The 144,179-nt window shown below is 38.6% G+C and overlaps 6 protein-coding genes across 24 annotated transcripts in view; 1 reads left to right on the top strand and 5 right to left on the bottom strand.

Moving 5' to 3' along the window:
• Window positions 1-23,057: 23,057 nt before the first annotated feature.
• Window positions 23,058-74,573, bottom strand: LOC117413168 (MAP7 domain-containing protein 1-like). Of its 11 annotated transcripts, none has more exons than XM_058997453.1 (19): window positions 73,690-74,573; window positions 52,969-53,145; window positions 48,411-48,479; window positions 47,502-47,522; window positions 44,198-44,361; window positions 43,213-43,321; window positions 40,766-40,876; window positions 36,297-36,431; window positions 35,667-35,848; window positions 35,023-35,153; window positions 32,923-33,161; window positions 31,700-31,982; window positions 30,211-30,403; window positions 29,111-29,215; window positions 27,795-27,845; window positions 27,564-27,636; window positions 25,818-25,920; window positions 25,099-25,358; window positions 23,058-23,591 (listed from the first exon to the last, which is right to left on the bottom strand). In XM_058997453.1, exons 1-19 carry the CDS (start codon window positions 73,742-73,744, stop codon window positions 23,581-23,583), a joined length of 2,472 nt encoding a protein of 823 aa, XP_058853436.1. In that variant the 5' UTR covers window positions 73,745-74,573; the 3' UTR covers window positions 23,058-23,580. The 11 variants fall into 11 exon arrangements, with proteins under 11 accessions (XP_058853436.1, XP_058853435.1, XP_058853438.1 ...); XM_058997452.1 differs by having other exon boundaries at window positions 32,923-33,164; window positions 73,690-74,437; XM_058997455.1 differs by having other exon boundaries at window positions 32,923-33,164; window positions 35,679-35,848; window positions 73,690-74,437.
• Window positions 74,574-88,065: 13,492 nt separating this feature from the next.
• On the bottom strand, window positions 88,066-109,174 carry LOC131699703 (mitogen-activated protein kinase kinase kinase 5-like). Of its 2 annotated transcripts, XM_058997445.1 has the most exons (29): window positions 108,685-109,174; window positions 107,133-107,272; window positions 106,192-106,215; window positions 104,600-104,790; window positions 103,692-103,860; window positions 103,220-103,326; window positions 102,975-103,145; window positions 101,524-101,636; window positions 100,789-100,948; window positions 99,922-100,072; window positions 99,179-99,286; window positions 98,866-98,915; window positions 98,178-98,273; window positions 97,560-97,644; window positions 97,306-97,439; window positions 96,875-97,002; window positions 96,462-96,598; window positions 95,783-95,888; window positions 95,310-95,467; window positions 94,748-94,949; window positions 94,105-94,273; window positions 93,583-93,751; window positions 93,076-93,261; window positions 92,622-92,727; window positions 91,939-92,161; window positions 91,417-91,511; window positions 90,413-90,525; window positions 89,799-89,875; window positions 88,066-89,583 (listed from the first exon to the last, which is right to left on the bottom strand). In XM_058997445.1, exons 1-29 carry the CDS (start codon window positions 109,007-109,009, stop codon window positions 89,520-89,522), a joined length of 3,957 nt encoding a protein of 1,318 aa, XP_058853428.1. In that variant the 5' UTR covers window positions 109,010-109,174; the 3' UTR covers window positions 88,066-89,519. The 2 variants fall into 2 exon arrangements, with proteins under 2 accessions (XP_058853428.1, XP_058853429.1); XM_058997446.1 differs by lacking the exon at window positions 106,192-106,215.
• A 720-nt stretch (window positions 109,175-109,894) lies between these two features.
• Window positions 109,895-113,711, bottom strand: LOC117413081 (ficolin-1-like). 2 transcript variants are annotated; one of them, XM_034021820.3, is made up of 8 exons: window positions 113,561-113,711; window positions 113,016-113,135; window positions 112,430-112,510; window positions 112,052-112,090; window positions 111,830-111,957; window positions 111,279-111,408; window positions 110,994-111,128; window positions 109,895-110,467 (listed from the first exon to the last, which is right to left on the bottom strand). In XM_034021820.3, exons 1-8 carry the CDS (start codon window positions 113,655-113,657, stop codon window positions 110,235-110,237), a joined length of 963 nt encoding a protein of 320 aa, XP_033877711.3. In that variant the 5' UTR covers window positions 113,658-113,711; the 3' UTR covers window positions 109,895-110,234. The 2 variants fall into 2 exon arrangements, with proteins under 2 accessions (XP_033877711.3, XP_033877712.3); XM_034021821.3 differs by having other exon boundaries at window positions 111,830-111,954.
• Window positions 113,712-114,281: 570 nt separating this feature from the next.
• stpg1 (sperm-tail PG-rich repeat containing 1) lies at window positions 114,282-119,659 on the top strand. Of its 3 annotated transcripts, none has more exons than XM_058997449.1 (9): window positions 114,282-114,480; window positions 114,907-115,031; window positions 115,567-115,688; window positions 116,165-116,266; window positions 116,636-116,812; window positions 117,002-117,113; window positions 117,236-117,404; window positions 118,112-118,302; window positions 118,539-119,656. In XM_058997449.1, the coding sequence occupies exons 2-9, from the start codon at window positions 114,950-114,952 to the stop codon at window positions 118,610-118,612; spliced, it is 1,029 nt and encodes a 342-aa protein (XP_058853432.1). In that variant the 5' UTR covers window positions 114,282-114,480; window positions 114,907-114,949; the 3' UTR covers window positions 118,613-119,656. The 3 variants fall into 3 exon arrangements, with proteins under 3 accessions (XP_058853432.1, XP_058853434.1, XP_058853433.1); XM_058997450.1 differs by lacking the exon at window positions 114,282-114,480 and adding an exon at window positions 114,557-114,726 and having other exon boundaries at window positions 118,539-119,657; XM_058997451.1 differs by lacking the exon at window positions 115,567-115,688 and having other exon boundaries at window positions 118,539-119,659.
• Window positions 119,660-120,287: 628 nt separating this feature from the next.
• On the bottom strand, window positions 120,288-130,910 carry LOC131699704 (nuclear GTPase SLIP-GC-like). Of its 2 annotated transcripts, XM_058997448.1 has the most exons (19): window positions 130,646-130,910; window positions 129,323-129,858; window positions 128,637-128,723; window positions 128,156-128,273; window positions 127,728-127,950; window positions 126,847-127,083; window positions 126,506-126,694; window positions 126,082-126,260; window positions 125,958-125,994; window positions 125,463-125,561; window positions 124,973-125,093; window positions 124,521-124,654; window positions 124,214-124,390; window positions 123,530-123,687; window positions 123,058-123,181; window positions 122,520-122,628; window positions 122,036-122,169; window positions 121,309-121,396; window positions 120,288-120,960 (listed from the first exon to the last, which is right to left on the bottom strand). In XM_058997448.1, exons 2-19 carry the CDS (start codon window positions 129,816-129,818, stop codon window positions 120,890-120,892), a joined length of 2,781 nt encoding a protein of 926 aa, XP_058853431.1. In that variant the 5' UTR covers window positions 129,819-129,858; window positions 130,646-130,910; the 3' UTR covers window positions 120,288-120,889. The 2 variants fall into 2 exon arrangements, with proteins under 2 accessions (XP_058853431.1, XP_058853430.1); XM_058997447.1 differs by having other exon boundaries at window positions 129,323-130,910.
• Window positions 130,911-134,605: 3,695 nt separating this feature from the next.
• The window catches only part of LOC117413655 (nuclear GTPase SLIP-GC-like), a 12,050-nt gene continuing 2,476 nt past the window's right edge, over window positions 134,606-144,179 (bottom strand). For all 4 annotated transcript variants that reach the window (XM_058997441.1, XM_058997442.1, XM_058997443.1 and 1 more), the window contains 18 exons: window positions 143,802-144,179; window positions 143,116-143,202; window positions 142,635-142,752; window positions 142,195-142,417; window positions 141,314-141,550; window positions 140,973-141,161; window positions 140,549-140,727; window positions 140,427-140,463; window positions 140,064-140,159; window positions 139,574-139,694; window positions 139,123-139,256; window positions 138,786-138,962; window positions 138,040-138,197; window positions 137,583-137,706; window positions 137,049-137,157; window positions 136,545-136,678; window positions 135,814-135,901; window positions 134,606-135,463 (listed from right to left, as the gene is read on the bottom strand). The exon at window positions 143,802-144,179 is cut by the window's right edge. In XM_058997441.1, the coding sequence (XP_058853424.1) occupies window positions 135,393-135,463; window positions 135,814-135,901; window positions 136,545-136,678; window positions 137,049-137,157; window positions 137,583-137,706; window positions 138,040-138,197; window positions 138,786-138,962; window positions 139,123-139,256; window positions 139,574-139,694; window positions 140,064-140,159; window positions 140,427-140,463; window positions 140,549-140,727; window positions 140,973-141,161; window positions 141,314-141,550; window positions 142,195-142,417; window positions 142,635-142,752; window positions 143,116-143,202; window positions 143,802-144,179 (2,660 nt within the window). In that variant the 3' untranslated portion in view covers window positions 134,606-135,392. The remainder of the gene's footprint in view (window positions 135,464-135,813; window positions 135,902-136,544; window positions 136,679-137,048; window positions 137,158-137,582; window positions 137,707-138,039; window positions 138,198-138,785; window positions 138,963-139,122; window positions 139,257-139,573; window positions 139,695-140,063; window positions 140,160-140,426; window positions 140,464-140,548; window positions 140,728-140,972; window positions 141,162-141,313; window positions 141,551-142,194; window positions 142,418-142,634; window positions 142,753-143,115; window positions 143,203-143,801) is intronic.

Raw genomic sequence — 144,179 nt, 5'->3', positions numbered from 1 at the left:
CTAGAAAAAAGCTTAACTTCTATTAAAATTACAACTTTATTGGTTACTTTAGTGTGTCCTCATGTACTGTATGTGGACTTCGGTCAAAAATCGAGTATAAACATATGGCCTGTGTTTGAACTCCTGACTCAGTCACTCGGTACAATATTTTTCAAGTTTTGACAGTCAAAGCACTTCTTGTTTAGTTAATTTTTTCTTTTTATAAGATCGTATCTGAGCTCAGATTTCCCTGCTTCAAGGAACCACGGCAACATTTACATTAAAAAAAACTGTTTTAGAGCAGGTGCAGTGACTTTTTATTGTGCTGATTAACAACTGACATCACGAAGATGCTGCAAAATGATCTTTCGATCTTGGGCAGGTGTTGTGACTTTTGGTCTCCCGGTTCTTGGCCTGTCATTGACAGAGTGTGTCTGGTTATACTGTCTCTCCAGGTTTGAAATTGCTGGCTGTGAGCACCCAAGACGGCGAGCCACAGTACGCTGCCCTAGTCCAGCCTCAAACATGCCGATTGCACGAAGGCGCTGCTCTCTTGACAGACGTGGCATATTGTTTTTTGGTTTTTTTTCTGTGATTTTCTTTATTGCTTTTATTCAAGCTTGCAATTCAACAGCTGAAATCACTCCATATCCAGTGTCCAATCAACTGTTTCACCAATTAGGTGATTAAGTGCATCTGCTTCAGTCATAGTCACTCAAGAGTGTCATGGTCAAGGATGAATGATCGAGTGATTAAAAAGAAACCAAAACATTTGTCAATGTCCACCATTTATATACCTTATTTATTTAAAAAATAAATGTGTTATAATAGTGATTAGTTTCTTTTGATGCTCGCTATAGTATCATAAAAAAGATGGTTCCTGCTTGTAACAGCCAACGTTGTGTGATGCACTGGCATTATGGAATATGAGTGGAGGTTAAAAGGCATGCCCTGCTGTTCTGCATAGTGGTTACAAATATGATTGTATTCTATAGTTGTGACCAAAACACTATATCTTAGTATAGTATACAATATATAATACTGTATACAATAGTAAACTTGTGTGTATGAATCACAGTTACTGTACACAAGCTACTGCTTTCACCCTAAAGACAAATTACCATTGGGATACCATTGCTATTGAGATGCCAAGATAGTCCTGAAGAATCATCAGCAACACAGCAGATTTTCAACAGACATTGCACGGTGGTCTTGATATGGTAGCACATTGGTTCTCATAGAATTAGTTGCCCTTCTGTTACCATTGTCACAGAACCATTGATTTGCCATTTCAGTATCACAGCTGCCTTCCCATTAAATATAATTTGGCTGCACATTTTCAACCAGCTGTTGAAGTATACTAAAACAAGAAAAACAAATGTTTTACGTTTGTCAGGACGCCATTCTTGCACTTCCCCAGTTCCCGTTTTTATTTTAGTATTGTGCTTCATAAAAAAAAAAACCTCAACATAAACTTACTACAGCTGTGGATATCAGTTGTCATGCCTCACAAGTAACAGGATTATTTTGGTCAGGTTTAATGTTAATATGCCCCCCCCCCTCCCCCACCTGTGTGCACTGCAGTTGAAGAACACATGCATGATTTACCCAAGATCTCTTCTGGCATTTTATCTATGCTTTCCTCTGTCTCTGTTGCTCAGGGGCAGCAAGTGGTACCACTTAAAAAATAATACTAATGTGCCAAGCTGCAGCTCTTCTTTTGATCCATGAAGCAGATGCTATTCTTGGAGTGGAATAGTGATGATGACTCACAAGCCAACTGGAATATTGTGTTTTGACCAAATGCTTCAGTTTATATTGTGAATTTCAATAGGTTCTCTTTAATGTTTTTGCCTTCTGGTGACCAGTTAGTTGGAAACTAGTACAAACATCTACCAGCCTATTACTGGGCACCCAGAAGTTATATACCATCACAAACAAGCTTTAACGCAAATGTATTCCTTTAGGAGAGTAGACAACAAACAGTTGTCTTTAGAACTTTACTGTACAGGATTTTTTAATTGAGCTGCTTTTTTTTTTTTCTTCCTTGGGCCAGTTTAACCAGCTCCTCAACCAACATGTACTGCACAACCAGCTGTAAACCAGCAAAGCACCAGTTCTGACCAGCATACACCAGTCCTGGTCATTGTTGGATTTCCATCAGAGATTGCAGGTCACTGCTGCATAATTGTACTCCATGCTTACTGCCTGGTTTAAAAAGGTCATTGTTAATTGGTGTATTTATAGCTGTTCTACCACTGAAACTTGTCTACGTGATGATAAGTCATGCACTGTTTTGGGAGATTTAACAATGCACACTTCTGGGGAGGTGGCTATTTAGCTGATTACTTATTCAACAAGTCATTATCCCAGTCTTAGATAACCAGTAGCAGATGGTGTACATGGAGTATTACTTTTAAAATGAGGAAAAATGTAGAATTTGCAGTTAAGAAAACTGGCTTAAGTCTTTTGTTCTAGCTTCAAACATTTTTGTTTTACTGAAAAAAAAATCAAAAGCCAGAATAAGGTACTAGCATTTTTACTACACTCCCTTACCAAATGGTCTTCAACAGCACAGAATGCAACTGCAGTACAACGCAATGGTGGTAACACAAGTGCAGCTACAGTGGCAGAACCACTGCTAGAAAAGAACCACACTGGAAGCATTTTCATACTTTCATTTCGACTCACCAATAGTCTTTCAATAAGCAACACAATCCATTACAGTATTACACTAGGAGATCACTAATATATCATTACCTCTGTGGAATATGTGTTCTGTTGTTTAGCAATGGTTCTTATTGGGTTTCTTCAGTAAAATTCATTAAAATATCTTCATTAAAATAGCTTCATTAAAATAGCGTTTACCAGCCCATTCTCTTTTATGTTAACCTTACACTTTCTACCCCCACCATTTATATCTCTATCCTGAAAAAGTTCACAATGCAAAATGTTATTGTCCATCACATTCTTTCAGAAAAGTTTAGGGCATCCAAATGAGTCAGATTTGAAAAAAAAAAAAAAAACCCAAACAATATAAGTAATAGTTCAAATTAAATAGTTCCATTAAAAAGCACTCTAATTTATTTTCTATTAGGAGTGAGGCTACCAAAATTGATGCACAAAATGTGTGAGTTTCATTCCAAAAGAGCCTTGCCAATTCTATTGTTTAAGTGGTTTGCTGTCAAACCAGTGAGCTAAAATGAAACCATTTGTTCCCAACTCATCAGAGAGACCACCTGATGTCGTTTAACTTCAGCGCAGAAAGGAGTTATCAACCCTTTGCTCCACCTGCTAGAACACGTAACACTATCCTAACATCCCAAGCCACAAAGAAGAGAGTGGGGAGCTAGTCACAGAGATCTAGATTAGAAAGGCTAATTTACCAGCCTGCCATTGCAGTCAAGCTGGCATTTCAAGGACATATGGGGATGACGTGTCAACATAGACACAAATTAGAGATAAAGTGCCAATACCACTTGCTGGTTTCTGGTGAGATTAGGTAAATTAACTGTTTGAAGCCACAGAAGGGATATACTGTTAAAAAAAAAAAAAACAGAAAAAACACTTATAGTATTGCAACACTGGCCGTCTGTTAAAAATTAACTTAGAAATGGGGTAATAAGTTACTAAACAATCTACATTACTTGTATTTTTCATACTTATAGCAGAACAACAACAGAAACTGCACAATTACTATTTGCTACAGTACTAAAATAATGATTTATCGCTCTCTTCATTTTACTCTTTAATTAAGCCTCTTGTAAAATGTTTTCCACTGTGTGTCATGGTAATGGTGGTGAAATGCATGGTAAAGCACATTTCTGTAAATGCATGAGCTTGGGAACCGTAATTACTTCAATGTGTGAATGGTTCAATCCTTTCTATGGAAGAAAATATCTAGTACACAATGTGGTCTGAAAAAGAAAGCATTCTGATGAAAGACATGTTTGAAAAACAAAAAGTTGTAAACCCATGTTCAGTGGCACTGGAACCATTTTTAAAGTGGGGGTGCTGAAAGCCATTGAACAAAACTGTAACCCCTGTATATGATGGAAGCCATGCAAAGCCAAGGGGGTGCTGCCGCACCCCCAGCACCCCTAGTTCCAGCTCCCTTGACCATGTTGCATGTATTATTTTAATCTCTTGTCTAAATCAGCTGCCAGGATTCGAGCATATGGGAACTTAGGGGAAAAGTGTGAACTTTTCAGTCATAAATGTATTTTATTTTCAGATTAACCGTGGGAACAAGTATCTATAATCCTTCATTCCATTTCATTAAATTCCCAATGGTGTTTTTTCTTTCATTTTATTTGACCGCCTTGCTTGCAGGGCCTTGACATTGCACAATGCAAACTTGCAATATTATTATTATTATTTAAACTTGCAATATTATTATTATTATTACATAAGATACAAACCTGGGTCTATTCTGCTGATCTAAACAGACCGCAGTGTAAAATGTTAAAGCACACAGTAAAAGTATTTACACCTTGTGTGGGAGTGTGAAAATCCCGGTAGTGCCACTAATTTAGATTAAACCTTTTCATTAAATTAACATTGGGCCCTTACATCTTGCTTTGTGAAAAGTATAAGGGCAGTTTTAAGAACCCACTGCCAAAAAAAAAAATTAAGATGTTACTGAATCCCTTTGAAACCTGGTCTAGTATTATCTACCAGCTGGAGTCCAAATAAATAAATAAATTCATAAAAGGGGCACCAACTCAAAATGGGCCAAGAAAAACATGTGTACTTTTAAAACAAAGACGCAACTTTAAATGCAAGCCTAAAGCCAAGTGTTGGAGCCTGTGTTCCTTCTGCTGGCAGACCCAGCATGGATAGTACGATTAATACAAATGTACGTGGAGTTGGCTGTTGTCGATGGCATTGATGGAAACACAGCTGTTCAGAATGTATTCGAATCTTCTCAATATTTCCACATACCCTTAGGGCATGCCGGCTTCCAGGGGATCTTGGACAATAAACAAGAAAAGTTTGGAACAGGGATATTCATTAGACTGTAAACAAGCCTTCATTTGTTGACCGTCTCCTGCCTGAAATGGACAATAGACACAACATGGTCAGCTAGCAGAATCGTTAAAAAAAACTCCTGATTAATGCATCCTAATGTAGACTGTCGCCTGTAGGAAAAGTTATTTATATGTTGGCAAATTCAGATTTGAATGGCTGAAACCATGGAAACGCAATGAATCTGAACATCTGTGCGACGGGCAGCAGTGTGGAGTAGTGGTTAGGGCTCTGGACTCTTGACCGGAGGGTCGTGGGTTCAATCCCTTGTGGGGGACACTGCTGCTGTACCCTTGAGCAAGGTACTTTACCTAGATTGCTCCAGTAAAAACCCAACTGTATAAATGGGTAATTGTATGTAAAAATAACGTGATATCTTGTAACAATTGTAAGTCACCCTGGATAAGGGCGTCTGCTAAGAAATTAATAATAATGCACTCACATCACATGCACACAAGTTTGTGCATCTACCAAGCTTGTCACACATATCTTCAGATATTTCTATCACTATGGGAACCTCAAGCTCTCTGTATGTTTTTCAGCGCATTTCGTAGATGCTTTTATTGTATTAATAATCAGTAAATGCTATTTAAAATGAACACTATAAAGAAAAGAAGTGCTGGACAAAACAACAGAAACATAGTCCATAGAGTGAGGGGCCTCCATGGGCAGCCAGGGCAGCGTTGATTCCATGTGATGAGTGTGCAAGGTGTTTGCATTGTTCCTCATTGATTCATGTTGTGTATCTCTGATTGTCACCTCTTGCAGGCTCTGGCTGCCCCAACTGCTATAATATGAGACACTCTACATACAACATATTAACATTGCTGTATTATCTTTGCACTTGATATCTATATGCAGGGAAAGGGCTAGCTCAGATTTTGGAAAATCATTAACGATATCTCCGACATGATTGATAATACATCACTAACACGTATCATAGGTGCCATTTGCGTAAATGTGTGAGCCACGTATTACAGGTTTTGTGCAAGCTCTGTACATTCAGAACTGAAGCAGCATCTATGGAAGAAAGGGCACAATTAACTAGAGAGACGTTTTAATTCAAAGCTGGCAACAAAAAACAAAAACCCAACATGTGGTTCTAGAGCCAGCTTATATTGTGAAGCCTTTATGGGATAATATATTTATTCCACTCCTTGGAACTGACCTGGCTTCCCTCAGGCCTCGGCATCTGATTCATTATTGGATCAATCCTTCAATTATGGGAAAAAAAATCATACCCCTAACTGACCAGGCAGCAGAGGTTTGTGCTTTTGAACTCGGAACAAAATGGGCTTGCTTTCTAACTACCATGAAGGAATATAACAAAGCAACCGCAAAGTTTATGGATACAATGGCTACAGTGAAGAGGCAGGGAGTTGACAATATCAAATCATTTATGTTTTACTTTTTTCTTTTAAAAACTGCCAAGACTCCAATTTTAGATTTTCTTTGAACACAGCATGTGTAAAATGCAGAACTGTCCATAACTAAAGCAAACTGGCAGTTTCTTAAGACTAATCTAACTGTATAGTTGTTATGTAAGTTGAGAACTGACAAGAAATACATTTATTCTTACAATGAGCTATGACATCAGGAGGAAGCAAAGCTTGTCATATACAGTATCACATGTATATAAACTGTAGCATTTAAATCGCTTGGCTTTCACAATGCATTTCTGAAATCGCTGACTGCCCATTATAAGAGCAGTCTACTTACAATTCCTAACAGATGACTCACTAAAATCATTTAGCAGAAATTATTTTTATCTTAATAAGCCTCAGAATACTGAATACATCTGAATTTGCTTATAAGAAAACTGGAACTGCCTGTTTTAAATATAGAATGTTATATATAAATCATGTACTGTACTTTATGATGCAGTATTTTCCTTATTTAGATATTGCTTATTAAATTAATGGAGTGGTACTGCTCAAAACCAATATGCTCTAACCAATATAAAAATGTAAAAATAAGATATATATATATAAATATGCACAGCCCCTTATGAAAGTTTAGTAGTAAAGGCATAGCAAAGTATTTTAAAGAATAGCAAGCATATTGAAGAGTAAGTAGTGGGGTTTCTGAAAAATATAGCGTTCCACGTCCCCACGTGTTGCTACAACTGTTTGAGTAACGTACCTATAATTTTTCTTTTCATTGTTAACATCCTGACAACTTTTTACACTTACAACTTTAAAGCCCGTTTCAAAGCTCTTTTCAAAATGGCCGCTGCACTGATAGTGCACATTGTCAGACCGGTAACACAACAATAACGATTTTTTATCCCTCTTCCTGCTGTGATGTAGAGGACAGGTCTCAAAACCCAGTGCACTAGAGCGGCCATTTTGAAAAGAGCTTTGAAACAGACTTGTCACAAGCCAATGGATTTGTAAGCAATGGAGCAGATACAGTCCTGATATGTTACCATGCTAAAACAATGTATTACCAGGCAATTTTGGTTCATATTATTGCAATGCCACGGGTATAAATCCCAATATGACAATGTCAGCACTGTGGTACCCTACCCACAATGGCTCGGTCAAGTTTCCCATTATCTCACAGGCTGTTTCCTAATACAATTTTCTGGCTCATGTTACTTTTCTAATGTGTTTTAAATTACCCAAACAATGAGAGTCATAATTATATTTTGTGATAATTTCTTTTAAATCCACTCATGATAGAGTATTGGAAGCAAATGTTAGGAAGGATAAATCATTTCATTAAACTGTTTACATTATAAATACTAACTGGACGTTAAAATGAAAATGCTCATCAAATTGTATATTAACTTTGAAGCAAGCGATGACCATGGAATATCAGATGTACAGGAAAGGGAATTGAGGATATTAATTACAAAGACATTTTAGATAATAGGACTCAATTTGATTTGTAAAATAGATGGAAAATACAAGTATATTCACAAAATCAGTACACACTATCTGATATCCCATACTGTATTTTGAATACATAGTGAATAGCATCTATGTAATTGAATTATATAGCTAATATGTTATAATGTGATGCTGGGATATGTTCACTCTTACATTTAGGATTTTCTTTGAGACTGCTTATACAACTGCTCATTCTTACTTCTAACTCCTGCTAACAGTGTGCCGTATTTTATATTATCTTTCAACATATTAAAATCGACTCAACAGTTCAAATCTTTCTAATGAGCCAGATTAAACTGGCGCCAGCTGTATTCACCAAGTACCTTCCTTGAGTTTTTTTTTTTATATATCTCCTCATAAGCCACCAATCAAACCCACGCCAACATCGCTGACTTAAATAGACTGCTCATGTAGTTCAGAGATGCAAACTCATAAAAAGGGATTTGCACAGCTATGCACAGCAGCTGGTGCAGTTGAAATCACTATTAGGGAGCAATCCCCAAATCTGGTGGAGTTTCATCAGATCAGTACCTGATTCCTTTTACTATGTAGCTGGAAGAAGACTAGAATACAGTTTTTCAGTTTTAGGCTGAGGAAGTGTGCCATACTGTCAGATTATCCTTCCCTTTCTCTTCACTAAATCCTTATACATGTAGTTGAAAGGATTATCTTATTGATAAAGAATACATCTGCATGTCTACTCAGCAAAACGGTCCGCTATTACTCGGATGGGTAAGATATAATCATGGGCAATTCCTTTTAACAGCCTATCGTAGTTGAAAAAGCTAAATTCTGTATGGCAATGTGAAAAAGTTAAGGAGTATATAGACTTTGCACACCATCACTTTGGAGGTGATAGCATATATCTTATTACCTCACAATGTAAACTAATAGGGAAAGCAAACTATTGTTGGATTCATGTACATTGAGGAGATGCATATCCCCTTCAGTCACAACTTTTTATTTTAATTTTTAGAAATTTTGAAACAGTTTGTGTGAACTCTGTGGAGTTCGAGAAGTTGCCCTGCCAAAACTTTGAAAAAAACACATATATGCATAATAAAAACAGATACATGATAGAAAAACATATTGTGGTCCAATTATTCATGCAGTGACTGAAAGGGTTATAAAGTTGTGACACATGTGACACAATGGAAATGTGGAGCTGTGTTAACTGCACAAACAGTCATTTGTTTTCCTTTTTATTTATGTCCTCCAGGTCTCTGTAGTTAAGCCACCTGGGAGAGACAGGCAGAGTGAACCTGCAGGCTTTCCTGCAGCCAGCACATGCCACAACCTGCTCCCAATAACAAACAAGCTGCGCAGCAGGAGAAAACAATATATATATATGATCTTTTTGCATCATTTATCCCAGTTCTCTCTTGCGGGGTAAGCAATGAACCTGCATGTAAAGGCATACAGAATTGGATGTAGAGTCATGAATGCTGGTCTTAATGCAGACAGACCCATGAAACAACTTGTTGACCTACTGATGCACAGGGTTAAATACTTCTACTAATCCAATGCACCTGTTGCTGAGGCAGATTCACTCTGCGCTGTTTGTAAGTTATTAACAGGCAGCAAAGCTTTTTTTACCCAGATCGGGTTGTTACAAAACTAGACATGAACCAGCCCAAAGGTGTAAGGATTCTTGAGCTGTTTTATGCTTCTAACTGAATAAATGTGACACATTATTCCCTGGAGCAAATATCTTATTATGAAAAAAACAGCAGCTGCTGGTGAGAAATGTGACAAGTTGCTCAGTCAGTCCCTTGAAAAAGTAGTTCAATTTGTATTTGGGATATATTGCTGTCCATGTAGTTTCAGCATATTTGGCAAAGGGATCTGAAAAAACCCCACAAATAAATCACCATGACTGATAATATTAAAACATCAAGGACTTGTGCTAAAGGAATTAATGTACAAACCAAGCTTTATCACAAATGAGTCAGTGGAGCTCAAGACACAAATCAAATGGTAAGAACGACATAAATACATGAACTTCGTTAGTCAGTCCAAAATCCTTCAGGAACAGCCACTCTTCCAGGGGCATCTACTAATCTACTAAAATCTACTAACCCTAACCCTAACCCTTTAACTTAATCCTGACCTAATCATCACTATCACATAGTAAAATTGCTGCCGTGAGATGATGGAAATATTATTCTCAAATCAACAGATCACTTCAAAGTCTGTAATGTTTCCGGTGCATTTAGCAATCAACAACCTACTGCATATACTGTATTCCCACTGAATATATTTAGCTTCCGACTGTTTACATTTCCCTGTGGAGAGTAGACAACAAAGCAGAAGTAATTCATCAGCATACAAGACATCCTCATTAAATCCAAACCGATTAGGTGTCTCTGTATCTCTCTGTAGTGTTGCTAGCATTTTGATTTGATTTACTACATTACTGTGTCACCTGATGTACCCAGAAAAGGTGTTCCATATTCAGGGTGTATCAGCTAAAAGCCCCACCAAAAAATGTTGTACCGAGCAGACCAGTTTTTACAGATAGTAGCAAGGGAGAAAGCAATTGGGAATGTAACCTAGATATGCTGATGCAAGACTGTTCAAAGCACTGCTTGGTAATGTTTAGCAGATGTTGAGTAGAGATTGCTAACTTATGTCAGCTGACTCGTCCAGAGTTCTTGTTATTTACTTTCTTGTCTTGTCTCATCCAGCAGGGTGCTTTTTTGTCATCAATTTCAAACACCTAATGCGCATCTTTTATCAAACAACGTGCATTGACCCAAGTGTATCTTATAAAGGCACTGATGAAAATACAAACTTGTATTGTATAGTTTTTATTTCATTATAAATCACAAATTACTGTTCAAGAACTGTGACCTTATCCTGTGTACAGAACAGATGTCACGCTGTGCATGGGACACAGACCACAGTTCCAAAGTGAAAAAGCAGCTGTTTCCGAGTACAGGCGTTGTTTTCGTGATTAATAATAAGTTAATACGTCACGTTGAGCAGTTTGAGCAGCCACAACATAACTGCACAAGATCCCTACAGTCAGCCTCTCCATTATCAGCAAACTAAATTATGGACAGGGGTACCTTGAAGAGCGAGGCCAAAGATGTAATGAAAATATGCATAACGTATAATTTGTTGTCTAAGCTTTAATAAATATGGTTCTCTATCACATTCCCTGACTGAACTTGCATCTCCTCACACCTTTACTAGCCAAGCACAGCACATTTCCATATTATTTACAATGAAGTGTCATATTTCTGTTCCAGACTTTGAAAGTGTGCTTTGTAACTATCACCTTATCACTGTGACCTACTTACACACACTGTTGCTGCGTTAGAGCACTTTATAAAAACAGACACACACACACACTCCCTGGAGCGTCCTCGTCTACCTCACCTTATCAGTCACTTTACAGGCCTAAAACAATATGATTACTGTCAATAAATCCAATTATGAATAATTCTACACATTATTATAAGCAGGTTTTTTCAATGCAGCATACTGCTATTCCCAGAGTTAATGTCACTGCAGCATTGAGAACCGGCAAATCAATAACTTCCAACATACTGAACATACAGTACTTATTTTTCTACTGCTTTCAGAGACAGGGGCAACATTTGCATTAAGTGTAAGACGATTACATGGATACAGTTTGGTCTAAAATATCATTTTGTTGTCCACCAGGAGCTTCTCCTTCAAATTACAGGAAGCTTCCAATTAATCAAGGGAAAGGTGTCAGCCCAGTTTGGCAAAACACAGATAAAAAACACTGTACCGATTCTTAAAGCATAATGACTTTTACATTTTTATAGTACTCATCTCCAAAACATGTTGTGTACAGGTACAACTAATAATCTTTTTTTCAATGCTTTCCCTTGACAACCTTGCACTGCTTGTTATTCAAATAGCATAACGGATAGAGAACAAAGCTTCCCCAGACTTGCTGGCCTTATCATGCTTATAATACTCTACTACACTTTGATATGCTTTCACCATGGTGTCCAGAAACTGCATCAACATCTTGTGAGGTCTGCTAATGAGCGCACATCTTAACAGTGGTGATTGGGAGGGTTTCTCTCACCAGCTGCATGCCTGAGCTGGCACACTGAAACGTGTGTGTTGCGCTGAGATTTGATGCACACAGATTTGCACAGGTGCAGTTAAACAAGTCAGATTGCAGCTGTATCCCAAATATCATCTCATCTGCAGAGGTAGCAAAACCACAATTCACTGACCACCAGCGCCTGCTGAATCAGAGATAATTTAAAGAATGGAGCATTGATCTAAACCAGACTCAACCCCCTATGGGCAAGTTAAGTCATTCATTCAAAACTGTAGTAAACTATTTCCTCTCTGAATATAGAAACAGCTGGCATCTCCTCAAGCAGTAATACTGTGCCACGAAGCAATCTTCATTGGTCAAAGTGCTCCTCACAATAGCTTCGCAGATGGGAGTAGGAATATAGTTAGATACTAGATAGAAGAGTGAACATCATTTATAACCATTGCCAAGCATAGAGAATCAATCTTTATTTTATATAGCGCCTTTCATAGCGGACCACCATCACCAAGCACTTTACAAGATACAGTAAAACAAAACAATGCAATGCCAAAAACAATACAGTAGAATACAGGGCAAATTACTGTGAAAATATTCCATGATAAACATATAGAGAACCTGTTTAGCTTTATCTTTCAGTACTCTATACTCAAACTGGATAGTCAAAACTAAGAAGGGAACACCTCAACTGCCTTTATGTTAATAAAGTCCGAATATAATATGCACCACTGTTCTGTTATAGCAACACTATACAGCAGATGCAGAATATGAGGTGTTCCTTTTAAATCAAGGCAGAAGTAAATAGAATTACATTTGGAGAAGTCTACTTTCTTGGAACTGTAGAAATGTTTGTTGTCTTAATGAAAACTTGATAAAAAAAAAAACTTGTTTGAAATGAACTGCTATTGACATGTGTTGGTCAATGACACATTCTAAAATGCAAAAGCGGTCAGTTTGAAATACAGGAATTAACTGCAGAATGTCTTAAAAATGAAACAAGAAATGTTTGTGAATCTAAATGATTTAAAAATGATGAATGAGAACGCATGCAGTTTAGTATATAGGGCACAGTATATACCTGGTGTAAAGGTTATAGTAAATATAAGGTAAGGTCAAACTGAAGCTGGTGGCTTTGCCTCTGTGGTTCAATAGAGATTACATTGTGTGGTATATGTAAAGCGCTGTGGGATCCTAGCTTCATAAAGACCACTAGAAACCACTGTGCACTGTGGCATATAAACTAAATAAATATGTGCATAATTATTATGTGCACCTGTTCTCTATTTGTTAAATAATCACTGAACTCCAGGTCAAAGCCTTGACTTGTTTTTTTTCAGTACTTAGGAAAGAGCATTCAGCAAATATTTGCACACGAAACTGAGCTTTGCTCAGAGATGAAAACGTATTTCAAAACGTGTTATGCTGATTTAACGTACAATGCTTCAATAGCAACGCTTATCAAACGATCTGCAATGACAAGGCAATGGTTCCTCTTTCACAAGTAATGTTATTATTGGTATCAAATCCATTACGTGAAAGAAATGTGTGGCGGTCTCCTAATGGCTGCTAATGGATCTGAATAGTAACAGGGTTTTTAAAAAGTTTTTTGTAAAGGCTGATATTACAGTCCCATGCACGCCACTGCCTAAATGTCTCTTCCAGAACTCCAAGCCTCAGAAAGATTTCCACATCTCTCTGAAGAGGAATTCAATTATATTATACTCTTAATGCATAATTAGACATTACACTGAATCATTAACAGTGTTTCTATTGGGAAGACATCTGACATTATAAAAATGCATTCAGAAGACTTTATAAAACTACTGTGTGAGTTTAACATAGAACTCCCACTGCTGGTATTGTTTTTCTGATACTGATATTAGTTATTTTAAATCTGTTTCCACAGGTTCCCACTGGTTTCCTTGCTTAGGGTACAGTACTGCAGCTTACATACAAAACGTGCCTGTACTTCTGTCATGCCTGCCAGTGCTTTATCACGACATGCAAAAATGGAAAAGCATTGGAAAACATGTAAAAAATCATATTCAGGGCTTGACACCAGAACAAAAATGAAAATAAATAAATAAACAAGTTGGTTTGGTCACAATTCAAGCATCCAGATCTTGCTGCTGACTGTTCTATGTGGCCTTCTGGGTTTTTATCGCAGGGAGACGTCATTTTGTGTGTAACATGAGAGCTCCACATGCCTGGTACCAGCTTCAACATGGCAGCTTAAACAAACAAAGTCATGCTTGCATTTCAGGCATTTTTATTTTGAGATTTCAAGCGTTGTTTATATGCCCCAGTTAGACTTCTCCTTTATGGCCTGGCATTATACCATGCTGTCACTAACCTCTATGTCTTCCTGTATGCAGACATAATCTGATTTCATTTAATTTATTACAAGGATTAACTTTGTAAAAGTACAATTTAAATTCCCCTTCTAGTTGTCTATACCAACAACTGTACTGCCACACTGCAGTATCATGTACTCTTAAGACGCCTGTTGAAACCCTCCATTCTGAAATTTCTTGAGGGGTTACAGTAAAGTCGATAAATAAACTAAACACATGTGATTTAATTTTGTTCTTTTGTTGTGTAAGACCAAGGTCGAATTATGAAATGGACAGGAAGATACGCTTTCCTGGTTCAAATATGGTAAAAATATAAAAGTAATAACAATAGATATCAGTCTTTTGCATGAACTTCCTGTTCCTTTCATTCGGCTGAGCTCTCTTAGATTTAAAGTTGGAATGTTTCATATTCAAAATCTTCTTCTGGGCTTCGTGCCATTTCTTTGCTTCCTTTTCATTCTGTTCTGTAGTTGAAATGTGTCTAAACAAACCTTTCCCAATATACTAGCATCAAAGAATATCATAAAAACAAACTGAAAGCACAAGGGGTGGGTTAATGCAATAGCATTCTATCTCTGGAGGCTCGGGTTGAATCCAGACGAACCAGTCCACAAGCTGCACAATTTTGAGTCATTAGTTTGGACAAATCTGGCAGTGAATGGGAGAAGCAAAGGGTATAATATCGGTTGCTTTTCAGGGTCAGAATTAGGGTGTAATGAACAAGGTTTGTAAGAAAAGCTCCCACAGCACACAAGGTAACAACACCACAGTACTTTCACCAGCCAGCATACTGTACAAAAAGTTATTGTATTTCTTGCTCTTATTGTATTACTTGTATTGTAACACTTAATGTATTTGCTTACGATTGTAAGTCGCCCTGGATAAGGGCGTCTGCTAAGAAATAAATAATAATAATAATAATAATAATAATAATAATAATAACATGAGAAAAACATGAGATACCTCAGAACTTTCATCCACCAATCAGCAAGCTCCATTGCTGGGCACTATCCTGTATAAAATGTTTACCGTCTTCTATACAATAAAACATTCTAATAGCATTGGTGTTTGCCTTCCAAGCAGGGTTCTATAGCTTAATTATATACACTGTAGTTTTACATTTTTTGATAGAAATTATGCCCAGTGGTTAAACTTGATTAGACTATAAAATCATCAGCCTTATTACAGAATACAGGTGTGGCCTTAAAGCCAGTTTTTAATGTAGGAATATTTTCTGGTGCAGAGAAGTGGTAGAAAACCTCTGTCTGCTTTGGTTTGCATAAAGAGGCTTGAGGAATCGTTTAAGTACTGATCACACATGCCAGCTAAATGTGAAGTGTATGCTATTTATCTTCTTCAGTCACTGTCTTTATTAATAGATGTTTTGTTTTAGTGCTTAGCTGGCTTTAGGGAGGCAGTGGTGGAACCACTGGCATTTAAATCTCGGTTAGAGAAAAAAAAAAAAAGTTCTTAGAGTCTGGACCTGATTGTAAAGCTTTTTATCCAAAGCAAAACTGAATTTCTGAAATGAAAGGAACATTCATACTGGTATGAGGTTCGTAACGCCACATTCATTTGTGTGGTATGGTTACTGAATTGTAAAACTACACTGAGTAATTCTTAATTAGATTAGACTCAAACTGTCCTTTTGTGCTGCATAATAATATCTTCTATTAATGGTACTTGTAGACATTTGTAAACAAAACTCAAAGTAAGGGTACCTGAGTGGCACAGCCACATGGTGTGCAAAATAAGCTCCAGTTTTATGCTAAAAAACACCATGTAAGAAAAATATTGTGATCTGATTGGTTCTAAAATATGCGACTAAAACCTCAACATAGCTTTATTAAAAGGGGTGCTTGATTTAATTGGAATGGCATCCCTGTTTCTGCTGGCACTGGGTGTAACCTTGGCGCTGCTGTAATGTGTTGTGCTGTAAAATGGACTGCCACACACAGTGTAGCAAATATGACAGGATATGAAAAATATAAAGTACATCAACTTGACACTTAATACATTAACAAAAGAAATGCCTTACCTTTTCCAGAAGCAATCAAAACAAATGTGCAGCTTTACTGTGGAAAGCCCCAAGAACAAAGCTAGGAAGTCAACCTGAAAAAACGAACTCACAATTGAAGGAACCACTGAGAACGCTAACTGTGAAACCATGAAAAGCACAATGGAAGTTTCCTAGGGGGTGTGTTGGCAGATTGGAGCTAACAGGTTCTACTTCTGACTCGGTAAGGTCAAAGTCCTCAGAGGGGTTTGAAACTTTCAGTTTAGCTTCATTTGCCTTCTGTTTAAGACACTTACTGGAAATAATTTGTTTATTGCTTCCCTTGGAAGGCCCTACAGATGTTACAGCATGTGTATGGTCCTAGTTTATTGCAATGTGTATAAGCTGTGTGGGAAAATATACTGTAGGATTTATAGTTTTGTAGGATTTATAGTTTTTTTCTTACAGGTATCTTGCAAACCTGCATTCAGTATTTCGGTTATTTTCAGATGTCACAAGCCTCTCCAGCCACAGGCTTCACCAAAAATGTTGCATTTTAAAGATCCACAACAGCATGGCCCATGATTTCTCGTTTGAATTTGCATGCTGGGATACAGCTGCAATCAGTCGGGCACCCATGATCATGCCCCTTTCAAATTCAAATCTGTCACACATTTTAGCTAACAGCTCACTGATCTTGGCCTTATACACTTTACGTTCAGCACATAGACATACTGACAAGACAGATAAGAGATTTTGAGAGATTTTTTTATTGTACTATTATTTTATTGTACAGTTGCTTTTCCTTTTCCCCTAATTTCAGTTGCCTTTTTTATATCACTAACCACTAAAATAGCTGTGATATCATTTGCTAACCTTTTAAAGTCTCTCAATGGCATTAGTGTTCTAACGTAGCCTCTCTCTCGATTCCACTTCATCAAGTTCAAAACCTTCCTGTTGTTCTTGGGTTATTGCCAGGACTTAATTAGGCTGTAAAGTATACAGTTTTGAATGAAACAGAACAGATGTCCTTGTTGGTATCCAAAAATACATTGATTGGTACTAAATGGCTAACATAATCCATACAGCTATGACCAAAAGTTTTGCATCACCTAGAATTTTAGGATTATTATAAAACAAATTAAAAAGAAAACTATAAGGATATAATTTAGATCTTTTATTTAACATCATGTACTCAAAGAAACCAGAAAGTAATAGTACATTCCCAAATTCTCGTACGATTTTAAAGCACACCACAGTATTTGTGTACGGATGAAATCATAGAGTACATTTTTTATCTTTCTTCTTCACTACCATTTTGAAACACTTTCGTCCTGCAGATTTAAGGCCAGTTAATTATCGATATTTAACAGTAAAAGAAGATGCTAAAATGACGTCAAGGTGCTTGGTGCAGGATATCTGTTCTTGCGTGTGTCTGGGCATCTTCTATTGAAACTGAATCAAAGCGTCTTGTGCTTGCTTTCTGGATTGTAACTTTATAAAGCGATGCTGTAACATCATTTTCACTTGTTAGACTCAAGCTGCTACAGATAGAGTGTCATATTGTTGCTTAACAAACACACCGTGTGAAATAATGAATACACTCAAGACTTTACCAAACAGCACCCCTGAGGTTGTAATGTTGCTCTAGGCGTTCATAACGCATTGTGCTGCATCTGTACCACTGGAAACTGATTAAACGCACCTTGCTTTTAAACAACAGCAGACGCCTTGGGGCTACTGTTCATGCCAGATTGATTTTTTTTAATAAGAACAAGAGCTGAACAGTTGCCTATTGTACCCGACAAATAATAACAGAGGCTGATTCTTTATTAGTGACCTAATTTAGGCCACGGATGAATGTGAAGAAAGGCAATGGCTAAATAGACATTCGAGATGTCTGATCTAATTCTGGGTCCTGCAATGAAATCTTTTTAATTCTCTCTCTATTGGAACATATTATGTTGCTGCGGTGAGGAAGCATGGAACAGAACTGAACACTACTTTGGGGAGAACAATTGGGCACTCTAAATGTAATGAAACCTAGTTTGCTTGTGTAACTTACAGATGGAAAGCAGCATTTTTAGTGTCTCCCACTGCGCTTTGCATGGCTGCACACAATTATGACACCAAACAACAACATAGATATACTTGAACGTGTTTTTAGGGCAGCCAGCCTATGGTATACATTTTGCTGTAAGCAAGGATTGTAGTTAGGCAGCTTATCAAGACAAGTACATACACAAGTCCTCAATATGTTTAATTTGCACGAGAAGGTTAATTGGCCTCACTTGGTACAATGCAATGAAGAATCTGTGGTGCTATTATTTTTTCTCACCATTGCACATTTTGCTTTATTTTCCATCCAAAACCTTGATCCCTTGACAGTACTATGAAACTAGAGAATGCCCAGGCGTGATAAAAACATGATGCGTTTACTCTTAAACCCTAATGAGAGGATGAGAAAAATAACAGGGAGAAGGGGAGCAGTGAGCACATGAAAAGAAGAAGGGTTCTAAATTAATAACGGGGAAACTGGGAGATATCGATGACTGAGGTTACTTAAAGTTGAAGTATCCTGTGTTTGTGTTCATATTGTTCCTGACTTGTTGGCTATCCGGTTGGTTTACATTCTGCTTGTGCTGCCCCTGCTCTGTGGATTTGCTAATTGATAGGGCTTCAGCCAGACCTTTCTTAAGTGCAAAAATGCATCCACACTTACTGTCGGGACATTTTATTGGTACCTGGATTTGGCATTGCCCACGTGTGGGGCATGTAGCCTTGGAGCACGAAAGAGACTTTGGACGTGTTTCATGGTCGCCACAATCCGGATCCAAGTGAGCATATCTGGGATCAACTTAAACAGTGCATTCATCATTAACATGCTCTGTCTATTTCTCTGCACCAATTGCTTGAAGTATTAATTACTGAATGGATTGACGTCATCATAGACTCCTTCCAGCACCCTGTGGAGTCTATGTCAACTTGTGTCAAGGCTGTGATCAGGTTGTCCTCAACCCAAAACTAGGTGCAGGTCCTAATAAAGTGTTCAGGCAGTGCATGACAAAACTAATGAGCGAAATGATCTTTATCTCTGCAGTGGATACTGGAAAGTATCTCAATCTGTGTGTCTAATTGCACATTTTGATCGTTCTACAGCAGCTGCAAAAATAAAATCTCAGGAGATGGAAGCTCATAAGACCACCGGTATATGAGAGACTGCTATAACTGCACCCTATTCTAAACCTGTGCTCTTTAGAACAGATAAATGACCTGCTGGGTAATCCCAGCAACAGCTGATGAGCTGTTCCCCTGCAAGAGCTGGGAATTGGAACAAACATATTCTGCTTTCCTATGAGCTACCCAAGAGGTACAGAATATAAAAAAAGGACACAGGTTTACAATTAGAGTAGGATTGCACCCGGCAAATGATTGTCTTTAGTAAAATGACTGTAATGTTCAACCAGCATGAAAACCAGTAAACTAACAGCTCTGACCATGATAAACCAGTGCTGTTCATTACTGGAATTTCCAACAGGGACGCATTATGAAGAAACACCCTGAAAGTATTTAGCTTTACAGAATTGTACACATATTGCATTGAATCAAACTGCTTAGAAAACCATCTTCTAATCTGTTGCAAAAAAAAAAAAGAGAAGAAAACAAATTCTCTATTGTGGCTAAAAAGCACAACAAAACAGTCGGTTCCCAAAACGAACCAGATCATGTTCATTTGATACTATTTCTGTAAAATGTTCCCTGTTTTTATGGCTGTACTTCTGGGCACGCTAATAAAACGATATGAATAGAGCCATTTATGTAAATGTGGGTCGAGAGCCAAAAGCATCGAGAAGCCACACATTTTCTGTATAAGGCCATATGAGTCATATATCTGCTCTCAGGAGACCGTTAGTTTCAATTTAAGCCTGATTAGCACAGTACTTATCGCTTATCTCAGTCCCTTGGGGTCCTACATTAATTGAAGTATAAGGTGGACTATGCAAAGAGGGCCTGTTTCTCATGCTTTGCTTCAAATAAATAGGAAATGAGTTTGTGCCCTCCTAATGGATCCCAGGACTAGCCTAGGACGGAATGGAAAAAAGATGAAATGATGAGACCACTTACTTTTAACATGGACCCTGTTTTGAAAAGGCAAAAGCTCATTTTCAGAAAGGAAAAAAACAATTTTGAGTGCACAGTGGAAGCAGGAAACAACACAGTTGCAGTTAACTTAATGGTCTGAGGAGTTTCTTCTTACTAGTGACGGCCCAGTAAGTAAATATTCACCATGGAAGTGGTTTCTCCTTTAATGGAAATACCATAGAGTACATTTGCAGAAACAGACTGGTCCATTACCACATTCTTATTCATTCGGAACCAAATCCCTGCAGAGCTATGGAGGGATAGCAATGGCCTCTTTTGTCCAGTTCATTTTAGAAGACCAGTGAGGCAGGCCAGGCTGTAAATCTGTGGCTGGTGTTGCTGCTGAAAAGCAGCTAAAATAGTCAGGCTCCCTAGGGCTTTTAAAACATTCTGTGTAGTGAACTGGGCACTTCTATCCGAGAGTCTGCTCAGTTAAAAGGCAAGCCAGTGACAAGCAGTTGTTTTAATGTGCATTCCAGCCATTCTGGTGCCCACTTAAAACATCTTAATCAAGTTCAAGCCGCAGAAACGTCTTATTGTGTAAGCAACTGCCACTATCAGGATCAAACAAACTTTAGCATTCAGAATGTTAAACTACTTTATGGAAGCACATAGTCAGCAAACGGTAATGAATCATGTCAATATAATACTGAAACCACGGTGCTTTTTATAAGCGAGAAGGATAAAAAAAACATGAGTAAATCAGACATCTCGCAATATCTCCCTAAAGTACAAACCACTTAGGCATCAAAAGCCTAGGAGTGCCTCCACTGTTTGTTTTCAAACACGCTTTCCCTTTAAACATACCGACACGCTCGCTCAGACTAAAGACCAGCAAGCTCTTCTGAAATAAATTGGTGGATAATAAAATAGGATATTTATTTCATTTGTGCCCATCACAGCCTTGTAAATCTTGCTGGGTCTCCCACTCTTATACTCCAATATGAACTGAAGGCTCTTGGCAGAGACATCAGGTATAAATCAAGACCTGTTGAAAAGCAGCTAAAAATAGTTCTGTTCAGGAGCGATTGACAGGAATATAAGCCGGCCCTAGACAGCCAACAGCCTGCCTCTCATGCCAGGTAATGATAGTTTGGAATCAGTCAACATTTCTGGCTTTCATTCCTCACACCCCACCTCACCCAACTCTGATAACAGAGAACATCACACCAGGTGGAAAGAAACAGAGAATCGCAAAATGAGGCAGGTCTGAGCAACGAGGAACCCAGTTTTCTGAACATGCCTCTGTATGCAGCTCAGGCATTGTGAAATAAGAACAGTGCTGACACCTCATGGACATTTAGCAGTATTGCATGCTGCTACTGCAATTTTTGATTTATTATTATTTCACCAAATGGTATGCATTTTGAGAAGTCTCAAATGTATTTTTGGTAAAGGTTTGTTTTACTGATTTTTGCAGGACGGTGTCTCGAGGGATGGCTATCCATTCAGTCATTCATATTTCAGGCAAGCGGTGCAGACAGGTAGATGTAGGCAGAGAATGATGATGACAAATGAATCAGTCAGGTTCATCAAGTATTGCTACTATCTCTGTCATGCTCCTCCTCACACCATGTACACACAATTCTGGCATTGGGATAGGCCGTGATAAAATGGAGTAAGAGTGATCTTTCAGAGCAGAGCGTTCTCGAGAGGCCAGCCGGGCAGTCAAACAGCTGACAGAACTCTCTCTCAGTCAGCGCAGAGTTTCTGCAGGGAGTGTTGATCTGTTTGCTTGGCTTCCTGTCATAACCGGAATACCACACGACAGGGGCTCCTGTGGGGAAGTCTGAATCAATGTCTGGGCACACTACTGGTTTGCAGTTTGTATGGAAGAAGTACTTTTCATGCACCCATCCTGTGCGCTCTGTGCAACCACTGCAGAACTCCGTCACATTCGAGAGTGACTGCCAACCAAACAGTATTCTTTTGGTTCAGTATATTTATGGTTGGTTTTTCAGAAAAAATGGACATGGAAATTCACCAGAACTCCTAGTTTGCTTGAAAGAAAGTGGTTGTGGGTTCTGTTTTTCAAATACTCTACTAGCCCTGATATACATTGAGAGTGGGTGGGGCTGGCAGAGTTGAAAGGTCACATTGCCACATGATTTGAATGGAAGGGGGAAGACTATTCAGTGACAACACTTGTTTTCTAAACAAGCTCAGAAAGCAGCTCAAAGCCATGTACAGTCACATTGAGAAAAACGCAGAACCACCAAAATTACTTTTGAAGCATTTTCTCTCAAAGTCATTATTTTTAATACAAGGGACATGGAAATGTAACCCATTTGAAGAAGTTGGCCTACACCAAAAAAGACTTTCAGATGTGGTAAAAACTCTTCTCACTTCGGGCTGCTTGAGTATGTTAATCAAGAGTCTGGTTCTCGGAGACCGGGGACCTAGTTTGAGGCAACTTTGCTGTGTTAAACCCCAAGTCTCCCCTGGTGCTTCATGCAGTGGCTTTGAGTTCTCTCAGATTTACACAACCACCGCAGGGCCCCACTCTCCTGCTCCAGGCAGTGTGAACACACATCTGCAGGAATAGGTTGTTAGATAGACAGATAATATATTTCTGGTTAGTGGGCTTATTGCTGTAAATTAAAAGTAGACTCATCTCCTTTTAATAAATCTTTATTACATAGAGCACACCCACAATTCCTGTTGTAACACTGTGAAGTTTATTTACATTATTCACATACCCAGTAGCTTGCTTACTTTTTCAAAGTTAAATAACTAAAAGACAGAATAACAACACACTTCTTTTGCTGAAACTCAATAATAATAATAATAATAATAATAATAATAATAATAATAATAATGAAATATTGTGGCTTTGCTTGGTTCTCTACAATGAATTAAGCTGTCAGTCTTAAGGTGCATGTTAAAAACTGCAGGTGATAATTGATTTCTTTCAAATAAAGGCTGCCCCCTTTTTGAAGTGAAGTTTCTGTTTGTATTTTTTTTTCCTCTTGCATCCATTGTTCATTCCTCTCCCTGGAAGTTTGTTTTCTTGGTTTGAAAATCTAAACTCTGGAATTGGCACCAATTTTTTTTTTCTTTTTTTTTTCCTCTCTCAGCCGTGCTTTAAAAAGTTGCCAGTCCGATGTGTGGGAAACACATTTCCCATTGTAGACTTTCTCAGAGAACTTCTGAAACAAGAGAAGATGATAAACAGATGTCATTTGAAACAGCAAAACACTGAGACGTTTCTATCTGTGACTTGTAAACACAGTCCTACATTCTGAATAAACACTTCTTATTTGTTTTGTGAATAATAGTGCGTATCAATTCTATTCTACCAGTTTTTGAACTTGCCCTTGTGTTATTTTTCTGCTTTTCTGTCGTGTTTTTGAAATTCACAGGAATGTGGTTCTCTTATAAAACGGTTACCATGGTAAATGTACATGTTCATTTTGCAATGCTTATGCTTATACTATGCATTTACCATAGCTGGTCGTGTATTTAACTACGCCATACCTCTCTGGGCTTTACCATGCTTTCACAATTATTTATTACACTTTGCTTTTACAATGATAAACTTTTATAAGGATTTTGCCAAATATAAATATATACAGAAATGGTGGTATTTCATATTGTATTTGCACCCAACATTCTAATATTAATTGTTGCCTCAGTATAACACACAGCTCACTGTAACATACAAAATGCTTGGCTCCTAATGAGAGGTGTAAAGTATCCTGACCATTTGCACTAAACTAAAACAGAACAAGGACACCTTCCATTAAAAGGAAAACGCAATGCATCTCCCACCTTGACCTATGAGCGGTAATCGAAGACTCTTAAACTTTCTGAATATAATGTATAAATAAACATGTATACTGCAGCTTGTACATAGATATGCTTTAGGGGTTTATACATTGCACTTGTCCTGCAGTGTCTTGAGTTAGCTTTGCGGGTTATTAAATGAGCAGTCTGTCTTCCGCAGCGACAGGTGGAGGGAGATCCTGCAGAGACGCAGAGGTGAAGCTGTTCCAATTTCAACCTTAAAATCTAAGCAGCCCAACTGCAGTGATTCCCAGGGCCAGATCCCCTTTCAGCAAGCCTGTCAGCAAGCCTCTAGACCCACCACCCCCAGTAAGGTATTTCTCAATGGTATTGGTATATAACTGGTATTTCTCACTTATTTGTGAATATTTTGTCAGAATTTCGAATGAATCTTGTTTCAGTCCACACAGCGAAGATGGCATTACTCAGGTCAATTAGTAAAAGTGGGGTGTCTCTAAATGGTCAAAAAGTAACACACCAAGATATTTAGCAACCCTCACATGACTGATTAATTTGTTATCGACATCCCTGACTTCTGTAATAGGCTCCCGGTTTCAATGCAGTTTCAGTCATGACGGGTAAGACAGCAGATCTGACATTTTCTTCAATGGGCCATTCAGGAGACTAGACTTGCTGATGATTTCCATCACTAACTTTCCTCCAAAATGCATTCAGGAACCAGGCTATAGTCATTGTGTCCCTTCAGTACAATTTAAATATTGAAAATCAGTTCCAAGTTGGCATCACACCCCGTTGATAGTTTTGGCATCGAATCTGCATCATGTAAAACACCTGATTTCCAACAAACAGACTTTCGATAGACTATTTAAAAAGGAACGACAATAAAATCCTTGATCTCCTGCGCACTACCTGCTACATGTTGAGGCTTGAGGGAGCCTGCTTTCTTCTTCAGGAAGGACTCTCCTTCCTCGAAGGCGATGATTGGGTCACTGGGGATCTCGCTCTCTGATTTCTCCCGCCCCCCGTTGCTGCTGTCGCTGTGATTGGACAGGTCGATGATCTCCTCAAAGTCAGGCCCCTCCCTCTTGGTGGAAAGGCCATTTTCATGCTTGGCCGGCTGCATGCCGTTCACCAGGGCTGGGATCTGTCTGAGTTCCTTCACAGGGACACTGCAGACCCACACAAATACACAGATGGGATTTTACAGAGTGAAATCTCACAGCAGGTCAAGCCATTTTATTAAAATACAATCAATGTGTGTTCTACACGGCTTCTTGCTAAATACCAAAAACCATGGCATCAGAACTTGAAATCAAAACAGTACAATACACTTTTTTTTTTTTTTTTTTTTATGAACTCCCAAGGCACTTGACAGTATTTTACTGTACTTCTTTTGGGTGAATTTAGTGCTCCTGTAAGGTGAAGCACAATGTCTCTAGCTACAGACAAGCACAGTCCCAGCTGACACAAAGAGTCAATTTTGATCTGAACACCCCCTGCCATTCAGGTCCAGTGTTAAGCAGGGACTGGAAATTGTGAGGTAGGTTGGGAGCACCACACCTCGAGTCTAATTTAACCACAAGGTCTCCAGTCTAGTGAACCAGCCCACTGCAAATCTCCCTGCTCACCTCTGTGTATTCTGCTCACAGGGTTCCTCTTTAGTGCTGCTCTGCGATTGGCTGTTCACCTCAATCTCGTCTGTGATAAGAGGGGTTTGGGAGCCAAGTGATCCTACAGGACAAGGGGCAAAGGTTATTTCTGTGGTTTGCTGTTTGTTCACATTATTTAAAACACGTCTTTTGAGCCGGTTTGCTCAGATCTCATTTGAACTGTTTCTACTAGTTTTTGTAACAGATTTATCATTTTAAAGCATGTAGGCTCTTACCAGCAGTTAAAACGTTCTGAATCTATAGTTTATTATTTGAAAAACAAATCTACATATCCCTAAAACAAAAACAAAAATGTAATAAAAAAAAAAAAGATCCTACTAATGCTTAAAAATGGGTTTTAAAAGAATTGGATAAAGCATGAAAAAGCTGAAAATATGTGACGCAAACATTTGATTTGGTTCTCTTGCAATAGTCCATGACAAGACCAAGGCTAACCTTTTCTGAAAACAAAGCTCAAAGGTCTAACAAGAAGTGTTCCAGGGGACGTTGTAACATTTGTCTGCATTTCTGTTCTCTGTGCTGCATTTTTTACAAAAACCAGACAGACACACATGGCCAGTTTAGATTGGCGTCACGCCACAGTGTAGCGGCTGAGGTTTCTAACAACAAGGATGTGGGCAAACTGAAGGGGGGAAAATATACACGTCCAATTAAAGTAAAAAAGAGTTTCACTGAGTCACCATTTTAACTGTACCCCTGAGCCATATGCTTTCAATTGCAGCATATGGTGCTTTGTACACATTTAATTATTATTATTTATTTCTTAGCAGACGCCCTTATCCAGGGCGACTTACAATCGTAAGCAAATACATTTCAAGTGTTACAATACAAGTAATACAATAAGAGCAAGAAATACAATAACTTTTGTTCAAGCAAAGTACAAGTGTGACAAACCACAATTCAATAATACAGCAGATAATAGTGATAGTTACATCAGGATATGATTAAATAGTGATAGTTACATCAGGATGTGATTAAATACAAAGTACTACATGTTAAACACTTGGCAGATTACAGTATTCTGAAGTACAGGATTAAATGCAGTAAACTAGGGGGCAGATAAGAGCAAAATAAAGCACATTTACATGAAGGGTGATAGTGTCCCAGGATACAAACAGAGGAGTTCTATAGGTGCTCTTTGAAGAGGTGAGTCTTGAGGAGGCGCCGGAATGTGGTCAGGGACTGGGCAGTCCTGACATCTGTAGGAAGGTCATTCCACCACTGTGGAGCAAGGGTGGAGAAGGAGCGGGCTCTGGAGGCAGGGGAGCGTAGCGTAGGTAGAGCTAGTCTTCTAGTGCAGGCGGAGCGGAGAGGTCGAGTGGGGGTGTAGGGAGAGATGAGGGTCTGGAGGTAGCTGGGTGCAGTCTGGTCAAGGCATCTGTAGGCTAGTACAAGAGTCTTGAACTGGATGCAAGCGGTGATCGGGAGCCAGTAGAGCGAGCGGAGTAGTGGAGTAGCGTGGGCGAAGCGAGGCAGAGAGAACACCAGGCGGGCAGCAGAGTTCTTAATACAGCAATATAATGCAGCATTATGGGGATTGTGCATTCAAAACTGTACTTTTTCTAAATGCATTCAAGCTGTGTGCTGTATTTCTTCAGGGGTTATCAATAACTTTGTACCAAACAAGTTTGAATCTGTAACTTCCTGAACCTGTGTAATTTATTGATGGCCCCTAGTTCTCCATAGGTAGAAACATTGACTGACCTTTGCTGCTTTCAGGATCAGGTTTAGCATCTTTACCATTCATTTGTGCAGGAGAGGAAGATGTGGTTTCTTTCTGCAAGAAAAACAGGTTTCTAATCTTGCAACCTTCAAATGGTCTCACTTTTTCTGTTGGTACTGCTGTATCCTATTAACAGTGGATTACTGATTTTTTTTTAATTTATTTTTTAACATTAATATCAATGAATCGTTTTAGGAGAAGGAGACACGTACCTTGTCACCTGATTCCGGCTTTCTTGTTCTTTTCATAATCTGCTCTAAGCGCTGGAATTAAAAGACAACAAAAATGAGCCTCCAAAAATCTGGAAACAGGAATATATAATCCTATAGCATGGTGTGCAGATAATGTAATGCCATACTCATTCCAGCTTTATGAAGTACTGTCTGCAGCACAAGATTGACTGTTTAATGATGTTTACCATACAAACTATAATGTCATTTGTTTGAAAGGAGAAAGAAATCCATGTAAAAATCAACCACGCAGCACTAATGTCACATTGCCAAATGATTACCCTAACTTACTCAGTTTAAGTGTCGCACACTGGAAAATAAATATGTAAAATGGACACACACATTGGTATATTAGATTAGTTTACTGGTCAGCTGCTTTGAGTGGAGTTATTTTTCCTAGACCCATATGCTTCTAGTTTTATAACAGGAAGAGCCTGGTTTTAGCAATTGGTTGGATTTGCAGCCTTGATGTAGATCTGAAAGTAAAGCACAGTCTAGCCTAACCTCCTAAGAACGTGGCACACGCTGTTCTAGCAGAATAACCTCACTGAACTCCAACACGCAAGACTCTGCACAGCTCTGCTCAGCAGCATGCAGACAGGCTGATAAGGGCATTACATTACGTGCAGAAAACATGAAATAGAAACACATGGGAAAAAAAAAGAGTAGCTCTTTCCAAGAGTGTGATAAACAGAATCCTCACAGCCTTGACACTTGCCAAGGTTAGGTTCACCTCTAATAGACAGGGAGTTATCTGTTCAGCTGCTGCGCTCACTGTGAACTCTCTTTATAAACCCCTTGCCGCATATTGTTAATAAAATAAGAATGAAATGAGATAGGGAGGGTATGTATTGATACCAACTATAAAAACACATATTCAAGAACCATTTGGTGAAGTGCAATGAGCTTGGTCATGTTTTTGTTCTTGTAATCACAATACAAACGATACAGACCTATATTACGATCCAATATATAATGTAAAGAAAGTATCACTATTCATTGATACAAGGTTCTCCAATGAAATGCAAAATGAGCATGACTGGGTTAAAAGTGGACTGGCTCAATGTCACGAGCTACTTGTTCCAAACCCTTCCATGTACTTCCACTGTCTACAACTTACAATTAGTAAAAATCTTCCTGAATTCAATTAATAAAAGCAGATTCATGTAACTCCTTCCAGCACCTGTTTTTGCTGCCTGGACTTTAATTTCTGCATGTATTTATTTGGAATAGGCTCAGCGTGGGTTACCACAGAACACAGCGATGTGGTTGTTCGTGGGGACTGTATTTTTGTTCACCTTCTTCCTCTCCAGCCGCTCCTGCTCCTCTTTCTGAAAGTGTTTCTCCCGCTCCAGTCTCTGCTTCTCTGCCTCCTCTCGGGCTTTGGCCTCTGCCGCCTCCCTCTGAAACACAGCAACGATACAAGGCAGGTGAGTGCCAGGTGCCGCTACACACACAGTACAGTACATATCCCCAGCCAGGGATATCATCACCACATTACAGGCACCACTTGTACCACAATGAACTGCATCCACTGCACGTAGAATATACAGTTACAATAACTGCCCAGGCTGGTTAAAAACAAGACAATTCATTTCTAAGATGTCCTTCAATAGCCAATTAGTGTTGACGAATATTAAATAGCAGACAACAAGGGTTCTTGGATACCAGATCGATACTGCTATTGAAAGTACAGTAGGGAATCCCATGTGTGTGTGTATATTGCCCGTCTTGTTACTGCAACACTTGCTTTGTATAATCAATGAATTGCGTTCATAATTTGACTCAATTTTAAAAACCAAATATTGACCCAATAGTCCAAAAACCTTGTTCAATTATATTAACACTAATAAGGTTTCATTGAAGAGGTATGACAGCAGTTAGATGTACCGCTGAAGCTCGGATTTCAATGCAAGAAATATGCAGGTGTTTTATGGACATCAGAGCTGTTCATGACAATTTCTTTCACTGCTGCTGGGGATGAAAAGTCCCATTGGACAATGCAGTCACAAAGTCTGACAGCCGTGTGAAGACAGAAGCTTATAACCTGAGGGGACAAACATCAAGATGACAACAGAAGCAATGGAGCAGCTAAGATAAATCACATTAGAAACAGATACCAGCATTGCAGCTGCACTTGCTTGCAGGGTTGGGGTCAATTTCTGTTTTTCAATTCCAAATGAGTGTTTACATAATATTTCGTTTTCAGTCAGTATTTTTCCATCTATTCCACATACAACTAAATACTGTACGCACACAGGTCTTATACACACAAAACACATTGCAGTCCATTATAAAAGGGATACACTTTGTGGCTTTTCTGCTTCTCCAATATGCTGAAACGTGTTTAACACTGTAGTTGACAGCCCTGTTTCCGGCCTGCTCTCTTCCCACCAACCTGTTTCTGCAGCCGCTCCTGCTCCTCCTGCTCTGCTTGAGCCCGTGCCTCTGCCTCCCTCTGCTGGCGAGCCTCGTCCTCGATCCTCTGCTCCTCGTCCCGCTGCTTCCTCTCCTCGGCGAGTCTCTGGGCCTCCACCTCACGCCGGGCCTTGTCTTCCGCCTCCTGCACGGCCTGCTCCTCTCTCAGGCGCCTGCCGGGACACACACACCGCTCAACGTTTAAAACAGAGGACTTCAAATCCATTGTCTCGTTAGCGCTAGCAATGTTATCACTAGACTCCTTTTCTTCTATTTGTTTATTGTTTATTTCAATTTGGAATATAGCCTTGCCATTTTTAAAAGACAAAGCTATAGATTCAAAGTTTCCATTCCCTTCTAATTTCAATTCCTTTGACGACAGGCTTTATCGAGCAAAAATATATACAACTTGTCAACAACACATGAAGTTGTGTAATTGCATGTGATGTTGACAAGTTGTATATATGGTTTGCTCAATAAAGCCTGTTGTAAAAGGAATTGAAAGTGAAAAAAAAGGAATTGACCCCAACCCTGCTACCAACTCCACTGGTGCAGTGCCAGTATTCAGACATTTATTTGCAGTGTCTGAAATATTTCTATCCTGAATTAACGTAACAAAACAATGGAGAGCCAGAACATTCTCAGCACAAGAGATACCAGCCTTATGTTACTACGGTCAGTAAGAAGCTAGATAAGCTATATAAAAGCATTGGTAAGAACTAGATTTTATCCCATAATTTAATCTCTTAGACATAATACAATTTTTATTAATCGGAATTTATGGAAAGTAAACAGGTCGACACAATTTAACTCTCAGCCCAGATAATAAATGTGGTTTAAAAATGATTTCTAGTCTATAAACATCTTGGTGCTTCTCATCATTTCTGGCCAAATTTTAGAATCAAAATGGATCCTGTTGCATTCATTTTAAAAACAGGTTTTCATTCAACAGTAACGGACAATGCAGCTGCTGGACACAGTGACATCTGTACTGAATTGCTGTCCGTAAAACATAGTAAATTGTAATATATTGTGAAAATGATTTTATACATGCAAATATTCATACAGTAATACAAACTTGTTCAGATTCCTGACCTCCCTTTTAAATGGTGTTTCTATAAAACTCATAAATATTATCTCACGAATATCTGAATCAATAAGCCATTGGGCTTGAGAGAACACTCCCTTGCATTCCCCTCCCTCTCCATAGGTTTGCTCTGCATCACCAAACAAATCAAGTTTCTCCCTGGAAATTGACGTCCCCCATTATTATAATTCCAAGCCCCTTTACAGGCCTTGTGCATCACAAGTCACGAGAGAGACACAGGATTACAAAGCATGACTGAGTGCAAAAGCAGACAAAGCTTATACAGTCCATCGAGGCTCTTCCAGACCCCATTGAACACTGAAGTGAAATACAATCCAAACGACCTCTGTGTTGCTGTTTAGAAAGCAGTGTTCAGACTCACCTGTCCCTCTCCTCCTGCTCCCTCCTCTCCTGCTCCTCGCGCTCCCGCTGCTCGCGGGCCTGCCTGCGATTCTCAGCCAGGATTCGAGCTGCCTCCTCTGCATTGTTGGTTCCAGCCATCGGTTTGCCAGGAGAAGCTGTGGCCGGGGCTGTGGGAGGTGTCGGCTCTGGAGCTTGGGCTGGGGGAGGGGTTGGAGTCGAGGTCTGGGCTGGGATTGGTGCAGCAGGGGCTGGGGGCGTGCCTGGTGCAGAGGACACAACAATAGCAGGGAGAGGGGAAGAGCCTGAAGCAGAAAAATAACAAAGAAGGGATTATAGGCTGTGACGTAATACAAATCAATGAATAGACTTGGATGCCTTTTTAAAGAGGTCGGAATGAACATTATTCTGTAGTCTTAAAGCGACAGTGACCCACAATCATGTTCAATTTCAGACTAAAATATGATTTCTGGGTACTACATTATTTCATAGTCTGCTGTACATACCGCTTCATCAGTAACTATCAGAGAAGACCATTAACTGTGGTCTATCTTGGCTACCAAACTCAGCTACGTGTCAATAAAGCCCACGGAATTTGCAACCATTCTCTCTGCACAAATGCTGGCAGGGGCACCAACAAGTGTTCTGGTCATCCTGTTCTCCTGTTTGTAATGCAGGGCTGATGAAATGATCAACTCATGCGGATAATTCAATTCAATTTTCCACATGCCTTTCCCAGCTCAAATGGACTGATCTTATGTAACAAGGGATTCTTGTACAAAAAGAAATAAGCTGTTATTGCCACCATCATCATCATCATTATCCTCACCATCATCATCATTGTTATTACTCCTACTTTGAGTCACATTTGTTATTGTATTGTTTTTCTGTATTGTGTTTAAATATGTACAGTAACTGTAAAATAAGATCAATGGACTTTTGGCTAATCAAATTATAAATCAACAAAAAAATAAGTACATAAATAAATAAATAAATAAATAAATAAATAAATAAATACCCTGCCACATCTTTAATCCAAAGTCAGTATTTTCAAAAAGTAAATCACTGCGACCGACATTCACAGTGTTTCAGTGTAAGTAAGAGTGACGCACAGATGCCTCCATAAACCCCCACATGCAGACACTCTCAATAATCAGTGCTGAAAAGTGTCCTAACATGAAGTGCTTGTCTAGACACATGTAACTGTGCCACATGGACAGAGGGACAGGCGGATGATATTCATACCATCGGGAGTGGCCGCTCTGCGTGGCTCCTTTGTTTTCTCGACTGCGAGGGGTGAAGCTGTTCGCTCGTGCTCTTTCGCTGGCGTCTTGTCCTCCGTCTTCTTCTGTCTCTTGCCCCGTGTCTTGGGGACAGAGTGAGAGCCCCGGGGTAAGGGCGGTTTTGGGGACACCGCGGGGCTGGGGGACGTGGCATGCTGCTTGGGGGTGGAAGGGGACGAGGGGCGGTTCTTTGACACAGGACTGCTGGGAAATATAAAACACATGGAAACCTTAACAAGAGGTTCACAGCTGTACTGGGGGGGGGTAGGGGAGAAACAAAGAAACAAGCAAACAGCCAATTCAAAAACATCATATGTGCTTTAAATATATTTAATAAAGAACCACAGTCCCATTTTACAATGAGCTTTAGCATGATACTGTTCATCCTCTAGCTGAAATAAATATATATTTTTAGGGCATTACAGACAGGTTCTTAGGCAGTATATGCAGCGTTTACTGTTAACATGTTCCAAAGGGAGAATTAACCAAATGATCAAATCTTAAAATACCAAAGTGGCACAGCATTAAATTAATTAAACAATTAATTAAACAACTACCTCTTGTGAAAGAATGGTGCTCATTAATCTATATTTATGTGTCTAAAACTATTTAAAAATCTATGTTGAAAGACACATTCCCATTTAACTCCAGTCTTAAATCGTCAACATCAGGGATAAGCGGAAACTACTTGAGTTTCTTATAAACTTTACATTATAAAACCCTCTTGCTCACTCCAGGTCACATCATCACTATGGACACACAGACCAATGGTTTTGTTTAAAGGTACATTTAGCTACGAATGCTCTAAAAGCCCAAGGTATTGATTGCCTCAGGAATTGATCTGCCCTTTACGTTCACATAAATCTCCCGTGAGCTTGCCTAATGGTCCAGCACAGCTTTCAATTAAATTACCGAGTGCTGAAAATATAAAACTGCTTTGAAAAATATATAATTCATAATTCAAACCACTCAGACACGCTCAAGGTAAAACTCGAAGACAGTCTAGTAAACAAACGTCTCTGCCAGTGCCTTCTTCAATGTACTTCAGAAAGACGAATATATTTATGGGCAAACAAACACAGTCCTATAAGAAGCTAATGGGATTAAATTACATTTTCTTAGCCACTTCTGTTTTTTCAACAGTCTTGGGAAAGTCTGGTGGAAAGAAATTGCAGTTTCTTCCCAGGAATGCAGTTTTTCAGAATGAAACTCTCTATAGACACCTTCATAATGTATTTTCGGTTTGAAGAAACTTAAAAAATGGACCCATCAGCTGTACAGTCTGAGCAACTATCTGCCATACTGGCAATTCATTTAACTTAACCCTCAATTGAAGCCGTCTTTAAAAGCGACAACTTGTACATAAATATGAGGCATTTACTAGGACATGAGGATTTTCTTTTTAAACCCTTGCATTAAAACAACACTAAACAGATGAAACGGAATTCATAACACAGAATAAAACACCCACCCCAGATCTTCTATCTGACAGTACCCTTCTAGTACCATCTAGTTTGAATGCGTTGCAACACAGACATTGCCAAAGAGCTACAGCAATGCCAGGGATGTAAATTGGAGCACATAAACAGTGTTCACGGTTAGAGGCCGATGTTTTCTCATTTCCATGTCTGTTTCAATCAGGCTGGTTTCACACACTTTACAGCTGCAGTTCAGTCTCACTGAAACCAATTTGCTGACTAAAGCCCGGTAGCACACTGATAAATTGGGTCATTTTGCAAAGAATACTCGCTTGCCACAGAGCGAATGTACCCCTACCTATTAGTTCTCTTTTGCCTACACGACACAGCTGTCCCATACAAACAATGCACCACCAAACCACCCTAAACAACACATTCACTTGTGAATGGATGCATCACAGGTCCTATGAAGTAGTCACATTATTTCAGATCGGTTATTTTGCCACTGCAGCGGTCACAACGCCATTTCATTTCTCAAAACACAAGCATAGCAGTTCCACCATTTTGACATACAAGCCTTGAACCGAGTCTTTAAAAGGAGAGACAGAGAGACAGGCAGTGAAAAGCAAAAGGTAAAGCAGTACCTGGCTTCTGTTCTGTGCTTCATACTCGGCAAGGACTGTCTCTTCTTCAACACCTTCTCCTTAGCGAGGGCATTCTTTTCTTTCTCATTCTCTCGCTCTTTGTCTTTCTTCTCCTTTTTCTTCTTTTCCACCTGGAGACAGAACAGTGGAGGATCAATTAAAAATGAGCTTCCGCAGAACAGCCCAAGGTTAGGAGACGAGGAGGGGGGAATAAAAAAAACAAACACGCTGATGCAGTCGCTTCACTGGCTGCGTAATCTTTTCCATTCTCAATTCACAAGCACAGCTTCTATTTGTGCCCTGTCATCCCACGCACTGCGCTAGGGTTGATATAGTGACATGGCTTGACTTGGATCTACCACTTAGGATTTTATACTGTACATGTAAATAAAATCAGTCGTAAGATATTATGTAGCCTTCAAGACCTCTTCAAAAAAGAAAAAACAACAACACTACACAAGAGAAGACTTTTCTGGAATGTGGTCAAATAAGAATAATACAACTACTACTAATACAAATATATAATATAAAACAATATTAACAATAATGATAACAGCAACACAACGATGATGCTCACAACCACAACGATACGATCTACAACAAGAACAACAAAAACAACAATAATAATAATAATAATTACAAACCAGTTCAGTAACCTGCTTTGTGCTCGTCTTACGTACAGGCAGGGAGTCCCTGGGTTTGCGTGGCGTGATGTCAGGGCTGCTTGCCGAGACCCTCCATCGCTCGGAGCCTCTGTGGTGGGGTCTGTGGTGGTTACAGGCTGTGAGGGGGCTGGCAGAGGCTGAGCGAGGGCACAGGGGAGACACTGCAGAGGAAAGGGAGGATGCCCAAATCAAACTAGAGCCACAGCTTACTGACACTGAAACCAACCATTCAGAATGAGCACAGGAAGTGAAGCAGCAAGCGGTTCAGCTCAGCCCTTCATCATTTAAAAGGTATGAATGTGACGCACTGTACGAGTTTATGAAGTTTAATACAGTATTACAGGAAACAGTTCATGACTGCTAAAGCAGAGAACACCAGTCTGACAGTTAACATCACACTTTACTGAATCCATCAAAACAAACCTTTACATCCAGATCTTCAAAACATATCAAAATATAATCCAGATGGTGACAAATCGCCACAAGTAATCACATCCACACCCTGATGCGAGATACTTTGTGAATAGGATCCACACTTCAGGTTTCCCTGATGTATGCTCCACTGCTTTTTGTGAATAAACTCCCTCAAACTCTGTAACCGAGACTTACGGGAAGACTTACGGGAGTCTTTGCTGTTTCCCAGCAGTGTGGCGACACTCCTGCTCCGGGCGAGGAAGGACAGGGTGGGGGTCATCAGCCGGTCCACAATACTGCTCTCCCACGGGCTCAGCTGCAAACTCCGGGCTGGAGAGGGAAAACCAACACCGTTATCTACAGATAGATCTAATACTGTACCTAAACACAGTACAGCATCCTCATCAGAATCCCCAGAGTCACGCAACTGCATTCTAGAACATCTACAATCAAGAATCAACCAGGCATCTATTGTGCCACCTTGCACCTGATGATGTCATGCATACCAACATTCAAACCTTTGATTGAAGACTTCTCATTGGCTTATAGTTCAGCAGAATCATTAAATATGTAGATCAGCAGTTTAGGCCACTGTAAGTTTCATTATTATTAAACAATTACATAAAATAATACTAGTGCATTCTGTTTAAGGCATAAAGACAGGGTTTAAAAGCCAATGATGGGCATGCAGTATACATTGCCCATATGTCTTACTGTATCACATATATAGAAGGAGCCTATTTTGTATAATTCCTATATATTAAAATAGTAAATATTGGACTTTGTACAGAGGGCAGGAACATGAGTATACTTGTATTCCACAATTCTTTTCAAGTGCCCAATTATTGTTTACTCCATAGTGACCCCTGCTGGTTTGGGGGACAGAAAACACTGCAGCAATGACCACCAATACAGTACCTTCTGTCAAACCATATGGTTTACATCAATTATATAGAACCCCTGCTTCGGCTTCAGTTAACTGCCTGTGATCCAATAGGGATGATTTATCCTATGTAATTGAATATTGGATTCCCAATATTCAAACACACAAACATCATATGCAAGTGCAGGACATTTAACATTCTGTACAGTTATAAAACAAGAAGACAAAAACGGACACATAGTCTTTCCAGGTTTTACACAAACTTAACCTGAAAAAAGCATGTTGCCAACATTTATTACAGAATATGTCCACAGTAGGTTGAATAACAAATAGACATTGGCAATGTGTCATGAAACTGACTCAACCAGTTCCTAAAACACAAACCAAACTTGTGACCTAGATTGTGATACTCTCATGAACTTCTGCAAATTAATATCCATCAGACAACTGGTTCTCTAGATCTAGGTCCCAAGGTCTTTTAAAGAATCAATATGCTGAACATGAAAAGTGATGTGAAGGAAAGACATAAGTGTCATAGTCCTTCAAGTCTGCTCTTTTTAATGCAATGATAAAAACACCACTAGCAAGAAGAGAAGCCACCTAGGGGAGTGCATGACAGTAAGTTTGAGAAAGTGCAGCTTAACTGTTGATCTTTAAGCACCTGAAGCAAATCAATATTCTGGTCTTCTCGTCCAAAATCCCATGCAAAAAAAAAAAAAAAAACATTAAAAAATCTCCCCCTTCCTCTCCCCATCTCCATTCTGTTGATTCCAAGTGGTACCGCTTCAGGAATGCCAATTGCAAAGGAAAGACAGGAGGAGTTGTTCTGGGAGACAATACAAGACCAGACTGGAGGATGTCCAACTATCGGAGAGAGGGTCACCTTCAAACAAGTTCCACCTCAGCAGGAAACAAACAAACCCAAAATGTATAACCGTACCTTTCTTGAGACAATTGTGCAGCTGTTGCATAACTATTATAGGCTTTAATAAAAAAGGCACCTAGTTTTAAATAAGAATACCACGATACAGCTCCACAATAAAAATCAGTTAGACTTTAAAGGATTATTTCATAGGTGGCAATTATTCTCTCCTACTTTTCTCCAATTGTATACTCTTTCAAAAGCTAACCAGGAAGTCTCAAAGTGCGGTGCAGCTATAAACTGCTTCCCCACTGCTACACTAACCTGTATCGCTTCAACCCTTAAGTTTTTGTTCCTGTAGTTTTAGTACATTTAAAAGGTGCCCAAAACATCAGTCGACTTGTTTTCTTAAAGTTCTACCTTTCTGTAGTTTGCAAGCGTGCCTTTCATGTAGGCAAGAGCAGAAGTGGGGAAGCAATTTAAAGCAGCACCATCGCCGTGCAGCTTCCTGTTTTATAAGAAAAGATAGGAGAAAAATGACAGACAAGTGGATAAATCATGAGCGAATCAAGCAGATCACACACACAAGTGAACCGGTTTTGCTCTAGAAATGAATTACGAGCCAAGCCATGTCTTGTTCTGTCCATCTTCTTGTTGCTTCACAAGGATACCATGAATAACTCCTCTTATTAGCTACAGAAGGCCAGGCCAGGGCTGTGTAATAGTAGCATCATTGTGCTCTCTTATCTCCTTCTGAAGCTGTCAAGTAGGCATGAAGGCCACTCACACACAGCGCAGGAATCAATGGAAAGAAACATCCGTAACTGTCCAAACAATAGCAATGGCCTTCGACTCCCTAAAGGAAACCTTCTACATTACATCTTTGGCATTTTGCCGACGAAAGGTCTGGATTAGGCATGCTGCATGGAAAATAACATAATGCCCTAAAAAAATAAAAGGGTCTACTACATAAAGGCTGGGAATGCTCCAACATCTATACAATGAGTCTTAATACCAGTAAACCTGCTACAAAGCAGTCAAATACTATACTAAGCCACTCCCAACCTTTTCCTACATAATGCAAGAAGGTATTCGTATGTATCAATATGTTAAGACAGAACAGCCATGAACTTACTTTCTTAGAAAATTCTGATCTACAGTTACACAGTAGACCTTTTCTTATAAATAAAACACAAAAAATATATAAACACTGGGAGGAGTAACCCCTCCCCCAATATTTGCCACCAGTATCAACTCTGTTTTATCCAAACCCCTGTTTATTTACTTCTTGCTGGTTCCCCGGAGCGGTTAGGATAAAGAGGGTTTTATTCTCTGGTATATCCCGAAAGAAGTCTTGGTTTAACGCAAACACAATTACGAGATGTCTGTAAACATTATGTGCATTCACAAAACAGGGACAAGACACGTTATAACAAAGTATGATTTACTGCAAGGCATGCAGCTTTTATACAAGATATGGCTATCGGTTAGACTTCTTCAAAGGGCGTCAGAATTCAGGTTTCAGGTAACTCTGGGTTCCCTTCTTGAACTAACTGCTCCCCCCAGCACCTGGTGGGCAGGCATACCTAGAAATGCTGTTCATACTCCAGCCAGCTTTCCAGATGGGACTTTTCCATTCTGCTTGTAGCGTATTTTTAGACTGGAAATATTTTGATATGTTGTAGTGGTTGCTAGCCTGGTTGCTAAGCAACATGATGGCACGTCTGTACCCCAATACAATAAACACTGAATAAATTAATATTGGACGCTGAACCAAGTGTCTGGAGAAGGTCTTCTGGGGTCAACAGCACCCTTTTGTCCTTATTTCTTTTCTTGTAATGACAATTTAATACAGGATTCCTCAGAAACGTTTGCACGGCAAACCAACTGCCATTTTGACTGTCAAGCTTTTTGAGGTCATTAGTAGACCTGTGTAAACCTTTCACAGTCTGTCAGAAAACTTCAAGTTTTTTTTTTAATTTAAAAGGGAAATGGCTACAAAAAGTCTGTGTTGACAAGCCTCTTGTGTTTTCGCTGAGACCGTCTCTATTGTCTTGTATTTGTGGATTGGCCATGCTTGAAAACCCTTTGTAGAATTCTATATAGAGTGGACAAATGAGTTTCTGATGAAGAGGGACACAAAATAATATCACACACAGATGTATGGAAATACTGTCATTTTTTTCAGTCTATTTTTCAGTTTGTCATCATAGCCTGGAGACTTCAAAATTCAAGCTAAAGGCAGATAAGTTCCCATATTGCATTGCTTCCTTATTGAAGTCTGACTTCGAGGGCCTAAACGATAGTCCGCTGAATAGATGTATTGTGGTAACAGGAAGTGGTTTTATATGAATATGAAGTCAAGCATTCTCATTCTCAAATACACAAAATACTCCATAGTCTGGGGACCATGTCTGGATTTTCACCTTCAAGGAATCATCATACCATTAGTACATCTTGGGTTTAATTCCTTAGAGGATTTCTGCTTTAGAGGTGACCTCTGCAATTAACACAGTCTGACTACAGCTGTTCCTCCAATGGTCATTCAGTCGCCATTTTGGAAATTCCCAGCAGGCAATGCGTGTCACTGTTGACTAGTTGTGCCTACTAGTGCCTAGTACTGAATTGAAATTGATACAATTTGTAATTTGTATTAAAATAAAAAAACACATACTTTCACTTATAGGAGGTAGAATTTATATTTTAACAGGGCATGATGTAGGCTGTGCAAACAAAAAAGGGACAGTGCAGTGAAGGGTTGAACTCAAAACCAATTGGCATTTAAAAAACAAACTGAGGGAGGGTTGAAGACGGACTGAACGAGTAAAACAAATTTTAAAAATAAATCATAAGGTAGGAGGGATTGGAAAGCCTTGTGAAAAGGTGGCACAAGCAGGGAGACCCAGGCAAGTTCCTTACTTCGGTTCGGTGAATTCCACAGGGTGGCGGAGGATTTGGACAGTCTCTTGTTTATTACGGAATCCACGTGTTTAGGAAGGTTGACTGCCGACATCGAACATCTCCCTGAACCTGAGAAGAGTGTATAAACAAGAACATTCACAACTGAGGCTCTAGAAGCACTGCTGAATACGACGCTTACAGGGACTGTCTCAACACACCAGGGGCAGGAACCCTGCTTTCCATGTCCGCTCACGTTGACAGCACACTGGAAACCATTAGCATACTTGACAATATGCTCTTGATAACGACACACACTCACGAATGTGCTCGTTCCAGGGCTATTTAATTATTAAAGACCATACTCCACCACCCACCAGCACCACAATCCACCACCATTCACTCAAGAGCAGAAACACATGATTCCAGTGAAAGAGAACCAGTCAGGAAACAATATGTTGCTCATTGAAAACAAATACTCTTAAACAAAACAAAAACACCAACCTGGGATTGCTGCTTTAATACAAATATGATTTAACCCTTGCAGTCCTGACAGGACCTCAAGGTCCTGCCTTACCTTAGAGCCATATGTTTAATACATGCCGTCGGAAATCACGCTGGAACCTCACAGGACTCCTAGTTCCTAGTCTGAGGTCGTGTAGAAATATATGTACAAAATATATTCTGTCCTGCTCTCAGGTATACTCAATAAAGGAGTTCCTTCTTCAGCTCCACAAAAATAATTCAGGACAGCAAGAATACGTTTCATCCATTTTCTTGCATCTTGCCAAGTCTGTATTGTTCTTGGGAATACCTTATACTTCCCATAAAGTCATAACTCAATTATAAAAAAACATATTCATACACACACACACACACACACACACACACACACACACACTACAAGAACCTGTGACTGAAAAGCCACCTACTCCAGGAACACAAACACAGAAAGGGCTGGGGCAAGGCCACAGATTTTTTAACCTGTTTGTAGTGGTGATATACTGACACCTTGTGGCATTCTAATGAAATAGCCACGCTCAAACACCAGTAGAACTCCCAAAAACTCATAAACAAGAGTATTTCATATTCAAAACAGCTTAAACTCGGTACCTTGACATCGCTGCATGGTTTTCAAGCACATGAAATTTTGTAATAGAAAGCTGTTCCTGTTTTACATAATGTTTTAATGCTTCAATGGTGTAATATTTTTATGGATATTGTGAGAGAGAGAGAGAGAGAGAGAGAGAGAGAGAGAGAGAGAGAGAGAGAGAGAGAGAGAGAGAGAGAGAGAGAGAGAGAGAGAGAGAGAGAGAGAGAGAGAGAGAGAGAGAGATGGCTGTTGATGTTCTAGACCATTTTACTTTATATTTAATCTCGACGACTTTAAAACAAAAGGTAAGAAAATATAATACAATTAAAAATAAAACAGCAAGTTCAGAAAGCGTTGGTATCTCTTTAAGGTAAGTATTATTTTTGATAGGTCACTTCTGACTCACCAGTTATTTTACTAAACAAACATATAAATTGCACACCTTTCTCCCACACACAGCTGCATAATTTGCACTGGTTTATGCAGTGGGTCTTGTCGACACTGGCAATTGAGTTTAACGTAACAATCGCTCACTGACCTATTCACTTAGGTACATATCCAGAAGTTGACACAAAAGGTGTTTAAGGCGGTATTATTAATTTAAGGTAGTATTGAGAGTGGATGTTTTAGCTTGATGAAGCTGAATGATGCATCTTAAGCTATGACAAAGTAGTGAGGATATAGTTAGCGTACAGTAAGCAATAGTGCTCCAACAGCAATATTATGGCAATTTAACCTACCCAAAAACAGAACACACTAAGTGGCTATTGAGTCTTCCAATCTTCTCTTCAGTGCAAAAAGTGCTTAGGTTGAATTGGTGTTTAATTAGTCAACAAAAGCACATCATAAAAAAAAACAAGCGTGATAAAAATGATTTAGTGTTACTAATATCAAGGCAGAAAAACCACCAGCTGCCCTGCAAATACAAAAGCACCCCCAGCCACCACACCCAAACTCCAAACACAAAAGAAATATTTCCCTGTTTCACACGACATGCAGTAAGACTTGAGCATTAAAAAGAACAGCACTGGGTTTGCCAAGGTCTCAACACCTAGCTCTTTTAAGCTTAAAAGAGTAGGTCATTCTTCATGGCATTTCATTTCAAGATTACAGGCAGTTTAAAGACCGACCCTGAAATAACGACAGTCCTGAGCGTTTACCAAAGAGGACACACACACGCACACGCTTCCACCACCTTGGAAACACAATGAAGCCAGCTTAACTTAAACGACAATAGTATTCGGATGCCGTTCCCAGGTCTTGTTAAATCCAAATACTTCCCTATAGTCCACAAAGCTGAGGCAGGAGAGAGAATGGATTTTGCTATGGACTGCACCTTGTGAACTCTGCCTCCTGTTCCATGTCAGCAGCTCACCTTCTCTCTGTGTGTTTTGATTCAGACCTCCAGCCCAAGACCATCTCTGTCGACGGATTTCTGCCCAGGTTTTCTTTGTCGATCTCTGAATTGCAGCTTCATATCGCTCCTAGAGGAGAAAGCAGCACAGGCACTTGTATTAGACAAGCGAACGAGCTGGAGACCACATTTATAGAGCAACTTAAACCACAACATTTAAAGCATAAAATAGTGTGTACTGCCACAATGCAGGGATGGAAACAAGACTCTTATTGCATAGCAGTTTCACCCACTCCACTTTTTACTATGAGCTTGATTAGCCACAGAGTATAGGTAACAAGCTCAGGTGTGTTTTATTAAACTCACTGTAAAACCAGGAATGGATCAAACTAATATGCAATGAGAGTTCCATCCCTGCAATGGGCTGCACTGATTCCCCATGATGCGTTTTATAAATTTTCCTTAGGGATACTTGATCACAGTGAGTAATATACATTGGTACATAAAATGACTTGCAACAGGGAGATGCAGCTTTTATATATTGCATGCCTGGTATTTACCAATCAAAAAAATATTTTATGAGAGCTCATTTCGGCGAGTGGCATTTGCCAAGCACTGTAGATCCGTTTGCAAGATGCATCTGTGTATCCAGCATCTCCAAGGGTTTAAAAAAAAAAAGATTGCCATTGTGCCATGTGAATGGCCATGCATGGTTGCAAGCAACCCATCAATAACAGGCTCGGAGCGAGGAAATGTACAGAGCACAGCACCTGGCCGGTGGAAGTGACAGTTCCTGGGGAAGCGTGGTGGCAGTCAAGACTTGATTTAAGGAAACTGCTTCCTGCATTGCCCTACATCCCAAAGAAGCTTTCTGTACTGTTGTCCTGTGCAGCATCACTCAGACTTAAAAGTATCATTTGGGTTGGTTTATCATTTAGAATTCACAATTCTCTCAAATCAATAAGTAACCAAAATCTGGAAGCAGTGGTTCTTTCCTGAGGCCTACCTTGTTTTTCTCCAGTTTCTGCCTCTGCCTCTCCTCCAGTGCTGCCCGTCGTTTCTCTGCCTTCACCCTCTGCTCTTCCAGCTTCTTCCTCCGGTCCTCCAGCAGTTTCTCCCTCAGGTGCTTGGCTTTCTCCTCCTTCTCCAGCCACTGGGCCTTCTTGGCAGCTGCAAGAGAATCGAGAAACGTTAAGGTCTGGATTTCTTTCTCGTCATTGTAATGAACTATCCATAACTTAACTCGATCCGAATTCTACAGTGAAGCTAGAAGAAACACCGAAGGTGGCAGTGCCCGAAACGTCGGCCTACTTGACTCGTAGTTTTACTCTGTAACTAGAATGTTTTCTTTAGAAATCGTTAGCAATGCAAAGATTCAGAAACAGTAACAGCCCAAAGCTACTGTTAGGACTATGATTCTCCTGCCTAAATATGCACTGTATTTAAAAAAATACATTTATTTTATTTTGAAACTAAAAAATCTTGTAAATGTTCCTCTTTCTCTGTGTGAGTCGGATGTGCAACGTGGGTGTTCTGCTTGCACAGCTTTGTTGAATTAAAAACACACATTAAGCAATTTTTTTCATTTCTTCCACCCAAATGATTTGTAATAGTTTTGGTGACCAATTATTGGTTATTCTACAAACAGAACAGGCACGATAATTACAAAAAATAACAATGCTGTTATGGGAACAGACAGCCAGCCCACAACATATTCCTTTCAGACACTATTTGAATGTATATTTTTCATTGACAAATATGCCTGTAATTCTCTTGAAGGTGATTTATTTAGCTGCATGTATTAATTGTTATTATTTTATTTTTTTTAATTTTTTTTTAAACACAAACGGTGACCGACACATCTTCCAATCTGATAAATAACGGACAGTACTGGAAATGGTTGCATCATAACCTTTATCCCAATTTGTTCAGGCTGCTTGGGGCCAGGGCTGCTGGGAGATCACATGATTAACCAACCACACTTAGGATTCCAACTACCATGACGTCCTGCAGCTACTCAGAGCTCCTTGCACTGTAGGCCACAGTGATACAGCCCAGGCTTGGTCTTATCCAAATGTAGCATATACTAATGGGGGACTTATTCTGGAACAGTGCAGACATTTTAGCCCCATAGAAGAGTATATTTTATGAACATTTCTGTTTGATACAAGTCAGCAACTCCCCTTTGTCCACTTTCACCAGGGTCTCCACTTTAACAGATTTAATACCGTGGGTTTGGAGCCATCTGTGCAATCGCTGCCATCTCCAGGACCCCTTATGAAGAGACTGTTTCCTAGACAGGCTTCCTGCTTTTGTTGCTTCTTGGCTCTCTCTCTTAATTCCCAAGAACAATGCATTTCCAGTTGTCAATAGAACTGGAGATGTGCGGTCAGATAGAAGCCAGATGTGCTACAAAAGCACCCCAGAAACAATTTTTTTTATCCAGTGATACCAACATTTTCTCCATGTTTTTAGACCTACAGAATCACGGAAAAGAGGAATTTATAAGGTACATTTAGTATCTAGTATCTTTGAGGCTTTTGAGTTAGAACAAAGGGGTATATTTTTAGCCATCAAGATGGTTCAACATCATTGCTGCTTTTTATTTTAGAGCAGTACTGAGCAACTTCAAAACCTTCTTGCCTCTTCCATGTTAGTTAGTAAACAGCCTGCAGACATTTTCTTCTCTTATGAATTTTTTAACAGCACCCCAGGTTAAGAAGATCAGTGACAAGGTGAAATTAACTTTCAATATTCCGAATTTAGTTAAAATCAAGAAAAATTGTACAGGCACTTCTGGGACTGCTGTTGCTAGGCTCAGAGGACGTGTTGGCAAGCAGTAAGAAGCCCCGCCTTCTACAGCCTTTTATTGGCCCACAGCACTGACCAATAAGGAGGAAGAACATGCTGAGCAATTTGAAAAAATAAAATCTGGTTAAGACTTCCCACACTGTCTAAATTTAGTATGGTTTGTGGTTCAGGGTTCACGTTTGACTCTCCCAGGCCACAGATATAAAATTAGGAGTCACTGCTATTGCTGTTGGTAAACAAAAGTGAAGAGGATGCCAAGGAAGATTCTGTCTACTCCTGTCTTTAAAATCGAATAAACCAAGACTAGCTTCCCCTAATTGTCTTAGTGGGTAGTTAACTGTGAACATGTTCCTAGAAAGGCAGCTATTTCTGTTGTGGCACAAAATAAGAAACGCCTTTACTGTCAATACACCAGGAGACAAAAATCCTGATAACATGAAGTGTGTGGTAACCTGAATCCTGGTTTTGTGCGTTGCTCGCATGAGAGGAAAACCTGCAAATGATTTAAGCATGTTTTACTGCTTTCATTTCCAGTCTGTTGCTAAAGATACGGCATGTTGTCTTAGCATGTCTTCAGGGTATTCCTCAACTGCTGCGTTATCGCAAAACGGAACCGCAAGAAAAAGGAACACTGTGCCTTTAAGGTTTTTTCTCCTTTTTATTCCTTACTGTGAAGAACTGTGGTGCTGATCTGGTGGAGATACGGAAGGTATGCATGCATGCATGCAATGCAATGCAATGTGTAGACCGAAACAGATGGAGATAACAGTGAACTAACAACAAACTGATCTGAACAAGAAAATTGACTTTTCGGCCAAGTGTTTCCAATTTCCCTTTGGTTCTGTTAAATGGTAGGGGAGGTAAAAAGCTTTACGGTCGACAGATGTAGCCATCTGTTTATTGATCAGCTGTAATGAGTGCTTTAACCCTCTTTCCATCAGGAGTTAGGAGTTTGAAAGGGTGGCAGTTTAAATACACACAGTATCTCCAATTTGGGGTAACTCTTGTAGCATCCCCTGGAAAACATTTTACTCTGGGGCACAAATGCAATCTGGATTATTAACTATAGCAACATTGCTGCTTTTTGATAGTGATATTTGAGTCACTCTCAAATGTAAGAAGAAACCGTTCAATGCCTTGAGTACCTTAATGCGCTACCTTTAAAACGCATTGACTGGGTTTAATGGAGAAAGGAGAGCTGAACAGACATTTTAAAACAAGAAAATTCTGAATAAGTCCTCCTATTCAAAAAGGACCAAAAATAGAACAAAAATATGAGATCCTAACAAAAATACACACCAAAACAACAAGTGCACAATGGTCAAAAGAGGAAATGGTACTGAAGTAGGAAGAAATTGATTAAACACACACACGCAACACAACACAACACAACACAAACTCACACACACATCACGGATGTAAACTTCAATTTACTAGAAATCATAAAACCACCACCACGGATTTGAACAATGACATTTTAAACAGATTTTGCTGCTTACCTTTACTCAAGTTACGGCTTTCTGAGGAACAAAAAGAAATACAAAGAGACTCCATCATTCATGCAACTTGGAGGTACTGTGTGGCCGCCACCACCACAGATGCATTTCAGGTAAGCTGTGATATTATACTCAATGTTTTATATCTTTGTGTTTTTGTTGTATGTTTAGCAGAGTTGCCAACACAGGAGGAAAAACAAATTGACAAGAAACTGATAATTCAGTAACCATCTGTTCTTAACCCACTCAGTTCCACTGTTCTCATTTGACGACGGGCTACTTTCATTTTTGGGGGCATTTTTAACTGGCATCATCTACTTGTTCTTTGAATTTTCTCTTTAAATGATATTGTTATGATAACTTACTCTGATTCTGTTAACCTCAAAAGTCTAAAAGTAACTGCAAATATAGTCATTCGGATGCTTTTATGTTGCCTCATTATAAAATAGGAAAATGAAGCCTAAAAATGACACATTTGTTGGTGTTTTCCTACCCACAGTGATGTTAAAGTGTAATTTTTTTTTAATAATTTGGTACTTAAATGGGTAATGACCACATTGTTGTTTTTGGTAAGGCAAATTTTAATTTCTGTACCACTATGTAAAACTAGAATAAAACACTGCATCTGAAAATAGCAATTCAGTTGAAAAATACTTTGACATGAATATGCATAGAGGCATGTGATTGACTCCCCCACCATACAGAAATTAGACTTTCCACAGAAAACCAATGCAAGCATATACACCAGTGCTTAAAGAGTTAATAGTCCAATTGCCCAAATCAGAGGTACATTTTTAAAAACAGGCACTCCTTCATGCTCTCACTCCTCCACCAGGAGGCTTTCATCCTTGACATTCCCTTGCCCTGTCTTTCATGAGCCTACACGTGAAACCTGGTCCCTGGAATCCTTACCCAGATACTTGGCTCTCTCCTCTCGACGCTCCTTTGCCAGTTTCTGTCTCTCTTCTGCTTTCACTCCATCTGCACAGAGGGAAAAACTAAAAAAGTCAGCATTCACAAGCAAACTCCAGTTCAATGAACTACATTAAAAAGTATATTGCATTTAAGCCGCTGTTGATATTTATATAATAAAAGCACAATAGAACACAACACACCACTTGTCATAAATCCTAATTTACTTTCTCAGATTGACAAGATCGGACCAGCTAGTCACTGAAACAATAAAAATCAGATAACCCAACAATGCAATTCTTTGACAGCCTAGTAATCGCGCTGAAACTTTTATAGTCTTGCATATGTATTGCGTGCCATTTACAGGATCTCCCTATTTGTTTAGTAATGCTTTAGAAGCCCAAACCCAGCATGCAGACAGACAGAGAGTGGACAGGCTGACTATAAAATCCCTTTGCATCCCTTTACACCAAACAGGGGTTGCTATCTTGGCTCTAGTTGTAACCTGTATGGTTCATTATTAAGCGCTCAGTCTGGCCACGTTTTGTCTGCAGGTAACTGTACGAGACAAACACAGAGAATAAAATAAAAAAATAAAAAACATTATTTTCACAGGACACAGACAACACTTCTTGATAGAGGGAATCCTTGAATTTGGTTAAGGACCCAGTTAAAGATGAGATATTTTAAAATGACAAAAATAATTCAGTGTTTATCACAGGTGGAAGACCAGATATCAAGGAAATGTTTTAGGTCAAAACGTTCCCTCTAATCCTAAAAAGTGAAACAGTGTTTTGTTACTCTGATATTGCAGTAATTCTGTGTACTGATACTCTTTCAATTCCATTATGCAATCATCCTTGAACTAAACACTCCTCTGATGATGTAACTCCAATGGAAAGGCTGCTATCTTTATTCCTGGGATACTGTAAACTTTGCTCTGTTGCTGTGTATTATGAATGCACCAACAAAACAGTAAGAATGTGCAGAATATCTTACAGTATGGAGAATTTAGATTGCTAGTTAAAGAGCTGTCAAACATCGGTACATAACATTGTACAATAAACCATTTCAGTAATGCTTACTTTAATTGGTTAATTACATAGATAAGTACATAGATAGACTACATATTACTTAATGTGGATGCACACTCTATAACAACATAATCTGTCTACTAAAATTCACCGATTAGCACACACACACACACACACACACACACACACACACAGCTATCCTAAATACACCAAATCACAAGCTGTGTGCTCCCAACTCTGCATCATCTCTTGAATCTCTGGGCTGTCGTTTCAGCAACGCCAGCAAAACCAAAATATGAATTTAAGCTGTAACTGCAGAACACAAAAGCAAAGGCTGTGCAAATCATAACAATGGGACTCTGTGGGGTTTAATCACAGAGCGAGGGCAGCCTGAGGAGAGAAAGAGAGAGAGAGATAGAGACTCTGCAGAAGGCATACGGACTAATCAGCCAACAAAACAAGACCTTCATGAACTGCAACAAACGCACTCCTGATTCAAGCAGAGTCATATGGAGATCAACCGCATTCTCAAGCTGGCAAAGCTTATTTGTTTCAGTTAGCATACATTTGAAGGGTTAACTGAATATTTGATGAGATCACGTAATCTTAATTAGTTAACATTAAAATGACAATTTTGGTACAATTGGATGTCAAATGTATTAATTATTGTAGGAAAGAAATGCCACAGATGGGTTGTCTATCCTTACTGTATACCTTTTTCTTCTTTTTTCTTTAGAATAGTTTAATGAAACAAAATACTAAAAAGATGTCATATTCTGCAAACGCAAACCAAAAAACAGAATTGGTGCTGAAGTTGGGGACCATAGTTTCGTCAAACTGTGATTCATTCAAGTATCAATGCATCCCTAAAAACCATACTGTCCCAGTAAATATAAGCAACATATTCAGCTCTCGTGAGCTTCAGGTTTCTGCAAAACTTATAAAGCTAGGCGGCTTCAAGATTCTCTATACCAATACCTTTGACCTGGAGTAAATTCTGGTTTCCATGGAGACTGTTGTTATTCTTCTTACCACCAGAATTCACCTACTCACTGGATTTATGGACAGTGCTTCAGAGAATGAATTTCACACTGGTGAGTAAACTACGTCAATGACAACAAAGGCCTACGTCTGAGAACCTCCCAGTTGCAGAGTGCCTTCCCTAACTGCTAGGCCATCTGTCTGATTTAGAGAGAGAAGAGAGTGTAAAATTTAATTAAAACATTAAATATTCTTTAAAAAAAAAAAACTTGCTCACCCCTCGACTCATTAAGAAACTGGATTCTGCCTGTTCTTTGCCTCCTACACCGTGGAAGATTAAGAGTTTTTTGACACAGTGATCTTCTCATTTACGTCCTATTTTAGCTTTCATTTAAAACATGATTAAAATGGCCATTGCACTGCCATTTTGATCCAACCAAGTGTTTTCAAATACAGTGGTTGTGTCACGCCAAATCGAATATTCATTAATCCTGGTACAAAAGGAAATAGGACAAATCTATACAATACTGAGATTTTAAATAGGGATACCTAGGTATTGTTTTCCAGGAACTGAAAGGAACTTAAAAATCAGACAGACCAATCCCAGCCAACAACTTCTGACCTGTTGCTAGGCAACTGGAACCAGAAAAGGGTTGTTTTGAAGGGAAAAATATCCACTTAATGGATTGGTTGCTTACAACAGTGGAGGGCTGCACTACAATATCCCCAGTAAAAGTACAAGTGATTGGCCTAAGTTACCCACCCACATCCCTCTAAAATCCCTTTTGATGTTAATGTAAGGTTTACTGCCATGTTTTTGTTATATAATATTGTATCCGAACGTTTTTGTTTGTCAGTTATACTTAGAGATTTTATAATCCTCTAATCCTCTCTATGAAAATGGATATTTCAATAAATGTTTCATAAGGTTTTTGGTTTTTTTTTTTAGCTGTAAGAGACAACACTGTCTTTGAAGCATAAACAAGACAAACTGTTTTAATTGATGTTCATGCAACTTGATACATCTGAATGAGCTGAAATTCATTCAAAATGGCTGTATCTAAAAAATAAAACACAATAAATAATAAGTATTCCAATTTTGTTGGTGACTGGCCTTTAGTGGAAAACCTGCACAATTGCCGTTAGCTGCTGCGGATTAGTTACTATGGTTTCTCTGACGAATCCAGTTTAATAACAAAATTACATAAATAAGACAACTAGAATATAAAAAGAACATCATAGAAACGTTTTACGCGAGAGGGCTGTATTTTGGAAGTACTATTTTGGGCTCAGTGGACTTTTCCGGCACATGGTGCATGGGCTTGGATAGAGGTAGTTTCTAACAATACAGAGTTATATCAGAGGCCTTACCACTGACATGTGCAAAGACACGCAGACTCCTTTTACTAATGAAAGGCAGATAAGGAAAACAGCACAGGGGAAATCTGAATCTCGCCTGCTTTAAAGTGACAATCGGAAGATATCCCTGAAAGCCTGTTCACCAATTATGGAAATATGCATATATTGCATTACTTAAAATCCACTTAGCACCTGTCTAAAACTCAGTTTGAGCTGAAAGCTGCAAAACTCACCCTGCATGTGTTTACTGCTCGTTTTTTGTTTAATGTATGTGGAGTGTGGTTGCATTGATGGATATGGTTTTAATCTTGACACATTTGCTTGTGAGTTTTTTAAACACCTGTTTCAGCTTTGAGAGTCATGGGCAGGTCAATATTGACAACTGATGATAATCTGTTCTCCATTGTCTAGGTTGCATACAAGATTAATTAACTGATGTATTGGTATGATACTGTAGCACACACCCTAAACCAAACCAAATAGAGTTTTACTTTCCATTCCACACAAGTGACTAAACCGTCACTTGAACACGTATTGCTAAATCAATTGTTGCTGCCTATAATAGACAACCAATATTTCAGTGTTTCACACAGCCCCTTTTGTGCAAGGTGGAGAAATACCTACAGTATTATGAGGCTACTAGACTTGCACATTCCTGCAAAGTGCTGTGTGCAATACTGAAAAACTGGCGTTCGTTTGATTAAAAGCTCCCCTGAGGTATCTGGCTGTACTGGCAGAGAAGTGGCAGATTGCTCCTGCAGACAGATGAGTAATACATCAAGGAGCCTGCAACTTTAACTCCAGCACAGTAATAAATGGTACCTTAGCTGTAGCTACCCATTGGAAAAAAAAAATTCTACTTCACATTTTCAGGGTAATCAGGAAATAGGATATCAGTGCAGCCAAGCTGTTAAGTTAATGACTGAGGGCCTTGCCAGTGTATGAACCAACTGAAATGACCCCAGGAAGCACAAGCAGTAAAGGGGTTCACAGTCGGAAACAACTGAAAGATCTAAAGAGCTGGCCTTGTGTTGCTTCCCTGTGTTTTGTTGCAAAATCAATGAAGGTCACAATACATGTTTCTTGAAATCCCTCAGACCTACTGTAGTGCATACGAACTGGTCTGCCAGTGAAGAGAAATTGACTCATTTTATAGCTGTTGAAGAAAAGATGAGGGTGGGTACCTTGCTTGGGTCGAGGGCTGACTCCCGGTGTGGAGGGGGAGGGGCCCGGTGTGGAGGGGGAGGGGCCTGGTGTGGAGGGGGAGGGGCCCGGTGTGGAGGGGGAGGGGCCCGGTGTGGAGGGGGATTGGTCACTTTTGGTTTGGATCTTCGCCTCTTCTTTGGGTTTTACTTCAGGAGCTGAAGAAAGAAAAAAAAAACACACATGGTGAAATCTGCTGTTGCAACTGCAAATATGAAACGTTCCACTGTCAAATCAGCTGGGGAGACAGAGAGACACAGCATAGAAATCCTGAACCACACCAGGCCACACCACAACAGCCACTAATACAATCTCAGACAGCCGGCAGGCTGCTGACGTTGAAAAGATGAAGGAGTGCAGGCTCATATAACACAGTACTCATAGGAAGGGCAGTAAAGTTTTGAAATCCTGACCACCATAACATTTTAAAATTAAAATTCCCATTTCTAGTAAGCTTTCTTAACTTTGAAACGTTAAGGTGTAATGCTATAAAACAGCCCTCTTCCCCATGTTGGTTCCCAGGTTTTGAAGTCCACCAGTAAAGTAATGGACAATCACTCATTATACAGTATTATTCTTCTAGTTGGACTGAAGAAGAATAGAACAGAATGGTGTTAAGTGGAGTTCTAACTGGAAAGAGACTCTGTTTAGAAATAAATCAAGGGGCACGAAGGATGTCTATAGTTTAGTCCCTTTACAGACTTTCTACAGTGAAGAGAATGTATTAATAATGTAAGATTATATAATGCGACTCAAGAAATCCTGTCAGTCCTATCATCCTCTGCACTGCGGATCCACAAACCTGAAGCAGCACATTATCCAAGACAAAAAGCAAGAGAAAGTCCTGCGCTTTGATTTGCTTTTATCAAACGTGTTTGTTTTTAGTTGAGAACAGCTCTTGAACCTTTCAGATTAAAGCCCTCTCTCTAGTCCCCGAGCTGGATGATTGAAACTGTAACGCTCAGCAGAATAATACTGGAAGTAAATCATTTTAAAATGCCTCAAACAATCGTTTTAAGAGCTTTCTGCATTCGAACCACCTTACAATCCGTTTGCAGAAACAGCGCCAGTTCTTTGAGGTTTACCCTTATACGTAAATGCAGCACAACCTGTGGGAAGCTTTATAAAACCCATACCTACACATAAAAAAGGTACATCTTATGTACTATAATCTAAAGCCCAGTTTAAACTACAGGGGTATCAGTATGCTAGTACACTTACTGTAATACACTTTACAGATTCCAGCACTTTTTGTATATTGCTTCTGTGGCTTAATACTGTTGAAAGTCTGCTATCCGGTAATTGCAATGGGAATGGATAGCTACTTGTTAGTCAGATTTTTGGACACCACCAGACTGTTCTATTTTGGACTGCAAGCAAGATGACATCATACCAGCCCGTAACTGAACCACAGAAACCAAGTCCCCATCTAAAAAGCAATTCCTAACAGTAATTCGAAGCATTCTCCCCGCTTCTCACTGTACACCGGAGGACAGGGACTCTCAACCTTCATTTAGCATGCCTGCTATTGCTTACTTTCGAGGATTACATCTGCAGCATCCCAAAGCCATGTTCAATGGGACATGAATACAGAATTTCCTATTTACCACAATCTTCCTAAATGAAACCCTCTGTGCTCAGTGAAGAGAAGGCAGACTTGGTTCAGAGTTCACATTCAACAAAGGTAACGCGAATATAAGCAACTGCAGACAACCTGCTGCATGAATGCACAACCAGAGGAATCTTCGAGTCACAGAGCGCACATGGGGAGGAGGACGATGTTAGTCTGTAGCATCTACATGCTTCCTCTTCAGTGACAATGGCACAAAGCAAAAGGCCAGCAAACCCTCCCCCTTCCCCTCTTTGTTGTTGTTGTTGTTGTACTTGACTATATTCGCAAGCCAAGACCTTGCCCCCATGCTGGGGAGAGGAGCTAAAGCTTCTTGAAGAGGATTTAACCAGCCTCAAGGTCACAGCTGTCTCTGGCTCCTCTCTGGCTGTGCTAGCTACTTCTAGGTCACAAGTCCTCACACTATTGGGAGGTCCTCATATCCTCAGTCTTGAACTAAATCAATCTATATTTTACAGATGTGTATAAGATCAGACTATACAAGGTATATTCTGCAAGAGGTCACCATGCTCACCCTAGACAGATACGATCAATACATATTGAATGCCGAAACAGTCAAAACTCAAGCCTGCATCAATCGCTTTCAAAGACATTTTTGTTTTATTTGGTCCACATCGCAAATGAATGTGCAAGTGAATAACATATTTAACATGCACTAATGAGAAGTTAAGATGCACGGTTCAGCAAAGCGTTAATTAGATAAATGTTTCCATTACTGCATTCCACACACTGAATACTGTCACTCCTTGAACAATAAACTATTAACTGTTGCTGTGTAGTTTTATCAAGTGTCTTGTCTGGCTCTTCAACAGTTAAAACTGGAACACTTTCTCCATAGACTGCATACAGGAGAAGTTAGAAAATGAGGTGGATTTAAACGTATGCAAATACAATCTGAGAAATCTCATTTTTCCCTCGAGTGCAGATGATAATTGCAGTCTTCTGGCAGGAGTAAAACGCGGCCATGTAAAAATAGCAACTGTATCTTTGTCAAGGCAGGGAAACTAGTAAGTAGGTCTGGATGCAACAGCAGCCTGCTCTCCTGAAACGCTCCAGAGGTTTTTGCTGAGTCGCTCTAAATTTCTAGGACATCAAACAAACCAACCCACACAGGCCTGCCACTCCCAGCAGAAGGCGCTGGGGCTTTAAGAGAATGAACAACAGCTGCGGAACTGCTTCTCCTTTCTATATAAAATATAAATGCAAGTAGAAAAAAAAAAGAGAGAGACAAACAGAGTTCCTGCATGAAAAAATAATGGTCTACTAGAATTCATGTCCTGGGCATGGTATAATAACTGCCAAGCAAAATACTAGTTTACTTCAAACCTACCCAACAATGCTGCACTTGTACCCGTATAGGAAAGGCTCCTTTTACAATGACAATGCACCCACCCTGCTAGAATTGTGCGCAGAATGGTTTTAGGAGCTTGACTTCAGGCATCTTCTAAGACGCAATCACTGGCTCTAAATCCAGTCGTGCATGCTTGGAATCAACTTGAACGATGCAGCCGTCATCACAATCTAGTGTCTACCTCTCTGCATCAATTGCATGAAATATCAATGACGGAATAGAATAAGATCTCTCGAGACACCTCCCAGTACCAGATGAAGGGTGGGGAGCATGAAGGTGGGGTGTTCATTCTGCTGGCTAGATGCCAGTTTGCATTTGCTAGCTGACTGCATAAGACTTGTGCACTGTTCACACAGCCCTCTATACAGTTCATTATTTATAAAAAGACTCTTCAAAAGGAGGCATTTCGAAATGGTACGAGGGATTTTTACAGGATTTAACTGTACCAGAGCAGCATAATTACAATTACAGCAGAAACATACTATATAACTTATTTTTTGCAAACAAATGGGTCACCAAAAGTGGTTGAAAATACAAGAATAATGATTGAATGACAAACAAATGCATACTTGAACTGTAATTGATCAATTATATGGTATAACTATCATTATGCAGGTGTGTCAAGGTTCAACTACAAAACCAATTACATTGTCATCAAGCAAGCACATATTAAAAACCTGGAATGGGCGAGACTGCTATGCAACTTGAGTCTTATTTACACCCCTGAACTGGTAGCCAGCATATGAATAAGCCCTCACCAATCCAGGTGTACAAATAAAATACCTTTTAAAATAGGTGTTCAGCTTCTTCCTGTTGACTCATGGAATGACACAATCTGATCACATAGCACTCCAAAGTGGAACATTATGCAATATCCGCTGTCCTAATTATTGCTTCAGGACTAACAAGAAAAGTAAGGGAACAAAACTGCTGTCAATTCCAGGGCCTGTGAAAACAGAACTAGGAATAGAGCTTGCCAAAAACAACAAAAAAAAACACACTGTACAGTCCCAACACTTAATTTACCCAATTAGTTCAATTACACATTTTATCAGTGACTACCTTACTGCTACATAATCTAAAGGCAGTAACATTTAGCAGGCTGTTTCTCTCCTGTCAGCGAAGTATTCGATTCTATCCTGCTCTCCATGCAAGTATCCCACAGGGATCAGCCTGACGTGAGAGAGACTGCGACTGACTAGGCATAAATAATGAAAGCAACTGGAGACCGGAACATTCTCAAGTGCTTCAAAGCAGCGCCTTGCACATGAACAAGTTCACCATGACGTTCTGGAGAAGCTCTATAAAATAACCCTGTTGTATGTACAGGAGCAGTAAGCAACCAAGACAGGGAATATTCAGCAGTCAGCACTGCTTTGAGAACACCTTACTATTCAACAGCAAGTGAAAAAAAAAGGAAAAGGCTTTTCACAGAAGCCTTCCAACACTACTAAAAACATTCATTTTAGGTAAAGGGGTTGACATTAAAAAAGCATGCCATGCTTTATAATAAGTTGACCATTTCTCTTATGGTAAACTATATATTTGTGCATGCACTTTGGGAGGACAGTTCTCTTGCTACCCCCCTGCTATGCATATTAACTAACTGGTTCTCACAGGTAGTAAATATCTCTGGCGTCAAAACAACTTTCAGACTTGGCGTCCCTGCTGAGGAAGCGAGATGAATCTCTGTGTAGGCTGGGTCAGGCAGCTGCACCGCCCAGCAATCCTCTCTGAAAAGCATTGTCGTACTCATAGGGTTTGGTATTCGAGCCACACCAGGGGAACGCGCCTGTCTGTTTCATCCACCGTGTTGGAATTCCCCATGGAGTCCAGACCTGCAGCAGTGTTCCTCTGAGCTTCAAGAGAACTAATCTAGGTCAGTTCCCCAAGAACCACTGGAATGCCACCAGCTGACCAGGATAGCAACAACGTTCCTTGGCACCCCTTCAACTCCATTAGCAGAATACCCAACAGGACTCAACGAACCAAAGTTAAAGTATGTACTAAACAAGCCGGGTGACAATTCCATCCCAGCTGGCGATCAGAGAGGTGCTGGGAATTGGAACAAATAATGATTAGCCTGGCTGCTTCAATAGTTTAAACTGCAGGTTTGTCTTTCCCCAGAGAATGCAGGCTCTCTGTCTGTTACTGCTACAAAACCGCAATTATATCATAGAAATTTTAAAATACCCCCAATAGTAACACCCAATATTTCTACATAAAAACAAATACCAATTTTATTTGCAGATCCTCATTTTGGGAAGTTTAAGGACATGCTTGCTGGTTTGTATTGTGGTCACTAGTTCCATTAGATCTTTATCACCGAACTGCAAGGCGAGGCACGTCTAACTTGCAACCCACACCCCTGGATAGAGACTGGCAAGATCAGGGTGCTTCCAGGCTGAAACTCATCAGACACCAGTGGAAACAATGATGAGATCATGGACACCCCCTGAAGCTGGAAACTCAACCCCCAACCACGGGGCTCATGTTGCACATGCACCAGCTCGCTTTGCACTGACTCACCTTGGCTGATTACGCACTGTGAGCGCATGAATAAATGAATTAATACATGCAGACACCAATGAGGTTGGAATTGGGTTAGGCTGTAGACTGTATTGACTTGTAAACCCACTAACAGTAAGGAGTCAAAGAATTTACCTTGACCTTTGAACTTTGCACAGCGATTTTGTATGACACACGCCACGCAGAAAAACAGCTGCCTGTTTGCAATACACATTATGAAACAGGTCACAATACTATTCACTGTGTACATGTGGACAGTACAGATTGATCAAGTTAGAAAACAGAAAAACGATAAGAAACTACGGGGTCGATTTGATACTCTGGGATACAAATGTTAATACAATACCAGGAGATCTCTGGATTGCCTTAACCTTAACAGAAGTGCATTTTTCATATAGATTACGGTATGTCATTATTACCACAGGTTATATTGTATGTTTTTCTTCCAGACACTTTGGGCAAGAGTAAAACAGACTTCACAACTTTTTTATATTCTTAAAACATCGATAAAATAAGCTCAAAGCAGCTTAATCCGATAGAGCTCCATTGACTCAATAGAAAATCTTCTCCCAAACTCTCTATATATCCCATAACCCTTTGCGCGCAGCGTGACAGCGGTCCCCATAGAGAATCAGTGGAGTTAAGTATCTTGGTGTAATACATAATATCTTTGATGTAAGTCAGTGTATCAATATAAACCAGTTTACATGTGGACAGGTGCATCACAACAGTATCGGTCTTGTACTGGTGTTGAAAAGTGAGTTAGGACAGAAAGTGTTATCTTGTCTGTATATTCTAAACCGAGAGTCAATTTACCAGTATCGTTCCGATGCAAGTGTGAACAGGGAAAATAGAGAGAGGTTACCCATAAAAACTGGGTATGATCCTTTAGAATACACCTAGATAAACATCAGGTGGCCCATCATGGATTATTTTATGGAGCAAAGAATGTATTTTCTCATTGTTCCAACTAAACTTCACGGCAGACAACCGCAGTACTGGTATTGCATAGCCAGGTTTACATGCACATACAACAGAGACGATTTTCTTGACGGATCTGTGACAGAAATTAAAGTGAAAATGGAGCAAGAGTTTAATGAGCACAGACTCGGCTCCCTTTAATCCATCAAACGGCTTTATTAAAATCAGAATTTATAAACTAAGCTGGGGCTGGCACTGCTTCCAGCATCACAATACAGAAGAGCTATCAGGATGAGTGTTTCAATCATGCTTTTAAATGTCTCCTTCCACAGAACAGGAAAAGCCAAAGATAATCAGGGTGGAATAAAAGACTGAAGGGCTGGCCTCAGTGTGTGGATCTGGTGACTAATTAAATATTAAAAGCCGATATTACAGCTATTGAAGAGATATGCTTTTGCAGAGAATGGCTTGCTGAATGTTACTTATTGGTGTTCCAGGACTGCATGAATGCTTCTTAACTGAAATTGGGAAATGCATTATGAGTTAAGAATAATGACCTAGTAATAAAAGATCAGACCAGTGGATCAAAGTACTGCCTTTAGGTCTATTTCAGTCCCACATAGCTAAACACAATAGGTAAATTACAATTACATTGGAAAGAGGCTGGTTTAATAACTATATCAACCCCCAGTCACAATTATTTATTTAGGCTTCATTTTTAGAAATTTGAAAACAGTTTGTGTATTGATTTCAAGAAGTTGTATTGATTTCAAGAAGTTGCCCTGCCAAAACTTTGGAAAAAAAGAAAATTAATTAAAAAAACAACAACATATGCATTATCAAATAGATACACAGGTAGGAAACTTAACGTGGTACAATTATGCACGCAGTGACTGAGGGAATATTTTGATCGACTGGAGTTTAAAATCATTAGAACTCATTCCATTGAATTCTACAGTAACTTGAATCTTTTTACATTGTTTAGCAACTTCCATTGTAAATGTAACAGAAACCACAGCCATGTTCTGCATGGCACTAAAAAGACAGAATTCACTCATTAGCTCATTTAACACATGCAAGTTCATGATGGACTGGAATGGCAATAAGACAATAAAGAAGGCTTTAAGTAATGAGAGGCATCTCATTTGGTAAGCGAGGGAGGGACACAGGGAGTGATGTGAAAAACCTAAAGCACAGCTTTACCGTCACCTAATTAACCTCTGCCTTGAAAAAGAGGGTGATGTCATTGCTGTCTGGCCATGTGTTACAGGGAGCTCAGCCCTGCTGAACTCAGTCTGTAAACATTACAGCAGTCCAAAGGCTGTTTCGATAAGACAGACGAGAAAAATAAATAAATAATAAAATTACAAAAACCTACAAAACTCTGGCCCCTGCCAACTGATCAGCTGCACTTCCTCTGCAGCCTCCATCTGTTAAATTCCAATAAATTCAACTTCTCCAATAAATTATTCATACAGGTTTTTCAACCGTGTCTGTCCAAGGGAAATAAAGCATGATGATTCACATTTCAAAAGGAGTTTTCAGAGGAATGCTGGAAGTTTAAATAAAAAACACTAGCATGCATACCCTCACTATAGGAATTTAGTGCAAGCCAAACATTCAGTAGGACACATAAAATCCAGGAAATACAAAATCTGGGTGAGCTACACCAAATCCACTCTGATTGAGAGTGGTGCCCAATGAAGGGCATACAGGATTGGGGTTCTTTGCTGGTGACTCTTAGATACACAAGATGGATTACTAGAGACTACAGGCCTCAGTCCAACCTCACTCCAGCCTACAATCCTCTAAAGAATGTTGAAGTGCCTCCAGTCATGCTTCTTTCATGTTTCTACCACTAACACTGGTTAATGAACAGTAGCAGTGGCCTGAACCTGACTCCAATTATCACCCCCTCCAGAAAAGCAATGCCTCAGGCCTCGGCATGCTTTGCACTGCACTGACTGCAGACACCAATTCCAAAAATCTCCAGTTACCACCTTGTCAGTCTGCAGTCTTCCATTTAGGCAATAAAGACCTACTGTCAAGGAACAGCAGCAATCCAATGAATGCACTGCCAATATAACTGGATTAACCAACCGCTAACCCTCCAATGGGTGGTAAAACAGACCTTACATAAAAGGTCAAATATGCCTCTCCGTGCTGCTGATAGAAGCCTGGGAAATGCAATGCAGCCAGTGTGTACTTAACACGCTCTTTCAAGCTTGTTCATTGTTTGCAAATTACTATATACTGTATAAATGGGTAAATATACTTACTTTTAACGTTTCCAAAAGTGCCAATAAAAACAGTTTGCTGTTCTATTTCAACTGAAAACACTGTCCTGTTTCGCCTTGTTAATTTATGTGCAAGATTGTTTTTTGTTACATAAGTTTAGAACTTGAGTTTTACTCAAAAGAAGTTACCAAGTTTTGTTAAAAAAAAAAAAAAGTTAGTTGTTTTTTTTTTGTTTTTTTTTTATAAATTTAGTCGTTGCCAATTAGTTTTTTTTTTTAAATTATTTTCTCCCCAATTTGAAATGCCCAATTATTTTTTTTTAGGCTCAGCTCACCGCTACCACCCCTGCGCTGACTCGGGAGGGGCGAAGATGAACACACGCTGTCCTCCGAAGCGTGTGCCGTCAGCCGCCCGCTTCTTTACACTCTGCAGACTCACCGTGCAGCCGCCTCAGAGCTACAGCGTCGGAGGACAACGCAGCTCTGGGCAGCTTACAGGCAAGCCCGCAGGCGCCTGGCCAGACTACAGGGGTCGCTGGTGCGCGGTGAGCCGAGGACACCCTGGCCGACCTAACCCCTCCCTCCCCCTGGACGACGCTCGGCCAATTGAGCGCCGCCCCCTGGGAGCTCCCGTCCACGGTCGGCTGTGGAATAGCCTGGACTCGAACTGGCGCCAGGCTATAGAGCGCATCCTGCACTCTAGCAAGTGCTTTTACTGGATGAGCCACTCGGGAGCCCAAAAAAAAAGTTAGTTTGAAGGAAAGCATGCATCATATTGTGTTTGCAGTCCGTTCAAATTTCTCAACATTCTCACATACAGTATTAACAAAAGGCAGGATTACTTTTCATTGGTTTCCAGCGTACTGCTTGTATAAGAAAGGCAAGAGCTGGATCTCTGTCAGTACTGTTAATGAGGCCTGCCCTAGAAATCTGAGCAGGATAGGATGCTATTCACAGTGATGCCTCTCGTGGTCTTCATGAAGCCCTTGGCAACATGCTTAATGTCCTCTTGGTGGGAGCGAGTACGGGTTAACCCACGGCTTCACCCCAGCTAGAACCTCTCTAGTTTCAGTTATTTCACGTGTCAGTGCAAGTACAGTATATACGTTTATCCCACACATACAGAGCAGAACACCCATAATGGAAAGCAAATATCTTTGTTAGCCAAGCAGACAAACATACACACCTGCTGTATAGTGTGTGTGAGGTTAGCACCGTGATTCTTTGGTTATTATATTAGGAGTCAAAGGGTGTTTCTCTTCATTAACAATGGGAGTTAAAGGAATGTTAACAGAGTTTAAAAATCTTACAGTTACATATGAACATCCTGATTAAAGTATGAAACGGAACCACTATTAAGCAAAATGTATTTCATGTTTTCTTTAACTAGATAACTGTTCCTAGGATACAATTGTCAACGGCCTAAAATTAATAATTTAAATGTATTAATTGAAAAAAAAACATGTAATTGAGTTTTAATGGATTAAAATGTCAAATTAGACAAATGTACCGGAAAACGCTTCAGGAATTAGTGAAAACCTAGTTCACTTTTCATAGTTTCACCTTATTTCTAACAAACAACAAAATAAATGGACAGATTTTTTTATTATTTTCTAGCTTGCGCAGTAAATACCTCCATCAAATCAATTACCACCACAGTGAGGTTTTAGAATGAAATCTATTTTGCTGGTCTATTCATCAGCTGCATATTTTTTAAGTAATTTCATGGCACCAGATTTAATCCCTTTTACCTAGCCTGAAAACAGAACTAGGGGAGGATCATAAATATTTCATGAATTTACTCGCAGGGGGATTTGAAGGCACGCATTAGGAGTTGCATTACTGAATGTAGCTACGTGGTGAAATTAAGCATGCACAAGACATATTGCACATGCATACATCCTTAACTTGGGTCATTCACATTGAACTAATATGTCATGAAAATCCACCAGGGAGAATTTCATACCTTCCAGCATCTTCTTATTGCGCTCTGTCAGGGAATTTTTTTTTTTTTTTTTTTAAACACACCATTTTACTATTTCACTGAGCAGTCTTACGCTTGTGTGGAAGAGTCAGTGGTGTAGTCATAAATCCGAAGGTAGCAGAACAGCACTAAAAATACAGATTTTCTTAAACAACATTTATTATACAAACTCATATTTTTGGTATTCTAGTAATAGGTAATGCATTTATCTAATTTCTGTGCTGATGCGCTAGGGAGGCAAAATAAGCATGCCCCTGGAGCCAGCATTACACTTCAGCCATCAACACCAGGCAGAAGCATAGCTACATCATCATCATATGGAAGGAAACGCAAATGGATGGAGACACAGATGGATCACATTAGTTTACTGTGAAGCTACGTCTTAGTTGGTGCTTATTCTGGCGAGAGTCGAGTTCAAATCAGCATGAAGTTTTAACATCTACTCATGTAATGGAAATCAAGTATCTCCACAAAAAGTCTTCCTCCATCTTGTCTCTTGTCAGAATGAATTACTCAATTTGTGTGTGTGTGTGTGTGTGTGTGTGTGTGTGTCAGTGGCTTCGTATGTTTGGGTCCACAGTCCTAGTTGATGCACTGTTACTGTCGTCTTCGTCAGCATTAGTAGCCTTCTTAAAGACGTAGTTTGTAAAAGTAGTTCCGAACGCTCTTTTCATTACATCAAGAGGACTACAGTACTGACTTAATCAGACAGTTGTGTGGGGGAGGAGTTGCCCGTCATGCAAGTTCCGACTTGACTGCACCACTGCTGCCTGTACAAAACAGTCCCGGAACGTCATTCAGGCACGCTCCAGATCTTCTCATGTTTACGTCGAACCTTGGGACTCACCATTTTCTGATGAATTTCACCTTAAAAAACTAAAATTGTCAAAAGCTTTCAGCTGCTGTAAATCAGCTGGTAAATCAGCTGTTTTTAAACAACTGCATGCAGCCTATAATTAGGTTCTCTGAGATGCAATTACTCCCAGATATTACAGCCACGCCTTTAAAAAAAGAAACACAATGTATTTACATGCTCCTGAAGCAAACATTGCACAACGGAAGCAGACTAAATATTCAGGCTGTTTTATTCCATTTCTATATGGGGATAAACGTGGCAAATTAAACCTAACCCTTTTCTGATATTGTGTACATATTGTGCAAAAATATATGCAAGTACAAAATTATATCAAAAAAGGGTTAGAATTAGGGAGAGAGTTAAGGATAGGATTATGTATCGGACAGAAAGATGTACCCATTAAGTATGTTGTAACTATGCATAATAACATTCAACTGTGTGTAAGTACACATGCATTTACCAAGTTACTATTACTTAAGTTCACAGTAAATTAGAGACACTTCATGTAAAGTGTTACCTAGAATTCACATCTACTCTTAAACACAGTATTGACACCTTACTATCTTTTCAATGCGAAATGCTCCAATTCCCGTAGGACAATTATGTACTGTACATGACAATTATATTGTCATCGGCAGAAAAAACAGAAAGACCTGCCATAACATGTACACAAATGCAACAAAAATAGAACTGCTCGTGGTTCTCTCACAGTCAGCATGACCCTTTGTTTCATGAATCAGATGAAGTGCTGTATATATTTTTTCCTCTGACTATATGCCTGGGTAAAAACGCAGCCGAATAGGACTGTCAGTGCCTCGAGATGTACAGGCCTTATTTTCAAAGCCTCCATTCTTTAATTAACACCTATTTTTATTTTATTTTTTTTTAAAGGAGAAAGAACCACATTAAATGTTACAAAATGACACAAAACACCTTGAGAGAGCTTAAGAGAATTTGAGAACAAAAAAAAAAATAGGAGTTAAAGACTCGAGTAAACGCTTTGAAAATATGGCCCATTGTGTTAAAGAACAGCAAAGTATAAACACCTTATATCCAGCTTTAAAGTGCTGTATAGAGTAAACTTGGTAGAGATGTGTGTTTTTTAGTGTTCTGTCTGAAGCTAAAGGGGAATGTAGCCATGACAAAGCAAGACATGCCCTTTAAATGTGCTTTCCCTGTCTAATATTAGAGCCCTGTCACCGGATAAGCCAGAGTGAGTGCTGGAGGAGCCGGCCAGGGCCTGCGAATGGAGCCCAGACGGGTTATTTTTGGATCGGGAGCAGCTTACAGGAAATGTGGCTACAGAAGACGAGCCCGGCTCCATTTCTAGTCAACTGCAAGGTCCCATCGGCTCACTGCTCAAAAGTAGGCCACAGCACAAATGCGGGCCCTGTCTCAAGAGAAATGGAAGAGAAAGGAAGTCTAGTCTACATTTCCAATTATAGAAAATAGCTTCCAGTCCAAACATACAAGAATAGAGAGATGCGTCTGTCTTTCCGCATTGTGCATCAAGAGTTGACCATACTGGACTTTTTAAATCTAAAATGGCACAACCAAGCACATATGAAATACAATAATACCTACCGTATGTACTACAGCAGTGAGAGATTACATATAACTGCACTGCACACCTAACAAATACTTCATATGTAATCCAGGAAACAAACAACACAGCTTTTCCTCCCCTTTATTTGTGTACTATAATATTTTTTATCTGAAACAAAGAACAATTCCATCAATTCAAGTTCTCTGGGAGTGGCATGCTGATTTGCTCTAAACTATTCCAACTTGTGCTGAACCTCTGGGTGTCACCCCGAATGGATTTCAAAGCACAGCTGTAACATGGCAGGGCTGCATCAAGTGATAAAGTGCATGCATCAAACGCATGCAGGTGGGGACAGAGCAAGTGAAAAATCAGTCTCTTTGGGATATGTACATTGCAAAGGAAACTGCTCCCTGCATTGAAACTCGGGTCATGGAAACAGAAGTGGAATTGAAGCTGGAAGTATGGCTAACATCTGCAAAGGTGAACTGGCAACAAAAGATTTATTAAGCTTCAAAATAATCAGATGCAAGGTGCTTTAAACGAAATACTGCGGAACTACATTTATACTGAATTTGCTTCCTGCCCAGGTCAGAAGTCAGCCACAGAGCCCTGCTGCAGAGGAACAAGACAGTGTTTCTGAAACAAAGAGGCAGCCCTTAGGCAGAGCACAGCCCTGCAGCAGCACACAAGAATCTGTGATGGTGCTTCAGAATGGATCTGAATAGAGGAATAAAGAGAGGACCAACACAAGAGCAGGGTTGAGTCTGTGAGGACCCGTGTAAGCAACTGTACCACACTCTCCAATTCAGAATAAAGGGCTTTGTGTAAATGAAACATTTCTCTGGGTGTCCAATGTGAATAAACACAGCTATGTTCTACTGCTGCGAGATACCTACAGTAGATGGTTTCGACAATACAATCACAAGGGCTGCTCACAAGGGCTGCAAGTCTGTACAAAACATAAGCTGTTGCTCAACTCAAATTATTGTGGGAGTTTCTGACTTCAGGTTTGAAACAATTAAGCATACCACACGCCTTTTGTACAGGTAATTAAAGCAAACCTGAAATGAAATGTGCTGCACAATTGGAGTCCTTAGTTTCAAACAAATATCATTTTTTTTTATATATATATATATATATATATATATATATATATATATATATATATTAATCACTGAGTGCATAATTGTACCATGTTAAGTTTCCTATATGTATCTATTTTATAATGCATAATGTGTTTTTTTCAAAGGTTTTGGCAGGGCAACTTTTCAAACTCCATAGAGTTCACACAGACTGTTTTAAAATTTCTAATTACCGAAGAGACTGAAAGGGATATAGCCTACACCAACCATTCAGAGAACCAGTGGGTTACATTGATCTCCCACTTGCAGAGAGGGGAATGTGTTGCAGGACAATAACAAACAAGCTTCCATCCCTGCTCCTCTGCTAGCTGAAGCACTTTACTGTGCAGTTACTTCTCCTGCTCATCAGGACTCTGTATGGTCACAGGCTGATCAGTATGATTTATACCATCTGCGCGCTTGACAGTGCTGCTATTTGTATGCATGAGCAGCGCTGGGGACGGAACTGCAGCCCCTCCCCCTCTCTCCCTCTCCCCTGGCCATGCCGCCTGACTGAGGGGATAACAGGCTGAAGAGCACTCAGCTAGAAAGGATGTTTAGGATTCTGAACACCCCACCCCTGTCCCACTCCAATTCTCCTCCTCCACACTCCCCCAGCCTCCACTTGTCTGACTCAAAAAATACCACCCACTCTCCATTGTCAGCCCACAGAGCACTAAAGCTTTCTTTTCAAATTCAAATTGAGCCAGTGCTGACAGGTTCTAACAGAAGCCCATATTGCATTCTGGACTTCTCTTTCTTCCAAAAAAAAAAAAAAAAATTATATTTATGCAGATAGAGACTGGTATTTGGATAATGGCGAATGCAAAATTCAGATTGCATTGCGACCAGGCAATTATTTTGCACTGCACCCCATGTAAGCTTGAGAGCAATGCAAATTACTCAACATGCACAAATAATGATCCGTAATTATGAGAATGAGGGTCTCAGTGAGCGCTTCGGTCTATTTAACGGCTGCACTTGCAGAGTACAGAGAGCAGTAGTTGCTATATTTGTGGAGCACGAAAATACAAAGCAAAAAAACATGTGTCAGAGGAAGGGCAGCAGTCCTCTTGGCACACAGAAAAGAAAAGAAAAGTTTTCTGAGAAGCAGCGGAGTCTCCTTACGGCGGAAGTTACTCCGCATGAAATGGAATTGTTTGGAGAAGCCTCAGCCAACATCAGTTATGCGAGTATCCTAGGAAATGATATGTTTGGCCTGCCCTTTACAGTTGCTAAACACGATTTACGGCAGCATTATGAGGGTTTTGCACCGGCATATCACTTTATGCATATCCTTACATCACCTCAAAATATTAACCTAGAATTATAAACAAGATTTTATTTGTAAATAGCTTGTCTTTTAACCCAGAAGCAAACTTATTTTTTCATGCCCTTTGACTGGCATGCATATCTGGCTCTCATAGGAAGGAAATGCGAGTCACCAGAACTTCCACTGGCAATCAAACAAACTGAGCTGTCAACAAAGCCTGCTTCCTGAGGCAGTAGAGTGCCTCGCAGGCTTCAGTGCAGAAGAAGATAATAAACCAGCACCAGAGCATTATATTTGAGTGCAGGACTGACAATGATTCCCTCAAACACAGCAGCTTCGATAACTAGATCAAACCTGTCTTTCTAAATGCTATCAGTGTGGGAATAACTTTCTGCCCATTTGACAGACCCTGCACAAACTTCTGTCTTTTCAGAGAGCTAAAATGCTGTGAAGCCATATACACCAATTATATAAAACAAGCATGCCGGCACTTGGTATTCTGCTTTGATCTTGAAGCAAAATCATTGAGAACTAACCCCCCTTAAAAGCAATGATCCTCCCCATCTCCACAAATGCATGCTTCAAGCCTGCCCTGGAGGAACCATCCTTTAGAGGGTGAGGGAGCAGTTCAGCCTCCCTCCCCATCCAGTCCTTGGCTTCCGTATTGGGATACAGGTGCACAGTGCCAGGTGTACTGAACTCAGGTGTCTTTGTGAAGTGAACTAAGCTAAGACCACCAAAATCATTCTCTTTAGGGTGTTTGTCTTGTAAAGACTGGAAAAAGACATTACTTCCAGAAACAGGCTATAGATGACCTAATGTAAGATCACTGGGATTAATTGTTCTGCTGTTATGTAATGCCTTTTACATAACAGTATAATAATGCTATGTTGCTGCTCTCAATAACACTGTTTCAATTGCACATGATGACTAATGCTGCATCACCAGTGGTTGGGTGAAATCAGCAAAGCCCACGAACAGCAGGAGCGAAGGAAGGTTACAGATAAAAACCACGAACAAGCAATGTGACAGGAACACAAGCGTACTTCACATCCCGTATCGAGCTGTATTTTACAAAACGGTCAATATAGAGTTCTGCCATTTTGTAATCAAATACGAGCAAACAAAAAAAAAAATCTATGTTGCAAAAAATGACATTTTTGTGAGAAGACAGACAGAATAAAGATATGTATACACTGCTCCTGTAGCAAATTTGATGGAATGAAACCATTTCAAAGAGGAGAAATAAGACAGGAGCTAGGCTATATCCAACACACTCTGGTAGCTTTTCAGACTGCAACTAACAGACAAAGCAGTTCTTAATCAATGTACCATACACTAAGCACAGTATCCTGTGAAGTGCCAATTCTCAAACCAGGTGCGACTAACGAACATATTATTAGGATTAAGAAGAAACTGGGTGTTCAGCAATAAGACTCATTGTGATGCCTGTGTTGTCAAGGCTTGCTTTATTATTATGCAGCTTTCTGTTTGCCTTCTCTCCCTAAATCTGGGCCAAGACAATGTCTGTGTAGTTAATATAATGGGGCATAACAAAAACGTGTTAGCATGACAGTACCTGCATGCAGTGTTTACTGCAGGCAGAATATCAATGTAATAAAGCAGTCCTACTCCAGCAGGACAAACCAAACAGCTTTTGTGTTTCTTTTGGAAATAAATTACAGGGAATTAAAAAAAAAAAAAAAAAAAAAAAAAACGTAAAGAGCAATTAAATGTTCCATCGTTGATATAACATTAAAAACAGCCCAGTGTAGCATTGCCACAGGGACACACAGTACCATTCCAACATGGCTAACTGACTTATTTACAGTTTACATGTACTGATGGCTATTCAAAGTATTTTGGTCGATCTTTAAAAGATCCTGGTTTTTAACAGCAAGTTCTGTGCTGCTTCCACTTTGGCTTCAAACAAATCATTCTTTTGTCTCGGTTATGGAAGAAAGGCATACCTGATGGTCATTGTGGATGCAGAAGGTACAGAGCTCTGTCTTTAAAACAGGAATACTGGGAATAGGTGGCAGGTATATAACATTTTTGGCTATACCTTGGGTCATTCAGATTAAACTTGGTACGGACATTCCTTAGCGGATCAGTTAAACAGGGTATCAGAATCTATTTTTAGTCATCTGAATAGTTGGCTATATCTTGGGGGTCATTTGCCTGGGTTTGCTGAAACTATGTATTTAGTATACGCTGGTTGACTTCATATTGACCTCCTTTTCTATCATTCCCACACTACTAGTGTGTTTAACAGATACCTTTGTCAGGGGGGGGTTTATGGTTCTAACACACTTTGTTCAGGAAGTTCTGTTACCCCCACCCTTATTTATCATGGTTGAAGGGGCCATGCAGTGCTGTAGGGTCATGTTTTTTTCTGCTACCAGCAGGTGTAACATACATCTCTCCTCTGCACTTTCATCCAGCACCTGAATTACTCTCAAAACCCTACCTTTCAAAAAGGAACTGAAAAAAAATATCATCTAATGCAAACCTTAGCAGCAGCACTGCTATTTCCAAGGACTTCATAAGCAACAGATGTGTCCACGTGTGCACGCCCCTGAAGAACGATTATAAAAGCAGGGAAACAGCCCAGGCAGAATGCTTGCAAGACTCCCTGCTTGTTTCAATAAAACAACAAGCTGAACCTAAACATTCTGGAGTTGTTTTACTAGGCCACAGCTCGAGAAGTAGAAGAAAAATTGATTCTTTCATTAAAACAAAAAGAACAATTTCCCACAGGAATGTCATGACAGTTAAACTGCTGGCCTTTTCCGTATTTATATACGAGTCTGCCACACAAGCATGGCTTTTTTTTAATTTATTTTAGGAAGTAGCCTTAAGAGCCATTACAATTACCATGGAGTTCTTAATATGCTGCAGTTTACCAGACTGCCCATGCAGCCCTTTCAAACTAAAAACCTGAAACGGGGTCCTTCAAAAAGAGCTACACTGTGGAGCTCAATGAGCCAATTATTGGACAGTCCTGCAGTAAATGGAGGAACAAATACAAAACTATAAGTTAGCGCTTAGGCATGGTGTGAAATAGACTTGTTAGCAGTCAAAAGTTTTACTCTCTAAAACTGCTACCTGTAGCCTATATAAAAGATAGTTCTAACCTTTAAAACTCTTGCTTATAATTCATACTTCATAATCTGCTTTTTTAGATGACTTTTTTTTCCTTAAGGATTATGTATATTTAATTAAACTGAAACAAATAAATAATACACAGTCTTTGAAAAATGCGCATACTTTCCTCTGCTAAATCAGTGGTTTGCAGACCTCAAACAGATAAACACATGTGCAGCAGGGCAGTCCAAATACAGCCCATGAAGAGAGCACGGCATCCATGGGGTTCAGCTGCTCTGTCAACTGGCTGGACCACGGAAACGGAACCTTTCCCATTGGAGCAGCTGTTTCTGATCCAGCCAGCTGAAGCTTCCCAACGCAAGGGTGTGGTTCAGCCCTGAAACTGAGCCGGTTCCACCACCAGCCACAGAGAGAGGAAGGAAGCTCGCACTTTGTTGTCCAAGAGTGAACTCTGAGTAGCTATTACAGAGGTTTAGGCAAAGCACTTCTTTATTCAAGTGCTGGGACCGACGTGGGCTTTTAACGTTACAATATTCAATCATTTTGAACTGTGAAACCAAAGTGTATATCATATTACAGAACTCTCTCAAGAGTCCAGTAAACCCAGTACCCCATCATGTTACCTATTAATATAAAGAAAGAAACAGTCTTCTGCACAGCAGAACATGTGTTCAAATGTTATTTATGAATTGGTTTCCTATGCAGAGCTTTTTGATACACATTAGTCATACTCTTGACTCCTTTAATTAGCTTTATTAATGCTGCACTCTGCATTCTAGCACTAAAACCTTAATAACTCATGGCCAAATTGCATTAAAAGCTTAGGGATTCTTCAAAGCGAACAGGTAGGCTGGTTTTTAGTTTGTAAAATGGTACATTATGGTGATATAGCGGGGGTAGGTGGCAGGTATGTCACTTACAAATAACCCTAATCAGTTTCAACTGTAACTGGATAGGCTGTTAATGTGGGTTCACACCTCAATGACAGGGCCATGGGCTTCGAATTCCTGACCGTTAACACTGGACTGTTCCTTTAGAGAGCAGAACTAAATTATTAAGTGCGTTACTAAAAACTGCAACAGATTTCAATAAACAAATCGGCAAACGAACAAGAAAAAAGTGTGATGATGGTGAATGTAACCTAAATCTCCCTTCTCTTTAAAGTACTTTTGGTAAAAAAAAAAAATATAATAATAATAATAATAATAATAATAATAATAATAATAATAATAATAATAATAAGGGGATAAGGCACATTATAAACTTGACTTTCAACAAGGTACTGTACCAGCCATTTTAATGGTCACAAAGCCACACTACTAGACTAGAGGCTGAAAGAAGTGTACTTCTTTACTCAACCAATCCCTTATTTCCATTCCTATTTACTGCACAAAACAACCATAATTAGACAAAATATTACTAATGCGTCGTCTAACAGATGTGACATTCACTATCTGGCATCGGCTTTGGAAAAATATCTTCACCAATGATGCCTGTGTATCAAAATGCCTTCGGAAAAGCAGAAACAAACGATTAAAATAGTCCACATCATTCACCGACACATGCGCAACAAATGGAAACGAGGGCCGCTAAAAAGAAACACATCTTTTCAGAACCTTCTACTCACACCTTGAAACTCTATAGCTGTCTGATGCTGTTTAGTAAAATTCCACTCGAAACCCAATAGAAACGTGTAAAACTGAATTTCAAAATCCTTGGGATGGTTATGGGTTTATATAAAATGATTGCAGTTATTTCAGATTACAGACTGATGTAAAACTGCGTTCCAGCAATGTGATCATTACATCTTGACGCACTTAATACAGCTAGTACATTACACAAACACAGGCTACAACGATAAAACATCAGCCCTGTTTCCGTATTTTACTCAAACGGATTCTATTATTAAATAAGATGATTAAATTGATCTTCTCTTGTTCCAAACAATTCATTCAAATGCGATTATTGTTGGTATCCCACTCGGTTTAACTACAAATGCACTGCGTCTAACGTGCATTGCATTGCGAGGAAAGGTATTTAACATTACACGGCTGAAGAGAGGATGTTGGCTCGCCCCTGGATACAGACTAAAGATGATCGAATACAAAATGCAACAATCTCAAGGTCTCGCCTAAAGCGAACTTACACTCCGTGTGCTCCGCTTGTTCCTCCACGACGGCTTCTGCATCCTTGCATTCCATTTTTTCATTCAGTCAATGCGAGTCTCCGCTCCCGATCGGCAGAAATGGCATTCCTTTCCAGATTCCCCAAAAAGCAGATCAATCACTTTGTCTCTCCCCCCATACACCAGCACTAGCCTGTATTCACACCCGCAATCAGCCTGCCCTCACAGTCCGTGTGGAAAGCACTGGAAATAGTTTTTCTGTTCTTAATAAAATCAGATTCAAAGATTTTAACCGGCTCGCACCTTCTCCCTTCGGCAGGTCAGCTTCCTGCTGCAGTAAGGATCTGATGTCAGCAGAACTTTGATTGAAAATCACAGACAACAAAATCCCTCATTCACACCAGCAGCAGCAGCTGATTGCTCTGCTATTGAACTGAAGGTCCCTGCTTGGCCTCTAATGCAGGCTGTACCAAAAACAGGAGGGAGAACTATAATCAAACTGTTAAAAAAAGAAGAAAAAAAACAGAGAATCAATCACTATACATATTCTGTGGAGTTTCTTCAAAGATATGTCGTTTATTTTGTTTAGCTTTCTTATCTGTCTATCACAATGGAAGCTGATAGGAAAGATCTATTAATTTAGACTTCACCATCCCTTTTCTCAGAATGGTTTCGCCCCACTGAAGATCCCAGAGTGTTTCAGACTATGTGGGGAAAGTTGAATTCTTCTGGCTGCAAGCACAGGTGGTGAGTCATTTAGGAAAGATCACGGCCATCTATTCGCCCAGCCCATTTAAAGATACAGTCCGCTTGATGTGTAGGGATGGTAATTATTATACGATTTTCCTATGACCATTAGCTTGTTTCATTAGTGTCCTCGAACTCAAGTACCTAAAACAACTTAAAAAAATGGGAAACCAAAATAAATAAATATACGCAGTATTTGAATAAAAGTTGTACACATCATGCCCACCGTCTTTCTTGCAAAACTTTGAACAAAACGGGTTTCTTTTGCACGTACATTTCTGTTCATGCCAAGCAAGCAGAAGGCATTCCATTAACTCTTATCGACCACTAGGCGTCGCTGCTTCCGGTCGTTTCTCTGCAGTAATTGCAGGGGAAACTTTGTAATCTTTTTAAACAGAGACCGCTACAAAAGTAACGGGACATCATTTATTTTCTATCGCTGTAGAAAATATTTAGCGTATCGTTATGCAGTAACTTTATTTTGCACTGCAGGAGGTTTTGCCCGTATTGGGCCTGAATAAATTGAAATATGAAATGATCCATTACATAAGCATCTCTTCTGCGATTAAATAAGTTATTATTATTATTATTATTATTATTATTATTATTATTATTATTATTATTATTATTATTAACCTGCCTAGTAGTAAATAATATCGTATCGTTTTCGGTTCTTCTGTGACAGAAATGAGTCTGGCCGTGAGTAATGAAGTTAAAGGCTCAAGCCGTTTATTTTTTATACAAGATTCAATTAATAAAATAAAATAAAATCATAAAGTGAGGGAGTCGAAAATGAAATAAAATGATTGTAAGTAGTTTTTGTTTGTCTTTATCCTTCCGCTATTTTTCTCGCTATCTGTCCACGCACACCTTCCTCTCTCTCACTTTTGTCTTCTCCACTCTCTCGGCCCCCCCCCCCCCCCCAGGCCCCAGCCCCCAGCCCCCAGCCCCCAGCCCCCAGCCCCCAGCCCCCCACATGCACACACAACATGCAACTCCTGCACGCATACACACCCAATGCAACCCCTTGCACGCACACACAATCCCTGCACGCACACACCACCATCTCAAACACCCTCTAACTATCCTGATTCCTTCCCCTCCCCTCAGGATCGCCACAATATATTATGCTATAGTATACAGAAGGAACCATAACAGCGCTATTAAAGGACAGTTGGTCTTATACAGGTGGTTTTGTATAAAGAGGGTCTCCAGCTCACAATAGGCTAGCTGTTTTATTCCAGGTTTGACCGTATGTGTACAAGGTCGTATGGCTTGTAGGTATGGGGATCTAATCATGTCAGTGATGGAGAATGAAATGCCCTGAAAATGTCCAGAACAAAGCTCAGCTTCTAAGCACAGTTTCAAACCACAAGTGTAAGCACTCACCACGTGATACATCTTCTCAGAGACAGATTTGGGTCTCCCTGTGAAGCAGTAAAGCCTTTGCTTCTGAAAAGAACTGAAAATAATTTTATTCCTGCTGCTTTCTGGATCCAAACTCCCATTTACTTGTGCAGAAAGGCAAGGCAAGGAATCCAAATAAAGTATGCAGGATATATCCATAATCAACTCAATGATGCCATTATGGTATAACCCTGTAGACCTTTATCTGGTGCTTTTACCATGGTATAACCCTGTAGACCTTTATCTGGTGCTTTTACCATGGTATAACCCTGTAGACCTTTATCTGGTGCTTTTACCATGGTATAACCCTGTAGACCTTTATCTGGTGCTTTCACCATGGTATAACCCTTTAGAAGGGACCCCCACAGCTCCCCCACACTCTTGTGGCTCAGCGGCGTGTTCTTCTGAACCTATTGAATCCTCAAGGCTCTTTCCCTGATTTACACTAATGTGCTGCACCCTGCAGGGGTGGCTAAACTGACAGCTTTTTATAAGCTTCTTGGATTACCACACATTTTTGATTTACCCTCACAGGGAAGCTTGTAAGTCTGAACTGAGGTTTATTTTATGTCTCCAGCCCTTGTTATGTGACCAGAAGCAGACAATGAGTCTGGTAAAGAGCAGTGCAGTCCTGTTTCGGATACCGGTATGGGAAACGCCAGTAAGTTTTTTTTTTTCTTCAATTCAGGATGGGGGGGTTGGGGTGTTGCCCTTGTCTATATTTTTTTTTGGGGGGGGGGGGCTATTTTAATTATCTAACCAGTGACAAATCCTAATACCACAGCCCTAAAATCTGATTATACAATTCTACCCCTCTATTATGTTTAGATATTTTTTATTTATGAATCAGTTTTATGTGTGCCTCTGTGAAGAAAACAAAAACATATTGACAAAGATACAAAATGAGGTCATTATACAAAAAAAATTAAAAAATTAAAAAAATAAGTATTTTATCTCGTCTTGAAAATCAATCCATAACACCACAGGCTACTGTGTTGATTTTTTTTTTTTCAATACCACAGGAACTTATATAGATTTCTCTGTAAGGGTAATACAAGTAGCTGCCTAGTCATTATAGATCATTATAGACTAGGTTTTCATTAAATCGTGCTGCATCAGCAAAAGCTGCATTCAAATACATACTGATTGAATATTGTTGGTGATCTAAGCTTATCTTGGTATTTAATCCATTTACCAAAACCCAGCACAGACAAACCTTTCTCAACTAATCAAAGTCCTTCTGTTGAAATATTAAACCAGTCTAACCTGCTTTATTGACATTTCTGCAGGCAATAAAAGGGCAAAGGTTATTGACCGTAATATCCTGATTCAGTTCTGCCCTCGAATCCATGTGGTCTTTATGTACGGCATGGGCGATAGTCAGTTTGGATTGGAAATGACAATATTTAACAGTGTAATAAAGAAATAAAATAGCCTTCATAGCTAAACATATTTAATATATAGAGAAAAGCAGAACTGTAGCATAGTACTACCGTATCAGAACCTATGTGCAATATCTGTTGCCATTGCTGGTAATGCAGTAGTCAGTTAAGGGACTTTCAAAGGTTTTCTTGTATTATCATGGAATAGCAATGATTTTTCTTAAAGGGATTTTTGAACATTTGTGAAAAAACAAGATATTTCTTCTATTAGACCTTTGACAGTGTTCAGATGAAGTTAAAAAGCAGGCCTTGCTTATGTTATAGCTGCTGCTTTTTAGGATAATGTGAGTTTGAGTGGGTGCTGCATCATAAAACAGGCCCCTGACTTAGATTATGTTTTAAACAGCCCCTTAGCCTGCTCTGCCATACGCTGCATAGGCAAAGCCACCTGTGCTTCACACTCCACTTAGTAAACAGCATCTGCCAGGAACACACTCACAAAAGTAACAATCGGGACACTCGGCTGGTGATGTCTCCTCTCTGTGCACTCAACGGGGGTCCTTTGTGCAGCTGTTAGGCTGCGTTAGCTCACAAGCCCAGGGGCCACCTGTCGCCCCAACTGGATTATCATAAACATGAGGCAGTCTGCTGACCAGAGAATTCTGATAAGGCAATTAAATAAATAAATAAATAAATAAATAAATAAAACTGGCATGCTATCTTAGGGTACTTCTGCATGTATATCATTTTCATATCAGACTAGATTAACCTCGGTGCAACGTTTGCACCAAGCGTTCTTTTTGTTTTTTGAAATGTCAAAGGACTTGTAAAAAAACAGCTATGTAACATACAGGGCTATTTATGTATTTGGACAACACATTTAAAACGATTCTTTGTCAGTGTTAACCATTGTGCCTCGGTTTAATTTTCAAGTCCCAGAATGCGGAACTGTTTATGGATTTTGCAGTGCATTTTCAATTTTAGAATAATTGAACGTATGTTTTTCTTGTAAACATTGTAGGGTGTTCTGCATTGCATAGTGTTTTTCTCTAGGATTAACCCTTTGTATCCTGCCTGATTTGTTCCAGCAAAGAAAAAAAAACAACTCCCAATAATACCTTTGTGCCTCTGCACACGCACATCTGCACATCTCCAAAAAGCTCTTTGCCAAGCATTCCCAGCAGCCTCTCCTGTGCCTATTGAATCCCCTCAATTCTCTTTCCCTTTCATCTCAGCCAGCAGCCCCTCTCTCCAATTATCCTCCCTTTTAAGTCTAATTCTGTGGCCACCCCTTACCCATTGCACTAATCCTCTCCCTTATAGTATACCTCACAAGAAACTGACAAAGAGTTTGTGCTGAAACGTCTGTCTAAATATATTACTGTGTTTCTTTTTAATACTAATATATAAGGTGCTTAACCTTACCAAAAAGTGGAAAAATGTCAGTGATATACCCTTGGCTAAGTTTTTACTCTGGCATTTTTTTTAAAAGGGTGGTTTCAGTGCTTATCTTTATATACCTGTCTTTTCCGATACATCCTGCGTTCATTTCTTTTTATCTCAATATGTCCAGCGGTGTGAGACAATGTTCCACAGAAAATGTGCACAAGGTAATAAAATTGTATGGTGAAGATCTACCCAGCCAAGTGGACAACTTCCTGTTTTGAGATACAACAATCCCAATGGGTCACTGACAGCACTGGTTTCAGAATAGAGAAAAAAAACCCAATAAGGTCTTAATGTATTAAACACTCTAAATAACACAAACCCCTTTTAGAATACTCATTGTTTTTAAGAAGGGTTTAAAAATATTTTTATAATAATATTGAAATGCATGCAGCTGTTCCCTGTGTTGATGCTGCCTAGCAAAGTATGTTTTTTCAAGAAACAAAATAGAGGTGAACTGGCCATACTGAGGAACAACAGTAGCACGAGTGCAGCTAAATTGCCCTTTGGCAGACTATTATATCACAGTTGTAACACTTTTTGACACAGGCGCGAGTGGTATGAACTATGCAAACTGGTACAGTACCATAGCACCATTTCAGCTCCTGTGTGCTACTGTATCAGTACCACTTTGCTCCAAATGTATACCGAGCAGCAAAAGAAACTTATCACTATTATAATACATTTATTTTCGAAAAAAAAATAAGGTATATAAATGATGGACATTGACAAAATGTTTTTGGTTTCTTTTTAATCACTCGATCATTCATCCTTGACCATGACACACGAGTGACCATGACTGAAGCAGATGCACTTAATCAGCTAATTAGTGAGACAGTTGATTGGACACTGGATATGGAGTGATTTCAGTTGTTGAATTGCAAGCTTGAATAAAAGCAATAAAGAAAATCACAGAAAAAAAAACTCAATATGCCACGTCTGTCAAGGGAGCAGCGCCTTCGTGCAATCGGCATGTTGGAGGCTGGACTCGGGCACCGTACTGTGGCTTGCCATCTTGGGTGCTCACAGCCAGCAATTTCAAACCTGGCGAGATGGTATAACCAAACACACTCTGTCAATGACAGGCCACAAACTGGGAGACCAAGAATCACAACACCTGCCCAAGATCGACACATCATTTTTCGATCACATCTAGTGAATTTTATGCAGATATAAGTGATAAGTTTCTTTTGATGTCAGTATATTTTATTGCAGTTCCTGGTAATGCTGTGGTGTGTTAATGGTTATGGTTTTCTCAGGTCAAAACCCAGGTGTTACTATTTAATGGCTTCTGCACTGTGGGGAGCCCTAGCTTTTTCTATATAAAGTAGTTATTCGTAATAATTTCTTTCAGCTGCCCTACATTAAAAAATCTAACAAATAAACACATGACATAAAACTCAGCAGTGTTAATCCATCACCAACCTTATTGCCATGGCAACTGAGGATGAAAAAGCAGAAAAAACAGGTTATTATAAAAATGGAATTGAAAAGGCAGTCTGTGCTTTCACATTGTCTTCAATGCAGCGGTGCTGACTGGAGAAATAGATGGCTGGCATACAGAGTGACTGATATATGCCAGAGCTCTTCACACTGAGCGATGTAGCTCATGTGCAAATGCTGAGCAGCTGTAAAAGTTTGAGGATGCCAGTAAGTACAGAAGAAGCTATGACTAGTTGTCTACCCTTGAGTCTGGAGGTGCCTGTTTTTTTTCATGTAAAGTGCTCAAGTGCTTGGGTAGAGAACCATTCACACGCAGTGTTGAGTGGGGAGAATGGCCCAGGAGTGCTTTTTAGCGTAGGAACACAAAGTAGGGTAATGTATCTTTATTCAATTAGGAGGGCTCTTAACAGCTGTTGTTAATTGTGAACTTACAGCTGTACAGTAGGTCCTCCACACACAACGCATAACCATTAAAGCACAGACTGGCAAAGTCTACTTCAAGAAATAATGAGCAGGAGAACAGTGTAAGAAATCCCAGTTAAAATACATCATCTTCTTCTTCTTCTTCTTCTTCTTCTTCAGTTTTCAAGCAAGATAATGAATATTCTTTTTATTAATACCATACTACTAACTCCAAGGTTTCATTTAGCGATAGAGGTGAATTTGTTTAGGAATCTGATCACAGAGCATAAGCCCTAGGTCAAATGTCAAGCCCTGCTTGTCCATCCCATGGTCACTGGATTGAAGCCTTCCAGTTAATGATAGCAACAGAAGCTAAGATACCGACCATAACAATGGAACAGTTGCTACTACAAGTCCATAGAACTTAGTGGCTGTTGTCAGCAAGCTCATTAAGCTCATTAAGAAAGAGACCATTAAGACCACATTTTGTGTGAGGGCTGAGCATGAACAGAAATTCGTATTCGTTTTCACAATGATGCTGATTAAAAATGAATGGAACTCAAGGTACAGCAACTCATTCAGGCCAGTTAGCTACCGGGCTTATTCCTGTTTAAACATGAGTGGGGCCCAACTCCAGTGATAAACACTACTGTATTTTAATTAATGGGCATGTTGTCCTTGCAGAGGCATTGTCTGGAATGTCGCAATATGATTATAAATATCACATGCCTCCTATCTAAAATAAAATAAATACTGACAGTTTTTTTTTTTACGAGCGGCTTTTTTTGAAAAATAAAAATGGCCTCAAATTCAGATTTTGAAATAATATAAACATTCTGAGCTAGTTTTGCTTTCTCAGTTTAGTAAAAAAAAAAAAAAAAAAAAAAACTAAAGTAAAGTAAACTACAGGTTCCTACCCACACATAAGGATCATTTGGTCATAAGGCATGACTTGTTGTAAAACTGAGGTCCAAAACTAGAAATAAGCCAGCCTGTATTTAATTAACGTACCGTTAGTCACTGCTGATAATCTTCCTTCCATGGTCCATTACTGCCTGCTTCAGGTTATTCAATCAATAAGAAAGGTTTACCGTGACACAGCAAAGTGTAATACACCACAGTGAAAAAAAGGGTTACTGTGGCACAGAAAAGTGTAAACGCATTGTAAACACATAAGTATGCCAAAGAAAAGAATAATATAATCATAATAAAAGCATAGTTCACTGTTAAATCAATGTGTTAATTCACTGTTGTAAACTTTTTATTTGATGTATAATGTCCACGGCTATAATGTGACATGTCCCTTCCTGGTTTCACCCAGAACTAATAATTAGTATATACACTAACACCACCTGCTGGATGCCGAGTGCAAAGCTGAAATGAACTGAAATGAATGAAAAAAAATGACTGCAGTTGTTGGTAGAGATGGCAGATGCTGAATAAGGGGATCGTATTTTGTATCTATGGGGAGTTTGGATACTTTACTTCTGGTTTATCACAAACACAAATGTGTCAGATTAGGGTTTTTTTCTGAATAGAAACCAAAAGAAAACAAGAAAATTATTTCAAGAAGAAACCCCTCACTTTGATATTGTGAGTTGTTTATTACTTGGTATTGCTCAGTTTTACACACTTATGTTTTTTTTTTTTTTCTATTTGGAATTCGACTTGATAAAAGCTTGGTAAATCTGTCCCCAGTGAAATGTCTCTCTGAGACCCGGGGTCTTTGTGCGAGAGGCAGGCAGGCAGTCTCCGGACTGACAGCCCTTTAACCCTGCATGATTGAAGCACTCCAGCCCCAGCACACTTTTGTGTTGTCATTCAGCTTTTCACTGTCTGACCTGGCGGGGAGCCTTTCATTAGCATGACAAACCCAGGGCAAAGAAAGGTACCCCCTGATGCCCTGAGTCTCCCCCCTTCAGAGAGGCATTCCTTTGTGCTGCACGCCCCAACTGACTCACTTTCCTTATTGAAGGAATCCCTCCCTGACCAGATGCCATACGAGCAAAATAAGGTAGCAACAAAAACTCCCTCTTTCACATTTGAACGGAGCGCTTCCCATATAGCACAGGTGCACAGTTCTGGTCCTTGAAGTCCATTCCTGGTCTTTGTTACACCTAGGTTTTTAATCAGTTAATTAAAAACTGGAGGAATCTGGATCTCGAGGATTTGTACACCCCTACCATATAGTACCATCCAAAAAAAAGTGTACTGTGCATCTTTTTCATATGAAATTCAGCCATCTGGTGTGTGAAGAAAAAAAAGCGAATTCACATTGTCCTATTAAAATTTCAGCAACGTCATATGGTGCTTGCTTGTTATGCAAGGCCATAGGCCAATCACCTATCTTCAGTTCAGAGAGTGGTGACATCATTGCATCTAAATACTGAGTACACAAGGTGCTGAAGTCCAGAGCATGCTGATGACAGTTAGATGTTATAGATCAGGGAGCAGGAGAGATGCTACCAGTTTAAAAGAGCCCCCCCCCCTTTATCCTTTATCTACCTTCTCAAAGGGGGGGGGGGCAGTGGTCAGGCTCTGGGGTGCTCAGACAAGGCCATTAATCCCACAGAGAAGGACCGCCTGGAGAGTGGTAATACAGAACCCCTGACAGCAATCCTCATTATTCCACAGTTAATGGATTAGTTCCACTGTTTCAAAGCCCGCTGAACACAAGAGAGGGAATTTAGGAAGGAAAGCGGGGGAAATTGAAATCCTACAGCCCCGGGAGGTGAAGAGGAGCTGCCCCCTGGGAGGTCTGCAATAAAGCACCCCCAGTAGGGCACATCTTCAGGATAACTATTTTTGGAATTACTGTATTTTACAACTGTGTTTAAATAAAAATACGCTTTTTGACCCCCCCAACTGTAAAACCCTATAACATTTCTCTATTGCTCTTAATCCTTACCTTTTTCAACAGCACTTTCCAAAACACCTCTGTGCTCTGTTAAATATGTCCTGAATGAAACCCTCTACCCCAGTTCTTCTTCAACAAGCTTAAAGAGGTCAAAAGATTTGGGAGAAAGCGCATCATGACTTTGAGAAACCCATTAAAAAGCCTTTCTGAAATCCAATTTATTTTTATTAAAAGCACATTCACAGCCTTACCCCGGCACGTGTGCTTTGTGTATCAGGAATAAAAGGCTCTGTATCTGATTTAGCACCGTTGCTGTAATTACAGCGCATACCAAACAGGCTTTCACATTTAATTAGAGAGTTGGGTGCTTCTGTCTTGGAGATATGTATAACTCTATTTCAAGTGATCTCTAATTAAGATGAGACATCAGTAATCAGGGAGTTTGTAATTCAATTAGCTTCTGCTGGGAACGTTTTGCTGGAGCTTTAAGATGATAAATGTTGAAGTCCACAAAAGGCCTGAAACAGTCTAGTTGTTCACAGACACACTGGGTTGTGGCCTGGGAATCATTCTTGATGAGCACTGTGCTATTCCAATGATTGCCATCCCTTCTCTAGGCAAGAATCAGAATCATGCAGGTCTCAGTGTGGAGAATGATTCATACACAGTGTGTCTCAAAGTACAGTGAAATTAGATCCTAAATTATGCTGTTTCATGCACACACAAGATCTCGTAAAAGAATTATGAAAAAAAATCAAGCATCTAGCAATTCTAGCACTAGACCAGACTGCAAATAAATCTCTTGTAAAGAAATATTATTCCATGTACTGTATGTCAGCTTTCTGCCAACACAGTCCCTTTAAACGATCCCTGACTCATAACAAACTCCCAGCAAATGGAAAAAAGTCTCACCCAGCCTGTGCTACGTTCCTGACATTCCACAATGGGCAAGTGCTGACGGTATTGCATTGCAAGGCATTGCTGAGCCATTTGTTCAATTGAATCTTGTAAATGGATCTCTCCAGCATGCTACACTTGAGGCTTCCACCCTGACTGATGGGGAGAAGAATCATACAGGAGCACAGTGAGCTTCACTGTATCCTGGGTATACTGTACCAATAAACATGTGACATAAGGAGAAGGGCTTCAACAATACCTTGGAAATAAGTGACATCATTGAACCACTGTGGGTTGCGAGGTAATACGTGAAAACTCCATTTTATTTACATTGCAGTAAGCCGCAGTGTTTTGCGTTGCTCTTGGAAAAAGACTAATGTCTTCATCGTCATAGAAACTAGATTCACTAGCCTATCTGTGTTTATGCCTGTGCCTCCTGCCACACCCAGTTGAAATTGTCCTCGGTGTTGATTCAAACTGCTGCTCTTCTCACAGAGAAATCAATATTGCGTGGATGGAAATCAATGGCATTCTGCACTTTGCACTGCCTTGCTGTTGTAATACAACATGTGACACAGGTTTTCAGTTTGCTTTGTGACTTGTTTCACAAACCAAAGGCCGACGCGTGTAGATAGGCTGTGTGTTTGACTCCACACTCTGCAGTTCAATGATGTCACTTATTTGTCAAGGAACTGGTCCAAATTGTGGATTTGGGAGTGCTAAGTCCAGACAGCAACTTTATTTAATTTTGACCTAGTGTGTCAGCTAGCCTTGTGTAGCGTTATTAAAGGAAAAGTCACCTTTCTCCTCACACCTCTCTAACCTACCCTATGACGAGTAAGTGAAAACTTGCTGCAGCTCTAAATGGTTGAAAGTTGAGGTGCGCGAGGTGGAATGTCACCACAAAAGAACCAGTATCTGGAGTGTCCGTGCTGTTCTGGTGCTGACAGGATCAGATGGGATTCCAGTATCATGCTGTTTCAATCTCCCCCTCACCTTTTTGAAACAGTTGGTTTGGTCTGAGCTCCACCCACATGCCACAGCTCAGCTGTCTATCAGCCTATGACCCCAGCTGTCCATGCATTGTTGATGTTGTTGTTGTGTGAGCATACTGGGTCATCGCTCATAATTCAAACCTAACAAACTAGCAAATGTGATTATTTCCACACAAAAATACCACATTCTTCCATCGTTTAGTATTTGTGGATAATTTACTGTATAATACTAATCGTAATACTAATAATACAAATAATAATAATGCTATAAAAAGTTCACTTTTGAATGACCCCAAGGCACTTCACAATAAAACTATAAATGATAATAAAAAAACAGCATGATCAAGTTGATTTGCAAACGATTAAAAAAATAAATAAATAAAAAACCACAAACCTATCCCATCTAGTCATGACCACATTCTGAGACATCAAGCCCATCAGACTTAAATGCCATAAGCTACAGTGAACAAGTGTTGTTTCCCCTCACACAGAACAACACAGCCAAATAAAAAGTGTCAGAAAGTCTTTTTTGATATTCTAGTTTACAAATCCCCCCAAATGTTGTATCTGCAGGAACACGAGCTTCTTCATCTGACCAAAAACTCATCCACGTCTTTAAAAAACATAACACCTTTAAAAAGTTTCTACGACCCAGAAAATCTGTAGAGAATTGAAGGAGCCAGCCACTGATTTCACAGCTAATTGGTGTAAGCAGACAAGGTCAAGCAATGCCAGGCTGCTATGCATCTCGCAATGACAGACCACAGTAAAGTTGTTTTTCTTTTGAGAAACAGTGAGGTCATGAGGAATTCTGTTTAGAACTGTTTCTAGGCCATTTTGTTTCTTACTAAAGAGGCTGGATTAAAGTCTCTAAACTCCACCTGCTGGAAACCTTTCAAACTGCAGCCCTTCTTCCTGCCTCAAGGATTTTGGAAACAGCAGAATATGTATTCCTGCACAATTACATGTTACAATCAGAATATATCAGAATACATTTTGCTAGGAATTATACCCTACACAACAGACAATATTTTGATGAAATGAAAAAAAGATTTATAGAAAAGACAAAATGTATTTTTCAACGTCTCCATCTCAGCCAAATGCAGTCCAAAGACAATTTTTACAGGCAGTAAACAACTTGAATGCAAATACAAATGGAACTGTAATAGTCCTTTCCTCAATGCTTATCAATGGCTCTTCACATGTTAGTGGCATTTCATCACTTTAGTGACAGAGATTATTGGAATGCTCAGGGGTCGAGGTGGGGGTATTGTGGCTGGACCCCCTCCCCAGTATAAAAAGGTTCCTTCTAGTTTAACAGCTAACTACTTTGGCAACTAACCATAGCAAGATCTGAGCTGATTATATTAAAAGGTTTAAAAAAAAAAAAACTTTGTTGTGTTTGGATCCAATTTTACAAAGTAATACAACCCCAAACACACACACACACACTCCCAGTCAGTGTCACTGACTAATTGTACAGGGGAGTACGTAGCCCCTGGATATGCAGATAACAGGAAGACGAAAGCACTGGTTTCCAAGGCAATATCAACAGAATTACAAACAACTCGCAAGAACGTCCAGAATGTCCCTCTGGAACACTGCAGTGCATCACTTCTTCCAGAGCAGGCAGGCAGGCAAGCAAGCAAGCAGGAATTCAAGAAGGCTTCCCACAATGCAGCTTCCTTTTTCTGCTCACACTGCCACCACATCAAAACCAATTTCTATGTCAGGTTGTAGAGCTTTTCTGAAGCATGGACAGAAGCATCTCCGTCAGCACTTGAGTTTAAAAAAAAAATAAAAAAAAGATTTAAGTTTGACAAATAAAAATGCTCCAGCTTTACCTTAACCACGCAACGTAAACCGTTAAGCCACTTAATAATAAAAAATAAGGTCATTCCCTCGAACTAACATTCACATAGCTACCATGGGCTCTTTAAAGGTTGAATGGAGTAGTTAAATATGCCAGGCACATGTTACACCAGGGTGCACTTACTGGTTTAAATCCCATCGTGCAATTGCTGTGTTCGAAATAGTCAGTCATATTTAACACATCTGCCCCTAGATTTGTACTAAACACTACTGTTGGGTAAAAGGGTACAATCCCAGATTGCCATTCCACTACAGCGGCAGCCATGCACTTTCTTTAAGCTTTCTCTATGATTATAGTTCCCTGTTTGGTAGTATTGTTTAACTTTGTATGCTTCGCGCAGATCTATAAGGTTATCTGACAAGTCAGGATTCTTATGTCCTCTACAGTGTTTGGCAGCTTTGTGTTACTTTTGGAAAGAACCCAAAAGCCACTGGAGCAAACATATGAAGTGAAAGCAGAATGTTAGTGGGGTTCAGCGTTTAAGATCCTGGAAATCAGCTTCAGGTCTACTTCACTACTTAACCTTTGAGGCACTCTTCATTCGAATCGCATATAACTTTTCTTCTAAATATATATCTGGTCAGGGTGGCCCTGCTTCAAAGTGGCAGATCTGTGTGTTTGAATTGTTATGGAGGGGTAACGCCTCGAATTCCTTCTGGGACAGTCTTTCAGATTTGCAACCTTGCCCATCTTGAATTAAAGTGCAATAGGGAGATGAAGCTTTGATATATTCCAAAACCCATGACATGTCATTTGAATAACAAATGAAGCTGCTCAGATTTAACCTTGACTCAGAGAAGTGTTCTCTGTGATTCTGTGCTGTGATTGGCTGTGAGCTTTCAGCCAAGTCACCTGCCTCAATGACTCACAATCACATGGGAGAATTGGAGCCTGTACTTTATTATTATTATTTGTTTATTTAGCAGACGCCTTTACCCAAGGCGACTTACAGAGACTAGGGTGTGTGAACTATGCATCAGCTGCAGAGTCACTTACAACTACGTCTCACCTGAAAGACGGAGCACAAGGAGGTTAAGTGACTTGCTCAGGGTCACACAATGAGTCAGTGGCTGAGGTGGAATTTGAACCGGGGACCTCCTGGTTAAAAGCCCTTTTCTTTAACCACCAGACCACACAGCCTCCTGTACTGGGAGCTGTGATGGAAACGCACACACACACACACACACACACACACACATTGAATGTAGGAATAGTGTGGGAATCACAAAGTAAAAACTGTATCTGTCAAACACTCAAATACCATGCTGTTTTTTGTAAAAGGGTTTACTGATTACAGGATAAGACAAAAGATGAAACCCGATTCCATTATAGCAGCACATTGCAACTAAAACATATTTTTCAGTCCAATACTGTATACATTTGATGTCAATTCAAAAAGCAGTCTGCTACATCTTAGTGTTGAAATATTTCAATTTAGTGCAAGATGTACAGGGAACGAGAAGAACTTGGATGATTAAATTGAATATTAAAAAAAAACCAAAACAATAAAACGAGATGTTTAATGTCTATTGCATGTATCTTTATAAAAGATACATGCAAAATCACATAGCAAAATCACTATAAAGTGAAATAAAGATGAATGAAAGCATGTCAAAGTCCAGACAGGTATGGTAAAGCATACAAAAAAAAAAAAAAACCTGCCAAATCATGGTAAACTATGGTAAATGCATACCATAATAACAGGATAAGAATGAGAAAACTGCAAAAATACTGTGCAAATTTACCATGGTAACCTTTTATAAGGGTACAGGTTAAATAGAACACTGTGTCCAGTGTATCCTATGAGTAGCTGGAACATTAGGCTACTTCACCTCTGACCTGCCATCAACATAATATAGAATAACATTTCTGTGGATCACTGTCCACAAGCAAACACACGAGACCACCAAAGCTTGATCTAACACTAATCAATATGTTCTCTCAACATAGTTGGATCTTAATGTGGCCGCTCTTAAGCTACATATTGTACTCCGCTAATGCTTACCTCCAGGAGTGATCTATTTAGCACCTTATCAATTAAATACAGGGTTTTACTAAGAGTTTAAGAAGACACACCTGAGCTTGCTACCTTTACACTGTGGCTCATCCAGCTCATATTAAAACCTGGAATGGATCATTAAACCCCTATATCTATGAAATATATTAATAAAAACATTAGGTCTCCCAAAGGTTCAGTTTAAATTAACTGCATTCTAGTCTATCCCTCTGACCAGCCTGGGACCAGCTAGTAGTTTTGCAGATCCTCAATTTGAGGCAAGTCCAATGCAAGGTTTCATCAACCATGTCATGATTTCAAGTTACTGCTACATTAGATGCACTGCTTCCATTAGTAAGTGGAGATGTGCAGAGTGTTTTCAAATCCAGTGCTGTGCAGTCCAGGGCTATTTGATTGGGGTATTTCTGTGCCTCGTTATTGCTGCCCATAGTCGACACAGCATCCCGCCCCTGGAAGGAAAGAAAAGCTATATCACTTATATATATGCAGAATTATCGCTGTATCTTTGGTATGTCGAAATTAAATCTCAGTAAATAATATGTTTTTAAACAATCTTCTAAATATATTTGGTTCAAATATATCATGGCTATGTAAGAATGTGTTTTAGAACGCATATGATTTATATTGCATATATACAGTACACAGTGCCTGGCTAAGGGTTTACCTTATCCCACAATATTTCAGGTCATCCCTAGTAGCAATAGAAAGCAGATCCTGAAGAGAAAAGTCAGCTGCAAGTAACTAAAAAAAAGGAAAAGAAAAATAACTGTACACTATAAAAATAAATCATAAATCATAAAATGATACTGACATTTAGAAATACCAAAAGAAACTTAATAAATTCAATGACAAACGTTTCCGCTAGAAGCATGCATGTTATGGTCACAGGAAATCTGAAATGCCAGACATACAAAAGATTTCTACAGCACAGAACCGAAGGGGGCGCTTACACACAGCATGGGGTCGATGTTCTGTACATTGCAACGGCAGACTTGAGAAAAGGGATCTCCATAAACAGGGGAGGAACGTAGGGGAGCAATGAAAACTGCACTAAAGCTAATAAGGTGTGCTTAAAATGCAAGCAACATTTTATCAACTGTTTTAGAGAAGGTTAGATTTTTTTCAAAGCACTGCTAAACCTAAGAGAATGTTTCGAAACAGTCAGAGTTCTGTGAATAGGGCCCTATGCTAGTGTCTCGGCAGTTACAAAGCAAAGAGATGGACCTGAATTGGGAAAAGGCAACACAACTGCACTGTATATTTCATGAACCCTCTTACTCTGTTGATCGTGTCCCCATCAGCCCCTGTGCGCTGCAGCCACTGTGTCAGAGTGGAGCTCTCCGAGTCTCCTTGGGTTGTCTTCCAGTGGCACGGGGAGACAGAGGGGATATCTGAGAGAAACAGACAGCTTTGATACAGGAGAGCTGCATCTCTGACCAGCTCAACAGCATTCTCAACAGCAGCAATAACATCCTCAAACACAGTCATTGCTAATATTAGATAATGACCTTACAGAGTCCATTCATCACATGTGGCTTCACGTCAGGAAGAGTATTAAGCCTGAAGCAGTTAATAGCACCATAATAGCAATTGTTGTATGATTTGTCGCCTTACAGTGTTGTACCTTCAGAGAGTAAATGAAAGGCTTAATATTATCAAGAGAGTACACATTTCAAGAATGCTTTAAAGTAAGCAGCATTATCATGTAACCCTTTTTAATTGCTGGTGCAAAGTTAGCTCTCCAAACATTTCTCTTAATACTTGGTACCTGACTGAGTCTGGTTCATTTTGCAGAACATACACTGTTTGCAGACCCATTGCAACATATTCAAAACCGTGTCTGACCAAATCCAACTTAAAACGAGTCCCTGCAAGCACTCTTCATACCAGCATTCCAGGGGTTGGCAAGCACAGTGTTTGTTGTGTGAAACCTGCTGATGGAGACCAAAGCAGTGACGTGCAATGGAACAAGTGAATCTTTTCAATTAGGAAAGCAGTTTTCAGTTCTCAACATGCTTTAGCTCTTGCCTGGACCTGGGCAATGCATCGTATTGTTACCAGTCTGTAGAAAAGAACATATCTATGTTTTGATCGAACAACACAGCTGTTGATATGTTCTCAGACACCCGAAATGATGATTCATTGGTCCGTTGAACAGCCCTATTGTAAATAACCCCCTTATTGTTAAAACTGAGATAACAGCAGTGTGGCCGAGACTCGAGGTGCTAAACACACACACACACACACACACACACACACACACACACACTGCAGTGTCTCACCTGTGAGAAGCTCAATGTCCTCCTCTCTCTTCCTGACAGTGTCCCGCAGCAGATCGTGATACTCCTTTTCCTTCTCAGCGAGCTGAGTCAACAGCCTGCAATACACACAGCTTGAGAGGGGACACTTTAAAAAAATACTGCCGCTGCCGCAAATGGATCCAATCCCATCCCTGTTTATTTTTCCAGTTATGCCGCCAATCTGGCAGTTAATAAAAGGTAAAACTACTTTATGACGGCATTTTACAGCAGTGGGGAATCCCTCTGGATTTCATAGCCCTGGATAGATGCCCCATTGCTGTAAAAAAAAAAGATATACAACCCAGCGGAGAACAAGTTGATAAAACCAGCCCCTTAGGTTCTTATAAATGTTATGAAGGTATGGGTGAAGGCAGCTGATTAAAACAGAGCTGTCATACTAAAACCTGCAGAACAACATCATGCAACACCAATGAAGCCATTATCTGAAAACGGTGTGCTTGACGAGGGTATCACAGAGAAGCATTAGAATGGATCGCTGCCTACCTGCCTGTCTCCACTCTGAGCTCTTTCAGCTGCAGTATCAGTGGGCAGGGGTCCTGCAGGAACTCACTCAGCGTACATGAACTGAGCGTGCTCACACCAGACGTCTCAACATCCTGGTCCTTCACAGGGGGCGACCCCTCTCTCTCCTCTGCTACACACTCGCCCTGAGCTGTTACCTCCTGGAATTCAGCCTCGAACGAGGACTGTGCTTGCATCTTGAGCTCTGAAACGTGGAAGAATAATAATAATAATAAACATAACAAGTAGTAGTGATAGTAATAATAGTACAGTTTTACCCTATAGAATTAACTCATTTTGCTTGATAAAGTCGGACGAAACCTGCAGAATAATGTCCCGTTAACATATTGAATTACATACCGCTTTGTAGTTTTCCATATATTTCATGAAAAACTGACAAAAAATTTGCCGTTTTGAAATATAGCATGAAATACTAAAGTACTACTATTAGGGCTTCCGGTAGACTTTTGCAATATAATTTTGTAGTTTCTTTGATTACATGATGTTAAATAAAATATATCAATTATGTTTATCTATTTTTATTTGTATTTTTTAATGCCTCAATCCTAAAAGCCTAGGTGATGCTAAACCTTCGTCCACAGCTGTATAGTAATAGTAGTAGCAGTAGTTTGGAGCTCTGATAGTAATAGTGGTGGTCGTAGTACCTGGGATGAGGATGGTAATGGCTGTCTGAACCGCCTGTCTGAGCAGGTTAACCAGAGCAAACATCCAGTGAGGTCTGATTCTCTGCTGCCTCAGGATCTTCTTCACCTGCAAGTGAGGAACAAACAGCCCAGCTATACAGTAAGAACACATCCAAGCTTACCCTGCAATACCTTAAAACTAGGAGCATCTGTGAATACTGTACCAAACCCAGAGCAAGGACATCAATAACAAAGCTTAATGCAATTAACCTAGATTATGAGTGCTAATGAATGAACACACTGAACTAAGTTACATTACATTTAGATAAGCGGTTTTCAAGATATAGCAACAAGGTAGATATTTGATTTTTTGTTTGCAAAAAGATATTTTAATCATTGCCTGAGCTGATCACCAGTGAAAGCCATGCTTTTAAAAGTTCTAGCTCTGAACTTTGTAGTGTATTTTCAAACTCACAGCATCTTGGAAGCTGAACAGCACCTCCTGCAGGTGGCTGAGCGGAACTGCATCAGAATGGAGCTTCGCCCGGAGCTTGACCAGACTGTTAGTGAGGTTCTTCCTGTCTGGAGTGTGGATGTGCTCCCTCAGAGAGGACACCAGCATACCAATGTGTTCAGCCGTGAATTCAGCCTCTTCTGTATTCTGGGTCAAAAATATCAGTTAAATATATTTTTAAAATATATCTAAACATGAAAAACTGTAATAGCCTTTATATACTACTACTGCTACAACAACTACTACCACTAATAATAATTCTTACTCATCATATTTTACAACTACACTATAACATTAAAATAGAAAACACCTGCCATCTATAGCACACACTTTTGTTCAAGGTATATGTTATGCCTTGTATGCATTCTGTAACATATAAAAGCTGCATCTCCCTGGTGCTTCCATATCCAAAGCCCTGTATTGATGGGTTCCTTGCAAGTTTCAGTGGCTGGGATGTGCGCTCCCTACCTCAGTCTGGGTCTCCAGTATGTTGCTGACCACAGTGTTCTCGTGGTCAGTGAGGATCTTGTACAGGGTAGCCCGGCGTTCGCTGTCCTTCCTCAGCATGAAAAAGCCAGGGCTCTCCTCTGGAGACGAAGGTCTGCTCAAGTCATAAAGAGACTCCTCCACCACGCTTCTGAATTACAGGAGTGATAACCAAGACTTTCAAAACCAGTGTCTTGCCTATCATTAGCAACCTTATTTTTACTCTAACGATAAGGTGTGAGCTATTTCATATAGTTTCAAAAAGTAATGCTTTAATTCCACATTGTACTTTTCCTCCTAAACAACAGTTAACATCATATTGCTATTCCATTTTTTACTTAAGCAAATGGTTATTTTCAAAACTTAATCAGGGGAAGTGGAAAATCAATTTCTTAATTTAACTCCCTCGCTATCTGTTTATTTCCTGCTTCCTGTTACTCATATCCCCCCCTGGGCTAGACTTCTCAATCCAAGGTCCCAGTCAACAGAGAAGGCTGCACCCACCCAAGGAGACCTTGCTTTGTGGTCTTCTCAATGGTACCAGGGTTGGTATTACTCCTCTGTAGGACCGGTATGGGCTTCCTGGTGTCTAAAGAGGAGGTCTGATCACACTTCACAGAGCCGCTGGTGTCCTGAACTCGCAGCGGGACCGACATGCTTCGGTGATAGTCACCTGAACGACACAAATAATACATCGCTGCTTGATGCAAATCCTTAATTAGCGCTGTAAAAGTTTTTTATAAACTCAGTGGTTATTTCAATAGAGAGCCCCCCCCCCCCCCAACCTATATGGAACAAGGGGCCAAGGGGAGCTGAAACAATCTTATAGGATAACTTAAAGTTTGTGAAGGAACTACAATGAGGAGCATTCGATTATACATGAAAACTGTACAGTTCAATTGTCATTGTGCGGGATAAAATAAAATAGGGTGCCACCACCAAAGATTCCCAAACAATTTTCTTCTCCCTACCTTTTATAAAAAATATAAAAAGGATGGATTCCTACATTACTCCGCAAATATGATAACTTTCAGAAAGCCTTTCTTCCCCAATATACTTAATAAAATGCTGAACTGGATTTTTTAGTGTTCCAAGAGGAACGATCCAGCGGGTTAGACCCTGTATAGTGTAAGGATGGAGGGTCTACCTGGCAGGACCGTGTCGCTCTGGGGGGGCTGGCTGGGGGTCCTGGTTTTCCTCCTGGCAGGCTTCCTCAGGAAGGGGTCCTGCAGCAGCTCAGCGGCCGTGGCTCTCTGGTCGGGGTCGGGTTCAAAACACCTCACAATGAAAGCCTTGGCCTCCTCGGACATGCACTCTGGGACCCTGGGGTGGATTTTGAACATGCCCACCTGGAGGAGGACAGCGCCAGCCCCACGGTCACAACAATGATCGGTATTTAAAAAAATACATATTTTTGTTTATACATATTATCATTTTTTTTTTTTTAATCTTTTTTTCTGTTTAAAAATAAATCTGGTGTCTGGTGGTTTTAATAAAGGTGACAAATGCTAGCTGAAGTTTTTAATTATTATTCACAGTTCCTAAACCTTAAATACTGGTTCCAATTTAAAAAAAGAAAAAGAAAAAAAAACATGGTGTTAAAAACATACATATACATATACAGATAGACACCACTCTGTTCTATATGTTTGTGTCAGTGATCTTTCCCTGCCTCTTGAGCGCCCGTGGCTCACTGCTGTCTCTGTTACCTTAAACATGGCAGCCTGTGGGCTCTCGAGCTCGTGGAAGGGAGGTTTCCCCGTGGCCATCTCAATAATAGTGCAGCCCAGAGACCAGATATCAGCGGCCTTCCCGTAACCTCTCGGACCCTTGTCAATAATTTCTGGTGCCATGTACTGCAGAGTTCCTGAGCACAGGCACAACGTTCAAAACAAACACGTGTTGAACCACACAGGCTTTCAAATCCCTGACATTTAAATCATTTTCAGATAGCCATGTAGAGTTTGAACCTCATGCATACAAAGCTGGGTGGCTCTGACATCAATTTAAAAAGACAGACCTCGGCCTGGATTAAATCATAATTATGACACTGTCAAAGTATAGTTATAGTAGTGCCATGAACTTTTGATTTGATTTAGGCTCTTGCACTTTGAAACGCTTAGCTCTCCAAGTTAAAATTAAAATACATAATATATGAATTTACAGTAAGACAAGAAGCTACCTGTAAAAGTCTCAGTGCGCGGATTGATTCCAGCCAGTCTCTTGGAGGTCCCAAAATCTGAAATTTTCAACACCCCATTGTAGGTGTTAATGAGCACATTATCCCCCTGAAAATGAACATATTCAAGGTTATAAAAAATACTTCAGCATCTAAGATATAAACACACAATCCCCAGTGTGCTGATTAAGGTCTCTTTGAACTGTCAGACTTTCGACAGCAGATGGCGATAGAGGGTTGTTTTCAAATCCAAACACCTATTCTGAAGACTTTTAGTCTCGAATGAATCTTCTCGAACTCTGCAAGGCTTGCTAGGGGTTCTCACAGTACTGTTTGAATAACAAGACAGATTACTGACTGTGGCAAGCAACCAAAGCACAATGCGAGAGGTCAATAAAATAAAGGGGGTTGACACAGAGTTAGATCATAATCTGGTTAAGGTCAGGTGTCTGGCTTGCATTGCCAGCTGCAGGAAGTTTCTGCGATGAACCAGAAAGCTGTTCCGTATGAAGATGTTTTTAAAAGGTGCTGTGATTTTCTTACTGGGCTACAGGGACGCGTGACCCAAGCCGCTGTTCCAGTGCGAGAGTGAAGACTCTAGGGTTTGCTGACGTCAGCTGGGTTCTGTTAATGTATGAAAAGATTTGTGAGGTTAACAATGCAGGTCAATCTCAACACTCACCTTGATGTCTCTGTGAACAATCTGGTTCTCATGCAGGTACTTCAGTCCCTCCAGGATCTGTTTGGTGTAGTAAACAACTGTGGCCTCGTTGTCTTTCAGAGGTCCCCATTTCGATCTCAACAGCGAAGAGAGGCTGCCTAAACACACAACACTTTCCTGCTAAATCCCTTACTGGCATCACGGATGTCACAACCAGATTACAAAACCTTCGAAACGTTCTAATGAAAAGTCAAGACCTTTTTATGTGTTACTTGTGTTCAAGCAGTTTTATTTAAAGAGCTACACAAACATAAACATCTTTAAAATGCACTCTTGAGTAGGGGATGGAAGCATCATTTTATCAACGGTAACCATGCAGTGAGATCTAATGCAATAAACAACAAAACAGCCCCCAACCCATGATGAAGTCCTACCTCCCGGGACTTCCTCCATAAAGATTTTGATGAAGCCATTCTCACTGACCGAGCCCAGGTATTGGACTATATTCCTGTGCTTGAGACGCTTGTGCAAGGATATCTCTTCATGAAGAGCCTCAGAGAACCTACGGGTAGTGCAGAAAAGGGTGGGGGGGTGGGGGGAGATGTGGTTTGAAGACCCGTCATCATCATTATACCTTTCCACTACAAACAAAGCAGTACTGCTATTGAAAACCTACGACAGCCTACAGATGTCAAAATACACCCAGCATAGAATAGACTGATTGTGAAGGGTTTGAAGAAGTAAATAAGGAAGGTGACACACTGTTGGATAATCACTGCTCTTGGTGATTAATTGACCCTTTTACTGCTGGTATCTTATTATTGTGCAGGTGAAACAGTCATAGGGCTACCCCACAGGGATCTACCTGCTGTCCTTCTCAGGGATCTCTTTGATAGCGATGCGCACTTGGTTGCTCAGATCTCTGCCTGCGTACACAACTCCATAGGTCCCCTTCCCCAGGACCACCTTATATCTGCTCTCGGAATACTCATAAGAATACTGAAAAATAGAAAATTCTAAATCGGAATGTTGAAATACAAAAATTCTCCAAGATAAAGAGATTATCTTCATGGACCTGCATTGGAATTGTGGCTCTAGGACTCTTCAAAGACAACTCACTTCCAATACCCCTTCAGAGCGCACTGCAGCATCTACCACATTCACTGCATTCTCCTCTGCTAAGGAGTTCACCAACTCACAGAACCTAGGAACAAAAACAACAGCATAATGGGAAATACCAAGAGAATAGAGGATTTTATAATACCGGGTCCAAAACATTGGGCTATTTCCCTGTAATTCCCATTTTGGATTCAACTGCTCTAGAGTGTAGTACAGGAAACTCACTTTACAGTACAAGGAATCTCCCAAGGGCATTGCACATTACAATTTCATAACCCCCTCTAAGCAAAATGATTGTGTTTACACTAGCTTAAAATACTATCAAATCAGCAGGCTCCTCCAGTTTATGACACTAAAGATGAATGTAAAAAGTGTGACATAGCTACAGACGTACAGAGGCCTACGCTATCCCTCCCTGTGGCTGGGGGTAACCAGCACATTCTCTCTGTAATTTAATTCATGGCAATTAAACAGACAGCTAGAAGCTTGGTTGCTTATGAATTCAGTTTGTTTGTAGTACACATTTCACCCCACTGACTAGTAAAGAGTTAAGCAGGCCTGCACACCCACACAGATAGTTTGGCAAGCGTTTCTCAGACGTATTTCCGCACCACCTACCCCTTGCAGTGTGATTCACTGGGGAAAAACAGCTGGAAATCCTCAGAATTGTGCAGCACATACAGGAAACAGCAGCGCTCGTCAAATTTCGAAACACTGGAAGAGAAGGGCAAGTTCAAACGCAGTATGTGCACACAACTGAAGCAACCAGGGCATGAAATTCACAAGCAAGTCATGTTCCTTACCACTAAAAGTGTCTTAACCTGTGGCTTCGGACCAGACACTAAACTCATTTCCTTCTTCGGAAAAGACAGTTCTCCATATAAACAGACCATGGTTCCCATGGCAACAGCCATCGGGGTAACACATTTTATTTTGTCATATATATATATATATATATCAGTGTATTAAAAGACAAAATAAAATGCGTTATCCTGATAGCGTCAGCAGCCAATTAAATAAATAACAGCTTTTTCAATTCAGTTTGTGCTAACATTTACAGTCCAGGTGATACGCTGACTTAAGATATAAAAACAATTCTCATAAGGGTCTAGTGTATTTCCGTATTTATCCTGGTTGTTTTGCATGACAGTGTATTCTACCTGTGGTTAATGTCTGGCACTCTGCAGCTGTTACACTCATTTCCTACCATCACCTGACAGTGTGAGCTGCCTTCTCTTCTCAGTGACATCACAATCAGTTTGATTTGTGAGCAAACCATAGGTGAATTAAGGTTAATATGTATTACCTCACACCTCGAATGTCTGATGCGGGGAAAGTCCAGTTGTGGATACCCTTCTGTAAAGAAACACAACAGAATTTGTGTAACATGTAAATGATACGAGGTTTGAGCAGCTCATGTGCAATAAATCAGGCAAAAGGAAAAGATTAGCACATGTTAATTATCTTGATATTATGTATGGCAACACTACCTATAAAGATATCTCAATTAAAAAATGTCAGACAGTGGTAAAAGCAAGTGCAATACAATGCCTTCGTCTTTATTCAAATAAGGGGTTTTGTAGTTTTGTTGCACACAGTATTGGCGGTGTGTGTGTTACCTCCTCAGCAGGGCAGATGTGCCACAGTTGGACAGCCTTGTCCAGGTCCTCTTCACAGACGCTCAGGTAGGAGGACTGAAACACTTTGGTGGGCTCCAGAATAAGAACCTAAGAAGCACATTGATGAGCAAATTTTAAAGTGCACACTTGAACCCTGTTTTTCACTCCGATTTAGAATATCCAATTGCATCCTCCAATCCGCTTAGCCTATTGCTACTTTACACCCAGTAGCAGCTTGACTATCTCCCATCCCTACAATGCAACAATACCAAGCAAAGGGAAGCAACTTCTCACAGCAAGGACGCAAAACTAGATTGCTCACCCTGCACTACAACTTATAGGGACCATGTAAAACTTCTGTATACTAACTTTATGACACCATATTAGAACATAGAACATGGTCATAAAAGTTGTATCTATGTACAAATACTTTTTTTAATGTTTTTTTTTTTTTTTATTACAAAAGCAAATAGCAGTAATATGGCCATCTGGTTTTACTGCACCCAGTAACTAATGTAAATACAACTCCCTGCCCCTAACCAGCTAGTTCCTCCATTAAAGAGCAAAAGAGATCCCTTCAGACATTGCCTATGTTCTCATGGAACTGTCACGTTACCCATGTGGTAACACTGACCATGGCTGGCCCCTGGTTCACAGCTACTAAACCACAGACTGCAATACTCAAGATGAATGTACTGTTAGAGACACGGGTCATTAATACAACAGTATGAACAGCTCCTTACTGGACATCTCATTGTGGACACTGTGGGTTTGCAAGCTTGCAGTAACAGCTCCATCCAGAAACCAAACAGTTCTTGCTTCGCCGATTTCTCTTCAGGGTGTTTTGCAAACTTCTTATAGAGCAGAAACGTCTCCATGCATGATCCCAGGAACCTAAAGAAACATTGTCAATGATGTCACCCTTGTGTCGTAGCAGATGGACTGGAGCTACGGATGTAGACTTTACAAGAGACGGGCAAGAAAGCTGTTGTCACTAATGAGAGGTAGAAACATTTCCAGGTGTAGTTACTATCTAGCTAACAACTTAATTCCAGAAGTGATACCTGGTGCGTCCTGTGACTTCCATTTGTTATATGTCTCACATGCAGTTTTGCAAGAAACACATGCTATTTGTGTTAATGTCGTTTCATGAAAATGCTGTATAAATAGCACAGCCAAGCTGCATTGAATCCCTGTCCAAAGCACATGGATGAATGTGTTTGAACTGTCAAAATAGAGAACTGGAATTAAGTGATTCATACTTTTTTTTGTATGCAGCATCTCAGCGTGCACCTAAAAAAGTCTTAAAATGAAAAGTTACTGAAACTTAAAAAAACAAAAATTCTTAAACTGAAATATATCTTTCTGAATTTAGTTAACTGAAACTAAATAATTATTTAAAATGAAAACAAAATAATAATCTTACCAACTAAATAAAAAAACTGAAACTGAATTGAAACGCTGAAACGAAAAAAACTGAGGTTGAAATGACTTAGGAAACACAAGTGATTTATGTAATTATTCTCTTAGCTACAATCACTTTAAAGCCTTACGCTGTCACTACTCTTCCAAGGTTTTGAAGTTCAGATGAGAGTAGGCAATAAGCTTACCATATGGGCGCCTTTAACTTGTACAGTTTCTCAGAGGCCTGTATGACTTTGCTGTGGTCGTTGGCCAGGATACTGGCTCCAAAGTAAAAGCCCACATCCCAGTAATAATTCATCTTCTCCAGGCTTCCCTTTCGGCCGAGCAGGCTGCTCAGCTTCGCACCTGTGGCAAAACCAGAAAAGAGCTGTTACCATCCGCACTGCACATGTTCCATTAAAAAAACATGATCATTTGAAATGTGTCGGTTAACACATCTTGGACATAGTTCCATTGTTGAAAACGGTTCGGCTTCTAGCATGTTTTATGTTGTGTATTTCATACCTAAAATTGATAATTTTATGATTGGTAATTGAAATTAATAAAACAAAGAACGGTAACTAAAACAGAAAGACACAATTGGTAAACATTAGGGGTCCATCCATAACTCCATACCACTCAATCAGAAAGGCCATTTGACTTAGTTTGGAAAAGTTTTACCTTGAAGATTACTGGCCCTATTTTGAAGCCAAAGGCAAATGTGCATTTTGAGTAATAAAACATTGCGTAAGTCTCAATACTGTGCAAATACATGCTAGAAGAGAGTGTATTTAATACATACAGACAAGCCAATAAGCACTATTTACACACATCCCACTCTGGTGGAAAATATGTTCAGCACAAACTAAGTGTTAGCATTTGGATTAGCAACCTGTTAGTCAAACAGCCTGGAAGTTATCTACACGCATCAGATAAAATACCTATTTTCCTCAGTTCAATTGATGTTTCAAATTGGTGGCCAGCTGCCATTAAGAGAACTAGGTTGTTGATTCCCGAGTGCAGTGTTGGCTCGCCTTCAAAAGCTTTACCGTACCTAGAAAGAAAAAAAAATGTCAAGCTGGAAACTGTGTGATTCAGCCAATCCCAGTCGCTGGTGACGTGATAATTACAGTGCAGCAGGTGGACTTTGAAGAGGAAATACAGGAGCTGATAAAATAATTCCAGAAATCTTTACTGACGTATAATTCCATTCAATGTGTAGGTTTATCATGTAGAAAAAAATGTACATAGCTTTGTTTGAATGCAGTTATGAGGCCAATTCACCTGGAGAGTGAACTTGAGCTAATCTCCCCAATTACTGACATCTTTTGACAACAAAGACAATCCCTCAGTCAATTGACCTGGGAAGTAAAACAGTAACACACTACTGACAGTATAAGACGGGGTCAATTACACTTTCCATTGGGCAATTCATAATTAATTGCAATTACAATGTAATTGTAATTTGTACTTGAACCTTGACACACCGGTGTAATTGCATTTATACAACACAATTGATATATTACACTTCAGTTACGCATTGACTTGTCCTTCGATCCTTACACTTGCATTTTCAAACACTTTTAGTGACTCATTTGTTTGAAAAAATATAAAAAGTTATATAGTATGTATTTGTACCTTTGATTATTGCTTGGTTATTGAGAATAACTTAAGTATGCGTGTTATGGTGTGCATTTGTTTATGTTACATTGCAACATAATTGTAACTAATTGTAATGATACAAAATAGCATTGTAATTGCAATTTTAGCAAACAATTAGGCCGTAATTGTAGTTGTAATTAATATAATTGATCCCAGGTCTGGTACCAGATATCAATGTTTATACGGAAATACATGTTCACCTTGACTAGCGATTCTTTAAAAACTGAGCACATGGGACCCTATTAGGGAATGGAAAAATCATTCTGAAACTTTTTCTTATCCAACATCTACACAATGCACTCTGGCTAGATTCCCATTCAATCCCTGGTGTGTTCAACATGGTACACTAGCAGACTGGCATTTCCTTCTCAGTCAAACTGTTAAATATTATGTATTTTATTGATTTCAAATGTAAGCAAGGAAGAAAGTCATACGCAGGTAATCACTTTGTGTATAATTTCCGTTGCTTTCACAATTGATCTGTGTTTGACTAATTAATACAACATCATATTTTATCCCTGAGGAACAAACAACAAAGACAGTCTTGCCTGTCCAGTCAACAGATCCCTTTCGGTTCAGTGGACAAGCAGCAACTCTCAGAATACATTTTGTAAAACTAAACTCAAAATGACCACGATGCCAGTTTTCCTTCCTAGTGTGAATGAGAACCTATTAAGCAGATCCTAATCGGTCTGTCAGAAAATTTCATAGACTGATGGACGTTTCTTACCAGTAGCAAGCCTTGTCTCTGCTGTCATGGTCTGTGAACCCTGAACTGAGGAACATGTCTTTGTAAATCCGGCCACACAGGCAGTACAGGTCTGAGGCGACGCGCTCGGCCTTCTCCACCACGGGCAGGATGACCTGGAGGGCTTTCTGACGATCGCCAGGCTGGTTCCTCCTGCGGAGCCAATAAAAAGGTATCAAAACTGCCAGGTAACCACAGACACCTAGAATTAACACAGGGAAACTCACCTGTTCAGTGCAAAGGCATACTGGAACTTTACATTGTCCTGCTCAGTCACGTCACATGTTGGAAGGTCATTTAAAGTCTTAATAAGTCTGATAACAGCATCATAATCCTAGTAAAAAGAGAGTGAAACAGATAATCACTGATAATGCTTTCAGGTACAGCTGCTGCGGAAACCCTTATAAAGGTTTACCAAAGTAATTTAGCCACTATGCAATCTACCATAGTTTACCATGGTCTGTCATGCACCCCCATGAGCTTTACAATGCTTACTGATGCTTTACTGTGTTTTCAGTTTGCTTTGTTACACTTTGCAATGCTTTTACTATGGACAACAATTATAAGGGTTAAGCTGCTATTACGTTTTTGGGGGTGGACATAAGATATACAATCACAACATTTGTCCAGCAGTGGCACTGTGTGCTATGTAGATATAATGTCTGGTAGATAGATAGACAGATAAATATTTGGTTTTACCTGTACATCCCTGTATGACAGCAGCAGGTTCATCACTATATCAGGACTCAGCAGCTCCACTGTATCCAGCCTCTGCTGAATTTTGACCAGTTCTCTGCTCAGATCCGTCCCGCTGTACCTCTCCCTCGCAGTGCGGATATCGCGTCGGATTGTCTCCCGGAAATATTCACTGCAAATAACCACTGGATAATGAACCCATGTCTTTGGCAATATAGACATGTGCTCCACTGTGGTCTGTTTATTCTACAATAACCAAAGCTTTCAAACACTTTCTTACCTCAAACAAGCACACTTCTGCCTATGTAGAAGCTGACTTACCTGTGTTACAGGTACTAGGACCCCACCTGAGACATACATTTGTGTTTTTGGTTCCCATTGAGATTTGAAATTGTGGGGTCAGGTGGGGTCCTAATAACTGTAACAAAGGAAGTGAATTTATGAGTTGAAAATAAAGTCTAGAAAACAAACACAAATAAATAGCAAACCAATATGTTGGTATGTTTTGCAATTACATTTTGAAGTGTTTGTAACATAATGCACTAATATGGACCATTACCATTATAATACAGTAGCACAGTGCAACAAAGTGTACACAGTGGCTCTATTGTAAAATTACTGGGCATGAATTTCCACAGTGGCAAAATAGCACTAAACTTACTTTGGAGTGGGAAATTTGACTGCAATAGTGGAAATTACAGTGTAGGACAAAATATTGCCAAAAACACACTTATTATTTCCTTAGGGGGTACATTTTTCTCATCAAGGAGCAAATATTTTTTAAATATGTAATCGCATCAAAAGGACCAGACAAAAGACCCCACCCCTCCACCCCAATCTCTCACACACATAAAAGCAGACCCCTATTTGCAAGTCAGAGCTATGCAGATTGGTGGGATAGGGTTGCTCACCAGGAGTGGATCTGTGTATCATCCAGGAGTTTGACAAGGCGGTCGACGAGGGACGTCAGTAGGGGCTCGATGTTATAGTTGGCTTGAAACAGATCCGATAGGCCCTTCATCTGCACCCCCGCCTCACAGGCAAACACCTTCCCCTGGGGCGACACCGTGTAGGGAATGAAGGTGTAGCTCCCACACTGCTCCTGCAAACCAAACCCACAGGCGCATCAAACCCCCATCCGCACGAGAAAGCCTTGCAATGGATTCACCCCCGCAAGATCTGACTCATGATCACTTTACACAACAGGCAAGACGACAGCAGAGGGACAAATGGAGATTCACTATGCTTGACTCCACAACCCTGCAATATGTAACACTACAGTGCCCACCTACTGTAGCGATCAGAAGTTACAGGTAAGAGACTGGGACGGGCACAGTTTTTGTTAGTTAAACATTATCCCATAGATAGAAGCAGGAACAAACTACAGCCATACAGAGCAGTGTGTCATTCCAGCTCATATCAAACACTCCAGGGCAGATACTGTTGCCAGCAGCTGACACAACATGGTATGCCTTTATTCGCATATCGCTGGCAGCACAGGAATGCATATTCTGCTTGCTGTGAGAGCCACTGTAAATAAAATGTAAGCACTCTGTTTGCAGGCTCGCCAGTCCCTGCTATCCCAGTGTATTGTAATGTCACAGGACTGCACTGTGGGTAGCTTGGTGCCAGCTTTACAGAGATCATTAATGCAAGACAGTTCAGATCAAAGGTTGCTTTTGGATTGAAAGTCTGCGAGTTTAACCCTTTGTGAGTCCAAAACAGCAACAACCATTCAAATAAGTCAAAAACCATCTGGAGATCATTTTCTCTTAATGCAGTGTCCGGTATATTAGACAAAACATGAATTGAAATAGGAACTTACTATATTATAACATTTTGCAGATCAAAAATCTGCTATTTGGACCTGTATAATGTCCAGGAGAGCTAGATGCAATGCAACATAGGGCTAACCACGTGGTAATACTTGATGCAGTCTCTTTAATGGAGTGCTGACCAGGTCATTAGCCTAATAAAGCACTAACCAGGTTACATAGACTGGGGCTAGTGAAACCGTCAGGTTGTGTTTTATTTTCACGAGTTCTGAATATTCTTTTGGTTATTTTATTAAAAAAAAAAAAAAAAGTATATTTGTATTCTCTTCCCTGTGCATACAAAGATCTGAAAACAGCTTGTGGCTGCCACTAACAACAGCTTGTTATATTTTAAAGCACTTTGCTTTCACTCAGAGGCAAAACCTCAGCCCTGACGTAAAAATAGCTGCTGCTAACACTTGCTGCACAGTATCTGGCTACAGCTGACACCTCAATAAATACTGCTGTTTAAGAACTGGGTTAGACATTGAAGGGCATTGTGTTCAAATGGTCACTCCAAAGAGTTATGCTGAGATACAAAGGAAAAGACAACAAAGCCCTTTCTGTCTCTAAACCGCCCACATGTACACATGCATTTATTAAAAAGCAGGTGAGTGAAAGGGGTGAAAGGGGGCGATACATGTACGTAGAATACTTGTGCTTAAAATTGAAATGATTGTTAAACATACCACATTCCTCGGGAAGATGTCTTTCTGTGTAAAAAGCAGCAATAAAACATGTTACATCGTGAACAGAGAGGGTTTCCCACACACTAGTCTACACATTGGAAGGAGTCTGCTGGGATACATTGACAATAGTGTATAAACATGACTCTTGGCCTGCCTTTACCAGACAGCTAACATTAGGCTGTCCAAACATTAGGTTCATTAGTCATCAGCGTTTTCATACAGACTCATTAACTCTGTACTGTTCCCCATATTTGCATCCCGGAGTACGAGAAAAATATGGTACAAAAAGGTTCTGTCACTGTTTAGATCATTAAATGATGAAGAGAGACCTGTGGTACAGCAGAAACTAAGGCAAAAAAAAAAAAAAAACCCTGCAGCTATGTATGAGGGCTGCACAGGCTTTACTGAGTGAATGCAATCGCGTGTCAAACCTCCACTGGAAGCACCAGGGGCGAGTTTAACAAAGCACTTCTAGGTAGCAGTCAGCCAAATGCAATTCACTCCCATAACAAAAAAAAGAAGAAAATAACACATTCAATCTTTAATCATGTAGACTTGTTGAGTGGAGTTCTACTAAACTATTGTTCTATCGAAAAAACAGGTAAGAAATAAGACCGCTTTCCAGCTAGCAGCCTGTAAAGTGCTACAGTAGCAGTGGTTTGTGAAGCTAGCCTCAGGAGGGCCACACCTGAACTCTAAGGCGTGCCACTGGAACACAGTGTCTATTGTCAAACCTGTTTATAAAGACTACCAAGGCACCATTTAAAAGTGGTCTTTATTAAACAAGGTAAACTATATAAGGTGACTCTTAGAACTGTCTTTCGATTTCACCTTTAATACAGAGATGTGTGACGCTTCATCAGTGCAGCGTACTGGCACGTTTTGCAATGCCTACAAGCTCATGGAGTGAGCAGCTTCCCCTTGCAGAAGCCAGCCCTCACCTTGAGTGCCTGCAGGTCGTTCTGCTTCTTCACACAGTACATGATGAAGTTGTTGGTCATGCTGAAACTCTCCCGCACTCCCAGATGGTAGAAGAGGGAGGGCTGGCAGAACGTATCGCTCATCTCCACCACAGCAACGTCTGCAAGAAAAACACATCAATCCGCAAAACAGCTTCAAAATCCTTTTATTAAACCTCCCAATCAAGTTCCATCAGCCTTTCCACATTCCCTAGCTGCCGTTCACATTGAACAATAGCTTTCCAATTCAGTTATATTTTAAAACCACCTTTTTTTTTAAAGCGTATTACGTCACATAATCGGATCCTAAATCAATTCTGTATGTGTCCCCCTATATTGATATTAAATTATATACATTGAACATAATACAGTTATTATTATGTGACTTTGAACTGCTGCTGTGGACTGAAAAAGCAAAACACAGTGAAAGCTTGCTATTAAGACCAGCCCTGGGAATAACTATATGGCCTTAAAATGTGGGTGGTCTTAGCACTGAAGTCAGTCTTTGAACTTAAATACTGTATGTTTTACATTCATTTGTCAAAGAATTTGTAAAAGACTGTATTTTCTTTTGTCTTCTTATTGTGTTAAGCTTAATCAAATATGTAAACCTGTTGCATGTGTAACAGGGAGTGCTCTGTGATATATTGCCTGTAATGTCCCTATCGGTGAGACGAGATGGGGTTAAAAATCACAAATCCAATCCTCTTCTGCATTGGCCTCCGCCCTGTTACACATTCAAGGTTTTAACAGGGTTTGGCCGTTAACTCCATGCTGGTAATTAAACAGTGTCTTGATAGGTCTGGGCACTGCAGATGGTCATAAAGTGGGAGAGGAACTACTGAAAGTGGCTTTACTATTATTCATCAACAGGAGCAAATTCTGCATTCAGCTGATCTCCCTTACAATCCTCCATCTAGACACTTTTGTGACTTCTGTCTGGAAAATCCTAGAATTTATTTTTGCCCATCTGTTGCTGCCTAAACCTGTCAGGTTTATTTCTTCTTTGGTGTTCCCCTCCCCCCAACCCCCAACCCCCAACCCCCAACCCATTACCCATTACAGATTGGAATACTGACTTTATAACACCCATAATACTAATAGCCTCCATTTTCGGTATTTTAATTGTGTTTTACCAGCTAAGTAACAATACCAGAAACATACTGCAATACCATAATGGTTACACAATGCGCAATTATTTATACTGCCGAGACACGTTCAAGTAACCTCTTTCCCAGCCATGTACGTCTTTGATTTTGTGCCAAAATCAGTGCATTCAGATCAAATGGAAACTGACATCTTTGGAGACTTAATTGCCAAGAACAACCTATTGTTTTTTTAAAGAATGTATTTACAAGTTTAATGTTTAGATTTAAAACATTAACATTTAAAACAAATACAACTTTCAGTCATTACGCACTTGCATTCCTTACAGTATCTTCAGGCTACCTGAAGCCCTTGCTCAGGTTTGGACATCGCGCTGTAAATACCTTTAAACAACGCCTAGATGTAAACAAGTCAAGCCACTACTTGCCTGCGTTGTAGAAGATGTCTAAAATATCCGTCGTTCCAAGCGCAAGACTCCCAAATGGAATGGTGTTCATTTTGGCGTGGGCATCGGCACAAGCCTCTTCCAGGCATCTTAGTGAAAGATTCTCCTCCGACTGTGGAAAATCAGCTTCGTCTATTAAAATGTATACCACAGTTACTGCTCTAGTTCGGCTCCTGGGAGAAATTATATCTTTAGGTGTATTGCTTAATGCAATAGCCAAAGGGTCCTGCCAAAAACTCCCAGCTGAAGCACCGTTTGTGTCCGCCTTGGGCTCGTTTTGCAGCGGCCTGTCGTAGTGTTCATCCATTTCGCCTTTTACTTTTTATTGCTCAGGTGAACCCATTACGTCTGCAGACCGTCCATGCTTCCGTAATTCCACATGTTAGTCGGCAGGCACTTCTAGGAAGTTCACTTTCTGTTTGCTGTCTCAGGGAGTCAGCAGACACGCCCCTCAAAAACTTTCCATAACAAAATGTTAGTACCAATGCGACCTCTTGTGTCGTTCGGATAAAATAAGTGTGCAAAATTAAAACACTAACCACAGTACAGGATGATTTAGGGGAACTAAATAAAAACTGTTTATGTATGTATATTAAAATGCATGGATTGGTAAATAAATGATTATTTATTTTTTAGCAGATGCCCTTATCCAGGGCTACTTACAATTGTTACAAGATATCACATTATTTTTTACATACAATTACCCATTTATACAGTTGGGTTTTTGCTGGAGCAATCTAGGTAAAGTACCTTGCTCAAGGGTACAGCAGCAGTGTCACCCACCAGGGATTGAACCCACAACCCTCTGGTCAAGAGTCCAGAGCCCTAACCACTACTCCACACTGCTGTCTTACATTATACAGTAATATTGTAACATAGCTTGAATATTGAGTATAATTGAATATCATTCATAAGAAGCCAGAGCATACCTAATTATTGTCTCACAGTGGGACAATAGTGGTAGGCAGGATTCAAGGGAGAAGGAATTATGTCTACATAAAAAAAACAAGGTAAACCAAATGGACTGGCAACAAATTCTACTGTTTGATAAAGCTGTGGAGAGAAGGCTAAGATATACACTACTGTAATAAGCAGACACTAAGGAACGATATTTTAGTAAATATAAACATCAGGCAGCACATGAATGCCCCAATGGAGAAAATTGCTTTTTGGATTACACAGTGAAACAACATTTACTCGTGTATTTATATTTTATTCATTCATGTTACATATGCAGAAATAACTTTTTAACTTGAGCATTTTATTCTACAGAAAGCATAAACAAATATTGACAATATGAACAAGCAGTTTTTAAAAAGCTTGAAAAAAAAAAATCAGAATTAGTTAAAAACTTATATTACAGAAATATAGCCATACAGGCGCATCATTTCATATTATTATGGTGGTAACCAAACCTGACAGTGTTTTATATGTTCAGAACATTGTATAGGGTTCTGCACGATGAAAGCTGATAGCCATCCAAGAGCAGTCACAGCAACAAAAAACAAAAATGGACAAAGTGCAGAGAAATATCACCTGAACTTCATATCTGTGTACTTGTATGAATAACCAATCCCCTTCCCAGTTTTCCAGTCTATGCCGTATTGAATTGCTTCCTTGGAATATTTCCCATTTAAGTTTGAAGAGTAGCAGGTCTGATACCACCAGGCTCCACTGACAGTGACGGCACAGTTGAAGGACGCATTGTCGTTGTCCTTGTCAAAAGTGGAGAAAGGCTGGTCATTATGAAAGGTCAGAGAATCCCCTAGGCAGACAAAAAAAAAACATTCAGAGTTATTCATTTTCCGGAGCAACAAACCATCTATCAACATGTAATATTTGGTGATATGTTATTTCTTTTAAAGCGAAAATAATTTTATTTTCAGCGGTGTGGCCAAGAAACATCTATCCTACAGCAAAACTGTCAAAAGGACTTTGAGCTCCACAATATTGCTCTTGATTTGGAGGTGAAGGCTGGACATTCTGTAGTGTTTGAAACAAATGCTCTGTAATCGTTTATACCTGTTTAATGAACACGCAAATACTGAAGCAACTTGTAGATCAGTTTTAAAAAAGTGATTATTTTGTTTATGGCTCTTTAAGAACTCTTTAAGAATTGTTTTTCAGCCAAAAAATCTAGACAGCTCTGTAATACAGCATTAGCAAGAGGCCACATCTCGAGAGCAGAAACTGAATACAATGCTGCTAACATGCAGGATAGCCATCTATAATCACAACAGCCACGAAGGAAAAGTTTAAAAAAGAAAAGGAAAGAATAGTTTGTGTTTTACCTGCAGGGCCTCCAAGAAATGCACCCAGATGAAGTTTGTAAAGTTCTGATTCCCCCGCCAGTTTAAAAGACTTGTATGTGGCGTGTGTCTTTTTCCCGTCAAAATCTTCCAAATCAACTCTGAACTCCTCATTTCCTACAAAATCCAGATATTCAAACAGAAAATGATTACAAGCCGGTACACAAAAACAGCAAACAAACTTTAAATATCAATGGAACAGAACTTTGTTTTTTTTTAATATATAGGGTTTTTGGTTGAAAAATACTTAATACAGTGCAGTGATACCATTTTGTGTGAGCATGTGGATATTTTCATTCCCCAGCCAGAACTCAGACTGCTGCTTTCCAAATCCATTCTTGTAAGACTCCCAGTTGCGATAGAAATCCACAGAGCCATCCATGCGCCTTTGAAAAACCTGCAACACATTAGAAAAAAAAAAACTGTTAGTAAGGAATTATTAAAGAGATGTGGAGTGGAATTTGAGTTACATCCTCCTACTCTCACTGGCCATGGGATACAATGCAGGCGGTCGTGATGCAATTTAACATTAACATTTTATAGCATATATAGAGAGAGACAGATTAGTTATTGATTAGATCTTGAGATTAGTTTCTGCCTGTCCATACATTTGTCGAGAACACAAAACGTCATTCTTGTACACTTTACCATTTTACTAACACCTAATTTGCTTACCTAATGACATTACGTCTTAAATACCACTTTTCATTACACTGTTCAGTGCCATACAATTTGTTGATATACTGTACGCTATAATAACGCTAATAATTGACTTACAAACTGAAAACAAATGAGACTATGTTTGAAAGCACACTCACCACCCAGCCCCCTCCATTGGTATCCATGTCACAGAGCACCCTCACTGCCTTGCAGGAGTCTGTAAATATGGTGTACCAACCACTTATTGTGTGCCCTCGCTGCAGCAGCTGCTTGCAGTTCCTAGCTCCTAGATTGAAGACAGTCTGATTATTGGGTTCTCTTCTGAAGTGTGTGTAACTCAACATGTGCATGCATAACAGATATATTTAAAAAAAGCTTACCATTCTGACATTGGGAAACGTTCAAGTTTGCAAATGATCCTGTGTAAATACATATGAACAATAATAAATGAATTCATTTTTACAAAAATACTTTTAATATGACATTTTAAAAACACTTTTGTTTTTAAAACACATGCTTAGCCAAATGCAAACAAATGCTGTGACTAACAGTACACATTAAGCGTGGCTAAAAGGAGGGCTAATCTCTACTCACTAATCGCTACTCGTATTATGTGACCTCACACAAAGGTTCCAGGATGTCATCATTTATCTGCAGATTCTCTGCACAACAAAAGCAGCACCAGGGTTATTAATAAAGCTAAGAAAAAAGAAAATGAGTGAGTGTTTGCAGTTGCTTATCTAAATGATCTTGCTCACCCTTTTCTCCAGGAAAACCTCTCTCCCCCTTTTCTCCAGGAGGACCCACCTTTCCAGGTATACCCTGGTCCCCCTTATCACCTTAAACACAATGAAAAGATTTCCCAGTTCAAGGTACAGGGCACACATTCAGAATTGCTAAAAGATGAGCAGTTGTAAGCATTTTCTATTAGATGTTATCAGCATAACAAAAACTGTATGTGGAACATAGAACATCCCTTTGTATATAATGCCACCTAGTGGACGAACGCTGCAGTGGCAATTGCAATGAAATATTAACAAGTAGCCACTGTCTAATTTTGTACATGAATGACTGGGGATGTAACTCTATTAATATTACTTTTTTTGACCTTGATCACTTACTTTTAATAGATATCTCAAAGTGCAAACGGTAAACAATATATTTTAGAAAGCATTAATAATGTCATGCTTATATCATTAAAATAGAATTACAATACAATTATATTTTATAACAATTTACTACACTTTCATTGCAGTTGTTTTATATAGTATTGGTATACTGTACAGTCCCAACATACACTTCCCAGGATTCAGAAACAGCTGGATAAAGAAAAGAAGTCCTTGCCTTTACTCCCAGTGGCGCCGATCTCCCCCTTTGTGCCTGGGAACCCATTTTGTCCGGGGGTTCCAGGACACCCCTGCAGTAAAGTGAGTTTCTCCGAGCCCACTCCTACAACCTTAACCTCTGCAAGGAAAACAGGGCACAAAAAAAAAAAAAGATATTTCAATTGTCACACCCTGATTCCAAGCCCATATGAAATATACAGCACATACAATATGCTAATCTTACATATACTGCAAGGTGGGATACTGTATCACATGCACTATACTACAGTTCAGTATGGTTAACCTGACCTTGGTACAATACGATTCCATTACAGTCTGGATAACAGTAATTTTATACTTGCTTGCATGGTTTGTTTTCATCGCTTTTGTGTGCAAGACTTATAATAAGGATTACACTTAGAAAACGTCAGCTACTTTGTTCACTCTTCACACAAAAAAAAAAACTAAACAAAACAGGCACAACAAAGTCACAATGAAGTAGTAGCATTTATTACACATAACCTTTGTTTGAATAAGTATTTAAATGAATGCAAATGTTCTTACCAGGACACTTTCCTTGATCTTCACATACCACAGAGGAAAGCAGAAGAAAAACACTTAGTTTTGTTGCACTTGTGATGGAATACATGGTCTGGTCCATTTCAATTCCACTGTCCTCTATCTGCTGTTTCAGACGTTTTATAGCCCTAACACCCCCACCCCCACCCCGAAAACAAATCTGTTGTTGAGCAATAATGTTTTTTCCCCATTTTTTAAACAATGGTACAATATTAAAATGAGGAAATGATGTGGGGAATGTTCAAGAACAAATCCTGTTTTTTGGTTGTTTTTTTCTTTTTTCTTTTTCAGGGAAGCTTCCTGTCATTGTTGCTTGACCACTGATAAGGTATTTTCGTGTGTGCACGGCCCATTATCAGATATGCGACGGTCAGAAGAACACCCAAACACTAGGAAGGAGATTTGTGAATACTCCATAAAAATGCATGGTCATTTCCTTTCTATTAGTAGGAGGAACTGCTCAAATTGCGACCAGAAAGAGCCTAAAAGTGAGTCTCTCTCCAAATAAATACGACGTGCAATGTCTTACAGTATTATCGATACAAGTCTTATTTATAATTACTAATTTAGTGACACATTACTTAAAAAAGAAAAAAAAATGGACCAAAAACAACCTATAATCACATTTAAAATTTTGAAATGATAAATATACGGCGCTCCTAATACTTCTTTACATGCTAACGATTAGGCTATCGCGTTGTGAAGTCACCAAGCACCTGTATTGTACGCGTATGGAAACCATTTGGTCTGAGCAGAGGATAGTTTGCTTTGACGTTGGGGATACACAGGTGTTGGGTGCGACTTTGTCTTCTGTTCCATTTCCGGCGTTGCCAGGGGGACGAAAGTAAACAAAACTCTTTAAAATGCCAATGGCATTCGTGTTGAGCAGAACGATGTAAACACCGGTAAGAAAATGTTGAAATAATCTTCTCTCCTAAATTACACAGTTTACTAGAAAGACGCGTCACGATGTTTAACTGGTGCAGCAAGACGGGCCGTGTATGTACAACTGCAATAACGATATTTTGAAAACGTTCTCTTTGACTCAAAGTTTGAGCCGTTGCTTGGAATTAAGAACAGATTTAAATCTTCAGTATTCGAAATCTCGCAGCTGAACCGTTGCTGAAAAGCCTGTCTTTCTACACCTATGAGTATGTTTGCGTACATTTACATATGTATTATTATTATTATTATTATTATTATTATTATTATTATTATTATTATTATTATCAACAGTGGCCGTAGACAGACTATAGGTAAAAAAAAAAAAAGTCACATCTTATTTTTGATTAGGTATAATATTGCATTGTTAATATTTATACCCCCTCTAGATTAATAAGTGCATCAAAAACTGGAGTCTACATTCTGTTAAAAATGGCAGACGCCCTGGACAGTGTTGCGTACTCGGACTTCAACCACAGGCGGATTCACAGCAATGCAGGCAAACTATGTAGAGGTACGGTATAATTAGAAATAAACTACTGTATATTATACCATACCGCTTTGCATTGCTTCTGCTAAGGTTTGAGGGATGACAGTGACTGTAACAAGTAGGCAAATGTTTTTGGGTATTACCTTTTGGATCCTGGTTGAGCATTTACAGTTAAGAGTACATTTTTAAATCACTTTTCTGCTGACTTTAGCGCTGCAGGACGAACATGGGTTTTTCAAATACTGTACAAATAGAGTACAAATACTCTTTCAAAATTTAAACATTTAAACACACTTTGAATTTGCTGAAAAACAAAAGTATAATTCGTACCAATTACATAAAAAAAGTAAAATAATCTAGGCACTCAGTCAAATGACCTATTAAGGAAAGGAGAGAAACACTATTCAATACAGTAGAATGTGAGCTATTTATTTCAGACGTCTTGATATCTTTTTTGACGCATCCATTCATTTCTATTTTTGCCAGTGAATACATTTCAAGCAGTGCTTGTTCAAAAAATTGTCCCAGAACTAATTGACATTTTTCTTATGGGGTCTAGGATTTAGATTTAAAACAAAAATATCTTCGATTCCCTCAAAATACCAGACAGTGGTCACCTGCAACACAGAAAGGAAAGGGTTCACTTCTCAAACTAAAAGATTCCTCTATGAAACCAACCAGGTAATGTATGCAACAGAATGAGTCTTTATTAAAAAATAGTGTAGCATTACACTATACAATTGCATAGCTCTCGTCAAAAATATCTTTGAAGAAGGAGTGAATGTGGTGAATAGTTGACTCAGTAATTTCCATGTATTAATATATTAAGAATTAAACAAGTGGTTATCTAGTCAAAGGTCACTAATGGTCCAGAAGATTACATTACTTATATACACACTTTACACTATATCAATGTGATCCCTACTCTGCGTGTTTGATTAGATTGGTCAGTTTTGTTAGTTTTCCAATTTGGATTTCACTTTTGAATTGAACAGATTTTCATTCTAGACTTGCTTTACTGTCGAATGTTGTCTTTCAAATGGGCCATATCTTCAAACTAGACTTTAAAATACAAACCAAAACTCTCATGCTTTTTGTTCTATAATGTGTTAAAATAGTGTATCATATCTTCTTGCTATTTTTTTGTATTGCTTCAGAATGAAAATCCAGGCCCGGGGTCTTATGACTTTACCCACAGACCAGCTGAGATCACCAGCACCTCTTTTTCAAGGAAAGGAACTTCCAGCTTTGCATCCAAGGTGGCTCCTTTTTCAAAGTGCAGTTGGAGATGGACATGTACAGTATACAACATGTCTGTGACTACAGAAGAAACAAGATGTTGGCTTCAAACAGTGTTCATATTCTAGGATAATCTTGGTTTATAGTGATTTAACCTACTTAACCCTCACAGTTATACTATGGATTACCCAAACTGTATACTATGATTTAATATCAGAATTAATTGTTGAATAGAAGCAGATTTTGTCCTGCTTTGATCGATAAAACCCCTGGAATATATATGAAGATATTAATTGTTAATTAATACTTTAATACCCAATGATCATGCAAAAACAAAGATTGATTTCTAAGCCCCAAACTAATGTCTTACTAATTATTACTTTCTGCAGGCTGCCAGACAACCTCAAAATGCCATCCAAAAAACTCCAGCATCCAATGCTTACAGAATTAAGTCTTCGCTGATGTCCCAGAAGAACAGTTATGGCAATTCCAGCATGTTTAAGAAGCCAATTGCAGTTAATGTTGAGAAACTGAAGAAGAGCACTCCAGCACCCAACCAATATGATGTATGCAGTGATTCAATATAGTCCACTCTTTCTTTCTTTCTTTCTTTCTTTCTTTCTTTTTTTCTTTCTTTCTTTCTTACTTTCTTTCTTTCAATAATGTTGTTCACTAACTCTTAATATTTAACGACACAGACCCTATGTCATGCACTGTATATTCTGGACAATTGTACTGTTAATTGTATGTACCAGGTATCCAAAGGCAACGTTGGAATGAATAACAGTGTCGCAGCTCAATCAGCCTTTTTATCCGAAACCAAAAGAGAACACATCCCTCGAAGAAACTTGAAAGTGCCCTCCCCATGTAAGACTTAGCCACTTCCATATCTGCTGCATTATAATGATTACATTGCCAACTGTCATTTGAATTTAATACTGAAACTGTAACTGTTATGACATTTGAACTGTTGTATGTCTTAATTGTAGGCCATTACAACGTCAACTATTCCCTCATTGAAATATCGCCAAAAGTTGCAGTTTCTTGCTTCAAGTCAACCACAATGAGAGGACGAGCTGCTGATCAAGCACTAAATCCAGGGCCTGGAGCCTACAATCCGTATGAGGTGCCAGAGCCGGTGAAAAAGATCATCTTTCCGTGAGTGATTTCAATTTCAGCTTCTGCCTTACACCTTGACAGGTCATCTTTTGTCTTACACAGCCCATTAACCCATGATGGTTTAATAATGGGCCCCTTGGTAATCATTCTTAACCAGTAAGAGAATATTGTTGTAGACTTTCACAAATCTGATCTCCAGTAACTGAACTGGCCTATGACCATGAATTAGTCCTCATAAAAGTTGATCATAGTAAAATAATAGCAGTGTAATAAAGCAGTGAAAGCATGTTAAAACATAGGCAAGCATTGTAAATTAAGGCATGGGAAAACTGAAGAAAACAATACCATGCTAAATATTTATAAGGGACATGCTAATAGCAGCTGTGGAGAGCAAGCTTCAATTTTAGAATTCTATGAAAAGTTTGTAAAACAATTTTTTTATGAAGACAAGGCATTTTATTATGGTACAAGTTAAGATCTGAACAGGGTCTTGTCCCAATTTGTGAGTGAGATTAGCGAGTCTAAGAGGGTTTTATGAATAACAAATAATTCTGCAGCATCTGGCCATTGATGGTAGTGTACGCAAAATATCTTAATCAAAGCAATATCAAATATCATTACCCTTTTTGGAACTTTTACTGTGTGCACACATACCTGTGCAATCCCGGCAAATGACTTCCTAATGGAAATGTAAACATATTTTTGATCACCATATGTGTGTTTCATCTGGTACTTCTTCACTGCAGAAAAAGGCATTATCTGAGTATTTCTGCGCCTCCCATGCAAATACCCAAGATGCCTCCTCCTCCTGGACCAGGGCAGTATGAAATTGTAGATTATTTTGGACCTCCAAAGCATTACATGTCGAGTGCAGTGTTTGTGTCCAACACAAGCCGCTGGACAGGAGACACCCATGGAAAGGGACTGCCTGGGCCAGGTAAAGTAATCTGTTTATTAGGACATTTCCTTTTTAAGTAAAGGATGTTGATATAACATGACATACAGTAGAGATGATGACATGATTTGTAACAGAGATCAAACGACTGCTTTAGTGGATAATATATTTTTCCTCAGTCTGCTTTTATCAATATTTGTTGTGAAATATGACATCAATGTACTGTATATTGACTATTTTATTAAACATGCATGTTAAGCAAGCATCTCTGTTTGTAGGTTACTACGAGCCGGAGAAGCCAACAAAACAATCTTTTCTGTACAACTTCTGTAACAAGTGGGTTCCACCTTGAGAAGAATTCAGTGCAGTGGAGACGATTGCAGCAAAATAACTCACTGAAGAGCTGCTCTCTTACCAGAAGCCTTTCAATTCCTCATCATGTACATTAAACAAACAAACAAACACACAAGCTTATATGTTACTACTATCCTTAGAGACCTGTATCCTCTACAATCCCCGGCAGCAATGTTTTGTCACAAATGGTCCCTAATCAGTTTGCCTATATACTGTACTTCATGATTCATGATATTTTATGGCAGGTCCAAAACTACGTTATTTGGAAGTGCAACCTGTTGCCACCAAGCAACTAGTTGTGGACTGTTTGCAAGCTTTAGTACAACTTGGGTTGAAAAGAGCAGGGCTCTAGTTTAGAGTGATCAGCTCAAGCAAATTGTATGTGCCTATTTTTTGATTGACTGTTGAGCATTGACTGTTAGGTATTTTTTTAATTATTATTATTGAGCCGCTATTTCTCAATAAATAACTACAGTTATCATAGATTGTGTTATTTGGATAGCAGTGCCATAGTTAAAAATGAGTCTAAGGGTAAGTTGTACAACATGCTAGGTGCAGAGCTAGCATCATACAGAGAATACACTAACTGGGAGCTATAGGATAGTTGAGCTGAGTAACATGTTATAATGTATCTAGTATAACCCTGTTTGAATCAATGATAAAGCTTCCTTTCTCAAATGAAGATAGTTAATAAATAGAATGTGTACATAGAGTGGAATATATCTTTTGAGTAAAGTTAATAAAATAAATCTATGAATTAAGAAAGTTTTCCTGTTTGTGTTGATTTGGATTTATTATACATCATTTCTTTTTTGCAAGGAGGCTTGGTGGTCCAGTGGTTAAATAAAGGGGGGCTTGTTACCAGGAGGTTCCAGGTTCAATCCCAGCTCAGACACTGACTCACTGTGTGATCCTGAGTAAGTCACTTAACCTCTTTATGTTCCATCCTTCTGATGAGACATAAAAAAACAAGGTCCTATTGTAAGCAGTTGTGATGCATAGTTCACCCCCAAGTCTCTGTAAGTCGCTTTGGGTAAAAGAGTCTGCTAAATGACTAAATAATAATAAAACAAAGTTTAAAGTCTAATCCCATTTGCCTTCCATGAATCAAAACTTTTTCTTTTCAGCATACATTCATGTAAATGTTATTATATACACTTAAATAAGGCACATTTAATAAATTTCTAAAAGCAAATGTAATTCTCATCTTTTAGCATCTGATTGTGTATTTCCGGACTCAAGCGTTATAATTACTACAGTATGTATAAAGAATGTAGACCCTATTGCCACACTTTCGTGAAATGGCATGGCAGGATTATTCATAAAAACTTCCAAAGTGTTCACAGAAGTAATTCCACTATCAGTTAGAAGACAAATTCGCTTTAAAGGCAAGGTATATTTTTATGATGTAGACAGATCTAAATACTGACAGTGAAATACAAATGTAACGGCTGCATTATTATGAAAATAAACCACACAATTTTACAGATTAATTTTATTATGTTTTGGCTATGTAAAGAAGATTTAATAAGGGAAAGTATAATAATGCTGTTAAAAGAAATTAAGCATTTGATGAGGCAAAAATAAACTGCTATTACTGCTAATACAAATGTAAATATTGTAGATTAAAATAATTAGCAGTCAGTCATTATCAAGCACATCATTTTTTATAATAAAAACAGCATGCAATTTAATATCAGATCAGTTAAAGACAAATAATTAAAAACAACATCATTTACTGAGCACCCTTTACCACACATTTAAGGAGCCATAAATCGCCAACTGGACCCATCTAAAATAGTCACATAGCTCACACAACATTTCTCATCTTAATTCTATTGCTATATTTTTGCAAGCTATGCTGTAATGTTTTAAAAATCAGTTTCTGATTATTCTTTTCTCCCTGTTCCCTAATCATTTATCTTCTAGAAAATACTACTTTAACCATTATTATATAGACAACATAAAACTTCTTATAACCAGTTGCTTAAATCACCACTGCTCTCGTCATTATATAAAAAAGATTAAAAGTAGAATCAGTTTAGTACTACACAAAAGCAAAGTAGTTCATAATCCATCTTATTTTTTGTTTGCAATTTTCCTTTTATAGTCTCGTCAGGCAGCTTTCTCTTTTTTCAGGACATCTTGCTAATTTAGAGTTTGGTAAATCAAAATTAATGGAAACTTTCATTAATATTCAGTAAGCGCTTCATCTGTCGTTTTTGATTGAACAACCCCTGCAAGTTTGTTTGTTCAAACACATGGTGGAATGTTTTTAATCTTGAAATACGTGTAGCTCCAAAGCTTTACAAATGCCCTTCATCTTCTTGAGTTCATCTTCAACATCTAAAATATAAATGTAACAGAAAGATATTTAAGAAAACACATCTTAGAAATAACAAACGGCTGCAGCAATTGAGGACATTACCTGCCACTTACTGGCTGCTAATGTCAAGCTGCATGACTTTGATTAAGACATTATTTTACACTCAAAACAAGCTTGTTGAGCTAATAAAATAAAAAAAGACTAGCAACAGAATTGTATGATAATTGTATGATAACATGCTTACTTCACCTGATTCTTCACCTATTTTTGTGAAATAAGCAATTGTATTCTTTTAGTCCATTTCTATATCTGATTATTCATAATATTAATTTAAATATAAAAGCTGCAAATCCTTATATTATTTTTACCTGGGAAAGTGACATCTGTGGGAAACTGAGTCAGTGCCAGTTTCATTGACATGTCCATTTCTTTCTTCAAAGTTTGAATCACATAGTCCTAGAGGGATTTAAAAAAACTAGTACAGTGACTGGGTATAGAAGATATATTGACAGATACTTTGGATTAAAAGGTTTTCATTTTGACATAACTGTGTATCATTTAAACTCTTTATTGAAATAAATAATATTTTAAAGATGGAAGTAAACTTTGATCTACATTTTGACTTCCATAGGGATATTTAGTAATTACAAAACACTGGATCTGAAGAATGAATTTCACTACATCCAGCTCACCTGTTAGGGAGGAGCTCTACACTGCCTACTCTGTACTGCAGTGTAAAGTAATAGATTACCATGCAGATGAGTTAGGGTAGCTACAGTATATGAATGTTCATGGCATATTCTCTATATATTTCATAATTAAAAATGAGTGGCACTGACCAAAAAGTTTGTCAACTTGGCTTAGTTTCTTTCTACAGTTCATTTTCAACAAAAATGATCACATTTGTTTCACAGTTTAATTCTGCTTATTTCAATATTAAATGACACAATAACTACATATTTTTAAAATATGCAACAGTGAATGGTAAAGTTCCAATAATATTAATAAAAAGCATGATTTTTAAACAGCAATAAATGTGCACGTTTTGACTGGAGCTCTGGACATTTAATGGCAGAATATCCAGACTTGACAAACCTTCAGTTGCTTCAACTGGTCCATCACTCTTTTCTTTGCTTCCCTGAACATGGACAGTTTATATGATTCTACATGTTCTTCAAGCCTGCTTTGAATTCTGGTAACTAATTTACTTCCAGTTATCACTGCTCCATCTGAAAGGTAAATATAAAAAAAATATATATATAAGAGCGAATGGTAAAATTCTAATAATATTAATAAAAAGCAAGATTTTTAAACAGCAATGAATTTACACATTTTGACTGTAGCTTGTTGTGTTTTATTATACAGTATAATATCACCACAGTTGTAATCAATATTATTTTTACTATACATGTATACTTGTAATTTTATATTTTTCGTAAATGATGGCAATTACTTTTACAGTAATTGTAATTTAATATGATTTTATTGTAAATTCGATATTGTTATACTATTCGTCTTTAAAAATTGAACTTTTACAGCAATACATATTGTAATGTTTACAAAAATAATAGAATTGTACCTTTATAAGCTGGGTCCATGGTATCCTGGACAGACTGGGTAATAGAATTGTAGATGTTTTTCTTTCTTGCAATGACTTCTGTCTCCAAGTCAGCTATTAGTATTCTGAGCTAAATAATATAAAATAAAGTATATCTGAAAGGTGTTTCTAAAAGCATTACAAACGAAACTGTAAAGTCTGATTTTAAAGAAGTTCAACTCTCAGGTTAGAATAAACTCAACCCCTCATGAATCATCTTCAAAGGGTTTTATTTAATTATTCTGGTAATGTCTGTAGGCTTCTCTGGGACAGCCTAGAGCAAGATAAACCCAAATAAATAGACAGCACTGGTACCTAGCCAATCATCATATAATGGGAAAAAATGGCATAGTATGCTGAGCCATCCAAACTAGTTATGTTTAAAAATGAAAATGAAAACGAAAAACAGAAAACAGCAGAATCTATAGTACGTTCCATGGAGTTTTTGTAAAATCTTTAATAGTATTTGATAAAATGTATTATGCTTTGCAAAACTGGAAGTGATTTTTTTTCTTCTTACCTCAGTTTTGATGTACGTCAGACGCAGCTTGACGGCAGCATGTTTTCTATTGTCAGTTGTAATCAAATCATTTTGTAGAAGATCAAAGGCCCCCTTAATTGAGCCCCTTGAGTTTTGAGTCAACCTATAATTATAATATGATCATTTGAATAAGCACATACTGGGTCTAATAGTGGATCAATTGATACAAACACCTCAGTTCACTGGGTGGAGGGTTATATATATATATATATATATATATATATATATATATATATATATATATATATATATATATATTTATATTTATTTATAAATAATTAATAAATGTTTCATTTGAAAATCAATACCTATTGCACTGAATCCAGACACATTGTCTGAAACGTCCTTTGATAAGGATTCAGGATTTTTTTTTTTTTTTTTACGTTATGTACACAACAATTAAACCACAATTCTTTCAGCCCAACTAATAAAGTGAAACACACACGCTTACCGAAAACAGCTGACGAAACTGTTATCCATAGCAGCATACATGGGTAAGACTAAAGCATAGTTCAAATCTACAGTTTTACCATCACGGGATCTGTAGTATCCGGAACACCTACATAAAGCCTTAAGTGTCTTATGGTATCCACTATATTTTGTCTTTTTCTGTACAAAAAACAAAAAACATATTCATGCCAATTAACACAATGCCTTGTTTGAATTACAGTATTTATAAGTATTTGTATAGTTTGAAAATGTTAGTATTTATATACATGTCCTAACAATAAACATTAAGAAAAATAATACAAAGTGAAATCTCATCAAATTTGGAGCATTAAGCCACTAATAGATGAACCCGCTAATAGATGTTACTCGCCCTCCTGAGAGGAAATAGGCCCTGTGATCCTTCAGTTCTCCTGAGCTGTGTGGGGAGTTGCTCACCTAGCGAATCACAGAATACATTTGTGTATGAAGCCAATATCTCAGATTGTTGGGTCTAATTATCTGGAAACCAAAAAGTCAAACGACTCCAATGTGGTGGCCATCTTAGGTCACAGGTCAAAGTGAAGGGTGCCAATGGATTGTGGCCAAGGAGTGTCTACAACACTGCAAATATGAAGTTGCCAGCTGACATAAGTAATTATTTGTTTAAAAAAAAAAAATTATAGAAAAAAAAGTTGAATTCACTTACAGGCTTCAGGACTTTGAAAGCATTTTTGAGGGATTGGTCCTCAGCCTTCTTCACACCTTCATCCAAGTTGTTCGTTATTTTTGTGTAAACACTGTTGAAAAATTTGTCCAGATCTTGAAGTCTAGTCTCAAATTTCTGTTTCAGTTCTGAGAATAGTTTATCCTTCAAGTCTTCAGTCTGAAACAGTTAATAAACATATAAATTACTTAATTTTAAAACATGTACAAACTAATTGTTTTGTTGTATACGTATCATAATGTATGTATGGTGTAACAAGTCTATGAATATGCACAACAGAAAATAATACCTGAGTGCTTGTGTTTTCCTTTGGAATGTGAAGAAAAGAAACAATCCCAGAGACTTGAGATACGTAGTCTTTTACTGCTTTCTGAGAGTGGCTGACATACAGATCCTTGATATGTTCTTTAAGTGCTGGCAATTCTAGAACAGTGAATTGAAATGAAATAAAATGATGAACACTCCTGACAAAGACTTGTTTTGTTTGACTGTTTTTAAATCCCCTTAGATTAATGAAATCAGTTCTTTAAACAATTTTAGTTTCATCACTATCCAAAAAACATTGCTCAAAACAGTCATTTAAGTTTTGTGAACATTGCCGGATATTTCAGGTTTTGTTTTTATCTTTTCATACTTTAGTACAAATATGCAGTCTCACATGACTGAATAATTATTTATATAAATAGTGCAGCTGACATGTATTCCATAAGATACACAATACAAGAGATTCTTCGGTCATACCAGTTTCATTACGATCGAGGATATGTTCTTCGCTTTCTTCATTATTCCAAAAGTCTTCAGAACTGACTGTGAATACCTTAAAAAACTCAGTGCTGTTCACATCAGTACCAAGGAGCTTTTTCTGAAAAAATGAATAAATACAATAGCAATATACAGAAAAGACACTACAGAGAATTACAGTTTACAGAGAAGTAACTGTAATTACAGAATTACAGTTACAGAGAATTACAGTTTCTTGAATACAAATATATATACAGTATATGTAACTTAAAATATATTTAAGCAAGTGTTCATGAAACCTTTTTTGAAGATGCTCAAAGTTTATGGTGTCTTGTCTGTCATGTGTGCCTCAGGTAACTGTACAGGGAACAGTGATTGTGCTGGAGGCGTCTTCTCCAAATGTGAAAATGGAAAGCTTTTTTCCGATGCTTTCAGAAAAAAACTGGCATTAGCGCTATTGAGAATAGTCATTAAAACAGGCAAATCTCACCTTTGTTTTTTCATTGAAGTTTTTCCCCACAAGTTCTTTAACCTTGTTATTTCTGTATAGTATGCAACTATACTTTAAATCTTTCTTATTGCTGGAGATCTGTAAATAATTCATTTGGAAAAATACTGTAAGATTGAACAGTCTGCATAAACTTACAGTGAACTAAAACTATAATACTTAAACTTCGTAAATCCATTTTGGGGTTTACAGTGAGATTTGTGTGGAGTCTAAAATCAGAATTGGGAGTTTAAAAAAAAAAAAAAAATGAAAAGCAGCCTCAGGGGCACTGCATAAATAAGAAATTCCAGGAATACAGCTGTGTGCCAAACAATAAATACTGTTCCTTTACAGCACAACTTACAAAGCCACATTACCTCAGGATGGCAGGCATATTAATTCAAGTCAATGTCATGTTCACCAAAAAAATTTAACACATTTAGCTAATTATAATCCTAAGTATCTGTTGTTCTCTATAGTACTATAAAAATTACATACTGTTAGTCCAAGTGCTTCATCTGTCAGCTTATGCTGGCTGCAGAATAAAATATATAACAATTATTTTACATTTTAAATTGAATTATGATCAATCAATTTTAACCATATTTTAAAAATGTAATACCTTTTCAAGTCGAGTGGGTTTATAATATCGGATTTGGTGCAAATGTAGGTAATATTATGGCACTCTCCACCACCAGCTACATTTCTTATAGTTGTGTTCTGGATTTCCATTGCTGTCTTGTCACTGATTGCCCGGGTGATATCGTTAACAATCCACACAGACGAGCATTTGCCTAGGTACTGTGCAAAGTAAAATAAAACAATAATTTCACACAATCAGGCTACTTACATGGATACAACTTAAGCTGGGTCTAAATGATAGCATCCATCATAAAATAGAAAGATATACATTTCCAGGATATGATGGCTTTCCCTTAATACTACTACACTAAAAAAATAATGAATAAAGGCAAAGGACCTGAAAAGTTAAATAACTTACTGCCTGCTATCTAAAGAGGAAAGGGGTAAACAGAATGGACCGGTACCTCTTTCCACATTTGATCTCTGCACTTATTGGCATCTCCAGCTCCAGGGAGGTCAACCAGCACTATCCGATCCAGAAGAACAGAAGATCCTGGCACATACACAGTCACCTTTTTCACTAGGGGCCAGTACTGTTGTGATTCAGTGTCACTCCTTATATAGTCACTTATCTCTCTTGAAAGATCACACGCCTGCAAACAACCAACGCTTGGTTTAATAGACACCTAAATATTCAAATAAATTAGCCTTTTGATATCATAAACATTGCCCAAGTCCTTTGAATAACATTATTGTGATTTTCACATTATTTAAAATGTCAATTAAGAGTTAACACTGTACTTACAGAATTTGAAGTAATCGTTTTCTTGTGTGTGTTTGGGATTTCTACTGCTAATTGCTGCAGTTCATCATAAGTTTGCCTTAACCCTATTTCTCCATAAACTGCTTTTATTTTTGCTTTTGCCATTTCATATTCATCATCTTCAGAATCCTCATCTTCAGAATCTTCATTTTCAGACTCCCCATCTTCTGCGTTTTGCTGACAATTTTCCACTAGACACAGTAATTCTTCCTTCCAGTCCTGTAATAAAGACTTAGAATTTCCATATTTCTTTTTTTTCATGTAAACCTAATCATATTTTATGTTTCATGCAGCATTTCATGAGCGAGAGGACGCTGTACAAAATCACACAGGTCCTTAAATGTAAAACAAATTGAGCCCCGATTACACATTTCAATAAAGAGATCAACTATGACTTATTCAAGAAAAAAATGTACAGAAGCTATTTCTAACACTCATCATATTGATTTCCTCTGATTTTTAATCTTGGGCCAGCCTTACTATGTAGAATATGGTACAAAGCCAAACCATGATGACTACTTCGTAGAATGGTACAGTAAATAAGACAGGTTTCTGTAAATGTATTTTACTTAGTTGAGAACATGCTAAATTTAGTCATACTGTATTTACTTTTGCATGTACAAAAGTAGGTGTTTTTTTAATTCCTAACATCAACCTAAATATTTAAACCAATTCCCTATATCTTTGATTTCAAACAGAATCTAGTGTAACAGACTTTGTGCTTTGTGCTGAATGGTTGTTATGTATTCCTCCAACAGCCCTCTGAAAATCTGGCCCTATAAAACCTTACTGTACAACAGCAAACAAACAATTGTTTATATTGTGTCACACGACACTTAACATGATTATTATTACATCGATACCTCTTTGGTGATAAAATCAATCTCTGCTTTGTACGTTGCCTTTTCATGAGCCTGAACTTCAATAAAGCAGGCGGTACAAGCACCGGATGTTGATGCAGGCAGAAGCTCTCTTTCATTCACAAGTGCATTTATTAAGGAACTTTTTCCAGCCCCTGTCTTTCCAAACACTCCAATGTAAATTTTGTTTTTCAGATTTTTGTCTTTCAAATTCGACGTCTCCTTTCTGTTAAAAAAAACAACAATAATAATAATAATAATAATGTCAGGTCAAATGCTACCTTTAATTAACATGAGTGTATATATGATTGCATTTGTTCAGAAATGTTTAAATATATTTTATTGCTAGAAAAGGAAACATTGATAGATAGATATATAGATAGATAGATAGATAGATAGATAGATAGATAGATAGAGATAGTTATTCATACATTAGTTTATTCAGGAATTCCACATCTTCCCTATCTTCCATATCACTGTAGCGCACGTTTTGAAGTTTTTCACACACTTGAGATATAATATTCCTGGCTTCTTCCTCCATTTCATAACCTCGAAAAAAAAAACATCTTTACAAAGTCTGCCATTAATTTTAGTATTTATCCATAACTCAACAAACATAAAAAGAAACAGTTTCAACACAAAATGGCTGATGCTTAAAGAACGCATAATTAAGATTTCCAGACTGCATTGATGTAGCGTGTAACATGTATATTTGTTAAATAGGCAATGAGAACAGGTTCAATTACTGTCGTTTTAATAATAACATGCGCCGTCTATAACATGCTTCCCTGACCTTGTTACATCCTTTGTATAATGCATACCAGAATTCTGTAACCTTCGTATATAACATGCAACCCGTATGCCTTACAATGACCATAGCAAGGAGACAGACACAAATTTAACAGTTCTTACAATGGTTCATAGATTCTTCAGCTTCATAGTACACCTTTTGCTTTTTATTGGGAGGGGCAAAATCACCTGCATGTTTTCTCTTTTTTCCTGTAATAAACAAAAGAATATTAAAACTACAATACTGCGCAATTCAACACATGGATCATTACGCTCTAAACCACTAGTTTGATCAAGACTAGCATAACATTCAATTTAGAAAATATCCAAAAATAGTATTTTACCATTTGTTGCACAGTATAGAATAATTAATTTGACATTATCCACAATCTCTCATTAAAAAACATGGCATGGTTATACTTTTATTTCTTACTAACCTCTGTTACTATGTGGACAGCTTTTTGCACTATACTGTACGTATAGAACAGAATGCAGCATTTTTCAGAACTTTATTCAACTGTGTTCCATTTTGACAAGTTCTAATTCTAATTTAAATGTAATCATCTTCACGATTTGTTCTCAATCCACTTTTACCTGATGAAGGGATCATGTGGTCTTACTAGCAGGTATATTTTCAACTGCTACTGTATGTTGTTCCAATTTCTTGGTTGTTTTTGATATCTTCTTTTTTAACAGTTTTGCTTACATATATTAGTGTTTACATATATTATGTAATAAACAACACAAGAACCTTAGGAGATCACTTCTCCAAGGTTCCTTATTACCCATCATTATCACTAAACGCATACCTTCCTCCATGGTTACATCCAGGTTGAGCCCATCAGGAGACTCTGTGCCAAGCTCACGGATCCAAAACATCTCTCGCTCACCCAGGGCTTTTTTATCAGAAATTTGCTCAATAGGAAAAATGGTGACGTCATCCAAACAATGATTGTTGTTGTTGAAATGCTCAGCGACTGATGTATTCTGTTTATATCTGATGGCACGTTTGTGGACGCTGAACCTGCTTTTCAAGGCCGATGTGGTCTTCCCAACGTACTGCTTCTTACATTCGGGGCGTGCACATTGTATAACATAGATAACGTCTGATGTTTTACATGTTAACATATCTGTGATCTGATGCGTTTTATTTTTTGTGGTGCTGGTGAAATTATTAATAGACCCTATCATATACGTGCTGCAACAGTCACATTTTTTTGCATCACATTTATATACTCCTGGCTTCACATGTGAAGAGCTTTGAGGGAATGCAAAAGCTACTGTCCTGATCATCTTTTGCTCCATTGTGCTTAGCTTTTTAAGATACTTGATATGAAAACATCCACTGTAAAATACAAATCGACAAGACAGGCAGTGTTTAACTACAATTGAGTAATTTCCAATCTGAAACATTAAGTTCAGAGAGATAGTGGAATTACTATGAACACCCACTCCAGACACATGAAAGGTTTAATTAATAGCAGACTTAAATGAATACAGAAATAGATAAGAATATACATCTTAAAGTCAGCAATGAATCTTAAACGTGTACAATGTATCAAAGATAACCAATAGTATCAAACCTTTAACTCATCTAGATATACTTGTCTACAAATAGCAAGTTTACTTAAAGGCTCTTCATGTAAATCAAGACGTAAATTAAAGTTACCTTTCACAAATTATGTAATTCTAGTTAAATTGTGCATTTTCCCTATAAGGTGGTACTTAATGTTCAAAGAGTTTTAGCTTTTGTTAACAGTCTTGTCTGCATATGGTTTGGTTCAGTTAAAGATTTTATCTAATTCTCACTTCCTGGTGTAATCTGCCAGTGGCACAAGATAGTGGTAGATCAAATTACAATGGGGGTGGGACCTTACTGATATTATTATCTTAATCTTAATGAAAATGTAAAACACATTTTAATGGAATAACACAAGTCTGACTCCTATTTTTTTTTTTAATCCACTCATATAGAATCATTTTAATGACAGCACCCTTTCATTGCAAAGTAACTGAACACAGTTTTCATCTTCAAAGATTTTACTAGAACGCAGAACTAAATACAGTCCATATCATTTTATTAATCATACAAGGTTCAGAAATATGGCTAAGAAAAATAAAAAGTACCTTACCAGTACAACCACCAGTCATGAATAACTCTGCAACAAAACACAATTGATGGCAAAGAGGTAGCATTCACTAGTCATGATAAAAATATGAATCACCCTATTTTAAGGCGGAGCAACTTTTTTTTTTATAGAAATCTATAAAAACTTAGTTCCAATTAAAATCACACACATTGACTATTAGTTGCTTAAAAGTAAGTAATCAAGGCATTCTGATACTGTTGTATAGTGTCAGAGTCATTAAAACGATCAGCAAAAAATGTACTTAAAATACAATGGGAGTGGGACCTTACTGATAAAAGGCACAGTCGGAGCAGTAGGGTGGAGGGTACAGACCTGACTAGTAGATGGCTTCTTCTAGAGCCCCGGTAGGTTTGGATCTATTGGAACAGCGTCTCAGTGCAGGCCTCCCCTCGCTGGACTCCCACAGCTAGACTCCCGGCTCTTTTGTTGAGGCTCTTCTGTTGGCTGGCGCTTCTGGCTGGCGCTAAAATAGGCTGCTTAATATATAAAAAACAACTGCGTGGAAACCAATCAGATAGCAAAACAACTTCTATTCAATTAAACCACTCACCTGGTACTAATCACACACCAACTCAGCTAATTCAAACACCACCTTACAGAGTTACCAAATGTAGTTAATTAAAGATTACTTGAAGCAGGAGCTTGCCTATCTGCCTCAGTCCCTGGTTCCTGTAGACTGACCACTATTATATGCACACCCTTAAATGGGTTCCACCTCACTTTGCAAGGGGACTGGCACAACTGCTAACTGCTCTATTGACAATACTTTTACACACTTCAAAGGGGACCCTGGACCCCTGCCTCTCTTATTCCCAGCACATCTCCACTCTGGCACGCACTTGCCGATTCTTCCTGAGCAACATCCGAAGAATCCGACCCTTCCTCACCAACTATGCTACCCAGCTCCTGGTCCAGGCCCTGGTACTCTCCCGCCTAGACTACTGCAACTCCCTCCTGGCTGGCCTCCCTGCGTCCGCCACCCGTCCGCTCCAGCTCATCCAGAACTCTGCTGCTCGCCTGGTGTTCTCTCTACCTCGCTTCGCCCACGCTACTCCACTACTCCGCTCGCTCCCGATCACCGCTCGCATCCAGTTCAAGACTCTTGTACTAGCCTACAGATGCCTTGATCAGACTGCACCCAGCTACCTCCAGACCCTCATCTCTCCCTACACCCCCACTCGACCTCTCCGCTCCGCCTGCACTAGAAGACTGGCTCTACCTCTGCTACGCTCCCCTGCCTCCCGAGCCCGCTCCTTCTCCACCCTTGCTCCGCAGTGGTGGAACGACCTTCCTACAGATGTCAGGACTGCCCAGTCCCTGACCACATTCCGGCGCCTCCTTAAGACTCACCTCTTCAAACAGCACCTGTAGAACTCCTCTGTTGTATCCTGGGACACTATCACCCTTCATTTAAATATGCTTTATTTTGCTCTTATCTGCCCCCTATTTTACTGCATTTAATCCTGTACCTCAGAATATTGTAATCTCCCAAGTGTTTAATCTGTAGTATTTTGTACTTAATCATATCCTGATGTAACTATCACTACTTAATCATATCCTGATGTAACTTTCACTATTATCTGCTGTATTATTGAATTGTGGTTTGTCACACTTGAGAATTATTGTATTTCTTGTTCTTATTGTATGACTTATATTGTAACACTTGAATGTATTTGTATTTGCTTGCGATTGTAAGTCGCCCTGGATAAGGGCGTCTGCTAAGAAATAAATAATAATAATAATAAAATAATAATCACACCACTACAGGAGGCTGTGTGGAGACCAATCCAAATGCAAACCACCCCCCCTGAAAATTACAAATTGCAAATCACCTTAATATTCAAATAACCACACTACCTGGTTTAAAATCACATACACACACTCCTCCCTAAATTGAAACACCAACTAATAAAAATAATACTTATAACACAAAAGGCATCGTTACAGATTTCTAGTCGAAATATTTAACACATTTTTTTTTCATTTGCACTTTCGCATATCAGCTGCTGACACAAAGAAACACCTGCGATATTGTATTATATGCAGGCAAGTGAGGAGGCCACAAACAACAGTAATCCACAGCAGTACCACACAGCCATGGCATTATAAGTGTGCTCCAGTCCCAGATTATGATTCCTGATGCAGGGAAACCCCTTGGAGATACTGGAAACAGACGGTTTCAGAGGTAAACTAAAGTAAAGGAAAAAGCCCCTTTGATTATTGTGCAACTAAGAGGACGGAAACCCAGAGATGCAAGGCAAAGACTTTTATTGGCTTTTATAGTAAACAGGAGTTAGAACAGCCCGCGGCTGATTGTTAGTTTTCTCTGCTCTCTTCTATTTTTCAAATTTGCTGGCGAGTGTGGATCCGATATACCCCACAGCCCCCCCAACCCCCGCAGTAACAGCAGTCCCTGCAGCTGACAGGCCCGCAGCACCTGGGCAGAAGGAAGTGGAAAGAGAAATCAAACATGTGCTAAAGGATACCATGGTGTTTCTATACAGACTCACACTCGCCCTGCACCCAGTCCTTCAGCTGAGCATACTTTTTCAATGACAGGGGGTGTCTGTTACCACTATCCATAGAGACCTGTATCCTCTACAATCCCCGGCAGCAATGTTTTATCACAAATGGTCCCTAATCGGTTTGCCTATATTTATACTCAATTGGTTCATGATATCTTAAGGCAGGTCCAATTTGGAAGTGCAACCTGTTGCCACCAAGCAACTAGTTGTGGACTGTTTGCAAGCTTTAGCACAACTTGGGTTGAAAAGAGCAGGGTTCTAGTTTAGAGTGATCAGCTGAAGCAAATTGTATGTGCCTATTTTCTGATTGACTGTTTTCCATGATGCCTGCTACTTCACCGGATGAGCAAGTTAGCAACTTACCCTAAGGTATTTTTTTAATTATTATTATTGAGCTGCTATTTCTCAATAAATAACTACAGTTATCATAGATTGTGTTATGTGGATAGCAGTGCCATAGTTATAAATGAGTCCAAGGTTAAGTTGTACAACATGCAACTAGCTAGGTGCAGAGCTAGCTTCATACAGAGAATACACTAACTGGGAGCTATAGGATAGTTGAGCTGAGTAACATGTTATAATATATCTAGTATAACCCTGTTTGAATCAATGATACAGCTTCCTTTCTCAAATGAAAATAGTTAATAAATTGAATGTGTACATAGAGTGGAATATATCTTTTGAGTAAAGTTAATAAAATAAATCTATGAATTAAGAAAGTTTCCCTGTTTGTGCTGATTTGGATTTATTATACATTATTTCTTTTTTGCAAGGAGGCTTGGTGGTCCAGTGGTTAAATAAAGGGGGCTTGTTACCAGGAGGTTCCAGGTTCAATCCCAGCTCAGACACTGACTCACTGTGTGATCCTGAGTAAGTCACTTAACCTCTTTATGTTCCATACTTCTGATAAGACATAAAAAAACAAGGTCCTGTTGTAAGCAGTTGGGATGCATAGTTCATCCCCAAGTCTCTGTAAGTCGCTTTGGGTAAAAGAGTCTGCTAAATGACTAAATAATAAAACAAAGTTTAAAGTCTAATCCCATTTGCCTTCCATGAATCAAAACTTTTTTTTTTCAGCATACATTTATGTAAATGTTATTTTATACACTTAAATAAGGCACATTTGCTAAATTTCTAAAAGCAAATGTCATTCTCACCTGTTAGCATCTGATTGTGTATTTTCAGACTCAAGCGTTATAATTACTACAGTATGTATAAAGAATGTAGACCCTATTGCCACACTTTCGTGAAATGGCATGACAGGATTCTTCATAAAAACTTCCAAAGTGTTCACAGAAATAATTCCACTATCATAAGACAAATTCGCTTTAAAGGCAAGGTATATTTTTATGATGTAGACAGATCTAAATACTGACAGTGAAATACAAATGCATTATTATGAAAATAAACCACACAATTTTACAGATTAATTTTATTATGTTTTGGTTATATAAAGAAGATTTAATAAGGGAAAGTATAATAATGCTGTTAAAAGAAATCAAGCATTTGATGAGGCAAAAATAAACTGCTAATACAAATGTAAATATTGTAGATTAAAATAATTAGCAGTCAGTCATTATCAAGCACATTTTTATAATAAAAACAGGATGCAATTTTATATCAGATCACTAAAAGACAAATAATTAAAAACAACATCATATACTCAGCACCCTTTACCACACATTTAAGGGGCCACAAATCACCAGCTGGACCCATCTAAAATAGTCACATAGCTCACACAACATTTCTCTTAATTCTATTGCTATATTTTTGCAAGCTATGCTGTAATTTTTTAAAAATCAGTTTCTGATTATTCTTTTCTCCCTGTTCCCTGATCATTTATCTTCTAGAAAATACTACTTTAACCATTATTATATAGACAACATAAAACTTTTAAAAATCCCATAACCAGTTGCTAAATGTCATTTTAAATCACCACTGCTCTCGTCATTATAAAAAAGATTAAAAGTAGAATCAGTTTAGTACTACACAGAAGCAAAGTAGTTCATAATCCATCTTATTTTTTGTTTGCAATTTTCCTTTTATAGTCTCGTCAGGCAGCTTTCTCTTTTTTTCAGGACATCTTGCTAATTTAGAGTTTGGTAAATCAAAACTTTCATTAGTATTCAGTAAGCGCTTCATCTGTCGTTTTTGACTGAACAACCCCTGCAAGTTTGTTTGTTCAAACACATGGTGGAATGTTTTTAATCTTGAAATACGTCTAGCTCCAAAGCTTTACAAATTCCCTTCATCTTCTTGAGTTCATCTTCAACATCTAAAATATAAATGTAACAGAAAGATATTTAAGAAAACACATCTTAGAAATAACAAACGGCTGCAGCAATTGAGGACATTACCTGCCACTTACTGGCTGCCAATGTCAAGCTGCATGACTTTGATTAAGACATTATTTTACACTCAAAACAAGCTTGTTGAGCTAATAAAATAAAAAAAGACCAGCAACAGAAGAGTTTTCCAGATGAAATTGTATGATAACATGCTTACTTCACCTCATAACCTATTTTTGTGAAATAAGCATTTGTATTCTTTCAGTCCATTTCTATATCTGATTATTCATAATATTAATTTAAATATAAAAGCTGCATGTCCTTATATTATTTTTACCTGGGAAAGTGACATCTGTGGGAAACTGAGTCAGTGCCAGTTTCATTGACATGCCCATTTCTTTCTTCAAAGTATGAATCACATAGTCCTAGAGGGATTTAAAAAAAAAAATAGTAGTGACTGGGAATAGAAGATATAGTGACAGATACTTTGGATTAAAAGGTTTTCATTTTGACATAACTGTATCATTTAAACCCAACTATTTATTAAAATAAATAATATTTTAAAGATGGAAGTAAACTTTGATCTACATTTTGACTTCCATAAGGATATTTAGTAATTACAAAACACTGGATCTGAAGAATGAATTTCACTACATCCAGATCACCTGTTAGGGAGGAGCTCTACACTGCCCACTCCGTACTGCAGTGTAAAGTAATAGATTACCATGCAGATGAGTTAGGGTAGCTACAGTATATGAATGTTCATGGCATATTCTCTATACATTTCATAATTAAAAATGAGTGGCACTGACCAAAAAGTTTGTCAACTTGGCTTAGTTTCTTTCTACAGTTCATTTTCAACAAAAATGATCACATTTGTTTCACAGTTTAATTCTGCTTATTTCAATATTAAATGACACAATAACTACATATTTTTTAAATATCTAACAGTGAATGGTAAAGTTCCAATAATATTAATAAAAAGCATGATTTTTAAACAGCAATAAATGTGCACGTTTTGACTGGAGCTCTGGACATTTAACGGCAGAATATCCAGACTTGACAAACCTTCAGTTGCTTGAACTGGAACATCACTCTTTTCTTTGCTTCCCTGAACATGGACAGTTTATATGATTCTACATGTTCTTCAAGCCTGCTTTGAATTCTGGTAACTAATTCACTTCCAGTTATCACTGCTCCATCTGAAAATTAAATATAAAAAAATATATATCTATAAGAGCGAATGGTAAAATTCTAAAAATATTAATAAAAAGCAAGATTATAAACAGCAATGAATTTACACATTTCGACTGCAGCTTATTGTGTTTTATTATATAGTATAATATCACCACAGTTGTAATCAATATTATTTTTACTATACATGTATACTTGTAATTTTACTGTCATTTCTATGGTATTATATTTTTCGTAAATGATGGCAATTACTTTTACAGTAATTGTAATTTAATATGATTTTATTGTAAATTTGATATTGTTATACTATTCGTCTTTAAAAACTGAACTTTTACAACAACACATATTGTAATGTTTACAAAAATAATAGAATTGTACCTTTATAAGCTGGGTCCATGGTATCCTGGACAGACTGGGTAATAGAATTGTAGATGTTTTTCTTTCTTGCAATGACTTCTGTCTCCAAGTCAGCTATTAGTATTCTGAGCTAAATAATATAAAATAAAGTATATCTGAAAGGTGTTTCTAAAAGCATTACAAACGAAACTGTAAAGTCTGATTTTAAAAGAAGTTCAACTCTCAGGTTAGAATAAACTCAACCCCTCATGAATCATCTTCAAAGGGTTTTATTTAATTATTCTGGTAATGTCTGTAGTCTTCTCTGAGACAGCCTAGAGCAAGATAAACCCAAATAAATAGACACCACTGGTACCTAGCCAAACATCATATCATGGGGAAAAAATGGCATAGTATGCTGAGCCATCCAAACTAGTTATGTTTAAAAATGAAAATGAAAAACGGCAAACAGCAGAATCTATAGTACGTTCCATGGAGTTTTTGTAAAATCTTTAATAGTATTTGATAAAATGTATTATGTTTTGCAAAACTGGAAGTGATTTTTTTTCTTCTTACCTCTGTTTTGATGTACGTCAGACGCAGCTCGACGGCAGCATGTTTTCTCTTGTCAATTATAATCAAATCATTTTGAAGAAGATCAAAGGCTCCCTTAATTGAGCTCCTTGAGTTTTGATTCAACCTATAATTATAATATGATCATTTGAATAAGCACATACTGGGTCTAATAGTGGATCAATTGATACAAACTCCTCGGTTCACTGGGTGGAGGGTTATATATATATATATATATATATATATATATATATATATATATATATATATATATATATATATATATAATTAATAAATGTTTCATTTGAAAATCAATACCTATTGCACTGAATCCAGACACATTGTCTGAAACATCCTTTGATAAGGATTCAGGATTTTTTTTTTTTTTTAACGTTACGTACACAACAATTAAACCACAATTCTTTCTGCCCAACTAATAAAGTGAAACACACACGCTTACCGAAAACAGCTGACGAAACTGTTATCCATAGCAGCATACATGGGTAAGACTAAAGCATAGTTCAAATCTACAATTTTACCATCACGGGATCTGTAGTATCCGGAACACCTACATAAAGCCTTAAGTGTCTTATGGTATCCACTATATTTTGTCTTTTTCTGTACAAAAAACAAAAAATATATTCATGCCAATTAACACAATGCCTTGTTTGAATTACAGTATTTATAAGTATTTGTACAGTTTGAAAATGTTAGTATTTATATACATGTCCTAACAATAAACATTAAGAAAAATAATACAACGTGAAATCTCATCAAATTTGGCGCATTAAGCCACTAATAGACGAACTTTATACATTAACTCAGTGTGAAAAGAAAAATGAGATTGGCTAGAAATGGGAGCATCCCTAGTAGCAGAATCCCAATTACTCGCCCTCCTGAGAGGAAATAAGCCCTGTGATCCTTCAGTTCTCCTGAGCTGTGTGGAGAGTTGCTCACCTAGCGAATCACAGAATACATATGTGTATGAAGCCAATATCTCAGATTGTTGGGTCTAATTATCCAGAAACCAAAAAGTCAAATGACTCCAATGTGGTGGCCATCTTAGGTCACAGGTCAAAGTGAAGGGTGCCAATGGATTGTGGCCAAGAAGTGTCTACAACACTTCAAATATGAAGTTGCCAGCTGACATAAGTAATTATTTGTTTTAAAAATAATAATTATAGAAAAAAAGCTGAATTCACTTACAGGCTTAAGGACTTTGAGAGCATTTATGAGGCATTGTTTCTCAGCGTTCTTCACACCTTCATCCAAGTTGTTCGTCATTTTTGTGTAAACACCGTCGAAAAATTTGGCCAGATCTTGAAGTCTAGTCTCAAATTTCTGTTTCAGTTCTGAGAATAGTTTATCCTTCAAGTCTTCAGTCTGAAACAGTTAATAGACTAATGGTTTGATTTAAAACGTTACATTGTCATATGAATCGCTTAATTTTAAAACATGTACAAATTCATTATTTTGTTGTATACGTATCATAATGTATGTATGGTGTAACAAGTTTATGAATATTAACAAAAGAAAATGATACCTGAGTGCTTGTGTTTTCCTTTGGAATGTGAAGAAAAGAAACAATCCCAGAGACTTGAGATACGTAGTCTTTTACTGCTTTCTGAGAGTGGCTGACATATAGATCCTTGATATGTTCTTTAAGTGCTGGCAATTCTAGAACAGTGAATTGAAATGAAATAAAATGATGAACACTCCTGAGAAAGACTTGTTTTGTTTGACTGTTTTTAAATCCCCTTAGATTAATGAAATCAGTTCTTTAAACAATTTTAGATTCATCACTATCAAAAAAACATTCCTTTAACAGTCATTTAAGTTTTGTGAACATGGCCAGATATTTCAGGTTTTGTTTTTATCTTTTCATACTTTACTACAAATAGGCGGTCTCACATGACTGAATAATTATTTATATAAATAGTGCAGCTGACATGTATTCCATAAGATACACAATACAAGAGAGTCTTGAGTCATACCAGTTTCATCACGATCGAGGATATGTTCTTTTTTTTCTTCATTATTCCAAAAGTCTGCAGAACTGACTGTGAATACCTTAAAAAACTCAGTGCTGTTCACATCAGTACCAAGGAGCTTTTTCTGAAAAAATGAATAAATACAATAGCAATATACAGAAAAGACACTACAGAGAATTACAGTTTACAGAGAAGTAACTGTAATTACAGAATTACAGTTACAGAGAATTACAGTTTCTTGAATACAAATATATATACAGTATATGTAACTTAAAATATATTTAAGCAAGTGTTCATGAAACCTTTTTTGAAGATGCTCAAAGTTTATGGTGTCTTGTCTGTCATGTGTGCCTCAGGTAACTGTACAGGGAACAGTGATTGTGCTGGAGGCGTCTTCTCCAAATGTGAAAATGGAAAGCTTTTTTCCGATGCTTTCAGAAAAAAACTGGCATTAGCGCTATTGAGAATAGTCATTAAAACAGGCAAATCTCACCTTTGTTTTTTCATTGAAGTTTTTCTTCACAAGTTCTTTAACCTTGTTATTTCTGAATAGTATGCACTTATTCTTTACTTTCTTATCGTTGGAGATCTGTAAATAATTCATTTTGAAAAATACTGTAAGATTGAACAGTCTGCATAAAGTTACAGTGAATTAAAACTATAATACTTAAACTTTAATAAATTCATTTTGTGTGTGTCAAACAAGAAATATTGTTCCTTTACAGTACAACTTACAAACCACATTACCTGACAAGCATATTAATTCAAGTCAATGTCATGTTCACCAAAAAATGTAACACATTTAGCTAATTATAATCCTAAGTATCTGTAGTTCTCTATAGTAAAAATTACATACTGTTATTCCAAGTTCTTCATCTGTCAGGTTATATTGCCTGAGAATAAAATATATACAATTATTTTACATTTTAAATTGAGTTATGATCAATCAATTTTAACCATATTTTTAAAATGTAATACCTTATCAAGTGGTGTGGGTCTATATTATCTGATTTGGTGCAAATGTAGGTAATATTATGGCACTCTCCACCACCAGCTACATTTCTTATAGTTGTGTTCTGGATTTCCATTGCTGTCTTGTCACTGATTGCCCGGGTGATATCGTTAACAATCCACACAGACGAGCATTTGCCTAGGTACTGTGCAAAGTAAAATAAAACAATAATTTCACACAATCAGGCTACTTACATGGATATGACTGAAGCTGGGTCTAAATTATAACAACCATCATAAAATAGAAAGATATACATTTCCAGGAAATGATGGCTTTCCCTTAATACTACTACACTAAAAAAATAATGAATGAAAGCAAAGGACCTGAAAAGTGAAAGAACTTACTGCCTGCTATCTAAAGAGGAAAGGGGTAAACAGAATGGACCGGTACCTCTTTCCACATTTGATCTCTGCACTTATTGGCATCTCCAGCTCCAGGGAGGTCAACCAGCACTATCCGATCCAGAAGAACAGAAGATCCTGGCACATACACAGTCACCTTTTTCACTAGGGGCCAGTACTGTTGTGATTCAGTGTCACTCCTTATATAGTCACTTATCTCTCTTGAAAGATCACACGCCTGCAAACAACCAACGCTTGGTTTAATAGACACCTAAATATTCAAATAAATTAGCCTTTTGATATCATAAACATTGCCCAAGTCCTTTGAATAACATTATTGTGATTTTCACATTATTTAAAATGTCAATTAAGTGTTAACACTGTACTTACAGAATTTGAAGTAATCGTTTTCTTGTGTGTGTTTGGGATTTCTACTGCTAATTGCTGCAGTTCATCATAAGTTTGCCTTAACCCTATTTCTCCATAAACTGCTTTTATTTTTGCTTTTGCCATTTCATATTCATCATCTTCAGAATCCTCATCTTCAGAATCTTCATTTTCAGACTCCCCATCTTCTGTGTTTTGCTGACAATTTTCCACTAGACACAGTAATTCTTCCTTCCAGTCCTGTAATAAAGACTTAGAATTTCCATATTTCTTTTTTTTCATGTAAACCTAATCATATTTTATGTTTCATGCAGCATTTCATGAGCGAGAGGACGCTGTACAAAATCACACAGGTCCTTAAATGTAAAACAAATTGAGCCCCGATTACACATTTCAATAAAGAGATCAACTATGACTTATTCAAGAAAAAAATGTACAGAAGCTATTTCTAACACTCATCATATTGATTTCCTCTGATTTTTAATCTTGGGCCAGCCTTACTATGTAGAATATGGTACAAAGCCAAACCATGATGACTACTTCGTAGAATGGTACAGTAAATAAGACAGGTTTCTGTAAATGTATTTTACTTAGTTGAGAACATGCTAAATTTAGTCATACTGTATTTACTTTTGCATGTACAAAAGTAGGTGTTTTTTTAATTCCTAACATCAACCTAAATATTTAAACCAATTCCCTATATCTTTGATTTCAAACAGAATCCAGTGTAACAGACTTTGTGCTTTGTGCTGAATGGTTGTTATGTATTCCTCCAACAGCCCTCTGAAAATCTGGCCCTATAAAACCTTACTGTACAACAGCAAACAAACAATTGTTTATATTGTGTCACACGACACTTAACATGATTATTATTACATCGATACCTCTTTGGTGATAAAATCAATCTCTGCTTTGTACGTTGCCTTTTCATGAGCCTGAACTTCAATAAAGCAGGCGGTACAAGCACCGGATGTTGATGCAGGCAGAAGCTCTCTTTCATTCACAAGTGCATTTATTAAGGAACTTTTTCCAGCACCTGTCTTTCCAAACACTCCAATGTAAATTTTGTTTTTCAGATTTTTGTCTTTCAAATTCGACGTCTCCTTTCTGTTAAAAAAAACAACAATAATAATAATAATAATAATGTCAGGTCAAATGCTACCTTTAATTAACATGAGTGTATATATGATTGCATTTGTTCAGAAATGTTTAAATATATTTTATTGCTAGAAAAGGAAACATTGATAGATAGATATATAGATAGATAGATAGATAGATAGATAGATAGATAGATAGATAGATAGATAGAGATAGTTATTCATACATTAGTTTATTCAGGAATTCCACATCTTCCCTATCTTCCATATCACTGTAGCGCACGTTTTGAAGTTTTTCACACACTTGAGATATAATATTCCTGGCTTCTTCCTCCATTTCATAACCTGGAAAAAAAAAACATCTTTACAAAGTCTGCCATTAATTTTAGTATTTATCCATAACTCAACAAACATAAAAAGAAACAGTTTCAACACAAAATGGCTGATGCTTAAAGAACGCATAATTAAGATTTCCAGACTGCATTGATGTAGCGTGTAACATGTATATTTGTTAAATAGGCAATGAGAACAGGTTCAATTACTGTCGTTTTAATAATAACATGCGCCGTCTATAACATGCTTCCCTGACCTTGTTACATCCTTTGTATAATGCATACCAGAATTCTGTAACCTTCGTATATAACATGCAACCCGTATGCCTTACAATGACCATAGCAAGGAGACAGACACAAATTTAACAGTTCTTACAATGGTTCATAGATTCTTCAGCTTCATAGTACACCTTTTGCTTTTTATTGGGAGGGGCAAAATCACCTGCATGTTTTCTCTTTTTTCCTGTAATAAACAAAAGAATATTAAAACTACAATACTGCACAATTCAACACATGGATCATTACGCTCTAAACCACTAGTTTGATCAAGACTAGCATAACATTCAATTTAGAAAATATCCAAAAATAGTATTTTACCATTTGTTGCACAGTATAGAATAATTAATTTGACATTATCCACAATCTCTCATTAAAAAACATGGCATGGTTATACTTTTATTTCTTACTAACCTCTGTTACTATGTGGACAGCTTTTTGCACTATACTGTACGTATAGAACAGAATGCAGCATTTTTCAGAACTTTATTCAACTGTGTTCCATTTTGACAAGTTCTAATTCTAATTTAAATGTAATCATCTTCACGATTTGTTCTCAATCCACTTTTACCTGATGAAGGGATCATGTGGTCTTACTAGCAGGTATATTTTCAACTGCTACTGTATGTTGTTCCAATTTCTTGGTTGTTTTTGATATCTTCTTTTTTAACAGTTTTGCTTACATATATTAGTGTTTACATATATTATGTAATAAACAACACAAGAACCTTAGGAGATCACTTCTCCAAGGTTCCTTATTACCCATCATTATCACTAAACGCATACCTTCCTCCATGGTTACATCCAGGTTGAGCCCATCAGGAGACTCTGTGCCAAGCTCACGGATCCAAAACATCTCTCGCTCACCCAGGGCTTTTTTATCAGAAATTTGCTCAATAGGAAAAATGGTGACGTCATCCAAACAATGATTGTTGTTGTTGAAATGCTCAGCGACTGATGTATTCTGTTTATATCTGATGGCACGTTTGTGGACGCTGAACCTGCTTTTCAAGGCCGATGTGGTCTTCCCAACGTACTGCTTCTTACATTCGGGGCGTGCACATTGTATAACATAGATAACGTCTGATGTTTTACATGTTAACATATCTGTGATCTGATGCGTTTTATTTTTTGTGGTGCTGGTGAAATTATTAATAGACCCTA

Source organism: Acipenser ruthenus, chromosome 23 (assembly GCF_902713425.1).
Source record: "Acipenser ruthenus chromosome 23, fAciRut3.2 maternal haplotype, whole genome shotgun sequence".
Taxonomy (NCBI): domain Eukaryota; kingdom Metazoa; phylum Chordata; class Actinopteri; order Acipenseriformes; family Acipenseridae; genus Acipenser; species Acipenser ruthenus.
This window is presented reverse-complemented; position numbering and strand designations above follow the sequence as displayed.

Bases quoted from the DNA above. Each gene is read 5' to 3' on its own strand.
- LOC117413168 (XM_058997452.1), bottom strand. From the start codon at position 73,744: ATGGAATGCAAGGATGCAGAAGCCGTCGTGGAGGAACAAGCGGAGCAC. The intron at 40,877-43,212 runs GTGAGCTGCTGA...CACTCTTCTCAG, and splicing joins TCAAAACACACAGAGAGAAG to GTTCAGGGAGATGTTCGATG. The intron at 29,216-30,210 runs GTTGGTGGGAAG...GCTGTGTTTCAG, and splicing joins AGGAGCGGCTGCAGAAACAG to AGGGAGGCGGCAGAGGCCAA.
- LOC131699703 (XM_058997445.1), bottom strand. From the start codon at position 109,009: ATGGATGAACACTACGACAGGCCGCTGCAAAACGAGCCCAAGGCGGAC. The intron at 98,274-98,865 runs GTAATACATATT...CTTCTCTTCCAG, and splicing joins TCAGACATTCGAGGTGTGAG to TGTTTCGAAATTTGACGAGC. The intron at 90,526-91,416 runs GTGAGACACTGC...TGTTTCTCTCAG, and splicing joins GGACATTGAGCTTCTCACAG to ATATCCCCTCTGTCTCCCCG.
- LOC117413081 (XM_034021820.3), bottom strand. From the start codon at position 113,657: ATGGACCAGACCATGTATTCCATCACAAGTGCAACAAAACTAAGTGTT. The intron at 112,511-113,015 runs GCAAGGACTTCT...ATTGTGTTTAAG, and splicing joins CGGCGCCACTGGGAGTAAAG to GTGATAAGGGGGACCAGGGT. The intron at 111,409-111,829 runs GTGAGTGTGCTT...AATGTGTTGCAG, and splicing joins CCAATGGAGGGGGCTGGGTG to GTTTTTCAAAGGCGCATGGA.
- stpg1 (XM_058997450.1), top strand. From the start codon at position 114,950: ATGGCAGACGCCCTGGACAGTGTTGCGTACTCGGACTTCAACCACAGG. The intron at 115,689-116,164 runs GTAATGTATGCA...GTATTGCTTCAG, and splicing joins TCCTCTATGAAACCAACCAG to AATGAAAATCCAGGCCCGGG. The intron at 118,303-118,538 runs GTAAAGTAATCT...CTCTGTTTGTAG, and splicing joins AAAGGGACTGCCTGGGCCAG to GTTACTACGAGCCGGAGAAG.
- LOC131699704 (XM_058997447.1), bottom strand. From the start codon at position 129,926: ATGTTTCAGATTGGAAATTACTCAATTGTAGTTAAACACTGCCTGTCT. The intron at 125,562-125,957 runs GTATGTAATTTT...AATTATTTACAG, and splicing joins ATGAAGCACTTGGACTAACA to ATCTCCAGCAATAAGAAAGA. The intron at 122,170-122,519 runs GTACAATTCTAT...TTTACCTTTCAG, and splicing joins CATGGACCCAGCTTATAAAG to ATGGAGCAGTGATAACTGGA.